This window comes from Oryza glaberrima, chromosome 4 (genome assembly GCF_000147395.1).
Source record: "Oryza glaberrima chromosome 4, OglaRS2, whole genome shotgun sequence".
NCBI classification, from domain to species: Eukaryota; Viridiplantae; Streptophyta; class Magnoliopsida; order Poales; family Poaceae; genus Oryza; species Oryza glaberrima.
In genome coordinates, this window is record NC_068329.1 from 27862772 (window position 1) to 27998749 (window position 135978).

Genomic DNA, 135978 nt, shown 5'->3' on the forward strand with positions numbered 1-135978 from the left:
AACATCCAAGACATCATGTGAGATAAATAACATTAAATTTAAGTATGGAACAATAGTGTTTGCATTGGAAGCTCAGTGTCTAGTACTAGTTTCTTGATGATGTGGAGTTTATGGAATCTATGTCTAGTGTGTTGGGTTGGGAATGGCCTTAGATATAGTACTGTTCTATTTTTAATGATTCTCTTATATGCATGTTTTAATATAGGACGTGACTACACAGCTAGTAGTAGCTGGTTTGTCTAAACAAGCTACCACTCTATCTATAAGAAACATCATTCACCTATACTTCAAATACAATCTTCTCTTAAACTACTCATCCAATCTACGATCCGATATCACCGTTGTGTTCGTAACAATTAAATCTTTACAACAAGATCTCACATGGTTATATTTTGATGAAAAATCACAAATTACTTTTATGCTATGTCTAAATTACTTTTAGATTTCACTAAGTTACTTCTTAGACATATAAAAGTAAATTCAGTAAAGCTTAAAACTAATTTACATATATTATAGAAGTAACTTATAAAAAAAAGAAAGTAACTTTAATTAATACCCTTTTTCATTGAACAAATTATCATATATATAATTATCATATATATATATATATATATATATATATATATATATATATATATATATATATATTACTTTTAGATTTGATTAAAATACTTCCTTTACATTCATAATGCTCTGAGGTGATTACTTTTATTATTATTTTTAGTTAATTCCATAATATGTGCTGATTAATTTAATTTCTAGATAGAGCCATGTTTTTATCTCTACAACGGATTTACTTCAAATGACATGCCAAAGTTACATTCGTTTTGTTCTAAGTTACTTCTATAATATATGTAAATTACTTTTAGGCTTTACTGAATTTACTTTTGTATGTCTAAGAAGTAACTTAGAGAGATCTAAAAGTAATTTAGACATATCATAAAAGTAATTTGTGATTTTTCATCAAAATATAATCATGTGAGATCTTGTTGTAAAGATTTAATTGTTACGAACACAACGGTGTAATCGGATTATAGATCGGATAAGTAATTTAAGAGAAAATTTCATAAGAAGAAAAAAAATGCACAACCTAATAGCAAAAACTACTTGTATGCATGTCTGTAATGCTACTAGTACTTCTCACGTAATTGTCCGCGTCGCTCGTTAAGTCTAAATCGAGATGCCTCTCGAAATAGATTTTGCGTTTAATATAGCGCGTACCCACATGCCCGCGCATTTAGGGTTGGTTTGGTTTATGGCTTAAATAGGCCTTACCAAATTTTATCAATGCCAAATTTTGGCAAGTTTTGGCATGACTAATTTTGGTAAGGCAAAATAGTATTTGGATTGAAGTCAAAATAGGCTAAGTTCACTATCAAAATGGCCTATTTTCTTAGGCATGTTAAAATTTAGATTTAAACCAAATAGAAACTAAACACTATTAAAATTACCCAATATTAGTAAGCCTAGTTTAGGCCTCGAACCAAACCAGCCCTTATACGTGCCTACGGCGGTGTGGAAAAGCAGCCGGCGTACGTACTCGCGGCGGTGCGCCGCCCGGGGGTGAAAGGCGGGCGGGCGTCTCAGCTAGCGTACGTTCCCCTTCCACACGTACACAGCCTCGCGTGTTGGCTCGGTTGGTCGCGGAACGTGGCGGAGCGCGGCGATGCACATACTGACATGAAGTACATAGACATAGTACGGGTTTGCGTGGTGTGTGACGGTGTCCCGCGTGGCGGCTAGCTTTGGCCCGTCGCGTCGTCAAAGGGTCCAAACCCCTCGCGCGCGCGTGCGTGCGGCCGCCGTCGTCGTATTACGCCGATTCGTTCGACCGGTCTTTGGGTACGTGTAACGTGTATATGGTGAGCGGAGTGGAACGCTACGCTATAGCTAGCTGCACGGTGCGCCGATCCATCGGCGGTGCGGATGTGTGCCCTGGTCCCAATGCACGACGACGTTGCGTGCCGACGTATGTCTTCGGCGGTCAGGCTGTCAACTGTCGTGTGCGTTCCAACATGTTCTGAGACGTTTGTGGTCACGTTGAAATATTGAATAGTCGTCTCCTTTATATAAAAAAAGAAATATTGAATTGTTGCCGGACAGGTGCTATATATAAAAAAAGAAATATTGAATTGTTGCCGGACAGGTGCTGCGCGTACGGGTTAATCGGGTAGTAGGAAAACGAGATGAAGCTCTCCTGAGTCCTGACGAGTCGTTGAATGATAGTGGCAATTCTCGTCTGTCGTCATGATGAATAGTGTGTTTCTAATTAAAAGTAAAGCCAAACGTTGCCTGACCAGATTTTATTAGGAGTGTCAGTGTGTCACGGTTAAACCATAGGAGTGTTTAACTTTTCTTTTCCCCTCTCAAGCCTCCTTTGGAACTCAGGTGTTACAGAGTTCTATACTACTCCTATATCTTGACGAAACTCACAAGACGGTAATGGTTTTTTTTAAAAAAAAACATGACGGTACTACTCACCGATCAAATAATTATCAGGAATGAACACCAAACTAACTACTCCCTCCGTCTCATAATATAAGGAATTTTGAGTTTTTATTTGCACTGTTTGATCACTCGTCTTATTAAAAAAGTTAGAATTATTATTATTTTTGACTTACTTTATTATCCAAATTACTTTAAGCATAATTTTTCGCTTTTTATATTTGCACAAATTTTTTAAATAAGATGAATGTTCGTAAAAACTTAAAATCTCTTTGGACGGAGGGAGTAGTTATGCCCTTTGAGCACCCATTTGAGTACGTGACGTAACGCAGGGCGCGGTAAAAACAACAGCGGCACGCGTGCTGCGGTGGGTGACTGCGTGTGACCGTGGTGCACTGCGTCAGCGTCACCGTGCGCGCGCGCGCGTGGCAGGCAGCACAGCAGAGAGCGAACCGGTGATCAGGCGTACGTCTCGGCGTTTCACTCCCAACACACACAACCTCGCGGTCGCGGGGGCGCCGGCCCGCGGCCGTGTTGGCTCGGTTGGTCTCGCGCGCGCGGGCCGTGCGTGCATGCGTGCGTGCGTACGTAGCCGTGGGCGTACGACTATACGCGACGGCGGGGTTTGCATGGCACGTCGTCGTTAAAACGTCAAGGATGTATCCAAACCGAACGCGTGCTGCGTCGTTTGACGGCCGGTTCGATCGATCAAATCCGTCAGACTTAGGTACTACGGACGTCCACCGTGCACGTGAGTACTGAGCCGTACTGTACACGTTAAGCCGTGTGTTCGCGTTACGTGCCGCCGTACGTCTCTCTCCCTGTTGACAAAAGTGTGTTGTCACCAGGTGCACAAGGATAAGGCCTGGTTTAGCGCTTTTTTTTTTCGAACTTTCAACTTTTTTATTATATTAAAATTTTCCCACATACAAATTTTTAACTTTTTCATCACATCATTTCAATTTTAATTAAACTATCAATTTTAACGTGAACTAAGCACATGCTAAATTGGATAACGAGACGGACAACTCGTGACAGGTGATTTCTTCCAGGTCGTGACACAGCTGTATTTACGAAACACATCACATAGTTGCTTGACACGAAAAAGGCCAACCTCTTTATTAGGAATGAACACGAAAAATATCCAGCTTTGAGCATGGAGAACCCATTGGATTATTCTTAACATATGACTTCCATAACTTTGGTCAAGTTACTCGTTCCTCGGGTTAATATATTGTTCTGTTTAAATAAATATATACTCATGCTCTTTTGTGCATGTTTTAAATAGTTTCAACTCCACCGGCTTTCAAAATACTCGTGCATGTTTTCAACATGGTCAAACCAGCACTTATAGGAAGAATTAAATTAACTAGCTCCGACTATTGTAGACACAATTCGACATGAAAGACCATTTTGTCGTCCCAGTAAATTAACGGATTTAGAAACAGCCGGAAATCTTCGCGTGAGACGCGTGAAATCAAAACGTTGGAGTAGGTGGTTTTAGGAGTTGAAATCTAGCTAAGCACATCATACAAGTATAAGGTAAGAGTTCAGTCCACATCAAACACGAAAGCGATCTAAGGTCATGTTTAGTTCTCACGTAAAAATTTTATACACTATAACATCGAACGTTTGAACATTTATATAAAGTATTAAATATAGGCTAAAAAATAACTAATTACACAGATTGAGACTAAATTAGGAGACAAATCTTTTAAGCCTAATTGCTCCATGATTTGATAATGTGATGCTACAGTAAATATTTGCTAATGACGGATTAATTAGACTTAATAAATTTGTCCCGTGGTTTACTGACGGATTCTGTAATTATTTTTTTTACTAGTGTCCAAACATTCCATATAACACCCTATATAATATGTGACACGATGAAAATTTACACCCTGGATGTAAACAAGGGGCAGAATCTGGATCTAAGGGGCAGAATCTCTGAAGAAGAACAGATTAATCGCCCTGTCTCTGTCAGACAAGGAAACGGGCGAAGCATCGTGACAATCCACGACCCGCTAGGGTAACAGATCCGCATCCGATAAGGTGGGGCAAGACCCGCAAGAGCACACGAGTAGCCCACAAACACAAAAGCCTCTCTACCTTTTTTTTTTTCTTTTGCGTCGTTCGCCAATGGACGAAACCCTAGCCGACGAATCCGCCGCCGCCGCCGGCGGCGGCGGCGAGGCAGCCGCGGCGGAGCCAGCGCAGGAATCGCAGCAAGAGACGCTCGAGGAGGTGCTCTCGAGGCATAGGTTAGTTTGCTCTTTGGCTTTGTACCCTTCATTTTTTTTTTCTTTTTCTGCTGCCGTGTGTGCTCATGTGCCGGAGACCTCGCCGTACCTCGATCTCGCCGCCTGCCCCCGAACCGGAACCTCGATGCCGTCCTCCGTATCGCCATGAAGGGGAGAGCTGCGAGCGATTGATGAGGAGGCGGAGAGGGACTTTGTGATGCTGGGTCGTACCAGTGGGCTATATCGGGCTTCCTTTTACTAGCTGACTGTGGGGTTCCCCCGAGTTGTTGAACCCTAGCAGAGCCGCAGAGCAGAGCAACAGGCGGAGGCGGCGATGCAGTGCGCGGTGGCGTGGCTGGTGGGCGGAGGCTGCGGCACGGCAGGATTTAGGATTACTCTTGTTGTTGTTGATTATTAAGAGCTGAGTTATTGGTCCCATTGTTGTTTTTGTTGATGATGATGATGATTATTAAGTGTTGCGCTATTAGTCCCATTGGCAAATTAGGGGATAAAATTTTTATCTTGCTGTTTATTATTAAGTGCTGCCTTATTGGTCCCAATTGCGACTTGGATAAAGTTTTGTGCTGGGCTGTAAAAAAGGTTGGAATTTTCCATTGTTCGTCGGGTTTTTGTTCATGATTTTGATTGGCTACTTAGATTTGTCTTAGTGGTTTGTCCTTGGAATCTTAGTAGTAAGAAAAATATGCATTTCGACTAAAAGTGCCCTAGGTTTGTCAGTGACTAAATTCGCAATAGTGTTTCTGCATTACGCATATTCATTTTTTTCCCTCTAATTATACAACTAGTGTCAGATTGAGTTCTCCATTAAAGCGGCGTTATTCGGGGAAACTGCTTAGATGAGTTGAAATTGAAATTGCTACCAGATTGCTGAACAGAAATTCTATTACCATGAGTAAAATTACTCTAAAATTCTGTGATGGTGGATATGCTCACCAAAGATGAGGAACAGAGACTAGTATTTTCATCATTTGTGATAATATTTTCGTTTTACCACATACACTGCAGTGCTAGGGTTGCTCCACCAGAACGACTTCCACTGAAACTGATGTTATGAGTGTTTTCAATGCTGATTATCGATGTCATTTGCCCGTAGTAGTTACTATCTTTTTTCTCATATGGTGAGGATCTAAGGATCTTATTATATTCAGGAAAGTTCCCATTTTTAGGTGTAACGTCATGTTGCTTGTTTATCTCTACTATACACAATTCTTGGATAGCAGAACCTTCCTTATATTGAAATACATTAGTTAATTTGTAAGTTCCACGCACATTCTACTTTTGAGCTACAACCAGTTCATAGGTATTTGCAACACCTCTTTAAAACTTACATATGCTTATTCAAAGGAGGAAAAAAATAGTTGCAGTGAAGTACTTGCAAGAATTTGGGTTGTTTAGTTAACCATATGAAGAGCAGCAGAGCATTTTTTTTCTTAGAAGTAGAATGTGAACCATTAGTTAATTTGTTCAGTTAAAGCAATGAGAAGCACATATATTCTCTAATTTTCTTTTCCTGTTGATTTCATGACTTCACAAATTGTGGGTTGGATCCTTTTCAATTATATGGTATTGTTTCTAAAAGTTGAGGTCCTCTTTCTCTTTGTATTAAACAGGAAAGAGAAATCCAAACTCCAGGATAAGGAAACAAGCCTCAAGAAAGCAGCCGCTAAAGGCAGCAAAGCTGAGCAGAAGGCCAAGAAGAAGCAGGTAGAGGAGGAGATTTCACGCCTCTCAGCTGAGTTAGAGGCGAAACATGCCGCAGAACTCGCTACTTTTGGGTACAAATCCTCAGGCAGCTCAGAAAAGGGGAACATGGACACCTTAGTAAAGGCTATAGCTGGTGTTTCTGTGACCAGCAACGCGGATTCCGCGAAGCCTAGCAAGGGTGCACGGCGTCGAGAGAAGAAGGCAAAGGAAGAGGCCGCTAGAGAGCAGCGGATTCAAGAAGAGCAAAACAATCTTGTCAGTGACCGCATGATAGAAAATGAAAAGCTTGAGAAGAAGCTTGAGCCCATGGGACTGACCATTCAGGAGATAAAGCCAGATGGCCACTGCCTGTACCGTGCTGTTGAGAACCAGCTGTCACTCTATTCCAGAGAAACCACACAATACAATTACCAGGAGCTGCGGCAAATGACTGCCAATTATATGAAAGAGCATGCGGCAGATTTTCTCCCATTTTTCCTATCAGAGGGCAAGGTCGAGTCTGGACCAGATCCCTTGGAGAGCTTCAAGAGGTACTGTGAGGAGGTTGAGTCAACTGCTGCTTGGGGTGGGCAACTTGAGCTTGGTGCTCTAACCCACTGCCTGAAGAAGCACATTGTTGTATACTCGGGCTCATTTCCAGATGTGGAAATGGGCAAAGAATACAAATTGGATTCAGGTGGTAAAGATGGCCCTAGCATTAGGTTGTCCTATCACAGACATGCCTATGGTCTTGGTGAGCACTACAACTCGGTGGTTCCTGCTTAGTTATCTAAAAGGGGAAAAAAAAGAAATTTAACAGTCTTGGTCTCAGTATGATATGTTTTCCAGTCATCCAGTGATAACCGTCTCTGAACACAATGGATGACTTGCTTACAGCTGCTGTTGTGTTTCCATCTTCTCGTCAATCAATGATGGTCGAGTCCTTGAGTGTACCAAAGTTTTACCTGGGAATTTACTTCCCAAACAGTTTTGCTTGTAAAACTGAAGTATGTCTCATTATCTTAGTTTCCTGTTGAGGCTGTTTTACCACCTACTAATTTCATCGAGCTATAATTTGTTACTGCAATTCTCTGCATGGATTTCTCTTATACTCCTGTGGATGAACTTGTTTCTCTTTTCGACGGCTTACAAAATTGTGTCTGGTTTTCCTGTCCTGTTTGCTCCGCTGCAATAATTGTATGTAAACCTGTTACTCGATGTATTGTTGTGCCAGCTAGTGAGCACTGATTGACTCAAGTGTACTACTAGGTTTGTAAACCTGTTAGTTGACGTATCGTTGTACAAATCAGTGAGCACTGGTTCACTGTATGCAGGTCATATAGGATAGCCAGATCCACTCATCCGAGCCAGCTGTACGCTGCACTGTACACAGTATGCATCCATACCTGACAGTATTCTGGAATTTCATTGCTTCTGAACCTGACAATCTTGCTTATCATCCGGGGGGTCCTCATGTATAAGGCTAATTCAGAGCTATGCTGTGCAATTTCGTAGCTCCTCTAGCTCTACCAAATGTTGGTTTCAAATTTCAGCCAGATTCATCTGCAGCTCCCATGGTTTGGATGGTTTGCAAATCAGTTCAGGATCTGCATTGAAGACGCATGTGATCAGCACGAACGATTGCAGAAGAGAGACCCCATCAAGCCCAATGGTCCCAGATGAGTTCAGTGTACTCGCAAATTCCCCTGACAAGCTTGCAACCTGGATCTATGTAAGCTGGACAGGAGCATCATCATCACATGTCAGCGCTAGGCTAACTTGTGGTCGCCGTCGTCGAGACATTTATGCTAGTACTAGGATTTTAGGGTCAAAGATAGTGCAGTAAGTACATTGGTGAAATCTGTCCAAGCTCTGCCTTTTGCCATTTACAAATTATGAGCATTGGTCTAGAACGATAATGGCAGCTTTTGAATCCATTGGTACTATGTTAGAATATAGAATATAACCTGGGGCACAATGTGAAGATACAAATATCCAAGAAATAGTAATGGGATAGTTTACATGACATACAAATATGATAATCACAAGCCTCATAACATTTCATATGACGAAACGCCTCAATGTGGCATTCGACGTACAGAAACCAAATCCCATTTGGTACTATAAGTTGAAAGAGATAATTATATTATCAGTACGATTTATACAGGTCACACAGGTCGACCTAAACCCAGTTGTTAAACAAATAGCATGGTACAGCAAGATGTCAAGGAAAAACTTGACGCTTCCATGTTTCTCTCTTCTTTTTTTTTTGACAATCTACAAAAATCCTATTATTCTACACTTGTTGAACAGGACACAAAAAAAATCAGTAGAAACCGGCAAAGCTAAGAACCTACACGAACAATATAACACAATTTTACAACAAGATCATTGCTAGAATTCAATCAAGATATTTCAGTGGGTTACCAGATGTCAGAAACCCTCAAGTGTCTGGATCCTCTCTTATACTAGATGGCTTTGAGTGATGTTCCTCTTCTCCCTCTCTGATATGAGGCAGGCTAAAGGACATATCGGCAAATCCCAGTTCACTGCTTCCAAATGATTCACAGTCCACATTATTACGCTTGTAAGCTTCATGGAGCTGCAGCACATATTCCAGATGCCACAAGACCTCGCCCATCGATGGCCTGCTTCTCCCATCATCAGCAAGGCACTTCTCCGCAATTTCACCAAACTTCTTCAAGGATTCAGATGAAAAGTCACCGTCCAGCCGTGGATCCACTATTGCATCCAGCGAACGCTGGCGCTGCCATCTCATTGCCCACTCTGCCAAGTTGATTTGATCCTTTGGTAGAGTGGGGTCTATAACTGGTCTGCCACAAGCGACTTCAAAGAGCACCACTCCAAAAGAATACACATCAGATTTTTGTGTGAGTTGCTGCCTCCGGAAGTACTCAGGATCAAGGTACCCAAAGCTTCCCTTGACTGCTGTACTAACATGGGTCTGGTCCAGTGTTGGGCCAGTTTTAGACAGACCAAAATCTGCTATCTTTGCAACAAAATTCTCATCCAACAAGATGTTTGTAGTCTTCACATCCCTATGGATTATACCTCGGTCTGCTCCAGTGTGGAGGTAGTGAAGCCCACGAGCTGCACCAATGCAGGCATCAACTCGTTGCTTCCATGTCAGAGGTGGGAGGTCACTTCCATAAAGATGGCTTCGCAAGGTCCCCTTGGCCATGTATTCGTAGACTAGAATCATTTCCTTCTGCTCTTCACAGTAGCCAATCATTGCAACAAGGTGCCGGTGCCTAAGCTTGGAGAGCATCTCAATTTCTGTTTCAAATTCTTTCAAGCCCTGGCCACATAATGGATTTGCACGCTTGATTGCCACTGTAGTACCCTCATCGACCTCACCCTTGTAAACCTTGCCAAAACCACCAGTACCAATAAGCAAAGCCTCATCAAAGTTCTTTGTAGCAGCCCTAATCTCTGAAATGCTGAATCTTCTGCCCATTCTATGACCAATGGAAGATGAATTACGTGTCAAGGGTGATTTACCGGCTGCACGGGCATCTGTGGTGCTTTTCATAGCCTCATGGAGGACCAGTGGGTGCCAACCGGGAGGGGCCTCCTTCTCATCAGCTTTTCGTTTCCTTCTTACATAGCACCATGCAAATAGAACCACACTTGTCAGTGTCACAAAAGAAGCTGAGCCAATTCCGACTTCTTCCCATAAAATTTTCCTATTTCTATCCTTGGAAATACCCCTTTGGTTACCCATGTCAATATGGCCAAGAACATAAGCGAGGTTGCCATTCCTGCTGAGCTTGAATATCTCCAAACCATTCAGAAGTGGATCGGTGCCTGAAGCACTGGTCAAGGAGTCAGGGCCTAGCTGAAGCCAGAGTGAGTCTACCTGCTGTGGCAAGTTGTCAAAATAGTCTTCATGATATGCCTTATTAATACCCCCTGCCCTGACATACACATCATAGTCCTCAGCAGCTGTCTTGTTGTTGATGTAGATCTTGAAGACCCTCTGGTTGGGCTTGTCATAGAAAAGCTCACAGAAATGAAGGCGGACCAAGTAATCAAAGTTGGGGTGGACATAGAATCGCCATGAAACATTGAACCGCTTGTCCACAACCATGTTGTTGCTCATGATTCTTGCAGTCTCGTATACATCAATGGGAGAAATTGAGGAGTCATTGTTTGAGAGATAACTTACACTTGAAGTGTTGGACACAATCTGAGCAGCATTCGCAGAAAACATGAATGCTTCATCAGTGTACCATGGTCTGTGCAGATACTGATCGCTGGAAGAATTAAGTGCATGCCCTCCAACATTCAACCGGTACATTGTCTCTAGGCCTCTGTTGCCTAAACCAAGAGGAAGCTGCCCATTTCCAGCGCTGCCAACTTTGTTTACTGTGTCATTGAACAGGTTATCTGGAGTGAGCATCACCTCAATTGCATTCACAAAGGCAAATGACCCAGGGCTTGGATCAAACTCAACCTGCAGACCACGAGAACCAACTAAAAGAAAATACTCCTTGACAACTGCATTGATGGCTGAATTGCTCACAGTGCTCCTCCAAACAATCTCCTCTGACACGTTGAATTTCGAGACCAGCTTGAAATCATTTGCAGTGACATCAAACAATGAATCATTCCCACTGAAATTCCCGAATGTGTAAGGGAAGAAATGCAGCCTGAGGCAGTAGTTCCCCGGCAGCACGCTGAAGTTATACCAAGATGCCGTGCTAAAGAAACGCGCGGAATGGTACACCAGTCCGAAGATTTCATTGCCATTGCTGCTCCCAGCGTGCGACGCAGCTATTCCAGGGCTGCTTAAGGTAAAATTCAGCCCGGGGGCCATGTCGCTGATCCATCTCCGGCCGTCAGCATCCACAGTCGCGTTTGAACCACAGCTGAGAAGCAAATCCCTCCCATGAACTCCCAACAGGTGCAAATTAGCAAGCACGATGCTTGCAACTGCCAGCGCAAGTAGCCTCATCTGTAACAATCACCACTCCACTGCCAGATTTTAGCTCTTGCAGGTCTCATTTAGACTAGAGCAAGCATCTGCACCCTAGAAATCAAACAAACGGAAATCAGGATTCAACCGCTAGTGCTACCAAAAAGTACCGAGATCTTTTGTGGCTAGATCCATATTATATATAAACACCGAATCAAACAAACAGAATGAACTGTTTCTGCTCAACGATTCAGTCTATGCCTAGAACACATAGCACGACCACGAACCATTCCAAACAGCAATCGAGCATCTCGACCAACCGACGAGAGAGAGAGGGGGAGATTCGCATTACCAGCGAACGCCGAGGAAGAAGACCGCGCCCGCCATTGCCGGAGATCAGTCCCGCCCCTCCGCTACCGTCACACGCCGCGGGAGGGAGAACACCGGAGGGGAAGCACAGCTGCACAGGAGGCGGAGCCGCGCGCCGGCCAAACGGAGCGGAGGAGCAGCCGCCCGCGGCCGCCGTCTCAAGAAGCAGCAGATCGGCGCGAGTTGCTGGCTGGCGGCGGCGGCGGCTTGGAGAGGCGGACGCGGTAGCAGCAGGCAGTGGCGGCGTGGCCGCGCGCGGGCGCAGGCGGCGAGCGGCGGCGGCGGCGATGGGCGGCTGGGGTGAGGAGCAAGAGAGGTGCAGTGGAGTACTGCAGTGCAGCAAGCAACAGTGTTGGATGTGGATCTGCGGTTCGTGGGCTCTTCTTTTGGTCAATCGAAAGGATGGTTATTAGATCAGTGGAGCATGTGTGTCCATGTAGACAAAAATAAAATTATAGACCATCTCAAAAAGATATTGTTATAAAGTTATGTAGAAACTAGATGGTGCTAATTTAATTGGAATGCTATGTAGCACTAGGTATTCGGGAATTAGAATTGTACTATCATTAAGAACGATAATATATGTTTTGTTTTGTTGTTTATTATGCTTTTAAATTTAGTAGACTGTCTAAGTAAATGTGAGTTAAAATGAATAATGTGTACTTATTCGGCCACATTGACATATAAATCCGGCCATCCTCTATTTTATTATAGAGTCATTCCTCCGTTCATCTTTTAAAGAGAAGATGGCATAAAAGTTAGTACAAAAGAAGCCACCGTTAAAGCTCTAGTCGATTAGGATATTATTACCCATTCGTTTCAGGTTATAAGACTTTCTAGCATTGCTTATATTTATATAGATATTAATGAATCTAGGCATACATGTATATATCTAAATTTATTAACATATATATGAATGTGTGCAATGCTAGAAAGTCTTATAATATAAAACGGAGGAAGTAGAATATAAGAATTTCCATTAATACATGTAGGCAACCAATTTTGACAATAGTGGTAAAAACTAAACCACCTCTCTATTTTAGCAGTATAAAAGTGTAACAAAAGGTTCAAATAAAATATTTCTTTCTCAAACGAAGATATTAATGAAGTGCCTGCCTCCAAAGAAAGCTCGACGATAGTGAGTTAGGAGTTAGGATGCCTACTGTAGTTGAGTGGAGTAGTAGTATTGATGTAGATTTTGGTTTTTTTTTATTCACTCTGCAGGATACTTGATGTCGACTTGTTAACAACACTATAATGGTAACAACATGCAAGCTTTCATTGTGATGAGGGCGATAAGCAATTGCATTAGCTAGAGTAGTGTTTTATGTGTAAAAGTAGTATAAATGCAGATGATGGTAGGGAAAATCACCACTGTAGAGTCAAGAAAATGATGTTTGCTTTAGTCATTAGGACAAATTAGAAAACGAAATTCTTATCAATAAAACAAAATTATTATCAAGTCTTTCAGCAAGCTTTGTACATGTAGCGCAAACTAACTTCATTAGTAAGAGTTAACATAGTTTAGAACCTTCCTTTTTCACAATTCCAGCAAAAATCAAATCCATTCCCCTGTGAAATTAATGATTTCCAGTAAGTACTATGCTTTACACTACTCCCTTCATCCTATAAAAAATCAACTTCTGGAGATGAACCTGTACAAATGCTTGTCCAAATTCATCCCTAGAAGTTGTTTTCTTTTTTTTTTTTGGACGGAGGGCATGTGCCACTAGCAAAGCAAAGGTAAGGTTTTAGAAGTCAACAATTACCTTCTCCTCCAATTCCTCACATTGGGCCCTACTAGTACAGCTAAAGGTGCTACTTTCCCTCCTGAGAAGTGGGGACTGGAGAGAGTGGTGTTCTATTCTCTTTTGAGAGAGAGAGAGAGAGAGAGAGAAATTTCTCTGTTTTTTTTTTGAGAGAGAATCCAGTCACATTCCCTTGGGTGTGAGGTGGTGGTGGGTCACATGCATGGAGGACTTGGAGGGTGAAGCAACACATGGCCCTGTTCCTTCCTTCCCAATTCACATTTTGTGCTGAATCTGAATGCCATTGCCATGCTCACATGAATAGCTACCCGATCACTGGCATTAGGTGATGCTGTGATTGGCTGATTGATGCGTCAGGTTAGGTTTGAGAGAGAGATTGGTGGTTCAAGAAGAATATGGCTTTCAGTGTTGAGATTTATCCTTTTATCTTTGATCATGCAGTAACAAATGAAAGCGATAGCCGTTCTGTTATCTGAAAATCAAGTGGTGTTAGGTGTTCAAATGCTGTCAATGAATTTCATTTCATGGTAAAGACAGTGTCAGTTGTTCACCGACACAAGTAAATTCACAAGGAGAGAGTGATAAGTAGAGGCCAAATTGCTGCCGACACATGGATTTCAGAGAGGGGAAAAAAATGACGCCGACGCATAGTATAGATGCCCCAGAACAAGATTTTCCAACCTCTCCCATCAATTATTACTATGCAAATTTTTTAAGCATCTTAAAGCAAAGATAAAGACTTGCACCTGTCAAGTCCAACCAAAACGCAGTTTGACCCCATCACAGGCAAATATAGAAATAAACAAGCTCATAAATCAAATCACATCCAAGCAACAGATCCTGGAGCGGATCAAATGATCAGTGTAATAAAGCAGAGAGAAAAAAAATGAAAAAAAAAAAAAGAGATCGATCTGTGAAGGAAGGTAAGGAAGCAGGGAGGAAGCTTCCTCCTGGGCAAGAACAACAAACCTTGCACTGAACTCTCTCATTCCTGACAAACCCGCTGCATGTGGCCTCTGCATTGCTAGTCAGATGTATCAATAGATTAACTAACAGAAAGAAATATAAATAGAGGCAGAATATTTTTTGTCTATGCTCCTGATAAAATACTAGTAGCAATTATTCAAACACGGCATAAGTTGACAGGAATATAAAAGGTATAAGCATGCTGATGCTGTCTTTGGAACATCTGATGATACCCCGAATTCCTGAAGGGTTCAGCAGCGGTCACTGCCTCACTGGCAATTTACAGACTTTTTATCTCAGTAAAAGCAGCAACCGAGACAAAACAATGTTAACAAAAATCTCTTTTAACATAGCTGTGAAAATTTAGACCACCTTAACACGCATGGTGTCCGAAATCCATCATATAAAGAGAACAAATTCTTGGAGTACTGAGGAAATCACACAAGTTCAATTTTCGCATATTCCTGGCAAACTTTTTTGCAGGGGTGATTGCATGCATGATAATTACGATTATTCAGCAACATCTTAAAATTAGTGGTGTCTAGTTTTTAAATCATATATGCTAGCATTTCTAACAAATCAGAAAACAGATGTGTAAAGTTCAATATTATCAGAAAATTCAGCTTCACAGGGTAACACAATCTGACTTCTTAACAAGTAATCCCTCCGTCCCAAAATATAGCAAAGTGTTCAGATTCGTAGTACTAGGATACGTCCCATCCAAACAAAAATTGCTATATTTTGGGACGGAGGGAGTAAGAGCAGATGGGGAAAATCCATCTTCAAAATATGAGTCGGAATGCAGGATTTTCTTATCGCAGACCACGTAACAGCAAAAGTAATGTTCTAAGAATCCAGCAGTGACATAATTACAGAAGCTTATTATTCCTGGAATAGTTCAATGTAGATTCCCATTCATAACAGCTACCAGCAGAAAGATACGAACAAAACCCAAATGCAACTAGAGCTCAAAACAGTAAGACAATGAGAGCTTCTGTTAGATCAATATATGCCATATCGAATAAGAATTGCATATGCGGATTTCATGCATGGCTACACTGCATTGGTAACCTTATAAAATTCAATAGTGAAAATGCCAATGTTAACCTACACAGCAAGCCTAATTGGGATCAGCAAAGGTACTTCCAAGAAAAGAACTATCAACTCATGGCTACTGTAGAGTGTAAAGTTGTGAAGGGTACAAATCCTAATCTAAGACTTGACCTTATCATTGATGGCACGCTTGCTGTGCCAAGTGACACTCTTATCACCCTTCAGTTGGTTTCTTTTCATGGCTATTGAGCCACATTGGTCAGACCTTCTACCATTTGCATTCATCTCTACTTGTGCCTTTTTTCGCCTCATGCGATTCTCCTGCCTCATACTTCTTAGAGCTTGTGCCCTCTTCTCAATCTCCAGTGCTTCTGAGAAGTTCCAGACTTTGACAGCACCATCCTCGCCTCCACAGACAATCCTGTCTGCACCAATGGCGACAGAAAAAAGATCGCACCCAAAGCCATGAAGCATTCTCTGTGGAGGTTCAATGGAACTTGGATCAAAGTTCTTAACCCTGAATGGTTGTTTTGATGACTTTCTTGGGGTCAGAAGCTTCCTCAAATCAATCAGTGCAACCCTGCCATCACTAGAGGCTGAGACAAGCCATGGATACTCAAAAGCGAGGGAATGAACAGGGCCGGTATGTGGAACCCAAGTAGCAGCTGGCTTAATATCTTCATCATCAGAGACCTCAGAAACATTGAACAGGCGAATTGCCCCATCCTCTCCTCCGGTAAACAGCACATCAGCTAGGTGTGTTCGAGCTAAAGAAAATGCATTACCATAATGGGCATTGGAAATAACATTTTCCAACTCACTACTCCTGATATCCCATACATAGGCATCCCTACCAGCTGTACTGGCAACAGTATTTCCATGAGGTGCCACGCTCCAAACCCAATCTGCATGCATGAACTTCTGAACACATTTCATTTCGGATCTGTCCCAAACACGGACAGTCATATCCCAGCTACCACTGAAAATCCTCAATGAATCCAAGGCAAGACAAGTCACAGGTCCTTCATGCCCCCAAAGGCGAAACTCAGGACTCTGGTCAGTGCCATTCCCAGAGATGTGGAAAGGGTAAGAATTACCTTCAACAGCCCTCCAACAATGAATAAAGGCATTGGTTCCTGCAGTGACCAAAAGCCTAGTGTCAGCTGCAATGGCCCGGATGGTGCAACAAAGTGGGCGGGACTTATCAATCAAAAGCCCTTCCTCCAAGTCCCACATTCGGATCACAGAGTCATTACCACCAGTAAATATCAGATTTACTGATGCTAGAAGGAACACAGTGCGTACATCCTCACTGTGGTCACGGAGAACATCCACACTGAATCTTCCCATGAATGATTTACTTCGAAACTCCCGCTCCACAAATAATGTTTTCCAAGACTTCCAATCTGAAGTTCCTCCTGGAACCAAGGGCCCATTGAGAGTGACTGGAGGAGTAGGAATCCCCCACCTTTCACAGTAGAACTTCTTCCACCCCTGATGATCTGTGGCTAGGGTATGCAGTAGGGTGGAGACGCAAGATACAATGCCAAGTTCCTTTGGATCGAGGTGTTCAAGCACTTCACAGACCAATGCGGATGGCAAATCAGTGAAGCACCATGAGTCACACTTTGAGGCGGTCTCACCATCACTTGTTTCAACATTTTTCTTTGGGTCGGAAAGTAATTCATAACTGCACTTCTGGTTATTCAATGTACTGAGGCTATTCCAGTGTTTAGCTTTCCCGTTGTGAGAAACGGGCTTTGCCTGGACGACAGTGCCTTCAGTGACAATGCATGAACAATTCACAGATGAAGAGTCTCCTCTTGCCGTTTTGCAATCAAAGTCCATAAAATTATGAAATCCTACCTAAAGATGGATCCCCGCCAGCAGATCCCGAATCCAATCAAATCAGAAGGAGAATACCTGAAAAAAAAAATCAAAATCTTCAGCTGAAACTGAACAAGTCCAAATTTTCATGTTAAACATAATTGGAACAGCCAAATGGCACAAGGCTTATAAGACTAACTCCCAATCACAGATCTAATTCCATCTAGAATCTGACAGCCAACTCAAACAAAGAGGTGGGTTGGTACTTGTTACTAACATGGTCATATAAATCAGTAGCAAACTTGCCTATCAGAAAAGGGGACGATTTATAATAAACAAACCAGTGATTCTAAATTAACTCCCACAAACTTTTTTCATAGAGATGAGAAAGTCGATGCTACGGAAGAGGGATTATTGAACTCTGAATTCGCACCAAAATTAATAGTAAATTCGGATCAAAACAAGCCAAATAAGCTAAGGGTGGCTCCAATAAGATCAAAGCAACCTCCACAACACGTCAACCTAGAACCTTCGCACCGCACAATAATCAAATCACCAAATCTGAGATTGCATGATCATATACATACAAAAAGTAAACCTAATAAGCAGATCAAACCGGGAAATCTTAGCAACCTGCGACCAAATTCGAAACGTAGGGAACGAGATCTAACTCTCAAAAACTAAACGAGCGTGGAATCTACCACCGTGCCGCCCTTAATTCGAAGTCAAATCCAACGCAGCGCTGGGCGTCGCCCGCAACGCGCATGGAAAACCCCGAAAAATCCCGCGAAAAAACGCGCATAACATACTCGATTCGTCGCGCAAATCTACGTCCCCTACCCAAGCATGCTTGAACAGAGAGCATTACCAGATCCAGTAATCAACACAATCGATCAGGGAAAGAAAAATACGAGGAGAAAATTTACCTCGATCCGAGCCTCCGATCTCGTCGAATTCGCTCGGAGAGATTTCTCTTTATTCGGTTTTTTGGGGGAAAAGAAAATTTCGCGATTTGGGAACCCACGCGCTGCGGCCGCCAGGAGGAGACGAGGATCACGAGACGCTTCGTCTGCACCGCCCGTGCCCTGAGAGCAATGTACGGCCCAGATCAAGTCCAACGCAGCCTCGCTTCCGATCCGGACCGTCCGTGCACTGCACGCAGACAGAGCAGAGTCCGTATTGGGCTCGAATCCGGTGAGCCTTGATGGGCCGGGATCCCATGGCGTTCCAGCTCGCGTGCTCTTACGTGGGCCGAGATTTAATGACCCAGATAAGTGGTTTCTACTGGGCCGGGCTTTGAATACCCAAAAAAGTAGTTTCTACTGGACCGGGCTCTCGTATTATCGTGCACGTATTGTCTAGAAAATGTCTATTTTGTTTCCTTCAACTATAGCTCAAGTCTTATTTCGTCCCTGTTCTTCATCCGTGACGGTTGGCTCGATGCCAATACGCCATCACCTCTACTGTCTACTGAGTTCTAAACAGTCCCTAGGATCGGCTTCTTCCTTCTTCTTTTTTTCGCGGGTAGGATCGGTCTCTTCCTTAGGCCTTGTTGAACAAGTTCTAAAAAAATTTGTTAAAAACATCACATCAAATCTTTAACGCATGTATTAATATTAAATATAGATAAAAAACTAATTGCACAGTTTACATGGAAATCGCGAGACAAATTTTTTTAGCCTAATTAGTCCATGATTAGCTATAAGTACTACAGTAATTCATATGTACTAATGATATATTAATTAGGCTTAATAAATTCATCTCGTGGTTTCCAGGTGAGTTATGAAATTAGTTTTATCATTCGTGTCCGAAAACCCCTTTCGATATCCGGTCAAACGTCCGATGTGACACCCAAAAATTTTCTTTTCGCGAATTAAACACACCCTTATTTTCCATGAGCATGCATCCTGAATTGCCAAATAGTGTGCTTCGTGAAAAAACTTTATATATAAAAGTTTCTTGAAAAAAAGTTAAATAAATTCATGTTTCAAAATTTTAATAGTCAATATTCAATTAATTAAGTATTAATGGCCCATTTCGTCTTACGAGCGGGCTGATTAGCTGAGTCCTACTGAACATAGCCGGAAGCGAAGGACGGAGGAGGTACAGCTACTACCTCCAGCCGTCCAGCGTACGTGGAAGCAAACAAGAGCAAGAAAACAACGGCAGACGTCTCAAAAGAGCACCGACTGGTACTAGACACACACAACCATAAAATGGCTCGAGATAAGTACAAGCGTACAGCCTGCTCGACCATGTGTGCTCCTCCTCGTTCATCAGCCTGTGTAGCGTGTACTACTCCCTCCGTTTGACACCGTTGAGTTTTTAGCACATGTTTGACCGTTCGTTTTATTAAAAAAATTTATAAAATATATAAAACTATATGTGTACATGAAAGTATATTTAATAATGAATCATATGATATGAAAAGAATTAATAATTACTTAAATTTTTTGAACAAGACGAATGGTCAAAACGTACTTAAAAAGTAAACGGTGTCAAACACTTTGAAACGGAGGGAGTATTATCACGCGAGTATTAGCAGACAAACCGAAAAAACTGACATAGCCATTGCCTACATGAAAAGCAATATTATCAAATTTATCAATGCAGTCACGGAGCACACCAGGACGGACAGTTTTGACGTTACCTGATCGACGATCTTCCCCAGATTCCCGTACAGACAGGAGGACTTGTCTCATCACCAAAAGAACATGCACGGCACAGCCCTGGACAACTGTTCATCCACTCTCGGTGACCAGAAGCCATTGCCACGGTAGATCGATCGCACTGGAGAAGAAGATGAATTAGCAGAAACCTCATGTCTATTCTTCAGAGTTTCAGTAGATCGACCTCTGGTGAACGTAGTTTGATTGATTATCCAACTAATGCAGATCAACCATTCATGCAATTTCCCTCCATGTCGTAGCTACATATTACATAGGAGTAATATGTATAGCTGGTAGTAGCACATTGTTGCAGATGGTGTTACCATTGCAGTAATTAGTAACAGTTCAATCACCATATCCAAGGGCAGTCAGTACAGTTAATTACCAAAGCCACTGTAACTAACCTGCCTGTCCTGATCTTGATTCATCATGCCATATTGCCATATGATGAGTAGTACCTTTATGGTTTTATTGGGGTTAGGTAGGAGTGTACAAAAGGTGCCAACTAATCGTCAGTCCCATGCAGGGGCAATGCAACCAACCGATGAACTCGCTGACATCTGTCGAAGGCCACCATTTTGTGCCATTTCTTTCTTCTGGCAGTGGCAATGGACCAGGGCAAGCAAGAACCCTACTCCCTCCGTCTAAAAAAAGACAAACCCTATTTTCCGTGTCCAACGTTTGACCGTCGGTCTTATTTAAAAAAATTATGAAAAAAATTAAAAAGATAAGTCACGCATAAAGTATTAATCATGTTTTATCATCTAACAACAATAAAAATACTAATTATAAAAAAATTTTATATAAGACGGACAGTCAAACATTGGCACGGAAATTCACGGTTTGTTTTTTTATGACGGAGAGAGTACAAGTTTAGATTCCCTGCCTCACCATGCCAATCCAATATTGTTACCGCTCCAACTACTACTAAAAGCAAAGCTATCACTAGCAATGTGCTTTAATTTGGTTAATTAGTAGGAGGGGCACCAACTTTTATCTGTCTCCATGTCCTCCTCCATTCATCATCAACTCCGAGATCTTGGCTAGCTAAAACTAATTAATTAAACGCTAGTTTAACGAGCTACGACTACCCAAGCATGCATGTGCTACCAGTACTCGAAAATTTGTCACAATCTTATAATTTTTATCTTTTCCTTTGTCGATTGATCCAACTGACGTACAATGCACTGCAAATCCGGAGGCATATGGAGATGCAGCAGAGAGTGAGTGCAGATCTCAACAAAGCAGGGAATTGATGAGCTCCGTGATTGGACTGCCAAACGCCAAGAAAGCGTGATCGATGATGATGCCCAGCCAAAAGAAGAGGCGACTCACGACGCATGATCTAATCAATCAGAAGATAGACGAGAGATGAGCTGCTTCTCTTCCCATGCACGCCGCTCTCACCTGATTGCCATTGTCCGTGAATTACGCTTTTACGGTTGAAAGCGTGAGTGAATTGTCCGTCTTCCCTTATCAGTTTAAACTGACGTAGATACGTACGTAATTGTCGATACTTATGAGCCGATGATAAGCAGAGAGCTGGAGAGTACATCACAAATTGGCACAACATGAGAGAAGAGTACATGTGTACAGCATCTTCACACGGGCGAAATACAGGCATACAGCAGTGTTAGTCAGTAAGTAGATCGAAGCAAGCAGACAAAGGTTAGTAAAAGGCTCACATGCCCACCTAATGTGGATCTCTGTCTCTTGCTCTCACGCACTGTGTTCTTCGTTTTCTTTTCCACAAGGCCCCAAGCAAAAAAGCATGGCGGCATCATGGCAAACAATGCTCTCAACCTCGCTTAGCTTTCACTCCACCACGCATGAAACAGTGAGCCCTACTGCCACAGGATACTTACTAGCTAGATAGATAGTAGATAGATCCTCACGAGTGGTTTGGTTATCTGCTTCTCTCTCATGCACATTGCGTCTCTCTCCAGCCATATATACTCACAGGCTCACAGCAATTAGAGGGAGAGGATAACAGGAGGAATCTTTGATATATATATATATATATATATATATATATATATATATATATATATATATATATATATATATATCAGGGTGTGCTCCTCTGAACCTTCAAGTGGCTTCTGCCGAGGAAGAACAAGCTCTCTGATCTGCTTTCTCTCTCTCCCTCGCACACATTAGGCTATCCTAGGTTGCATTGCAAAGGTATGTGTCACACGCAAAGGAGAAAACAAAACGAATCTTTATCCACCATGAATTTTTTGCTTTGTGCAATTGGGTTCAGACTTTAGATTAGCTTGCTGCACTGCAAAAAGAACAGCTTCTTTTGGTACTTAGATCTGTGGATTGGACCTTTTGTTTTCTTTCTTTTTCCTCCCTTTTGAGCTCGTTTTGTCTTATCATCTGCTCTCCTGGGACAATTCACATAATCGCTCTGAATTTGAGCAAAAAAAAATCTGAATCTTGGAGTAGATCTCAACGAGGAAGAAAGAGTGCTTTTGTGTAGTGCAGAATTATTGCACGTTAGCTTCTGCTCAAATCAGCTTGAGATTGTAGTAGCGGTTTGCTAATTACGCTGGTCAACTGCGTTTGCAGCTTGGAGGCTGAAGCAAATGGCGTCCCGCCGGCGAGATCTCGGCCGCCCGCTGCTGGTCGCGCTCTGCGTCGTGGCGCTCTTCGCCGTCGGATCGGAGTCCCACGGCCTCGAGGACTTCCGCGAGGGGAACACCGAGGCGACGCCGGCGATGGCCTCCTTCTTCGGCAGCAAGCCCGAGGCCGCCGAGCTCCCGGAGGCGCTCGACGCCTCCAATGCCGCCGCCGCCACCGCCAAGCCGGAGGCCGCGTCGGCGATCCCCAGAGCCACAGCCACCACCACCGCGTCGGCGTCGTCGGCGCCGCCTCGCAGATCCGTGTCCGTGGCCGCCGGCGTGGCGTGCGCCGTCGCGGCGGTGGCGGTGGTCGGCGTCGCGGTCGCCGTGGCGTACGTGGTGCGCGCCAGGCGCGCCGCGCGGCGCGAGTCGGAGGTCCGGCTCGGCTCGCCGTGAGCCGACGCCTCGGCTCGTCGGCGTTGGGTGGGCCCGCCTATCAGAGGGCCGTTGATGATTAATTACCAGCACCATTAGGGTGGTAATTTCCGTTTTAATTACCTCGGTTGCTCCTAGTTTGATGATTCTTTCCTCTCTGTCAGTGTGTGTGTGAGTGAGTGTGCGTGCCATGGACCATTGGAGAACACAATTATCAGCACCCCTCTGTAACATAAATAATGCTATGGCATGTAGTGTGTGACACTGTGAGACGTGTAATCTTTAGGCTTTGCTACTGCATCAGAAAATTCAGGATTTTGTTGATGTCTCAAGAAAGTACCTGAATCCTGAATTCCTGATTTTTGTTCATCAGAACATTTTCACAGGCTGAATGAGACAGGAAGTTGCACTGAACTTCCAGCCCTGGAACAGCATGGCAGTGAGTCAGAGTGACTGTATCAAGCTGTGCTATGGCTTCTTCTGTCACAAATAATCAGGAAACCGACGAGAGAAATGAAGCTGCAGAGCTGGACTACAGTGGCAGAATCAAGCGGCTTCTGCATGCGGTCCCTGCTGCAGCGAGTGCAGGCTGCAGGTTGGTGTTGCATGCACGTGATCTGGTTACTGTTGCTATGTTGCATCTCTGATTTGGGGATTAAATGGGGTCGTAGAATGATGGGGGTTAGAGCGATTAATGACTGAAGAGATGAAGGTTGTCGGTGATCGATCATGCGGTCCTGCACAATGTACCGGTTGCCGGACAGTACAGCGGTAGCAATAGTCGGTCACCGACAACACATGACCAACAGACGGTAAAAACCGAACAATGACACCAACCAGGAAAAAGAGCGAGAAGACCTTTAGAGTCTGTTTGAGACTGCTCCAGCTCCAGTTCCACTCTTCCTAGAGCTGGAGCTCAGCCAAATAGTTTCAGCTTCACCAAAACTGAGAGTGGAGCTGGGTAGAGCTCTCTCACAAAATGAACTAGAGTTGTGGAGCTGTGTTTAGACAGCTCACTCTAGAACCAACTCTTGGAGTTAAATTTAGAAGTTAGAGCTGTACCAAACAGGCCCACAATCAGCTGTGGGATGACGGGATCCAAAGATTTTCAAAAGATTGGGCAAACATAAGCACTAATAGAAGTCATTGAACACCGAAAATACGAAACATTATATTATCGTGATCCATAAGCGACTTAGGACGACATCGGGGTAGTGGGGATTGTTTGCACAACTGCCACCTAGTAGCTACCGCTAACATGTAAGACTTAGCGGCAGCATTGCAGGTGCAGTACTACCGAGGATCTCTATCCGTAGCAGAGCCATTGGACCCGGTATACATCATGCTGATTATAACTTTATAAGCGACAACGCTTATCAACGATAACAAATAATTTATGTGGAAACTTTTATATGTATATCATCTCAAATTAAAGCTAATGAAAAAGTAAAATAAAATAACAAAACATTAAAAACAGCCTATGAAGTTAAGTTTTAAAATTTTAATTTTAGCTACGGCTTATCAGCCGAAGATTAAGGCCCTCTTTGTTTAGGCTTATAAGCCAACTTATAAGTTGAAAAGTCTAAGCCTAAACAAACAAGCAGCTTTTCCGTTTAGCTTGTTTGAAGCCACAAGCCACTTTAACACTATTAAGTCAAAAGCTAGGTTGGAGAAGCTTTTTTGGCTTATGTGAGGTAGATGTATGACTCAACCACTAAACTTAGGACATTAAATCTATTGTCTTATAAATCATATAAGCTAATAAACTGACTTAAAAGTCTAGGCCAATAAACCTAAGCCTAAACAAAGAGGGCCTAAACGATGGAGCTTGCACGCACGTACTACCATGACGTCAAAACATTTTAACACGTCCACCGCAAAAAAGAAAAAAGAAGAAAGAGAGAAAAAAAAACAGTTAACGCGTCCTCGCAAGAAAGGAGAAAAGAAAAGAAAACATCGGTCGAAGTCGAACGCAGAGAAAGAGACGCTTTGGTTCGAACTTGTTGTTTGACATGATTGTTCCAGGCCGGCCCAGAGTGACTGTTGCAGCAGCCCACGTACAGCTCGGAGTAGGCCAGAGTAAATGGGCTGACAGGAAGTGAGCCCATGTAAGGTAGGAGTGTCAGTCAGCGGAGTCAGCCAGTGTGGTGTGGCCAACAGCAACAGTCACCTCGTCTCTCTCTGTTCCTTTCTTCTTCTTCTTCTTCTTCTTCGGAATGACTCTGTTCCTTTCTAAACAGGGGGCATGCATACATTACGTACTTCTCCAAGCATTATGCCAGATGCATACATTACGTACTTCTCTAACAGGCAGGATGACAGCAACTGGAAGAAACCGAGCCTGAAGTTTCAGACTGTCAGCTAAGCTAATGGACAAATGGGCACAGCATTGTCATATGCATTGTCAGGCAAGGGCCACTGCTATTTGCCTGCATCCATGCAGTCCATATCCACAAAGCTTTAATTTGGCCTTGATCAAGGCCGTTTTTTGTAGCTGCAGAATGGTAGCTAGCAAGCAGTGTGATCGATGCAGGCCCTAGCTAACATTTTGTTGCCAAGCGCCCAAGCTAGTGAACAATTAATACTCCTTGAGCTTAAGACAGTATAGCAGTAAATATATTGTTCATATCCTTAAGCTGATGAAGACCCGATATATTCGATCGATTGATCGGGGCGAGACAAGATGTACGGCGCCTTCGATTGGGACGACGACGCATGTCGTTAAGCGTCACATGACGTTACCGGCAGATGTCACATCGCGCAATTAAGCTCGAGTGAGTGACCCGGGAGAAATTAATCCCTCTCTTTTGCGTGGACCACTCATGTATGCGAGCAATATAATCGAATTAACCATCCTAGTTAATCCCAGCTGCTGATTGATCTACAGTTCTAGTACAAATCACTGCCTAGTTTAGTTTAGCTAGCAAGCTAGCTATATAAGCTTCTCGGTATTAATTACGATCTACGTACGTACACTTACAGATGCATAGTCATACAATAATAATACTACTGTACACTATCTCATGTGCATCCAGGTTCCTGCAGATGCAAGCAAGCTGGCATCATTAAACAGTGGTTACTGGTTAGTGCAGTGATCAGTGTGATCACCCAGCAGCTGGTAGCTGTTGTAACAGTGATCCCCCAAAAGAAAAATTGGATCAGAGCTAGTGTGTGGGTCAGGGTCGTCCCTACTCCCAACCGAGACGAAGATCAGAATAGTCAGAGATCGAAGCCTCTTCGATCATGCCGTGTCGTGCGTCTCATGGCAGCTTCACTATCTCAATTATAAAATGGATCGGTTCTAGCTAGCTACCAGATGTGTCCTGCGAAAGTATAGCCAGAGATCGAGATCGAGATCGAGATGAGAGATCGAGCTCCTCGTACGTCTCACGCAATTCCTGTCATGCTTTCCCCGTTGCTCCTGGATTGCAGCTAGCTAACTTTGTATCAAAACTGACGAAAAACAGATTAGACACGTTTGATTCAGCTTTAAGATTGGTTTATTTAAACTAGCATGGTGGCCCGCGCAGATTGCGCGGCTAACATCATTATATTTTCTCTCATATAATAGCATATATGTTTTCTCATTATATTATTAAAATATATTACAATGACAACATAATTTTAAATTTTGCAATAACTTTTCAAAACTACTAATGTGTAATAACTACTCTAGTCTCCTCTTCAAATATTCCTTATTTTTTAATTCTGAATTTCAGCTATTTCAAAATTGTATTTCTATATGGACTATGCTTTTTTTTTCTCTGATTAATGTGAGAATTTAGGCCATGAGAGCGAACGTGGAGACTCCTTTTTGTTCCGAATTTTAGTTGGTTTTAAATTCCAATATAAACTCTATACTCTACTTCTAATATTCCTTATTTTTAATTCCAAATTTCTATTTTTTTTCTTAATTGTATTTCTATATGGACTCTATACTCTACTTTTAATATTTCTTATTTTTAATTCCGAATTTCGGTTATTTTCTAATTGTATTTCTATATGGACTCTATACTCTACTTCTAATATTCCTTATTTTTAATTCCAAATTTCTATTTTTTTTCTTAATTGTATTTCTATATGGACTCTATACTCTACTTTTAATATTTCTTATTTTTAATTCCGAATTTCGGTTATTTTCTAATTGTATTTCTATATGGACTCTATACTCTACTTCTAATATTCCTTATTTTTAATTCCGAATTTCAGTTATTTCCTAATTGTATTTCTATATGTACTCTAGTCTCCTCTTCTAATATTCCTTATTTTTTAATTCCTAATTTCAACTATTTCTAAATTGTATTTCTATATGGACTCTAGTCTCCTCTTCTAATATTCCTTATTTTTTAATTCCGAATTTCAACTATTTTTAAATTGTATTTCTATATAGACTTTAGTCTCCTATTTTAATATTCCTTATTTTTTAATTCCGAATTTCAGCTATTTCTAAATTGTATTTCTATATGGACTCTGCTTTTTCTTTTTCTCTGATTAATGTGAGAATTTCTAGGTCATGAGAGCGAACGTGGAGGCTCCTCTTTTTTTTTCTGAATTTTAGTTAGTTTTAAATTCCTATAAGGACTCTATACTCTACTTCTAATATTTCTTATTTTTTAATTCCAAAATTTCTATTTTTTTCTTAATTGTATTTCTATATGGACTCTATACTCCTCTTATAATATTCCTTATTTTTAATTCAGAATTTCTATTATTTCCTAATTGTATTTCTATATGGAATCTATACTCCTCTTATAATATTCCTTATTTTTTAATTCCGAATTTTAACTATTTCTAAAGTGTATTTCTATATGGACTCTAGTCTCCTCTTTTAATATTCCTTATTTTTTAATTCCGAATTTCAGCTATTTCTAAATTATATTTCTATATGGACTCTGTTTTTTCTTTTTCTCCGATTAATGTGAGAATTTCTAGGCCATGAGAGCGAACGTGGAGGCTCCTTTTTCTATTCCTTTAATTATATAATAGATAGATATCTAGGTGAAACGTTGCTACAGACACTTGTATATCACAATCAGAAACGTATTTTAAACTATTAAGTTTAAAATAATTAATACTTATTAACTATACGATAATGATTTAGCTCGCTTTATGTATTTTCCCTTTTCTCTTTTCTTATCCATTACAACACAAATCCTGGATTTTTTTCAGTCGACGACAGACCAAATATCTAAGCTATAGCCAAAAGGGCTGAAAAGAGCCATTTAGCACCGCATACACGCATACTCCACCGACGTGCTTAATCAGTACTGTTAAGTACGTTTTCCCCCCCTTTGGTAATAATGATGTTGTCATCACCACCAAACAACGCTTAAAAAAAAGCCTCTTTGGATAGATCATGAGCATCATCACTAGCTTAGATGATTCTTGGCTGAATTTGGACGCCCAATTGCACGCGGCCCCTGCCGTTTATGCACCTGCAGCTGCAGCTGCAGGCATCCATCGTCGCTTTCTTTTCGACCCTTTTTTCTCGCACTCGGTCGTGCGTGCGTCCTGCCTGCATTTGTGCTGTGCTGTGTGGTGCCTTGACGCAGAGAAAAGCAAAGGAGAAAAAGGAGGAGAAAAGAAATGGATCAAATGATGGGTGTGCTAAGCTAGTGCCGAATTTAGAGAGAGAGAGAGAGAGAGAGAATTAGGATTGATGACACGTATGGCTTCTGCGGTTGACAGTTTGACACCACCATGACGCGAGGGTGAAGACAAGAATCTCATTGTGAGGATGCATGATGATTGACACAAAAAAAAAGCCTTGTTTGATTGAAAGTGGTCGTCATGTAACACAGGAGGAGCAGAAGTTTTGCGTCGACAAGATCGATGTAAACAAGTTCACCACATCACTTTTTGCTGTCTAGTGCCATGTTCTACAATTGTCTTATTGCCCAATCTAGTAGTAGAAATCTCATCGCCCAACCTAGTAAAAATTTCAGCACCATCCAAAAGGATTAAACTGTTTGGTTAATTTTTTTCAGCTTAAAACTTTGGTTGATTTTGTTGGTTAATTTCTAGCTAAAACATTCTACCACAAACTTTGACAGAATGGCAGGGTGGATATATTGGGTCTACTCGGTAGGTGTTGCTGTACCATTGCTACTGTTACGTAGTAGCCAAGGTAAGACACAGATCACTATTACCGACTTACAGCTGTTGCAGCAACCGGATGTTGCAAAATTATATAGCCGTTCAAAACGATTGAACTGTACACCCTCTCTTCTATTAAAAATAAATTTTTGGCTACGAATTTAAACATGGTTATATTTAGATTTATAGTTACAAGATGTTTTTTTTCGAAGGGAGGGAGTAGTATATCATAGTACACTTGGCATTGGTTAATTTTGTTTTGTAGCTAGAACATTCTAACACAGCTTTGGCATAATGGAAGTGTGGATGGGATATCTTCATGACCTAACCACGAGGCTACGCCAATTCAGAGCGGCCCACGAGGTTCGACGCCACATGGAAAGGGCCCACCGGCCCAGTCACGTACACGAAGCGAACACTCCTACACGCTACACCGCGACACTACGCACCCCGGCGCCCGCACGCAGTAACCGTCAAACAGCGCATCGGCGCGTCCCACTGACAGGTGGGGCCAAGAAGTCAGCTTGGGATCAGGTGGGGCCCAATTTAGCCTGGCTGCTGTGGGCCCCACTCTGAGCTGTCTCCCAAGGCTTCGCCGGTGGCTGCTACACGGCGAGCCGCCGTTGGTCCACTTCAGGATCAGCCTTTTTACCTTAGATTTTTCAACTTCGCCGGTGGGGCATGGCCTTTTCCTGTCGTACTACCGCTTTTGTGCAGCAAAATGCTAAGCACACAAATCTAAGGTGTCTTTTTTTTTCCCCATTGAAACACTACGTCTGTGGATGGGACATTGCCTACCACCGCAAGAAATATGATGATCTATATACAAACATCTTATTATCGACGGGTACAATGTTTATCATAAAAAACAAATTAGTCGTAAATACAAGACCGATATATCTTGAGATTGATGAAATTACAGCAGGCACCTCGTTGTCGATGGGTATAACACTTTCCACTCAAATGATAGTTAACCGTAAATGCAAACACTCACACCAAGTTTAGGAGTTAAAATTGAATGGGTAGTTTCAACTACAATCATCCTAACTAGCTGAGCTACGCTTAGTTAGCACAATCTAAAATGCTTTAACCACACTACATGAAAAAAAAAAGTACTGTAAAGAGACAAAATATACACGTTATAAAGAAAACGGATACATTTCTTTTAGATGATGAAAAAAAGAAATGCATATATTGATATACACCTAGCTCAAAAGATTCCATATAAATTCTCAAATATGGTTGAAGATGGATTTGTCTATATATATCTTGTTGCGTCAACGTTCGAAGCCAAAAATGCCTACAAAGGTTCCGTCACACTAACATATCATCCACCATGTGTTAGCCGTGACCTAGACCGATTACGTCGAATGTGCCAAATGAGCTCACCAACTTAAAAATAACACAAAAAACAAAAAGTACACGACACCGCCTAGTCTCATGGCAGTCCACGTTCTTTGTATCGTACACCAACAACTCATCTGATATGCGCCACTAGAAAAAAAATACTAAATCAAAATATTTGATCAAGCTTAACACACATATAATAATTATATATGAGCATAGTTTAACCGGTTAGGCTACTTAAACTTGACTCAAATACTTATATCTTTAGCTAATTATTTTCTTAGCCGTAGATAGATGTACAAATAACATAGCACTTCACTTATGGAATTGACCTGAAAAATTCCTTCTAAAACTGAGTTTGTTTGTTCACTTTTCTAACTCACCTTTCTCATTTTTCACACGCATGCTTTTTAAACTGATAAACGGTGTGTTTTTTAAAAAATAAATCTATACAAAATTTGTTTTAAAAGTTATATTAATCTATTTTTATAAAAGCATTAATACTTAATTACTCATGTGCTAATTAGTTAATCTATTTTACATATACGAGAGGTCAGTTTTCAACCAGCACCACTCAGCCTAGAGTAACCCGTGATATGGCAAAAACCACGAGGTTTTACGTAGACCGGCGCCCATCCCCGGAAGCAAATACGGCAACGCGACCATGTTCTCTCCCGCCACGGGGCCGCGCGCCCGGTGGCTGCAGCGTACATCCGCCGAAAGAAAACCCCACCAAATACAAGCAAATCCATCCATCCATCGCCTCGCCTCCATATAAAACCGGCAAACCCAAGAGAGAAGAAGAAGAAAGAAAGAAAGCCAAAGACAAAGCGATCGATCGGAGAACGAACGAACGAAGCGCGTCGCGTCCCACTCCTCCCTTCCCTTCCTCCTCCTTCGCCGCGCGCGCGCGTGCAGCCTCCGCCTCCTACCTCACGCCACCACCACTACCTCGCGCGCGCGCGCACTGCACCAAACCCCCCGCACTGAGTGGTTTGTTGTTCTTGTTATTGGTGGGGGGTAGGGGGTGTTGTCGTCCATGGCGGCGGTGATGCACCGGTCGAGCTCGGATGGCGGGTCGAGCAGCGGGTGGTCGGAGGCGGCGGCGGCGTCGGCGGCCGGGGACGAGAGGGCCGGGTGGGAGGTGCGGCCGAGCGGGATGGTCGTGCAGGCGCGGGAGGAGGGCGGCGGCGGCGGCGGCGGCGGGATGGGGATCCCGCCGAGGCCGCCGCCGCCGGAGATCACGGTGCGGGTCAAGTACGGCGCCGCGCGGCACGAGGTCGCCGTCTCCTCCATTGCATCCTTCGGTGAGTGACCGATTCCTCTCTCTCGATCCTCTCGCTTTCTTCTACTACCTTTGGTTAAAGTGTGAGCTTTGGTTAAGTAACCGTGCTTAATTACGCCTTAAACTTTTTACTTCTTTTTGTTCTTGATGGTGTTCTTTCCTCCATAGACGAGACGAAAGTGAAATTTTGATTAGTTTTTTTTCTTTAATTTCATTTTTTAGATTATCCTGCACTGCAGCACTCATGTTTTTTTTTTCTTTCTCCGGGAAAGTAAACCCAGCAAGTTAAGCAAAAGCAGCTCTGTTTTATTTTGGTTTAAATCCCGCGCGAATATTTATTTTAACATAGCCGGCATAAATTTGTTTTATTTTTTGGGTCAAAATTTGACCTCGAGTCACTTAGTTAGCTTTAAAACCCGTGCGGGCTGGCAATCGTGGCTTGTACTACGAGCCAGTTAAAATTAAAAAAAAAACGAGTTAAGTATATCAAATTTAAATACAAAGGTACTGGTATTTAAAATTCACCATGAGTTCCGGCCGTGCCGCGTGGAGGAATTAATGCCGCCGCGATATTAGGGCAGTGAGACATCCCCTTTCTTTATTTTCCCCCCTCTTTTTTAAAAAGGAAAGAAACAAAATCCACGGAATAATTTCGTACGAGCCCGTGAGGCGCCGAGATTTCTTTGCTCCGTGCAGCGCGAAATTCCCGGCTTCAGAATCATTCTGTCTTGTGCGAACCATCTCGTAATTTAAATTTTGACCGCTTTTCCTCCTGAAAATACCCCGAAATAAAAACATTTTTTTACTAGTAATTTTACTGTCACAGTTGCGCGTTAACTTCGAAAACCCGTGCTCTAGATTAGCTGTAATACTAATAAACAGAGAGAAAATCTTTTTTACTGACGGCGACTTGATTTCCCGAGCCGTAGCACTGCGATTCCTTCCGTGAAATCCCGGCATTGGGCGGTTCAATGCGACGGGGTACAGGCGAATGCAGATTACGAGGCTGATTAAGTACAATTTAACAAAATTAATCACCCGATCAGTGAGCTCTTAAAACTGTCTCTGCTTTGCTTTGCTTCCACTTTGCCGGAGCAGATGCTGCCTGAATTAAGCTTGCCTTTCCCCGACAATGGCAGCAATGGGGGGGGGGGGGGGGGGGGGGGGCTTGGGTTGGATACGGTGGATCTCTCTCTCTCTAGTTTCTGGCGCCGCAGATGGGTCCACGTGTACGGGCGGCCGAATCGGACGGCCCAGGGGCAGCCTGGAGTGGAGGCAGGGGCACGTTGCGATCGTTTGTCCCGTTGCACCGACACCTCTGGGAAGTGTGAAGTTGAGTGCTTCGTCTCCGGCGCTCACTGTTTGTCTACTGCAGCGAGATGTGGAAATCGCTACGGGTCGCCCGTCGTGCGCACCACGTTGTTGGCTCTTCTTCTCGCCTCATCTCGCATTGTATATCGCGCGGTGAGTTTTTTATAAGGTTCGGGTGGTTTTGGTCGTGATCAGGGGTAAAGTCAGCTAAGAAGTAAACCTTAAATTGAAACAATGTTTTACTAGATGATATTGGAACTTTGTCGAGGTTTGTTGACCCAATTAATAAGGCTAGCTTTAGCCTTAATTGGCGATGTCTTATTATATTATAGTATTGGCTTCACCACGTGAAAAGAAATATGACACGGTGTAGCATCGGAAATATGATAGGAATTTAGTTTTTTTTTTTTGTGATTTAGTTGGTAACTTTACCTGGAGGTTGGAGCATACAAAATAATGGAGGAACTCTTTTTTTTTAAATATTTTTTCACGATCTCAGAACGGTAGAGTTGACCACTGATATCTGGTCCCCAAATGGCCAAACGTGCCACAGAAAACCTCATCACTGTCAAACATCACCAGCCAGGCAAAGAAAGTACAGAGCTACCACCATTACCATGTCAGTGTATTGATCACAGATTCACACACGGTTTCAATAACGTTGGCAAATGTTGGTGACCAGTAGCTGCAGCAATGATCCAATCCACCATGTCCCAAGAGCATGTAGGAAGAATTTCAGAAGAATAATCAGCTGTTCTTTGGTGTTGTGGCAGGCGAGCTGAAGAAGCTGCTGGCGGCGAGGACCGGGCTGCCGGCGGCGGACCAGCGGCTGACGTACAGGGGCAAGGAGCGGGGCAACGCCGACTACCTCGACGTCTGCGGCGTCAAGAACAAGTCCAAGCTCTACCTCGCCGAGGACCCGACCAGCGTCGAGCGGCGCTACATCGAGCGCCAGAAGAGCGCCAAGATCGAGACCGCCAACCGCGCCATTGGCGCCATCGCCTTGGAGGTCGACAAGCTCGCCGATCAGGTGACCAAACTTAAAACAAACTCTGCTTCTTTCTTTCTTTCTTTCTTTGTTTCTTCTGTTCTTCTTCCATGGTCAATGCATCGGTTATCACCATATTCTAAAATGTAAGTATTTTCGCATGTTGAGATACATTTTCAAAAACACAACACGTTGTTGAAATGTTTATACTATTTTGGAATGGAGGTAGTAGGATAGATAGATGAAGCTTGAACGATTTAGGGGGCTAGTTATGGTCTGAATCTGTGCTGGTTCAGACAGGCAGGCATGGGGAGGGGAATGGTGGCATGGTGCATTGAATTGGATGGCCAGTTGAGTAATCCGTCCAAGAAATTAGGTGACCAAATTGATACTACATTGCACGGTTGTCCATCGATTCTGGCCATGAAGAAGCAGCGGTGAAATTTCTTCATCCATTGCACAAGGCAATGGTCCCTGAGTTCATTTAGTATGTTGCATAAACCGGGCCATACCAAAGCAGGGACAGAAATTCAATCCCTGACAAGGATGTGCCCCTGCATCTCAGGGCACTTCCATCATTGGCTGTACTAAAGCAGAGTTCACTCAGCTTTAGTTTCTGAAAGACTCATTTTGGCAGAAGTGATATGATATGATCTGATCCTGATGCTGATGCTGATTAGACGAGAAAAATGTTTCCTTTTCTTTTCTTGTACCAGGTAAGGAGCATCGAGAAGTCGATCACCCGTGGGAGCAAGGTCGCCGAGGTGCAGATCACGACGCTGATCGAGCTGCTGATGCGGCTTGCTGTGAAGCTGGACAGCATACACGCTGAAGGGGACTCGTCTTCCCAGAAGAACATTCAGGTGAGCACCTGCATCATCTCCTGTTTGCAAAGAGCCTAGCATTGGGCATTAGAATCAAGAACATCATTATAGGTTTTTGGTACAGTACCATTGGTACCAATGAGAGATGCTATGGTTACATTTAGAGTAGCTTCTGACAACTATCGCTTCTCCTTGAAATCTCCAGCTCCCCAAACAGTTTAGATTCTCGTAATAGATTCTAAGAATTTGTAGGTATAGAATCTAGGATATAAATAAGAAGACTGAAGATAAAAAGAACCTAGTCTTTTTAGATTCTCACCGGCTTGAGCGTTCTTGGGACTGTCGGTTTACCTGAGTAGGATTGTAGCAAGCAGTGGCATGACAATCAGTACAAGTTTTCATGAGAAGGAGCTGTAGCTGTCTGTGTCACCTATCATGGGTGGGTGAGTGTCCTACTTGCCCCCCGAAACAGTCACAGGATCATTAGCTTCTTTCTGGAAAACACATGGTCCAGGCACACAAGAATGCTTATCCTGCCTTTTCAGCATAAAAAGAAAAGGAAAAAAGCACACAAGAAATTCTACCTAGAAGCCCTTTTCCTGCTGAAAATGTTAGGTGATGCCAGCTATTTGCATCTAGATCGCTCTTTAGTGTGAGCTGAGCCCTTAAGCAACTGAACTTGTACCAAGTTTGAGGAAAGTTGTGTGCTTTTGTTGTGCAAAGAGTAGATGACAAGAAAAGAAAGATCAAGATGCAAAAGATTGCCCATTTCTGGTTAGGTCACAACAAGAGTAGACGGAGACCAAAAGTGCAGGCATCCTGGGTGTTCTTGTTTGTTAGAGAGTAAAAAGAGAAAATGCTTTTATCATTACCTGTGATGATCTCCTGATGCCACCTCAAGATTAGAATGGAAAAGGCCATTAACTTTTTCTTTGGAAATGATGTGACCCACTCATGAACAGTTACTTACATTCCAAGTACTATCTACACACTGTTTTCCTTTCCATTTTTTTCAATAATTGATAATCCGACCTTTACCTCAACAAAAGCTACAGTCACGATCCTCTTATTACAACCAAGTGCAAATAATAATTACAGATGACAAGAAAACAATCTTAAACTACACCAACACAATGCATATTAGTCCTAGAAATGGATCAGATAACGAGACCTTTTTCTTTCTTTTTTTTTGGCAGGCGAAGAGGGTGCAGAAATGCGTGGAGACGCTGGATGTGCTCAAGATCTCCAACGCGCGGTTGCAGAATGTGATTGTGACGACCAAATGGGAGACGTTCGATGCTCCTGCAACGACGCAGTGGGAGCTGTTCGACTGAAGGTGAAAAACAAAAGAAGCCCAGAAATGCATAGCAGTACAAAAAACAATGGTGTTGGTTTTGTTTGCGTTTGGTTGGTTCGTATCTTGAGTTGTTCATGTCAGTTTTTGTGGCATGCATGCAAAATTGGTTGTAATCATGGTTGGTGAGCTGGTAGATTAAATTAGGTGGTAGAGGAACCGAAAACCCCACTGTTAATTGTCTGTAATCATCGTCGTCATACCTCTCCCGACTCGATCGATTCATGGATGGATCAGTCCAATAAAAAGAAAAGCAGCAGCACTGTTCTTTCTTTCTGTATCCTGTCTTGTCGAGTGAGAGCCCTGGTGATGATGATTGATTGTTCAGAGAACAGCTGATTCAGAAGGAGAAGATTGTGCAGGTTTGTGTCTGAAGCAACCGTTTATGGCTCTCAGACATGGAGCCCTCTCTTTCGAGAAAGAAAAAAAAGCTCCCTGAATTTGATGGCGGCCAAGTGAGATATGTAGTTTGGCGAACTGTTATAAGTTGATGCTCCCTCCGTCCAGAAAAACTCAATCTAAATGAAGATGTGATACAATATAGTACAATGGATTTAGATAGAATCATCCATATTCGTCATACTATATTGTATGATATTATCATTTATAGATTTTTCTTTTTCTTTTAAGACGGAGGGAGTAAGTCAGGAGAAGAGGCAGTAAATGTTTAGCAGTGGAAGAAGACAACTCCACATGGGTACATGCTGACCAGAAGTTAAAAGATTAATTAATTGACACATTCACTGGATTTTTGAAGAGAACACTAGCATTGGCACAAGACCATCAAAATTTCAATTTTCAGGTACACTGCTAATAAGATTTTGCACAACAGACGATGTCCTTGCGGACGGCAGTACAACAAGAATATGGTCATGCTGTTGCAAAAAAGAACAGAAAAACTCCCCTATTAGTCACCTTTAGGGAGGGAGTCAGGACGATAAATCTACTTACGACATGCACGCCAATTTGCTGGTGACAATTTTACATGTCTCCAGGAATTAACACCTGCTGGAAAAGGCTACAGCTCCAAATCTACTCTGCGACAGGGCTTCAGGGATCAGTGATGCTTGCACATCTACATTTGGTCCCAGTCAATAGAACTGTTGTTTTCAAAATTATAACTTGGTTGCTGTAGACGGTTGCGACCCAATCTGCTCATCATGGCAAGTCCTGAAAGAAATACAGATACACATATTTGATCAAAAGGTCGGATTGATGTGGTTACGGCTGAATACCAAAGAGATCATGACAATGGCAGGTGGAGGACATGCTTTTGTCAAGTGTTAGTATGTTTGTTGGTCCGATAAAATCTTATCCCTATCCTTATATTTCAGCAGCGAGTTCTCTTTATGTTAACATTTGGACTTTTGCATTGACCAAGCACCAATCCGGTACTCACTGTTAACTATTGGTTTCATCAGAACTCCTCTGACGGACCAATATTAGCCAGTTTACACTGGGACTAGTGTAATAAACTTATATGGCACACAGTACATGCTACTCTGAAGCATCGCACAAGAGAAAGGTGTTAAAATGAAGTGATCATCGTACCTTCCATGACTTTGTATAGCGATGACCACCACCTATCAGATGGAACCTCATACTGAGCGAGTGTATCATCAATTTCGGTGTTGTGCTTTCCTTCAAGGACATTCTGTAGAGTGATTACTGCATCCTTTGTTTTCCTGAGGATGTTGTTTCCCTCAGCAGCCTCCAGTGCAAGAAGGTCACTGTGTGAAGAGGCAAGGCTAGCAGCAAGCGCAAACTGCGCAGCAACAGCCCATCGGTTAGATGCTACCCACTTCCTCTGGATATCTTGCATCTTGCTTTCTTCCCTTCGCAACCTCTCCTCACCATCCCCAAATACAATAGTCTGTCAATAATTCAGAGACAAAAAAAGTTGAATCAGAACACATCAATATTTTCACTGGAAGCCAACTGTGAAAACTTGAGCAATGGAGTACAACATGGATTGAATGGCAACACTCATTATTATTTATCATGCACTGTTCTATGCTGGAGTACGCAAATTTCAAGAACATCGAGATGACAGAAAATCACCTTCAGATACTCTGCATTGCTAGGTCCTGTACTCTGAACCATCTTGGAGAAAGCACTCTGCTCATTGCTCAAAAGATTCTCAGGAGAGTCAAATTCCAAAACCTGAAATGAAGTAGTTCCATAACTGAGGTGCCAACAATTAAGCAATTGAGAAAATAACAGGTTGAACACGAAAAGAGTACAACTTGATTCTATTTGTCAGAGAGAACATTATTATTTCAAGCCATCTATCTCACTTGGTTAATGAATACCAAGAGTCTTTTCAGGGTGAATTCAATGCTCTTACAAGTCATCTATAATACTAATAAAATATGAAAACAAAACACTGGAAACATGCAGTTTGAAAAAAACAAGTTTATAAAATAGAGATTGTAAAGGATGGTATGGTACTAATTACATATTAAAAACACTGGAAACATGGCAGTTTGAAAAAAACAAGTTTATAAAATAGAGATTGTAAAGGATAGTATGATACTAATTACAGATTAGCTCACTATGACCAACTTCTAATTCAGTTGGAAAAATGTGGAAACCAAGCTCCAGGAGGTAAGGAAAGCAACATCCAAATCGAGAATCCAAAACAGGCAAGCAACAATCCTTCATTGGTTACTTTGGAAATTACACTAATCAATACATAACATGCTGATATCATCAGGAATTTATTGTTGTACTATTCAAATGAGAGGCAAGCACCAAACGAAAGAAGAAAGATCTATTCAATCTATTCAAAAGCATACCTTCCCAGCACTTAGAATAAGCAACCTGTCACAGTCAATGACAGTGTTCAGACGGTGAGCAATTATAAGCATTGTACAACTCTTGAATTCTTCCCTGATTGTCTTCTGTATAAGAGCATCAGTTCGAACATCAACAGCTGCTGTTGCCTCATCAAGAACAAGTATCTTTGCCCTCCGCAGCAATGCACGAGCTAAACTCAGTAGCTGCCGCTGTCCAACGCTAAAATTTTCACCAGCCTCAGAGACCTGTGAGTGTCAACAAAATGAAGTTCCATGGAAATTTTCCAAAGTGTTCTTTTTTAAAAAAAAATAACAAGGTAACTACTATAAAATATATTTCTGATGAAAAAGTTTATTCAACATTGTGTGTTAACTATAAGGAGGAAACAGCAGTAGCATAATTCTATAACAATCGTGTTTAATTTCGAAAGCAAACTCTTGGAATAAATTGAATACCAAAAGCTAAACTAGACTGACATAAAAAACTGACAAGTCTATACAGCCATACTTCATCTTTAAAAAAAACTGAAATAATGGTCTGAACTAAATAAAGGATAAACGTACCTCAGCATCTAGTCCCAGAGCATTCCTCCTTATGACATCTTTTAGATGAGCCCTTTCAAGCGCCTCCCAGAGATCCGCATCATTGTGCTCATTAAAAGGATCCAGATTAAATCGAACAGAACCTGGACAATAGTACCAAAAAAAACATTTTTGATGTAAGAAAAGCAGATGGGGAAGATTTATCATGTATTTTCACAAACAAACCTGAAAATAGGACAGGTGCCTGTGGTATTATTCCTAGTACTTTTCGTAGGTCCCAAATTCCAAACTTAGAAGTGTCACAATCATCAACCAATATTCTCCCTCGTTCCAGTTCCACAATACGGAACAGAGCATTCAGCATGCTAGATTTACCAGCTCCTGTTCTGCCAACTATCCCTACCTTTTCGCTGCCATTAATGATGAAAGATATGCCATGAAGAACAGGAGGAAGTTCTGGTCGGTATCGAAGCACGACATCTTCAAACTTGACAACACCGGATGATGGCCAACCAGGAGGTGGCCTGCTATCCTCAATGACAGGAGGAGCCTCAGAAGGCAACTCAATGTATGTTCCTACCCGCTCAACAGCATTTAAACTGTTTTCAGCCAGACTAGCAAGACGAAGAACAGCCGTGAGCAAATTGGTGATATTGAGGGTGTAAGTAAGAAGAAGACCCATTGTGGAGGCAAAAGCCTTTTGATTTTCTGCTCGTTGGTTTTGCATGACAGCAAATGTTGCTGTGAACCATATCATGATGCCACCCAATGTTTCCAGACGGATGGCTAGCCATCTGTTTGAACTCATGTTCACAAGAGTGAATCTGATGTTGTTGTCCATTGATTTCCCATTGATGTTTGCCATTCTATCATAGGCTTTGTAGGCACGTATTGTAGACAGACCATTCAATGCCTCTGCAAATTGAGCATACACAGGAGACCTTGTAATGGAATCCAGGCGCTTTACCTCACGAGACGTAGTCTGGGAAAAGACAGATATGAAATGTCAAGATTCAAGAAGTTAAGACTAACAGTACCATCTTTTTTTTAAAAGAAAAAAAAGAATCAGCTATCACAAAAGTACCTGGTAATAGATGTAGGCTGCATAAAATAAAATCAGTAGTGGCATGATAGCCCAAAGAGACATAGTGCTAACGATGCCAATGAGAACAAATGTTGAGAGTAACTGAGATATTTGTGCCATAAACATATTCACAAAGACAGCTACATTCCTGTCAACGTCACCCATATCCTTTGAAAATCTGTTGATGATTCGTCCAAGTGGATTGGTGTGAAAAAATACCATGGGAGCTCTTAATATAGACCGGAGCATGGCATCATGCAACCTCTTGGCTGCTCGAAGACTTGATGTGATCAGCCAATAAGAATTCGTTAGAGTGACTAGAACCTATAAACAACATAATATTGTCATATTTTGCAGCCAGCATGTGATCAACCAGATAAATCCAAAAACTAATCAAGAAAAGAAGACGAAAATAATGGTATAAGTACCTGCCCAAAAGAAAGAAGGCCGTAGACTAAATTGTAGTAACCAGCACCATGGATTTTCGTAGAACCTTGATCTGTCCAAACGCTCAACCATGTGCTACTTGAAATGCGAAGAACTTCAGTGAGTGCGTAGCAAAAGAAGAGAACAGATACCACCCAGATCCCTCCCAATGCATTTTTGTAGCTGCAAACGTAAAGGTATTAAGTAAGAAGATATTCCAGGTCATCATGATCTATAAACATGTTTTATAGTATGCTTCCTTCCCTCTCCTGTTTCTTTCTTCTATCTGTATACATTAAATATACTATTGTACAATGACATAATAATCTTTTACCGTGAAAGGACCTTCGCACTTATAACTCCAGTTTCCCTTTCTTCTTGTTTAATCAGAACAGATTTCCCCTGTTTTGTTTTGTTAGAAGTGTCCTGACTCTTCTGTATATCACCATCAGCTATTACACTGCCCCCATTTTCAGGGTGTTTTATGTCATCCTGTGTTTTGCTTTCGTCTTGTTTCTCTTCCATCTGTTCTTCCATCTTTCCAGCATTTTCCATGAGTTTCTTAAAGAGTTCCCCAGAGTTGCTAAGTTCATCAAAGGTACCTTCTTCTTTAATTACGCCATCATGGACTAGCAGTATTTTATCCACATATGGTAGAAAATGCAGCTGATTGGTAACAAGAACCCTAGTTTTGTGCTGTAGCTCTCCTTTAATACATTTGTCAAATACCTGCATAAGCACGTGATAATAGGGTATCAGTAATTAAGATTATTTAGTTGAACTGAAATATTTTCATACAGAAGAAAATCTTTGTTTGGATCACATAACAATTTATCAGGATCTAAAATCTGTTTAACAAAATCTAGTTTTGGTAAGAGGGATCCTATTACCAAAACTGCAATGTGATGTTCATAACAGAAACATGGCTGACTCATGCCAAACCAATGGCATAGAACCTCATGTTCTCATGTCCCAGGGAAGTAAAACAGACACAAGGGAATCTCAGTAAAAAGGAATTTCGACAAAAAAATGCTGATATCCACAAAACATTGACACCATTATCAACTGCCACTGGCAGTTTTGATAATGCGGGGGAGGCTGTAAAATTGAAAGCATGAACCACGGTGGTAGCAAGATGAATGCACCTGTCGACCAACATGGGCATCTAATGCACTCAGTGGATCATCAAATATGTAGACATCTGAATCAGAATAAACAGCTCTTGCCATTGAGACTCTCTGTTTTTGACCCCCACTAATGTTAACTCCTCTTTCTCCAATCTCTGTTAGGTCACCACCCTGACAACAAGCATAAGATATATTTTCTTGTCAATTTGCAGGTACAAGAATATAAAGCACAGCAAACCAAGATAGAAAAAGGTATTAGGCAACATAATTTAAACATGACAAATGAAAAAAAAAAAACACGTCCCCAGAAAGCTATCCATCAAATGAAAGCTAGAGTGTCAAAAATTTCCAGAACGATCTCTGAAGACTGAAATAGTTAGAACTTACTGGGAGTAGGTCAAGGTCATGGTGTAATGAAGTGACATCTATTGCTTTCTCGTAGCGTGGAGGTTGGAGGGGAGACCCAAACAATATATTGTCCCGGACCTGAAGAGATAACAACATTATATCTGTAGAAGCCATAAAAGGTTAAATCTAACAATCAACATAAATGGAGATATTTTGTCTCACAGTTGCATTGAAGATCCATGAAACTTGAGGAACATAAGCCACTGTTCCACGAAGGACCACTGATGTATTCGATCCTGACACTGGTGGTATTTCACCAAGCATTGCAGAAATAAGAGAAGTCTTCCCCTCCCCAGTGCTTCCTACTATTGCAACCAAACTGCCCATAGGTACATCCAGATTGACGTTTGATAATGTTGGTCTCTCAGCCTGCCAAAATTTGAAAAATTAGTTTATAGAGCAACATCATAAGATTAGAGGAAACATGCAGTGTTAACAACTGTATAAAATTATGTGACAAAAATGGAAACCAATAAGAGCTGGTCAGAATAGTATTGTGAAGCTTACTACCAAATCACCAATTCATTATGAACAATGAAGACATCTGTAATAGACATCTTGCTATACATGAAGCATGCTAGTCTATCAATACTCTAATTCAGTATTTATTTGCCCAAACTTTTGTTTCTTTTCAGTACTCCAGACAACAGAACAGCAATATATGTGTTATAATATCAATGAATGATAAGAGTTGAATGTGTGATACAACATAGATATATTTAGATACCAAGTACATATCTGAAACATGAAATTACCTGCGATTCCCATGAAAAATATCCATTCTTAATAGAAATTGCTGGAAGCTCAGGATCAAGAGGTGGATTGGGCAGAAGTAATCTCTCTTCAGCCAAGAGGAGATCTTCCAGACGTTTCAATGACACTTTACAATTAACCACCTGTCGAATTTAAACAACAAAAAAAACGAAATAGTAAGGTGACTATGAGTACTAACAAAATAGGCGTTGAAGAAGCAAAACAAGGAACTATCTCAAGCCAGCATTGGACTGTGACCAAAATTCTAAAAACCATTGTACTAATTTTCCCTGCCAAAGACAGATGAAATTAACTGGTACAAGAATGATTATCAATCCAAACATATAAGTTCAGAAAATGATATGCTTCTTAACTTGTACAGAAAGTGAGAAACTTAACAAGACATAATTTACAGCTTTTTGCACACCTGAGTTATCAGATTTGGCAGCATAAAAAGTGGAAATCTTAAGACAGCAAACAGTGAAAGTGATGTGAACGCCTTTGCTGGTGTCAAGTCACCTCCCAGCAGAGAGTATACACCAAATGAAACCACAGTGACAATAACCGGGATACTGTTGAGGATGAAGCTATTCAGCTGCAGCAGGCAAGGAAAAATACAAAAGATGATAGTGAGCCAACAGTAAGGGATGCAACAACTCACTCTCATATCTATTTTAAGTTCAAGTAACTACATTACTGTAAACGAACTTTATAGGACCAGGAAGCACCAGTACAATCGATACTATAGCATGAAACTCCAACGCTTATTGTGTAATACAGAGAGTTCATGGACGCATGATTAAAAAAGAGAACATATATAGCAGAATGAAATTGACACAAGTGAAAGATAACTTAAATACAAAATGGACATACCGCAGCAAGCAATTGAGCGCTGCGGAACCATGAAATTTCATCATCACGGATGTCCTGCACTTTTGACTGGAAACTTTGCTCCCAAGCATAACATCTAACCAAGAAAATGTTTGGAACAGTTTATACCAAAATTTTAGTACTACTTCTAGTAAAAACACAAGTAAATGTAAAGCATACTTGACCGTATCCATTGCAGCTAATATTTCATTCATTAGACTGATTCTCCTGTCAGTCCTTTGCAACCCTTCCTTGGTAAGTTTTTGCATTTTGCTTATGATAACAGTCTGGTAAATTAAATAAAGAAAATGTTAACAGTCAGATCTATGTTGAAAGTAGCAAAAGTTTGCTTAAAAGTAAAATCATTATTCGAAATGCATATATCATTCATAAAAATATCATATTCTGAAAATCAGCAACTGTTAAGTGCCCTGGCAATTTGCATTATAAGCTTCAAAAGAGAAAGCTTAAGCAATATGGATTAGCCAAATATTAGGGATTTAAGCATTGACTTGACTCAACTCCAATTTATGGACAACATCAAAGAATTTCTTACGGGGCATGGCAGAAAACTAAGCAAACGTACAAACAGTACTACAATACAACCTCAGGATAGATAACAGGAAGTTGAATCAACAACTAAATGATGACATGAAAGACTCTAATGTGAACTCTAGGCTCCCTAAAAAGAATCAAAATATTAAAAACACAAAGTAGATATTGGTAATGTAGGGACCAGATAGAAAGTTAAAAATGCAACATAAGAGCTTCCATAATTGAATGTCTAAAGAGAAATCTACCTGAATTGGGAACAAAAGAACCAACATGGCTGCACCGACCAATGCTGCAGGGCCTAGTTGTGCGTATAGAAGGACCATGGCAGTAACAATGCGGAAAGGAGCAGACCATAGACTGTGAAGTTGCTGGCACACTTGCTGCAAAAGTAAAAAAGTACAAACCAAGTGTACAACATAAGATATAAATAACCATTGCTCCATATTGTAGCACATATTGTATCTATTGCTCCATTGCTCTTTCCTAACAAAACATTTCCACTGTTTTCCATTTACTTATCATTTCAGACATCAACAAGGTATCTAACATATCATTGTTTTTTATCTAGTTTTATGTTGCCAAACAATATTTAAAATCAATAATGTCGAAAAACTGGGTAACAGTGATTAAACCTATGAAATAAAATCGCACCTGAAGAGATTCTGTATCAGTTGAAATCAAATTGGTTATCCTCCCAGAGGCAAACTTCTTTCGACTATCATTAGTTAGTCGCAAAGACTTACGGAAAACAGCTGCGATCTGCGAAACAACAGAATCATGGCATACGTGTGTAACCAAACATATAAAGGCAGCTGAGATGGCTATGGTAGTATTACTTGCAGGAAAGTCAATTACCAGACAATATTATATCATGGTGAACATAAGAAAATAAAGGTCTAAGCTTAACATAACAATTGCACATGTCCTTGATACAGAAATCAGGAAGTTCAATGCTCAAGATAACCATGGGAGTAGAGAGAAAAAAAGTGGTCCAGAAAAATAGTGGAACAAGTGATTTGCTGGTTGCCTGTTGACATCACAGCCTCACAATCCAAAGGTAAAAGTATTAAACCATGCTAAACAAGCAACACCTACCAATGTTGACCTCAACCTGAAACCCGTTCGCATGACATTCTGAAAGTACTGTGCTTCAGAAAGAACACCCAGTGACTGGAGAATGGTAAACAAAAGGTAAGTGATCAAAAGTCTGTCCAGTTCTGGCTCACATGCAGCATAATTGTTGCTTGGAAGTTCAAATACACTGAATCAACAAGACATATAAGTGTGAAACATGCAATAGAAGAAAACAATCCATACCACTCCAGCAAAGATTGAGAAAGCATAGATGTAACCGCTCCAAGATGGATCACCTTTTTGCATAGACTGCCAAAAGAACATCGACCTTTAGTGGTACAAAGCACCTAACACTATCATCTCAACAACGTAAGAGAAAAGTTGGATCTATTCCTTTCATATATAAATATTAAAATTTGCACAATTACCCAGTACGTTTTGACAATTTACTTCACAAGTTTGTTGATGGTAAAAACAAGTAGTAGAATAAGGCTTGTAAAGGTAACGCAATGCAATTTTATTGCCATTGGTTTTGAGATCTCATGAAACTAGAAGCATACCTCCAACAGGAGGTTCAATATGAGTGGGCCAACAAACTGAGAAGCATCATTGCCAATCTACAAAATTTTGGAGGGAAAAGGATGAGTTGCCAGGAATAACACAAAAAGCTTGCAATCAAACAAAAATGCAAACGAACTTGAAGGATAACTTTATAAAAGTCGAGATACATTTGCCTACCTTAAAAAATCCTCCTAGCCAGAACCTGAAAATGAATGAAACGAATCACTACATAAACACAAACAATGTAGCAAGAAGGGACCACCCTAAAGGTTTACTGGAAAATATAGCTATCATCTGTACAAATATACCTTCCACCAAGGCTGCTATGCAGAGCCCGTAACAGCCAAGGCTTTGGTTTTTGAAGCTCATTGTTCCAGCATTTTTGGAACCTGAGGAAAGATTATAAGGTTAAGATCTGCATGTACAAGTGTTCCTCATTTCAGTAAAAATGGTTGCAGAACATACCGGTTGTACAATGTTTCAGTCTCATCCCAACTGTCTAATTTCCAAATATCCTTATCGGTGATGGGCCTTTTAAATCCTTGTTGCATTAGAGGAGTCATCCATGAAAAGAATATCTCTAGCAAGGTAAGACAACCAAAATGCATCAGTGTGCTTCTAGAAATTTAGAGAAATTATGAGGACAAACAAAACATTATGGATGTATGCAATAGTGTGGCACAACCGCACAACTTATTATATTTACTCACTGGAAAATATATTAACATGCCTCTCAGGGCAAATCTGCTCCCCACCAGGCAGAGGTTCGTAATCAGTATTATCAACAAGTGCGTCATGCCTGACTGGAGTATAACCTGGATAGGAATCCAAGCTAGGCAGATAAACCACCATGAGAATTCCAAACAAGAGCTGCAGAGATGATAAGTTCAGTATACGACAAATATCACTACAGTACGATTATTAGATAACAAGAATGCAAACCTTGCATATTATCTCACTGCAGTACAAGTAAAATATTGAACTGCATAACCAAAATACAGAAGTTAGTCTTCATTGAAAAATCTAGAGGGTATAAACTTCTCTATAAACATTCAATAAATTTCATGAATAAAGCATGTCTCATGTGTACTATACCTCGAACTATAATACTGCCTTACTGAAAGCACAAGATTGAACATAGCAGCTTCCCCAACCAAGATGTAAATGACCACAAACCGGATGTACCATCTAAACTCATAGATGTAAATTCTTGTCTCCAGTGCAATCATTACAAGCATACAGCACCAAGCAGCAATCTCGATGATAGATGAGGTAACCTGTAGAGGCAGAATAAAGTGACTGAAAAGGTCAAGGGATGCAAGAATTCGGTAGAAGTAAAGTTCTGAAATAGTGTGCTTAACTCTACTTGCTGATACACTTATACTTGGGACATGTTCTCACCTCAAATGGAGCAAGGCTAGTCTCCCCATCCAAGTTCATTATGGAGGTGCCAGTAGCGATCCGATACAGTGATTCAGCTATGCACAGCACCACAAGCAGGCCGAGCATATAGTTGTAGTATGGCGAACGCAATTTGTAGCGCTGCACCGTGTAGTCCCTCGTCGTCCTCCATATCCGATAGAAGCAAACACCGAAGAGTGCAAGGTATGAGATGCACACCACCAAGGTTTCAGTGCCACATGGTGTGTATGCACCAAAAGCATTCTCTACATCTGACCACACCCCGCCATTGACCGGCTGGCAGTACCATTCCAGTGGATCAAAACCCATGTCAAACCGTCCCCTTAGCAACCCTCACTCAGTTCTGATCTTCCCCTGGATTCAATGAGCAAACCGATGATTAATTGGCAATCCAATCAATAAGCACTGTATTTGCAACATCAATTTAGCATCAAAACTTCTATACTTGGAACAATGATCAACTAGGAACAGAAAACCATAGCAATTGACTACTCTAACGCCTACAGTTTGATGCACATATTAGAAATAGTACGAATCGCCCTCACTCCACCCATAAACCTCAGTACATACTCATGGATCAGAACAAGAAGCGGAAGACTTAATGATTTCAGAAAACAAGATTAAATACAAGAGGACCACTACAGAACCTTCACATAAACCTTTTTACCACCTGAATCTATGAATACTGAAAAGGCAGGCACGAATCATGGAACATGTCTTCTGCAAAGGAGTTCAAGAAAGGCTATTATCTATTCAATAAGGATTTTATCTTCCCAAGAGAATCGGCACCCCGCATGGTCCAGACTCCAAACCCCAACGATTCTTCCCAAAGTTTGAAGCTTTTTAACAATGAAAGGCCTGAAAAAAGGGCACCTTTCTGCGCTTTTTTGGTAAAATTTTTCGCCGAGTTATCCTCTACGCGAGAGTTGAAACCAACCACAGCCACCCAAACCAAACAAGAGCTACAGGACAAGAACATCCAAATCACAACCAACCTCGCCCCCAGAGATCGCAGCCAAAAAAAACACAACACTTCAACCAGGAGAAGAAGAAAACACGCATCTTCCCAGGATCGGAGAAAAAACCCAAGAACGGCACGGGAGCTGGAGGAGCTCACCTCGCCTTGTTGGGATCAATCGGAGATACAAGGGATCAATCGGAGAGGAGGTGGTGGCGGAGACGAGGCGTGGGCATCTCCTCACGCGACTCGCGGTCGCGGGCACATCTCAGTCTCTCACCTCGTCGTGAGAGGGGAGAAGGAGAGAGATCAGACTATTATTTATGGGTTTTGGATTTGGAGGGCTCTTCTGTCACCGCAGGTCGTGAGGGAGAGTGAACAGAAAAAAAAAACTTGTTTTCCTCTTTTTTATACGAGATTTGGATTCTTTCCTCGATCTTTTTCTGGCGGCTTTCTTGAGAGAGGAATCGAGGATGGTTCATTCGTCAGGGATGATGCCTCCGCTGCCCAAGTGCCCAGTGGCGTCACTCCGTACTAAAATATAATATTCCTTTGTTTTCCCTTTGCTTTCTACTGCATCTGTCCTAAAATAAAATAAACTAGTAGTGTGTTTTTATATCCAACTTTAATCATTCATCTTATTTTTATAAAAATTTATGATTAGTATTTTTATTGTTATTAGATAATAAAATATGAATAGTATTTTATGTTTGACTTATGTTTTTTTTATTTTTTTAAAAAAATAAATAAGATGGACGATTAAAATTGGAAAAAAAAACTTATGGCTTCACTTCTTATTTTAGAACGGAGGGAGTAATATATAACACCATTGATTTTCTAAAATACGTTTGATCATTTGCTTTATTGTAGCTTGATTTATCATCTTTAAACATTACTCAATATTTTATATTTATGAAAAAATAAACAAAATGGATGGTCTTAAAAAGAGAACGACATTATATATTTAAAAACGGAGGTAGTAACTTTTGAAGTTTAAATTTTATTGTAAAATATAATAATTTCTTCACTCTTCACCTATATTTTCTTCTCAACCAGTTATAACATTTTGTTATTTAAATTTTATATCCACCTTCTCTTCCCGATCAATTGTAGCAATCTCCTTTTTTAATTTTACCAGTTTTCGCTTAACCCTAAAGCTAATTATGTTTTGGAGGGAGGTAGATCTGATGTGCAGCACTGCTACGGTACTATGATGGGATCATCCTGTAGGAATATATTAACATTAGGGATCAATTAAATTACCTTTTTTATGATCCGCAGAGAGGTAATCCAGCAAATTTGTGCACCCGATAAATTAATTACTATACTGCTTTACTACATAAATGTATATGAATACAAAACAATACATACATTGTATAAGGAGGGAAGATTTGATATTCCTCCAGAAAAAGGAATATTTTGATGATGTGAACCAATTTATTTTGAGGGTGTTTGTGCACATGCCAGCATACTATTCTTGATACCACTGGATCTTTTGTTTTCTTCTCGCGCTGTTCGCCTTAAAACCTGCCAAAACGGGGTCCTCCGCTCCATATTTTCTTTCTGAAAAAGGACCTCTCTTGATAATAGCATGTATTAAATTAGAGAGTAGGATCAGTACGGCATAATTTAACGACTATACTCCATATTATGGGCGGCTGCGAGTCTGCGACCCAAAATAACACTAAGATTTTGTTTTGGTGAGAGCTGGACGACGTCAGCGCTTACGACCAATCAGGGCGTACACTGCCGGAGGAGCGAGAAGTCAAAGAGAGTGATAATCTCAAAGCCCATTGCTAAGTGCACTCCTAATCTCTTTGGAACATGGTTTGTTCTGTCGAGAAGAGCTACGTCATGTAATAGAGCAGCAGCTTATCCGATCTCAAGATTAACTTAGCATAATATGATGCGCCAACATTGATGGAGCATGGTGTTGCTCCTGCATTAAGATACTCCCTCAGTTGTTCCATATTATAAATTGTTTGATTATTTTCTTAATCAGTTCTTTATAATTAGCAAGTATGGGGGAAAATATAATAACATTTTCAATACAAAACAAATGTATTATCAAAATATATTCAATGCTAAACTTAATGAAACTAATTTGGTATTATAGATATTGCTAATTTTTCTATAAAACCATACTCGCCTGTTCAGATTGAAAAGAGCAATCGTTTTTCTTTGTACCCGGTCAGCATCGACGACACATGTTATTAAGGATCGAAGAACTACATAAAAGGGTATTTTGATATTGCACCTCTGTCCATAAAAAGTTCGGTACTACGATCAAGTGCGACATTGACACAAATATTTCTTTCGTGGAAAGTTGGTGCAAACAATCTGCAATGGCGTTGGGTATAAGACATTGACATTTCTTCCGCTGCAAAATTCCGAGGTAAGTCAATTCGATTTTTTCAGGGGTACTATATAAATGTACCTAGAGCCTCTTTTGTTTAGGATTAGGCTTTTAAGTTAGCTTATTGATTTATATGATTTATAAGCCTATTGATTTAATATCCTAAATTTAGTGGTGGAATCATATCTCTAACTCATATAAGCCAAAAAGAACCGAACTTCTCCAACCTAACTGATTTATAACCTGGTGGATTTAATGTTCTAATGCACTCCCTCTATTTTAATTTGTATATCGCTTTGACTTTTTTCGCTTATATTTTTTATATAACTAAGTCTATAAAAAATATAACAATATTTTTAATATGAAACAAACATATTATTAAAATATATTAAATATTATTTTTTTATAAAAGATAATGTTATAGATTTGTTAAATTTTATACAAATTTAGTTAAACTTAAAAGATATTTGATTAGAAATAAAGTTAAACGGAGTTCTAATATGAAACGGAGAGAGTAGTTATGAAAAAGTTATTGCTTACCTGTTCTTCGGTGTACCTGTAATCCTGTTTGTCGTGCTATTAACTATATTATATTTCATGGACAATTCCTCGAAACATAAATCACTAGTAGGTCAGCACTATCGCAGTACAGACAAATAGTTTGACAATGCGGGCTAAAGCTCTCATTGTTTGCGTTTTTTTTTAAAGAAAAAACATTGTTTGCTTGTTGACTTATTACCATTGTAGGCTGTGTTTAGATCCAAAATTTAGATCCAAACTTCAGTCCTTTTCCATCACATCAACCTGTCATACACACACAACTTTTCAGTCACATCATCTCCAATTTCAAACAAAATCTAAACTTTGAATCCAACTAAACACAGCTGTAGCTAAAATTCAAATCTTGAAGTCTAATTTTCAGGTTGATTTCAGGATTGCAGGTGCGCTCAACACCTGCGCCCTACGGGTTCTATATTTCCCATTTTTCTGGAAAACAAATGAAAACAAATCTTTTAGATTGGGTTGAATCTAATCTAATCTAAGCTATTCATCAACCTTTCTTGTTCGGCAAGTAGTACTCAGTAGAATCTATTCTTGGAGGCCCGCTTGTCGCATCAAGTATGTGATCCCAATCCATTACTATCACCCGTTCCAGTTTGCTGCTTTGCTAGTGTCAAGGACGCTCTCTGGAACTGATAATCCTCATGATGAAACATGCCTACTCAGATGCGCATAATCCCCTACATGTGGGCTACAATTTTCCAAAATTTCCAAAGCGTGATAGGATATAATACCCTGGATATTACTGTTCCCATTTGGTTTTTTTTTTTTATATAATCTTTCGCATCAGATACAAGAACAACGAGACACTGACCGAGAAATGTCTGAATATTAACGCACCCAGCTACTACTACCTGCCGAGGTTTTTGATTGGAAAATGCACGCACAGCAATCTGCCGCACCGGTACCTGTCGGATTAGGTGAGCTGAACGTGTTGGTGTCAGTGGCAGCCTAGATCTGCTCGTTTCCCTTTGTTTAGCCTGTCAAAACGATCTAAAGTTCGGTCTTTTGGAAATTAAGCTCAGGTTAGATCGAATAGTGCCAGCTCTTTTTGACCCAGAAGTTAAAAAAAAAAAGGGAGGAAAGTCCACAGTGCCGAATTAGGCTCAACAAAAGATTTTTTAGGTAAAACTTCTATATTTATATCATTAACAGTTTAAAAGATAGGGCTGGAAAATAGACTAGGATAAAAGTTAGTTCAAAGGTATGGATAATTGGGTAGTTCCATGGGCTAGATTTTGATGGGCTGTAAAGCCCATCCGGCCTAACACGGAGTAACATAATACATCCCCAGAAGTACGAGACGCACCTGACATTTCTTAGTCGGTGGGGTCCCGCATGTAAATTTGCGCCGTAGCCTGAACATTGGCTCTCGAGTCCAGACCTCCAGCCTGAACATTGGCGTAGAGTAGAGTAGTAAGGATTTGTAGTGTGTGTTCTACTCCTCCAAATCCGTCATACATATACAGAAGAATATTCTTTTGAAACAAATTTGATGGATAATCTAAGTTTGTTCAGATGTTCGCGTACTAAAAAAAAACCATGCTGCAGCGCAAATGCGCGATGCTCGCCAACATGAAGGGCCATCTGCCCATCTTCAGCGAGGCTTTCCGTTCAGCCCAAGCACTGCAGACGAAATTGTAGCCAGGGTCGTCAGAGCCGCGCATGGGAATAGAATCCTGAGAAGATGAAGCCGCCAAAACGCAGCTCATCATCGTCACCGATCCACCATCCTACCTTTGCTGCCGTAGCTGACTATAGCTGCTGCTGCTGCCCCTCTCCTCTGAAAAAGCCCCCTGCTCTTGCCATCCTCCATCCATTGCTGCAACTTTTTTCACCTTCCCTCCCCAGCTCGTCCTCCTCCCACGAGATGCTCTCTGCTTTTCAGTTTTTAGCCATGCCTGTCACTTGTGCGAGAGCACATGGTTAGTCAGACAGAGAGAGGGTGAGTCAGCAGTAAGTAGTATGGGTAACAAAAATGCCCAGAAGGCTTTCATCGAGAGCAGCATGAATGCAACAGGGGCAGCAGTCGATGATAGATCCACAGGAAAAGGTTCCAATCCTTGGACTATCATGCCTGATTGGCTATCCTATCTTGAAAGTTAACTCTTGAAAGTTACGGCAGTAACGAAGAAGTAACAAACAGGGTCAGACAGACAGGGATAGCTGCTTGCCTGCTACTGCATCACATGTCAAGTTCGCAAGCGTCACAGCACACCAGAGACACGTGGAGCCCCATCCCGGGGTAAAGGGCAGCTGGTATGTTCCTGTCCTCTTCTACAGCACGGCTCACACTTGTTCTGATGATGCAGCAAAGACTGCAACTGCAAGAAGAGCTGGAATAATGGCACGGCATGCATTATTAGGGAGTCGGTTTCTGTGCCTACAAAATTATCAGCCGTACTCTCTAATAAAGGGAAATAAAATTCTATCACGGCTGTGGCATATCTAGTCAATCCAAAAGTATGTTCAGATTTATAGTAATAGGATATATCACATTCGGTACAGGTTGGTTTTTTATGGGACGGATAGAGTATTTACTGATGGCAGTAGAAAGACAGTGCTGTTTTGAATAGAAAAGATTCTGTCTAGGCAAATTACAGCCTGATATCTACTGGTCAGAGAGGAATTCCTCAAACTAAGAGCCCCTTTTGTCTAATTGTTCTAACGGTCTCTACTCTCTAGCCATATGCAAAGGCCTGTGCTGTACACGTACAGTGTACTACCACAGTCTAGGCGCTATTTGCAGAGAAAATGTGCCGCTCACTTTTGCCTCGAGGACCGTGCACTCTATAGACAATACTTTCTCTCTAACCATGGATTTGTACATCAAACAATCATTTGTGGTCCATTAATTCCCAGGTGTACAAACTGGTACATTTTGCTGCAAACAATTAGGTGTGCTACAATAACAAGATTATTTATGAAATACACTATACAATCATGAAATGTCACACTGTTGGGTATACTTCCATGTGGCTGGAACAAACAAGACAACTACTGCCAAAAATCTTGACAACTAAACTAACTTTGACCCTTTTTTTTCTTTTCAGGAGCCTTGTTCATGGTATTTTCTTAGGGGTATTCATAGTATATTGAAAACAAGTAAATTGTAAGATCAATCATCAGTGCATTTGACCAATCACCTATGAATGATGGACCATCACCGTGTGTGTTTTTTCACTTCTCCGTGTAACCCCCCCCCCCCCCCCCCCGACCACGTCAGCGGGTAATAGTTGTACAAGTCGTTTTTTTCTGTTAATATATCGACCTGCATGGCTTTTACGTGTTTAAAAAAATGATGGACCATAAACATGATGTGTGGCACATCAAACTGTTTTGTAAGTACTCATGCTGATGCTGGCCAGCTCCTTGGCCATAAAAATTGGACCACACAGGTTTTAAGGCTACCAGCAAAGATGATGAAGCTCATAAATGGACCATAAGAGCGCAGCACACCAAATCGAAACCAATTCAATGAGCTATACAGTTGTGCAGTTGTGCACCTGTACAGTTGTGCACCTGTACTCCAGAGCCCAAGCTCCAATCGCTCACATGTCCAAATTTTGCTCCAAGTACACGGCGAATCCAAATGTATGAACCTTGGCAAGGTCAGAGAATCAAAAGTGAGAGCAGCAATGGCAGCAATAACCAACTAGTACTAGAGTACGTACGATTGTATGAAGTATATGAACGCATGGTCAAATTTTGCAAACGGTGAGAAGCAGGAAGGTGACAAAAGTATATTCATACCGGTGACGACATCTTACATCTTAGCCCAACCTCGTGACACTGGGATTTGGGATAGGGCGACGTTGGGTGAGTGCATGATGACACGAGATGGGCCGGTGAAAAGGCCAAGAGATTGGAGCAATAAATAAAATCTTTGCAGGGACACTGAGTCACTGACGCAGAAAGATGTGGCGGTGCAGTAGCAGCCGTCCCCCATCTCTGAGAGGAGTGTGTGAGCTGCTAGTGAAGAGTTGGTGGGTCTGAATGCTTGGATAGGGTTCCAGTCCAGCCTTGGGACCTCTGTTTGACCACCCCCAGTTTATACAACCAAAAGGGGAGTGGTAGCATTAGTTTGGAGCTTTGGAGTTTGGGGTGTTTAGGGTGCACACATCTCGAGAAATAGCTAGGTTTATTTTACTGTTGTGTTTACTATACTGCCTGTCGTAAAAGGGAACTTTGTGTAATAAAAGGGTCATGTGATTTAACAAAGAGAGATCTGTAAAGACTAAAAAAGAGGATGGGACTCTTTTTCTGTCTAGAACAAAAGGTCGTCATGGTATGTTGGTGCAAGCCCTATTTGTGACTGGGTGAATTTCTACTGTAGTACTTGCAACCTGCTTTGTGTTTACCCATTGATGAATAGGCAAAGCATACTACTATAAATACTTTCTAACAAAGGGTTTTGGAAAGAAAATGCGACTGGCCAGAGAAACTGGCTTGTGGACGACTCATGAGTCATGTCTAAAGAACTTACCTAAATGACACGACCTGACAGCGTGCTAACAGATCTCTCTTCTTATTAGCTATGCCAGTCCAAATGCTCTAGTGTTCAGTGTTCTCTTCTCCCCCTCACTCTCTCTTGTCTCACTCCCCCCTCCTTCCCCAGTCCCTCCATCTCACTCTCACCCACCAGAGTACCAGAGAAGCAGAGACTCAGAGAGGGAGAGAAAGAGCAAGAATGGAGTATGAAAGGATTCACAAGGTTCAGGTATGAGCTCTACCGAAAGCCATTGCAGTAGTTCGTTTTAGCCGAGCTCTTCATTACTGGTTGCTCGATTCCTCCACACTTCATTTTAGTCACTCACAAGTGACTCTTCTTAAATCCCTTAATTGACATTTCCCATTGATTTCATGAAAGATTTCGTTTTCTTGATATAGTCACTCTTGACTCATTTCTAATTTATTTTCTATTCTTTGTTTCTTCAGAAATTATATTTCGGCATGCCCATTTTGGCTGCACACCATTTAGAAATGTTGTATTTCGATTCAAACTACTGTCTTAAAGTTCTAAGAAGATAGTGTTGAAATAAGACGGCTTGGGTATAAAATTAGAAAATAATTGAAGGATAGTACATTTTAGGTCAGGAGGGTAATATATGTTCTCACTGAAAGCGAAGCTAACGAAGTTTGTTTCTACAGAAAAAAAAAATCTCTTCACTTAGGTAGTGCAAAACCTCATTCTGAAGAATTTAGCGTTGAATACATTGTAAATGGGACTTCTTCATTATTCACTTTTGAGAAAAATATCCTTACAAGTTACAAGTTGTTCCAGACCAGAGTAAAAGTAGCAACAAATTGAACCTTCTACTAACTTCTCAGAAATGATTAAAATCTTGGCAAGATACAGGTGTTTTCTGTTAGCGGTTCTAACTTCTAAAGAATTCTACAAGTCTTTTCTGCAATCACCAATTTTAAGTTTTATTTGAGATACGGTACTTTGAAGTAATAGAACTTCCATGGAGAAAGACTTACTGTCTGCTTTGTTGTTCCTGTAGGCAGGTGCACTTTCTCCTACAAAGCTAAGGATGAAGCTTCTGGGAACTCACAATCGTGTGAGGGTCATCAGCAACAGCTCATCACGGACATCACCTTCGAAGAACACTGAACCATCGCAAGCACAGAACAGACTATTAGTTTGTGATGTTCTTGAAGAAGGTACAGACATACACATACTCCTAGTTGTTCAGGAACTTATATTTTACTGATCAAGTCAATCACACAGCTATCTTGCTCTTCTAGCAGTTTCAGGCAGCTCTGATGGATCCAAATGCTCCTCAGCAATCAACAAAACTGAAGCTTTAGAGAAGGATCTACCATTGGACATCAACAAGGTTGAGGACATGACCAAAAGTTCAGTTCAGCAACCTGCATCTAGCAACTCAAGCATGATACATCCAGTTCGAACCATAGAAGAAGAGAGTAATGACTGTGATAGTGGTATTGACAATGCTAGTACCAGTAGTTTCGAGTTCCATGGAGGAGAGAAAACAGCAGCGCAAAATCCAACATCAGGATATTTCTCGAGACAGACTTCCTCCAAGTGGAATGATGCTGAGAAATGGATTGTTAATAAGCAAAATGTTCAACAAAATATCTCTAAGGGTGCACCACAGAACCAGAGTGCACAACAGATGAATTCAGCTGCAGGCAGGGGTTTTATTGTGCCCAAAATTTCAAACCGAAACACAATTCCTCGCCCCATGCAGAACATGAAAAGACCGAGTCCAGCTTCTTCCGCTTCTCGAAGCATATTAGAGAGGTTATCTTTTGGTTCACATCAACCAAAGTTGGTTAGGCATGCAGATGTCTGTACAGTTAATAATGCTGGTGTCACCTCAGAGTATCAAACAAAGGCAACCGATAACGGTTCATCAATTGAAATGAGGCCCTACAAAGATCCCAAAGGTAACCTTTTCACTTTATAAGTCAGAGATTATCAAAGTATAATGCACTGTGAGCAAATGAACTTTAACTGTTAAATTTGTTTACCTTCAAAACTCTTATAAGAATTATTGCATGCAGCTATTCCTGCAGTTCATTCGGTGTCCGTGAGAGATGTGGGCACAGAAATGACTCCCATACCGAGTCAGGATCCTTCAAGGACTGGAACTCCACTTGGATCAATGACACCAACTCGTAGCCCAAATTGCTCTATACCATCAACTCCAAATTGCTCTATACCATCAACTCCTGTAGGAGGACGGTCAACAGCATCACCAGGAGATGACAACACAGATGGACCATATTTCAACAGAAAAGGTGGCACAAATGAAATATCAGACGATGAAATGAGATTGAAGACAAGGAAAGAAATTGCCGCCCTGGGTATACAACTAGGAAAGATGAACATTGCTACATGGGCTAGCAAAGAGGAGCTAGAACTAGTCTCTGCATCCCCAAGCATTGCTGATTTGGAGCGGATGAAGAAAGAATATGCAGCTCGTGCAGCAGCATATGAAGAAGCAGAAAATTTTAAGCATACGGCAAGGTATTATTCAACCAGAAAATTACATATATTTCCTATTAGTTTCTTGCACTAATGACTTGCAAAGGGAAATAGATAGAATTGAATATTTTTCACATCGGCTTTGTTCCATTTTATCAAAAACTATATTTCTCAGATTCAAGAAGGAAGAGTTGAAGATTGAAGCATGGGAGAGCCTTCAAAAAGCAAAAATAGAATCTGAAATGAAGAGAATAGAGGTGCATCCATGCTTTGTATTTTCCTCCTTCGTGTACTTAAATTATTCACACCAGCACAATACATTTCTCAAATGTTCAATAATCTTACACGGGTTTTTTACTCTTACAATGCTAGTTGTTTTATTAAAACCCAAGTCATTGTGGCAGGAACATGCAGAGAAATTGCGAAGCAAAGCCATGGCGAAGATGGCTGAAAAGCTAGAAATGACACGGCGTTTAGCTGAAGAGAAACGAGCCTCAGCCAATGCAAGGATGAACCAACAAGCAGCAAAGGCGGTTCACAAGGCTGAGCTGATTCGCCAGACAGGACGAGTTCCAGGGTCATGTATCCTATGCTGCAGTGGTTGCTTCTGTCAACACTAGTGTATGCTTGACAATTAGGGAGTTAAATATGGTCGTGAAAAATCTAAACCCCATGTTCTATAATCAGCATTCCTTGGTTTTAGTATGGAAAGGAATGTCTGATACTTTGATTAGGTATTCAGATGTACAAATTCTTGCTTGTCATAAAAGTCAATCCAATGCTTACATTTGCTTGGTCGGCTACTCGGTTAAAGAACACTTGGTTGTTGCTCAACGAATTGAATCATTGGAAAATGACGAGCATTTCTTGACTATGTTTGGGTGAAACCATAATAGTGTGGCTGTATTGACAAAAAAAAAAAAAAAAGCATGTCCAAGACTAGTGGGTTTTTTAGCAGGGTTGACAGAAAGATTGTACAGCGCTCAATCCTATCAAGATTTGGAGAAGAGCTTAGAGCCTAATTGATTGTTTCTCAACCATGTTTTCAGGACTAAGATTGATCTCTTTTTACTTCATATCAACAATGCTTCAGTAGTTCAGTGAATATATGACAAACCAAGTCAGATGTCATGACATGTTCCTTATATCTAGTTATCAGGATGACCTCCAGTTTTGTACTGCCTCAAGGTCTGGACATAACCATTGGTTGCTCGACCAACAGCATGTACCACGGCAGAGAATGCCTGGTTGACTACAAGAAGTGAAGACTCAGATCCGTGTTTCTCTCCTGTACTAGCTCTACACTGTTCAATGGTCTCGGGATGCAGTGTATCATAAGTACCATATAATGCAACAACAGTGAAATTGCAAATGTCCTTGGTGAAATCAGAGAATGCATGGACCAGCAGGCAACAAACCAACAAGTGACAAGAAAAAGTGCCAGAAAATGGACTCGCTTTGGTGTCAGCTAAGACTTCAAGTGATGAATAATTGCAAATCACCGTACCTTCGCAGTCCATGTGACCAAGTTCCAACCAAGTAGTCAGTACCCAGTAGATATACAGTTGACATTCCACTTCGTACTTCATCATGTACTGCAGAAGCAGCTGAAACAAATCAGTATAGAATCTCTCAAGATTCCAATAGTATAGCTACATATTCCACAATAATTATATGTGTTGACAAAGTAAAGTCCTTATGCCAGCACCAAGGAGGTGTACTGTGATACGCCTCATCATCCATGATCCATCAAGTTAAGATTGCATTGTGATAGAAACATGAAACAACTAACGGTATTCATGCGATGCATTCACAATTCCACTTCCATTCTACCATTGACAGTGTCACAGTGATCCAATGTTAGCGAAATGGTAGAAGTGGGGAGAGGTACTGTTCCAATCTGAAACCCCAAATGCAAATACAAGCCCTAATCTCTTTGGCTACCAGAACAGTTATCTCTGCTACACAATATACAATTGTGAACATGCAATTTATTTTGAGAGTACTCAAGGAGCGCATCTTTTGCATTAAGAGGAATAAAAGGTTATTTACAGGACAACAAAACAAAAGGAAGCACGGGACAGGGACAGGGAAGACTCTTGAGGAACATGCAATTTAAATTGATTGTAAATAATGAATTACAGCAATAATTTGGCAGAAATCCTAATTTGAATAACCATTTCTGACTGCCCTAATACGCTGAATTCTAAGTAAACATGGCAATAAGTCGAATCCTCCCATCCTAGCATGCAAATTAAGCACATGAGCCAACCAATGTTAAGAAACAAACAGCGCATTAGCCATAGCAACGTATACTGATCTCAGTTTCCAACAAACTAGCGCACATGCCGCGCATCACCTCCACGCCAGATTTTTCCGCTGCACTTGCTCCGATCACTTATGGAGTTTGTGGAGGCACGAATCATCACAATCTAGTGAGATGCTTTACGAAATCACGGGAAACAGTGTAGATCGCAAATCAAATAACACCACTACACCAGCACGGCGCGGTTTCGACACAGAAGCATCCACCAATGGCAATCCGCACGCATGAACCGACGAAGCGGCTCGAAGGACAGCGATTATTACCTGGATTCGAGCGGATATGAGGTGTTTCAGATGCATTTTTAGTAGAACCCGCTCGATTTGGGGTTTTGGGGGTGGACGCGCGACGCGACGCGAGTCTGCGAGGAGAGGAATAGGCGGTCGTCTGGAAATATCGCTGCCGCTGTTGGTTCGAACATTTGGGGAACTCCTCGCGCCGCAGGATATATGCTGTGCCTGTGAACTCCCTCCGTGTTATAAGTTATATAAAAGGTTTAAGAGAGAAGCAGCGGGCTATATTTGTAGCCAGCTGTAATATGGACTCCAACACGCAGTGGCTGTATGACAGGTGGGACCATATATTAATAGTATAGAAAGGAACTATTGCATGAATTGGCTATTAGACTGGCTATAGATATATTGGACCTAGTAGTGGACTACACTATTATTAAACTTGCTCTAAAAAACAAAGCTAAGATTAGATGTGACATATATTCTACATATGTCGAAAAAACAAACCTAGAATCAGATGTGACAATTCTATATATGTCCAGATTTATAGTATTTGAATGTGTTATATCCGGTACTAGGTTGTTTTTTATGGGACGGATAGAGTAGTGCAGTGCAGTGCGCTGGTGTTTTTTTAAAGACTTTTGTGGTGTTTTTTTAAAAGACTTTTGGAGGTGCGCATGCACTTCACAATTACCAGCATATTTATAACAATATTTTTTTAAAACACAATTCAGCTTATATACACATACATACTTATCCTAATCCAAATGAGCACACGTATACCCTGTCCTTATAAATATATTTTAAAACTGAACTGGTATATTTTTAGATTGTAAATTTAACCAAAGCATACGTAGTTTTATGAAATTTACTAATAATAATGATGAAGAAGAAGAATCTGAGTAAGTACGTGTTTAGATTTGTAGCTAAAATTAGTTTCTTTTACAGTAGTATTTCACAGTTCACACCATTGAAAGCGTACTTTAATCACTTCGCTAAGGTCATGAACTTGTATTTTGCCGCTACAGATGGTATATATAGGCTATCTTCGTTTATAAGCGTATTTAGGCTGAGTTCTTATACATGTTCCCAACCTCCACGTTCATACTTCCTAAACTACTAAACAATATTTTTTTAAAAAATAAAATATAGGCAAGTTGTTGCAAAAAAAACATATTAATTTATATTTCAATTTTTAAAGCTTAATATTTGATCAACCATACTCTCATGAGCCATCCCCTTTTTCATGCGGAGGGAGATAGTTCCCAACCGACAGCAGCGAACACGCACTTAGGGTGTGTTTGATAGTAGCGATTGGGCACTTTTTTTCTTTACGAAAAACAGAGTGATGGATTAGCGCATGACTAATTAAGTATTAGCTTTTTAAAAATAAATTAATATGTTTTAAAATATTTTTTACAAAATATTATTTAATAATCTAGGAAGCGTGTGGCGTGAAAAATAAGGGAGTAAAAGTTGGTAGTGCATAACACTTAATAACATTGACCGAATTGATCACAGATTGCATAAAAATATTAAATATTAAATAAGAAAAATGAGAAAAAATATGGACATTATCTATTAAAATCCAGTGGAGGCATTTTTTTTTATTGATATACAAGCGATTAGTTTTCGATATGTAACATATTCCTAGCTAACAAATGAACATGATGACGCGGAAAGACAAAATAACCAATGATCATGGCTATCGTCGTGCTCCTACTCCTTCCGTCTCATTTTAGGTGGAAATGTGGGTCTCCGTGTCTAATGTTTAACTGTCCGCTTTATTTAAAAAATTTATAAAAAAAATTAAAAATTAAGTCACGCATAAAAAAATATTTATGTTTTATTTTTAATAATAATAAAATACTAGCTATAAAAATTTTTTAAATAAAATGGACGGTCAAACGTTATTCACAGAAATCCACGACGACACTTGAAATGGGACGGAGGGAGTACATCAATTCGACTTTTTGAAATTTTCACGAAAAGACAAGACCTGACTTGAAAAATAGATGACTATATAAAGAGGGCAACGAAATTCATCAACTGCAATTTGTGCAAATACACAGTCACACTCATCTCCCTGTTGGATGTTCACAGTCGAGGGCACGTACAGTACGAGTACGCCTACCGTTGGGTCCCTAAAATTGATGGCCCCAGGCTGGCAGCGCCTTGAGATCCCTGCGTACGCCAAACGGGACGCGTGCCTGTAGCAGCAGCAAATCCTCCTGGATCGAATCTCCCAGTGCCAGCGCGGCGCTGCAGTTTCACTGACACCTGGGCCCCACGTGCACGTGGACCCACAAGCAGCGACCGAGTTAAGCTCCGCTCAGCCAGCCGCCCCCACGACTCCACGAGGTGGATCTTTCAAAAAGTAAACGCACAGACAACGACTCTCTCTTCGATGTTCCACTGTGGGATGGGCCCCACGCATCCTCTGGGCCCACATGGAAGTGAAACAGTGGTATTTTAAACGACCGAGAAAGGCGCACCTAGGAGTGACCGTAGCACAGCCCCCCTCCGCTCAGAAAAAAGCCAGCGCCACCGAGAAATTCAAAACGTTGTCGCTGGCAGGTGGGGCCCACACGGTGTGGACCCCTCAGGGCAGTGAGACGGCCGTATATACCGGCACCTGTGGACGGAGGACTCCACCAGTCCAGCTCCCCATGCCGCATCGAGACGAAGCAATGCTGCAATAGATTATTCTCCCCAAAGTCCCTTTCTCTCTCTCTCCTCTCGCCGTCTCGCGATCGAGCGAGAGCCTTTGCCTTTGCCCTCGCCTTCCTCCCTCCCTCGTCTCGCTCTCGCCCTCCTCCTCCTCATCTCATCTCGCGATTGGTGAAATTCTAGGGTTGTGCGGATTTGCTCCCCCGGGCCAACCGGATCCAGGTCGACGAGCGCGCGCGCGCGAGGGGTCTTCAAAAGCTTCTCTTCGGATCGCGTTCGCGTGAGCGCCAGCTATACACTCACTCCGCCGCCGCCGCTGCGAACGACTTGGGGCTTCGCCGTTGGCTACTGGTGAGGAATCGCGCTCCTTACTCGAGCTATCAAACCGCCGCGGCGACTGCTTGCTGTTGGATCACCCGTTCCACTTTGTGCTTGGTGTAGTTTAGCCGAGCGCTTGATTTCGATGCGTCGTAGGAAGGAGGAGCAGGTGTGCGTAACTGGAAGCTATAATGGCGAAATGACACTGTTTGTGTTTGTGCACTTACTATTTTTATTTTTATTTTTATTTTATTTGTGTGCTTGGGTGGGTGGGGGCGGCTGTGATGCTGTTGTGTCAGTTATCGCTTTAGCTGTTTCGCTTTGGGAGATTGGTGCTTGCGGTGCTGGAAGCTCGTAGGATTGCTTTGGCGTATTTAAGCTTTTGGAGGTGGGGGACTGAGGAGTGAGGAGTCGGGATGGGTGTATCAATATATATATTTGCGCCGATGTGCTTTTGCTATTGTTTTCCGTAGTTAATGCGATCGGTTCCGGATTACGTAGTATGTTGCCTTTTGCCTTTTCGCGTTGAGGAGGAGTAGTTGGGTGGTTTTGGGAGATGGTGTTGGCTTGATGTGTTCCACCGTACAGTTCTTTTCCTGCTTCATTTGTGTCTCTCGACGCAGTAATCTAGGAATTCGGAACTGACATATTCGGGTGATGCTTACTAATGTACATGCTGGTTACCACGACTTCTCGGGTGAGTATATGGTGGGATTTGTGTTTATTGTTGTTATGCTGAAAACGTGGTGGTTGTGAAATTGGGTTGTACAGGATGGACTCTGTTCAAGGAATTTGATTTGGGGTAGGATTTGGGGGTGTGTTTTCAACTTTGGTTCTTGTTTGAATTTCTGAAGGTTTTCCGTTTGTTTTGTTAGCTCTTGTAGTGTAATCGCATTGTTATCTTATGGAAGAGAGACATGCGTGTGGAAGCTAGAAAGGGTTGATATGATTAACATGCAGCAATCTTGTTTCTCTTCAGGTCTATATACCAAAAGATAGGCGTATAGTTTCTATAACTTCACTATAGTGCTAATGCTTATAATGGACAACAGCGTGTAGTTCATTATGATTGATCATAGCTGTATTTTCTTCATCAATTTAAAATGTGGTTCTGTTTTTTCTCACAATCAGCTATTGCAGGGTCTAGTCTGAAGTCTGAACATAAATGATGAATCTTCTCAGAATATGGAAGTTTGAGCTCTAAATCCACTTGGTTTGTGAGGTGTTAAGAGCACTGGACAGTGATAGTTGTTACTGTGCAAAATGTTTTGGCACGTACCTGGAATCTCTGCTGCATCACCGGTGAGTGCTTACACTTTTAGTGACCATGTGTTGTGTAAGGTATACTTGTTTGATTCAGTGGTCATCTTGCTATTTCTTTCAGGTGGATACTATTTTAGACAAGGAAAATTTCAAGTTGGAGGACCTTCTTGATGAGGATGAAATAATCCAGGAGTGCAAAGCACTAAACACCCGCCTAATCAATTTGTACTATTTCTCTTTTAGAGTACTGTTTCTCTGTAGTTGTTTTCTTGTACAATTTCTATTCTGGGACACAGTTTTTCCGTTGCATTTTTTTTCCTTCCTTGAGTTGTGATTGATCTTAGAGCGTATGCTGATATTGTTCACCAAATGGATATGTGTGACTATCTATGTTATCTATATGTACTACCAAATGTCTGCTCTGTGAATGCTGTTCATGCCTAAGATAGTAGCATATTACAGGTAAGTATATAGGAGGGAGATCCTCACTAAGCTTGGGTTAAAGTGGAGTACTGTATGATAAGTCATCGAACCTTATTTCAACCAGCCACATGAATGTTTCCTGGCATGTTTATTATCACATTTTCTTTACATTTTTCTTACCGCAATTCTTTTTAATCTGGTGTACGACTTGTGAATAAAGGAGAGGTTATGAATGTGTGGCCAAGTGTACATACAAGAGGAATGGGCGCACATCCACAATATAGCTTTGCTAGTTGAACCACACATAAATTTAATATCCTTTAATTATATGGCACCGGAAGATGATTTGATAATGTGCTATTCATTTATTCTGGTCATTGCAGTCTGCGGGACAAAGTTCAAGTGGAGCAATTACTCCACTACATTGTCGAAGAGGCACCTGAAGATGCTGAAAAGAAGAGGATATTTCGGTATACATGGCTTATGGTTGAATAAAAAAACACTTAATGCAATCCCCACATGTGGAATTCTCACGAATTTTTGTGTGCAGATTTCCTTTTGTAGCTTGTGAAATATTTACATGTGAAGTGGATGTCATAATGAAGACATTAGTGGAGAATGAAGATGTATGTTTCATTTTAGTTTTCTTATGTTAGCTTGATACAATATTATTCTCCTATCATGGTGTACAATTATCTTGTATGACTAATGAAGCCATGCTATCTGTGCAGCTCATGGACTTGCTTTTCTCCTACTTAAAACCTGACCGACCTCATGGGACACTGTTGGCTGGTTACTTTTGTAAGGTACTTTTATGCAACCATTCACGTCTGCAAATTTTTGGTCTCAGCCTGGCTGATTAAATGGTCATTATATACTGCTACCTTTTGCAGGTCGTGATTTGCTTGATGCTGAGGAAGACTCTCCCATTCGTCAATTATGTGCAGGTTTGTGTAGTTCTGCTGTCAGTTGTCAGCTCTTCCTTTGCTCTTTTGTTCGCTCACTGTTCTCCCAAGTTAGCCTTGCCTTCATCTGTCTTTCTTATGCATTTGTATTTACTGTGAAACAGTGGTTTCTGTAGTAAGCAATTTGTGCAACAGCTATTACAGCTAACGCCATTTTGTGAAGCAATGTTTGTTCAGCTGATGTCACTTTTGGGAGAGGTGAATCTAATCCATTTAGGATATAAATTGTTTTAGGACTTAGTGACGTGCTATAAATAATCTAGAGTAATTCATTTTCAGTATAGGGTTTGGAGGATAGTTGTGAGGCTACATAGGGGATGCAACTATATTGACGCAAAGAATCCACTGAAGCGTAGACATGGAAACTCATCTTAAAGCAAGGATGAGCAATTTGGCACATGAGTGGATTAAAGGTGTGATATATGTTTAGCATTAGATTCTTCTAACGAGCAAGGATATTGTTCAAAAGGTCTAAGAAGGACGTGGGCGTGTGGTAGAGCAACAATGCCTTGTATCTCCAAGGCTGTGCTGAAAGAATTTGCAGTTGGTCTTTGCCAAAACTTCTCATGCTGTGATTGTTTCGTTGCCATTAGCCCATTATTTACGTTCTTTCTATAAGATCCACATCCACCTATTGTTTGATGTTGTGCACGGGTGTTAAGATATCAAATCTACATCTGGGGCTGCAACACAAATAGGTGTAGAGTATTAAAGTTGGAATCATCAAAATGACAGTTGGTCATAGAGTAGAATTAAAAACCTGTGACAGTGAACATGCACTTGTAGTTGAGTTTCTCATTTGTCTTAGCTTTACACATGTTGAACATCTGAAACTCATTTTTCCACATCTCTTGTAACCATTCATATTATGTTTAAAGGTTGTACTGTGGAGAGGTGAATCCATACATTGGTGTTCTGTGCATAAATATTACTTACGGATTTGATTTTTATGTGTTGCTTATTCCTGCTGCAGGGCCATCCTGAAATAGTTAGCCAACTTGTTGACCTTATTGGTATAACTTCTATAATGGAGGTTAGCTTTCTAAAGACAAATTTAAATGCAAAAAAAAAAAAAATCATCTGTAGCTTTGGAAAGTCATGGTAACAAATAACATCACTGATTAATCGGCTTAAACAGTTTGATAGCTTGTTGGTTTGTAATGCAGGTGTTGATCCGCTTGATCGGTGCTGATGAAACTATGTATTCTGGTTATGTTGACTCAATGCAATGGTTGGATGACATAAAGGTCCTTGAGATGATTGTTGACAAGTTCAGTTCATCTGTAAGAACTAAAGATTACTTTTAGCATCTCGTCTCACTTTGTCAATCTTCTGCTTGTCTTGTTTATTGTTGCTCCAAACTATTTTAACAATAGGACCGCTGCTTGTTACTTCGTTAATTTCTGGTCAGCATGCATGCTTCCAGTTTGAACGGAAAAATAAGTTAAAACTTCCCTTGGAATTTAAATGATCAAGTACTGTCCTCAAGTACTAACTGGTTACATTCCATTCTTTTGAAGATGGCACAATTTTTATCATATTCAAATGCAGGAAGTGTTGGCTATTTATATGCTGTTAATATATAATAGAAATTTGTGGGTAATGCTTTTTTTTATTAACATACTCTTTATAACTTCTGTTGAAGGATTCTCCTGAGGTTCATGCAAACGCTGCTGAAATCCTTTGTGCGATAACTAGATATGCCCCACCAGCGCTTGCTACAAAAATATCCAGTGCAAGGTGCTTTTCCATCTGCCCATATTGCTGAAATTTTTAAGATGTGTAAAGTCTCTGGGCTTTGTGATAGCAATTTGATATTCAAAACAATTCTGTGTATTCTTTTTACTTCATGGTTGCAGTTTTGTGGCGAGACTATTTCACCATGCTTTTGAAGATTCAAGGCCTAAATCGGTGTTGGTCCACTCATTGTCAGTGTGCATATCTTTGTTGGATCCTAAGAGACTTGTATTAGCTTCTTACCAAGTTTTCCGTAGTCAACTAAGCCATGCAACATTGGTCACTGCAAGTCCAGAGACAGTTGGTGGCATGCTGGATAGCCTAGGTTAGTGGTTCCTTAAGCTGTTATGTCCATATATCTTTTCGTTTGGTGAGTCACTGTGGCTATGGTCCTTTAAAATATACATCCTTTATTGTCATTTTACATTATTTGCTGTCCACAATTAAGTCCAGCTCTTGTTGTGGATTGCTTTTATTAATTCAGAACCTTTACCTGAGTATTATTCAGGAAAGCTTTGTATCTTCATAAAATGGTGTAGCCAATGATAAGACACATATAAAACTTCTGAATACCTCTTTTGAGTAACATGTATACATTCTTCTACTATCATTTAAGCATCCTACATTCAACTATTTCTTTTAGTTCTTATGATTATAAAGTGCAAGTAACACATAAAGATGTATACTCCAACCTCCAAGGCTAATGCACTGAAAGATCTTAATTTCTACCAATGATGTTTAAGGTGATTTGTTGAAGCTGCTGGATGTTTCATCTGCTGAAAATGTTCTGCCAACGACATATGGAGTCTTACAACCTCCTCTAGGAAAGCACCGCTTGAAGGTATGAGTGCTTAATTATATGCAGGTCTGTCGAGCCACAAAGTGCATAGATTACATGGCATAACAGCGATTTGTGTCTATTTGTGTTTGCCAGCATTTTACATCGCTGTTGCACAATTATACACTTTTTTGTCTGCGAAGACCTTGAATATAAATATACTTATCCATACCATTGGTGCCAGATGTCTATTTGACCTTTGATTTCTGTTGTTTAGGTAATTGCTTTACATTTTTCATTGTTATTCTTGATGTTTATTTTTTTTTTCAGATTGTAGAGTTCATCTCCGTCCTGCTCTCAATTGGAAGTGAAGCTGCTGAAATTCGATTGATCCATCTAGGAGCAATCAAGCGTGTCATAGATCTATTTTTTCAGTAAGTTAAATTGCAATGTTGTTTCTCATAAGTTTGTCAAGGAGCTGACATATAATTAATCATTAGGTACCCTTTTAACAACTTTTTGCACCACCATGTGGAGAGCATCATCAGTTCTTGTTTAGATAGTAAGCAGGATCAGCTGATCTGTCATGTTCTTGATGAGTGTAAGCTTGTTACAAGAATTTTGGAAGCTGAGAAGAACTCTGCTCTATCAATAGATTTAACTAAGGTACTAAATTAATATCCCACTCTTTAGTTATTAAACAATTATATTTACTTGCAATTCCCCTTTCAGCACACGGTTCCTTTGGAGGGGAGATTTACACCAAGGATCGGACTTGTTGGTCATATGACACGCATATCTAACAAACTCATTCAGCTGGCTAAGACCAACAGCATAATTCAATCACATTTGCAGGTCTGTATTCGATTATGCATAGGGAAACCTTCGTATTGTTTACATCCCCGACATGTTAGTGGTTTTATTAATGGTCCCTTGCTAATTATCTGATGGATCCCTAGACAAGTGGTCGACATGAATGGTTCTTGCATACAGAATATCTGACGGTTTGCATTAAACTTGGGTTAACCCATTAGTGTTCTGAATGATACTTCCCTTATAATACAGGAAATTAAAGTTAAACATGATCCAAGGTGACATGTCTTAACCACACTGTCTGTTGAACATAATGATTACGTGAAATATCCAATACAACAATCATTATGTTTATTACGGGCCTCGTAGCTTCTTAAATATTTATTGGTTTGTTTTTCTATACAAGCTCATTCTTGCAAATTTGATTGTGTGATATGCTTTTGAAAATTCTAGTGGCAGCATTCTTTGTTTGACTCACTTGATTTGGTTCTTTCAGCAAAATTCTGGGTGGGCTGAGTGGCATGCTGGAACCCTAACTAGGCGTAACGCAGTAGAAAATGTTTACCAGTGGGCTTGTGGGTAAGTACCATGTTTAATTCTTCTATGTTAATCATTTGCAATCTGTATGTATAATTTTCAACGAATAATACCATATTTTTTCTGTTTGAATTCTTCTTTATTTCTGCCTGTTGTCTCCTTACGAACCACTTTGACTGTGCTGTGCTGAAGGTAAAAGATAAAAACCACATAATTCTAAGAATATGGCTGCACGTGTGGTCCACTGTGTCAGTGCTGCCCTGATCTCTAAGAGTGTATTAGGCATTGATAGATTTCTTGGCAGTTGCCACTCCATTTTCTCAGAGAAGATATGGTCAATAATGTTTTATTTTGGAATAATTAGGTAATTCATTTTGATAGTAGCACAAACAACTATTAGTCTATTACCACCATATGCCATTAGAAGAGAGATGATTTAATTTCCATTGAGCTTGAGCTCCAACTTTGTCTATTTTAGCTCCATGTATATACTATGGTCAACCCCTGAAAATTTTAGTTTTACAAATGGACAGATGACTGTTTTTGTGATGAATTTGCACAGTATAATAGTTCATCAGATGGTAAGTTCAAGCTGAATGTGGCAGTTTTACTCATTACTTCCTCCGTTTCATATTATAAGACTTTCTAGCATTGCCCACATTCATGAATGTGGGCAATGCTAGAAAGTCTTATAATATGAAACGGAGGGAGTAATTATTATGGAGAAACAGATAGGTTATGTTTCCAGTGCCAATTCATTAATAATTTAGGATCAGAATATATGTCATGCATGTTCATATAAGTTATTGGGGTTTACTCCAGACTTCATATCCTGCGCACAACTTAGCTTGCTTTCTACATGCCTTTGACATCTTCTGGGGAAAAAGGATCTGCTAAATACTGTATCATTTATCTGGTCATAGCCGGCCAACAACACTGCAGGATCGAGGTAGGGACAGTGATGAAGAAGACTTTCGAGATAGGGACTACGATGTTGCTGCGCTTGCTAGCAATTTGAGTCAGGCATCTAAATATGGTATTTACAGTTATGAAGATATTGATGAGGTCAGCAGTTGAACAAAATTCATTCTATTAAGATATACTTCCTCCGTTTCACAATGTAAGTCATTCTAGCATTTCCCACATTCATATTGATGTTAATGAATCTAAATAGATATATATGTCTAGATTCATTAATATCAATATGAATGTGGGAAATGCTAGAATGACTTACATTGCGAAACGGAGGGAGTAGTTAATAACTACTCCCTCCGTTAAACTTCACTTCTAGTCTCTACCATTAGTCCCAAAATAACTTCATTTCTATCCTCTTACAGTTTTACCTACCCTCGGTTCAAAAATCGATGAGCTTTATTCTTCAATAAGCCTTACCAACTCCTTACCTAACCATCCACCCACCAATACTACCTTTTCTATCTCTACCTTGTTTTGCACACCCAAAACTAAAAATGAAGTTATTTTGGGATGGAGGGAGTATGTTTGCATTATTAGTCTTGGATTGATTCTGTATTGTTTTTAGTTTGATCTGCAAAGTTGTATTCTCTAATATGGGCCCACTAGTGTACATTGAAGATTCACTCAAGAGATTCTGAGTCCTAAGAATTCCACCTGAAATGCTGGATTTATGTTTTTTTGGGAGGCTAATTTTCTAACTATCCAATTGTGGACCTAAGAAGTGTATTTTAGTTTGTCTTTTAGATGCAACTATGAAAGAAATTTACACATGCATATATATTTGACGAGTTACTCTTTGGTGGGTGATATATGCAGGATCAAGTACCACATGAGCGAGATGATGAGGTATGTTCACCTTTTTTGCTTAGGTTTGGGCATCCTTACATGCTATATATCAAGTTGACAAGATTGCATTTCCTGATTCATACAATGTGAGTGCATGCTCTAATTTTTACTTACTTCCATAGGACGTATATTTTGACGATGAATCTGCTGAAGTGGTTATTTCCTCTCTTCGTCTTGGTGATGAACATGACAGGTATTTTCTAGTCTATGCTCTTTGTATTGTATGTGCTCTTTCGTAAGTTCATTTAAATGCTCGCAATAAGGATTGGCTGATGAATAATATGCCTTGCAGCAACTCCTTGTTTACAAATTCCAATTGGTTTGCATTTGATGAGGATAAAGCACTGAACGGCGAGGTCAACCCAGAAGCTTCCCCATCCCCAAATTCAGAGATATCTTCTCCAAATGTTGATGATGAGAATGATGAAGTCATTCTTACTGAGGTTACAGATGGCAGAAAGGGTTCAGAGTCACTTTTAGCAGTCGACTTGAATGAAGAATCTAGTCACACAGGCTTGACAAATGTCTCCATTGATAAATTGGAAGATGACATCAGACCACCAACTCCAGATGTAAAAGAAAGCCCACCTGAATTTGTGGAATGGAGGGAGGAAGAAGCAGAACCTGCTGACGTACCTGAGAACGACACAGCAGTTCCAAATGGCGAGGTTGGTAGTTTGGATCAGATGGATGGAATTGAGGATGTCATGTCTGGCACAACTGAATTAAGAGTTGAAAAGGAAATTGAAGTTTTGTCTGGAACCTCGGTACCTGAGAGCACAATAGGAGAACTATTACCAGGTTCAACGGAAATTAGTACAACCAGGCACCCTGAACCTGTTGATGATAGGAATCCTATGGAGCCCCCTATGGGTGAACAAAAAGCAGAAAGCTGATGAAAAATCAGGCGAAATAGAAACAGACTTGTGGGAAAAGGTGGATGTCATAATGATGATTATGGATGTGCAGGATGCATGGGGAACTAGTCAAACCATTCATTCATGTATAATAGAACTGCTGATGTATTGATCTTCTGCCCCTGCATGCATCATACAACTGCTGACCATGCAGCATTCTCTCATGGAGCTGCTTAAGTTTTCATATCTTCGCCAATATGCTGGCAACATTCGAATGCGGAATGCTGAAAATAGCCAGCTCTCATTCTTAAACGCGTAGTGTGATCTGCAGTCTGCTCGTGTCACCGTGGTAAATACTAGTAACTGATTGGTGATCTGTGGTTTCGATGCTTTAGTTTCTGTAGTTGGTGCTGTTAGCACAACAATTTTGACTCGGATTCAAGCCGATGAATGTTATCATATTATTCATGATTTATTTTGTAAACAACTAAGAACATCAATATTATTTTCCCATGTACTTCATGTGTTTTTCATGTTATCGATTTGATAATTTGTACGAATTCGATTCTCGGCATTAACATATCGACGTGAAGAAATGGCTAGACGGAATCTGCAATCAGTTTGGTTTCTGCCCCCTTCTCGATACAAATGAGCAATGTATTCATATGAAACATGGTCAAATAAACGTGAAGAGATCGAACACCACGATCACAGAAACCCCCCCCCCCCCCCCCTCTCCTATTTTGCTCTTGCTCCCATCAGGAATACTTCTGGTGCGGCAATTGTGAATAATTGCGATCCGCCTCATCCGAAAAAACAGCAGCAGAAGCCAGAAAATCAACACCCGGCGCAGAATGCCCACTTCTTCTGCAAAGAAACCAACCAGCAAAAGTCATTTCAAACAAGAAAAGATCAAAACGCAGCCCAACGTGGTCGATCGCTGCGTACCTTGACGCGCTTGGGCGGCGTGTGTTGCTGGTAGCTCTCGGCGGGCTTGAATTCGGGTCTGTAGCCGCCGTCGTCGGTGCTCCGGAAGGCCGGCGGTATCCCCACCCTGGCGTTCCCGGGGCCGGTCGTCTTCTTGTCGTCGCGAGCCTTCTGGAATATCACCGTGAAGCCCTCCGCCGACGCCGGATTCTTCACGTCCCACTCCCCAAACTTGGGCAGCGCCCGGCCCTTGTCCTGCAAATGGAAAAAAAGATCTCCGATTACGACGCAAACGAAATTTGAAGAGCGAGTCGGTGAGAGGACGAGAGGATCACGCACCATCGTCGTCATGGTGGCCGAGAGACGAGAATGACGCCCGGCCGGCCGCCGGGGACGACGCGAGGGAGGAGGGAGAAAAGGGCCTTTAACCAGCAGAAGAAGTGGAGGTAAAAAATAGACGGGAGAGGGGGGGGGGGGGGGGGGGGGGGAGGAGGTCGCCCTTGCTTTATACTGCGGAGAGGCGCCTCACAAAGTCACAAACCGCGGTCCCGACATGTCCGCCCGCGCGCGGGAACGACGACGACGACGAAGCCATTCTTCCTCGCTACGTCACGTCACCCGTTTGATCGATCGCTTGTGGATTTTTTTTTACATTTGAGCCCTTTTTGAAAACTTATTTTATAATTAAATTCTTAAATAAACTTATTATGTTAACACTGAGGTTCAATATCTCACCCTCATTCTCCTATAGAAAGTAAGGGCTTATTTGGTTTAGTACCCTACCAATATGTTGTTAGTGCTAAACTCTAGACAAGTTTCGGCACTATCAATAGCTTGGTAGGGTATAATTGTAAATGAGTGTCTTTAAATTTATGCCAATGAGAGCCAAATTTTAAATTGTGGTGAAGAATATTCAAAATTTGTGCCAAATTGAGTATAGACATTACCAAACATTTGGCTTCAAACCAAATCATCACATTTACTATTTAAACTACCAAAAAATTGGTATGATAATATTTTGGTATCAAACCAAAAAGCCCCTAAGTCACAGATGTAAAACTAAGCCAATGTCATTGGCGCCAAAGACACTAGCATAAACGACCTATTTGAAGATTTTTTTACATTTTAATCCTTTTTATTTTTTTACAAATAGGTCCTCAACACCGATTCTCTTAACAGTAGTGACTTAGCTTCTGCGGAAAGGGAGGGTGTCGGTGCCAATATCATTAGGACAGTGACATGAACCTCAATGTCGGGGTCACTGACACCGAGAGAAGGGTTCGTTTCTTTAATAAATTTTTCAAGAGTCTATTTGTAAAATACTACCTCCGTCCCATTTTAAGTGCGGTTATAGATTTCCATCTCCAACGCTTGACCGTCCGTTTTATTTGTCAACAAGAATGGCAGATGGGGCCCATATGTCAGTGGGTTCCACAATTTTTTCTCGTGTGAATGACAAATGAGTCCCACATATTTTTTTAAAAAATTCCAATGTCACATAAGCGCCACGCCAAACACCACATGAGACGAACACCAGGTCAACAACGTCACGTCAGTGAAACCGTTCTCTAAAACCGTCGAGCGAGTCAAATTGCACCAGTTTCAATAGTTCGGGAGTCAGGATATCCGATATTGTGGATTAGGGATACAAATCATATCCACTCACTTACTAAGGGACTCAAAGTGAACTTATTCCCCGATGAAACCTACATGAGGAGGTCCAGCCCGGTCTGGCCCGGCCCAAGCTACAGCCCACAGACACTGGTGGCCCCGTGGCCTGGCGGCGGGCAGGGACAACCCTAGCAGCAGGTGCCGCCATATAAAAGGATCGCCCGTGCGGTCTCGCCTCCCCCATTACCTCCCCGCCCGCGCACCTCGAGCCCCCAGGTCCGCCTCGCCTCTCCGTCGCTTGCCGCCGCCCGCAGTGGTCGCCGGCCTCGCGGGGCTTCGCCGGTGTCGCTTCCTCGTTTGGGTAAGTCGCTCCTCACTCCCGCGTGACTCTACTTCGGTGAATTTTTGGTGTGGGGTTGCGCCGGGGGGGGGGGGGGGGGTTGGTAAGGCTAGGGTTTAGGGTTTATGGGAATAAGGAGTGGAATGTTTTCGGATGGTAGCCTGTTGGGTATGTAACTCGGAGCGTAGGTGTTCTTGATTTCTAGCTGGTGGATGGAGTTCAAAGCTATTTTGTTTTCCTGAACAAAGGGATGGTTTGTTTTAACCGACCGCTTCCTGCTTATGTTGGTCTGCTGGTAGAATCCATGGTGGTATGTGAATATGCTTGTCCAAGACTACCAGCAGTTTATTCATTGCTTTGGAAGGGAACTTTTTTATTTATTTGCATACGATGATTGTTGTTCGAGTAGTAGCATATACACTTAGCACGAGCTGCCTCTATCTTTCATCTTTACCAGTTTACCAAGTCGCACATTCGCTCGACTCTAACCATAGTATTATACAGTGTTGAAGTTTGTAGTTTTTGGCGTAAAAATTTGAGTATAAATAACCGTCTTCTTTCAATGCAACTTGAGCCGTGCCTTCTCACCATCTCTACTGTTGGATGACCGTCATATCTGAACTTTAGAAATATACATATTAACAATACGGGTGACGGTGGTGTTCTAGTGTATCAATTGGGTGGTTTACATGACTTTTTAAACCAATATAAAATTCAAATATATATTTGAGCCGTTACATATGGTAAACTCATTGTTATCCCCTTTCCACTTGTACTTCATGTAAAGCTATCAACATTTTCCTTTTTATTGTAGTACTTATTCGAAAACCTTTTCAAATTATTATACTTATGTAAGTTCTTATAATATAAGCCATGCAAGTTCTAAAAATACCAATTTCTCAACTCTCATCCATATCTAAATAAGCCACAGATCCATTTATAAATAAGTTTTACCATTTTGCAACAGTGATGTCAAATTAAGGGCTTGTGCAAAATGATTTTATAGAAAGGTCAAATTGTAAGATTAAACTGGCATCTACCCTCACGCCTCTTGCTGTTGCTCATGATCATCTCCCCGTCACTCGTTGCTCCTGTCTTGGCTCTGGAGGCCTCAGGAACATTTGCAAGCACTTCCTTTCTTATATGTACCTCTATCCAACGGTAAATCCTGTTTTACTGTTAGCATCCAATGGTTAATATTATTTGAAAGATGTGGCACATCCATGTTACATCATTGGATTCACTTTTCCATAGTTAAGATGGGGTGCACTGCTGGTGGTATACATTTATGCTTCGTATATTTGTGATGCGTTAATCTGTAGTTGGTCTTGAGAATCTAGGCTTTGGATTTTCCAACGAGGGTCTTTTTGTTTGATCAGATTTTGATCTGGCCTACAGCTTGAATTTTTGTTCCTTCCAAGATTGGGTGTCTGGTCTTTTCTTTGCCATGAGGAACCCGTTTATTTACCAACGAATTAGTTACACTAATCCTTATTTGTCTAAACCTGCTCTTTGCAACTAATATTACTACAGCATCAATCTTATTCTAAAAACAAATAGGGTTCATCTAAATTATGATCTTCAATCCTACATTACCACTTGTGTTCTTATTGTTATAGTGGTGTTAATGATATATTATATTATTGTGATTTGTTTTGCTAAACAGCATCATCTGCTTTTGTAGAATTAATTAAGCAATACTTAATATGGGCAAGTCAAGCAAGAAATCTGCTGTTGAAGTTGCACCTACCTCTGTCTCAGTCTCAGAGGGGAAATCTGGGAAGAAGGGTAACATTTGTATACTCTTGCCTCTCATGTCTTATTGTTTATTGCAGTTGTTCAGTTCTATCTAAAATATTTTTTATAACAAGCAGGAAAGAGAAATGCAGAAGATGAGATTGAGAAAGCTGTGAGTGCCAAGAAACAAAAGACTGTACCTGAGAAGGTTGTGCCCTCAAAGGAGGAAGCCAAAAAAGTGAAGAAGCAGCCCCCACCGAAGAAGGTTGAGAGCAGCAGTTCTGAGGAGGATTCTTCAGAATCTGAAGAGGAGGTAACTAGTTCAATCTTCCTCAATGTAGCTTGCTGATATTCTCTTAATCTGACTTCTGTTTAGAGTCTTAAAGTTCAATATAGGTATTGTATATCAGATGATTGATTGCTTTGCTTACTATTATAAGATTCATGGTATTTGTGACCTTGAATGCTCAGGATTAAAATTGGCTGATATTTTCTCCGACCACCTGTTTTATCTCAGTAGCTTGCACTATATCTCAGTATTTCTCCTATATTTATACAACTTTTATATTTTACTATTTACTATCTCGTTTGACTTTCTTCTTGAATGCCTTGGGCTAAAGTGTTATTACAAATGTTTGCTTTGAGGAACTAATGAATTTTTTGGAGGAACTAATGAATCAGTAGAAGTAGCAGAAATTGTATTATTATCTATATGCTGTCAAGCTGTAATTTTGACCTCTGAGATTGAATAGTTTGAACATTGGTTAAACAGTAGAGGTTTCCTCTTTTGCCTCAGTCTCATATGAAAATAGGTCATTTCATATTGAAGATGCATGTTTTCTTTCGTTAACTGTTTATTTTGTGTAGTTTCGTGTGTTCCAAATTATAATGAACATGGAGGTTTTTTTTCTTTGCACTACTTTCTTCCTATTAATTATTTTCAAAATTCTTTGCAGGTAAAGGCCCAACCAAAGAAGACTGTCCAACCGAAGATGGCTGCACAACCTGCTAAAGAGGAGTCAAGTGATGATAGCTCCTCAGATGATGTATGCTTTTTTTATCTGTTTTTTGCGAGTGGGTTTTGTTTACTTTCGTTGCTAAGAAGCTTATGGTTTACTTTTTATTTTTCTAATCCAGGAGCCTGCGAAAAAACCTGTTGCTCATCCAAATAAGGCTGCACTTTCTACCAACAGTAGCAGCAGTGATGATAGCAGTGATGAGAGTTCATCAGATGATGAACCTGTGAAAAAGCCTGCTGCCCCTTTGAAGAAGCCAGTTGCACTTGCTACCAATGGATCAAAAAAGGTTGAGTCAGACAGCAGCAGCTCTGATAGCAGCTCTGATGAGGAGTCTGATGAGGATGATAAAGTGAGTATTTGTTTCCCATTTTAACTTGGAAGGACAGTATTCATTGTTTCTTTCTCTTCATTCATCATTGGCCAAACCTATTGTGCTGTACCATCTCTATTTTGCTATCATGAATATGATTTGTAAAATTTGAGATTTTATTACTACCAGCTATATTAATTTCTTGTTTGATCTATTCTTTGTCTATGTGCATATCATCTGCATATGCATTATTGTAAGATTTAATATCCCCTGATTTTTAATGCTCTTGGTTCTGAAGCTTTACATCTTACACCAACAGTTCAGCGGAGCTCATAAAGTTATATGTTCTGTTTCAGTATTTTGTGAATTTCGTATCATCAATTATATCGGTCATATGATACATTATTATGCTAAATATATGAAGGACAGTATGTATAAAAGGCAGTTCGATGTGCTTGAATTTCTACCAAATCTTTGAATTGAACACATCTGTTTGGTTGACTTGAAGCGTTGCAATTTCTACACTGTTCTTCTGTTTCTCTTCTTGGTTCTTGTTCGAGAAAATCTTTTTGTCTCATTACACTAACAAGCTTGTTGCATATCCTTGATTTCAGAAAACTGCTGCTCCAGTGAAGAAACCTTCAGTTGCTGCTATACAAAAGAAGACCCAGGAGTCTGACAGTTCTGATAGTGACTCTGATTCTGAATCAGATGAGGTAAGCGACCATACAATTTGTGTTGCACTGCTATGTAAGATTCCAAGTGCTCGGGTGGCACACAGCTATTGCTTCCCTTCTCCTGATATTATGACTTAATATTTGGAGTGTTGATAGAAGATGTTTACATAAACTATGTTTCTTGATCTGACTAGAGCAATATCTACAGGATGTGCCGACTAAAGCACCAGCAGTAGCCAAGAAAAAAGAAGAATCCAGTGAAAGCTCTGATTCTGAAAGTGATTCAGACTCTGATGATGAGGTGGGCACCTTAATACTGTTATACTGATGTTGACAGAGGCTTTGTTATCCATAGATATTTTTTTTTGTATGCAATTACATTGCCTGTGAATTTCCAGGATAACACTACTAAAACAATTATTCCTGCTGCCAAGGCTGCTGCTGTTAAAAAGGAAGAAGAATCCAGTGATAGCTCAGACAGTGACTCTGAATCTGAGTCTGATTCTGATGAAGTACGTGTGCCAGCACTTGTTACTTTTGATTACTAATTGTTGTGCAATATTAAAATCTTACCCAATGTCTTGCAGCCAGCAAAACCTACTATTCCTGCAAAAAGGCCACTGACAAAAGACACAAAGAAGGGACAAGTATGCTTTCTTTTTCTGAAGTTTGTTTCCAAGTACGAGTAAAATTGTCTCGTGCTATTTTTCCTGTGATAATCTTGGCCTCTTGGGGGTACACCTCTTTGCAGTCCAAGGATGAATCTGAAGATAGTTCTGATGAGAGTTCTGAGGAAAGTGATGATGAACCTCCGCAAAAGAAGATTAAGGTACTTATTTTTCTTTTTGTTTTGCACATTTTAATGTTTTTTTATTCATGATTACATTTGCTATCTCTTCGGACTCCAGGATTCTACAACTTCTGGTACTACCAAGCCTTCCCCTAAGGCTACCAAGAAAGAAATCAGCAGTGATGACGAAAGTGATGAAGATGACAGTTCTGATGAAAGCTCTGATGAGGATGTTAAGCAAAAACAAACTCAAGCTAAGAAGGTGGTCTGCAGACTTAAGACGCCTAGGTTTTTCTCATTTATGTATGTGGTTACTCTTTAACTCTATGTTAACTTGTTGTTGTCTGAAATTGTAGCAAGCACCAGTTGCACAAGAGAGTAGCAGCTCCGATGAATCTTCTGAAGAAGATAGTGACATGGAAAGTGATGAACCAGCAAAAACTCCCCAAAAGAAGGTACTGTATATTGTAGAATTCGTGCATATGATTTCTTTGGACATCACATTGTTCTTCAACTATAGCAGTTTTATGTTAGTAAAAGCTTCTTTATCCTTCAGGAAACTGCTGTGTCTGTTGGTTCGAATAAGTCTGCGACAAAACTGGGACAAGAGGAAGTATGTTTCCACTCTTGATACTGTTATTCTGCAATGTTATCTTTTATGTTTGATGTTTGTTGGACAATCAGTTTTAACCTCATTAATTGCAGCCAAAAACGCCTGCCAGCAACCAAAATCAAGCTACCGGGTCAAAGACTCTTTTTGTTGGAAATTTACCATACAATGTGGAGCAAGAACAAGTGTAAGTTTGTGAAATGTGTTAATAATTCCTTCTGTCTCAAAGCTATGTCTGCTAATTTCATTGTTCACTTCCTGTAGGAAGCAATTTTTCCAGGAGGCAGGTGAAGTTGTTGATATTCGTTTCAGTACCTTTGAAGATGGGAACTTCAGGGGCTTTGGACATGTTGAATTTGCCACAGCGGAAGCTGCTAAGAAGGTCAACATCCTCATCAATATTTTTTGGTGACTTATTCAGTATATATTATATTGGTTCCATGGACATGAAGAAAGCAGTTTATTGCCACCAAGTTTAGCCAATCAAACTTATTAGCCATCAATTGTTTTATTTCAGGCACTTGAACTTGCTGGTCATGACCTGATGGGACGGCCGGTCAGGCTTGACCTGGCTCGTGAGAGAGGCGCGTATACTCCTGGCAGCGGGTAATTCCTTATCTTGTGTTGTGTGCATCAGAAAAGAAAAAAAGAATTCAAATATGCTTTGGAAAAGATCGTTGTTTGTCTTTCGCAATGCAAATGGGGCCATGATAGTTTTGTATAATTGCTCAGGAGGGACAATAGTTCTTTCAAGAAGCCTGCTCAAAGCTCAGGAAACACTATATTTATTAAAGGCTTTGATACTTCTCTTGACATACACCAGGTAAGTTCCATTTTATCCTCACGTTGCTGTATTAGTAATTTTTACTGATTGTGTTGTCTACTTTTCTTTTTCTGAACATGCACTATATGTTTCATCTGCTTATTTTCTTTACTAGATCCGGAATTCGCTTGAAGAACATTTTGGCTCATGTGGAGAGATTACACGGGTTTCAATTCCAAAGGATTATGAAACCGGTGCAAGCAAAGGGTCAGTTGCCTCTGTTACGTTTATTTAACACATCACACTTTGTTAATGCCCTTTGTGGAACACAGTATTCTCTTCGTTTTTGACCCCTGCACTTGGTGTAGCCCTATCTATTATCGTCACTGACATGTGGCTTGCTTCCTGATGCAGGATGGCGTACATGGATTTTGCGGACAACGGTTCCTTGTCGAAAGCATACGAACTGAATGGATCTGACCTCGGTGGATACAGCTTGTATGTTGATGAAGCGAGGCCTAGGCCCGATAACAACAGAGAGGGTGGCTTCAGCGGTGGAAGAGACTTTAACAGCAGTGGGAGAGGAGGAAGACGTGGTGGACGTGGTGATGGTAGCCGTGGGCGCGGTGACCGTGGACGTGGTAGAGGCTTTGGTAGGGGTGACAGGGGCCGTGGTGGACGGGGTACACCGTTCAAGCAGAGTGCTGGTACACCCAGTGCAGGTAAAGCTGCCATACACCAAATTGCTATTTACCCAGCTTTTCTACTTGCTGCTTGGACTTGATGTAGGATAAGTGGAGCTGTCATAATTAATACTATTTGCTTTCTTATCTGCAGGAAAGAAGACAACATTCGGTGATGACGACTAGACGAACAATTTGAGCCGATTTTGTTCTAGTACTGTAGTAATCTCCATCTCCATCCTCCCCTATATGCGATTCTAGCGAGCCTTGAATTGGCTACCTCCGGACTTTTACATTCTAGCCGTGTTATGTACTTTGTTGGCAGTTGGAACCGTATTGGTAAATTTGCCCGACAGATTTGGCAATTTTGGAACCTCTCGACTTACGTAATCATCATTCTTATCATAATATAGTGCTTTGTGGCTTAATGGCACTGTTATCTGCTTCCGAAAGTTGAAGTTCCGCAATGATGGATTTTTGAATGCTTCGTAATTTTGTCTTCTCGCTCGTCATCATGCTGTAATTGTACACTCACCTATGGTAATTTTGGCTTCCGTCAAGCTGTACTCGCCGTCACAAGTGCTATCGATTTTAGGCCATAGCCGTCGAAATCAAATTGTGGACTGGAAAGAAAACGTCTTCTCAGTAAAGAAAAGTTGTCTCCTTTTTGAAATAGTTAACATATCCTTCATAATACTCGTCAGACCGAAATCTGTGACATTCAAATTGACACAATTAATTGGTTTATAACCGACGGGTTTGGTTTTTCCGTCAGTGCAGCACAAGCACAAGCTGGCTCAATCGACTCCATCCATCACCTTCTGCTGTCTCCATCTCCACGTGTATATCCCCCGTCCCACCTTGCGCATGCGCAAAGCCCTCGATGCGATGCGACGAGGGTTTGCCGCCGGAGACGCCGAAGAGTGGCGGCGCGCATCTCTGCGCTCCACCTCTGGCGCCTCTTCTTGCAGATGCGCTGAGGGGTGGAGGGGCTCGCCCACCACATGTTCGAGGAAATGCCTTGCCGATACCGGAGCAACTTCTGTTCTGTCTCCATCTTTGCGGGCTCCAGAAGTATTGAGCTTGGCTGCTAGATGGGCAGAAAAGTGAAACCAATTTGGACTATGGTGATTCGTAGCAGGTATGCTTTTTATCACCAAGTTGAGAAAATTATATATCGTAAAGGCTGGCTTTACTCACAGGAAGTGGCTATCATGTCGGAGACGAATCCTAATAAAGTATGAAGTGGTCTAATCAAATTTCTGTACCCCGCTGAGAAAAGAGGGAAATTTGGTAGTAGCATTTTAATACGGTTCAGAGTGATTGCAGATCTAGCCCTTCGCCATCCAAATTAACACACTTTATTAGGTGACGGTGGGTGATCAACATTTTGTTTATGAGGAGACGGCAGCGCAGAAACCGAGCTTGGGCATTTCTATATCATATCTGTTCGCCACGCGGAGCGCCTTTTCTTGCCGTCTCCCCGCTCCACCTGCTTCCACACCAAGCAGGGCGGCTGGGGCGTTCTTGCTGATTCACGATGGAGCTTGTAGCATACAGACAAATCACCATCCCATCTTCTGTCAAATAATTTGCAAAAGATTGGGACAGTGAAACTGTGAAAGTGCATTCCCGGATTCAAAGCCAAAGACTAGTCGCCTCAACCATGTGATACCGATGGCCTTTGTAATGTTCTCTCTCTCTCTGCTGCTTGTACCCTAGTGCTCGGGAGTACTTATCCCTATCCAATACGGTGCATCCGGAGAGTCTAAAATATCTGTTCTTTTTTCAGCTAGTTCTTTTTTATGAAACTGCCTCGAAGACTCGCAGACCTTAGCCCTATCATCACAGTGAATTCAGACACGGCATTGGGGTAACTGTTACTTCCTCTATTCCATAAAAAACCAATCTAGTACTGAATGTGATACATCCTAGTACTAGAATATGTCACATCTAGTCCTAGATTAATTTTTTATGGGACGGAGGGAGTATACAACTTTGATGTATAATTTTTTATTCAAATTTATTGTTGATGACTTTTTCAGTTACTAAAACCATGTGTTTTTCGTTACTAAGAAAAGTACATAATAGTGTTGTTCTGTGTGGTCACAACCTAATATACATCTATTTTCTTTTAACAGTGGAGGGGAGACTTCTCTCGGGTCTACTGGTGTGTGTGTGTGTGTGTGTGTGTGTGGGCGCGCGCGTGCGTGTGTCATAAGTAGGTTAGTGTGAGCGCACTGGGTGCAGCTTCGAACTTACAAGTCAGTTCCCACAGTTTCACGGCCAGCTGTTATTATTAGTTCATCTGGGGCCTCTGTGTTAGTTGAAGCTAGCTACCAACAGAGTTACTTGGAAAAGTTCACTGTTTTTGCTTCCTGCCTTCCTGGTAGTTTCTTTCGGCCTTTCTGATGCATCATCATTCTCCCTTTCTTTGAATCCATCTGTTTGGTTTCTCCTTTGTGCAACCCCAGCTTCTGCTGCTGCCAACGCCTTGGTGTGGTGAGAAATGATGTGGTTAGTTGGCAGTGTGGTGGATGCTGCGATAGGATGCCTGGTGCAAAGCATCCTTGGGAGCTTCTTCACTGAACAGATGGAAGCCTGGACTCATGAAATTGGGCTTGCTGAAGATATCAAGAAGCTGGAGTTTGAGATGATGGCTGTGGAGAGGGTGCTTGCTGCTGCCGAGGGAAGAAGTATTGACAGCAAGCCACTAGCCGAATCACTGGGAAGTCTAAGAGAGCTGCTTTATGATGCGGAAGACGTTATGGAGGAGCTCGACTACCACCGGCTGAAACATCAGATCGAAAAAGGTTCATGACTTACACTGTCTTGCTCTATGCTTTCTGCTTCTTTCTTCTTTCATATATGTACTTGAGAGCAGCTAAATGACATAGGCATCACATTTGTATTCTGTTGATAAGTTCTGATATAGTTTCAAATGATTTAACCATTGTTAATTATTATCAGTTACAACTTTGTACAGGGGAACATCTCCTTTTTGCTTAGGAGGTTATCCTTTCTGGTTCCCACAATAAACTGAGTTTGCTTTTGCAGGTGAAGGCTGCAGTGCTGCTGCTGGTAATAATCCTGGGACAAACTATGCTGCTTCATCCATTTCATCTTCTGCTTATCAACTAATATGCAGTGCAAGACAAAAAATTACTAGCTGGATCTCATCTGACAGAAAAAGGAAGCGAGAAGAGGAAGAGCCAACTGATAGCACCATGCTACCTCTTGAGATCAAATGTGACTTTTCTAAGAGAATCAATAGAATAGTGAACAGTTTGCAGAAAACTGGCAATTCTGTTAGTGGGGTTCTTCAGCTAGAGATCTCATCCCGAGGTTTGACATCAAATCAGAGGCATATAATGGCCAGGAACACACGCCTGACAACTTCTGTTCCTATTGAACCCAAGGTGTATGGGAGAGATGCAGATAGGGACAGGATAATAGAGATGTTAATAAATGGGGGCTCTAGTGATCTCCTTGTCCTACCAATAGTTGGCATTGGTGGTATTGGAAAGACAACACTTGCTAGATTTGTATACCGAGATCAGAGGATTATTGATCATTTTGATTTCCAAATATGGATTTGTGTATCCACTAATTTCAATGAAGAAAGGCTAACGCTTGAGATCTTAGAGCATGTATGTAAGGATAGACAAGAGTACAGAGGTGTTACCAGTTTCAATGTACTACAGGAGATTCTTTTGAAGAATATTAGAGGCAAAAGATTTCTTATCATATTGGATGATATGTGGGAAGACAGGGACAGTAGTGGATGGGATAAGCTGTTAGCTCCATTAAAACGTAATCAAGTAACCGATTGTGTGGTGCTAGCAACAACTCGAAGAAACTCGGTTGCACAAATGATAGGAACAGTGAATGAATTCCAAATCAGTGGTCTGGATGAAAAGGAGTTTTGGCTGTTCTTCAAGGCATGCGCATTTGGTAATGAGGCCTATGAGGATCAGCCTAGTTTGCAATCTATTGGGCAAAAAATTGCTAAAGCACTAAAGGGCTGCCCACTAGCAGCAAGAAGTGTCGGTGCACTTTTGAACAGAGATGTTAGTTATGAACATTGGAGGACAGTTCAGGACAAATGGAAGTCTCTTCAAGTGAAAGATGATGACATTATACCTATCCTGAAACTTAGTTATGATTATCTACCTTTCCACCTTCAGCGTTGTTTCTCCTACTGCTCTTTGTTTCCCGAGGATTGCCACTTTATTGGAGAGACTTTGGTCCAAATTTGGATATCTCAAAGTTTTGTGCAATGTGAAGATGCAGGTAAGGCATTGGAGGAAACAGGGTTGGAATATTTGGCTACTTTAGTAGATTTTGGTTTTTTCCAAAAAGTTGGCTCAGAATATGCTATGCATGATCTAATGCATGACTTAGCAGACCAGGTTTCATCAAATGAATGCACCACAATAAATGGATTGCAGTCTAATGTAATTAGACCAGGTATTCGTCATTTGTCCATCATAACCACTGGTCATGCCGAAGATGTATGCGAGAAATTTGAGAAGATTCATAAGACTAGGCCCTTGCAAAAGCTGAGGAGCTTGATGTTGTTTGGACCATGCAGCTTAAAATTATTGAAGTTGATGTGTGCTTTATGCAAGGAGGCAAAATGTTTACGACTGCTAATGCTATGTGTTCAAGTATCAAGTGGCGATATCAGCTCTCTATATAATCTTTTAAATCCGTATCATCTCCGTTATCTTGAAATTATTTGTTTCCAAGGCAGCATTGCTCTTTCTCAAGCTTTGACAATTTCTTTTCATCCTCTAGCATTGAATGTGTGCGATTCTGTAAATCTTGCTCTTTTTCAATCTTTGACAAGTTTTTATCATCTTCAAGTATTGAATGTGGGTCGTTCTGGAAATCATGTTAATCAAGTACCAACTAGGATGAATAATCTAGTTAATCTGCGGCATCTTATTGCTCATGACAAAGTGCACCATGCGATAGCTGGTGTTGGCAAGATGACCTCTCTTCAAGAGCTAAAATTCAAGGCTCGAAATGTTGGTAATTTTGAGATGAGACAACTCCAATCCATGAATGAGCTTGTAATGCTTGGAATATCTCATCTCGAGAACCTGTTGTCCAAAGAAGAAGCCAGCGGGGCCAAGTTGATAGATAAAGGGTATCTAAAAGACTTGTCCTTATCATGAGCCTTGAACCAGAGAGAACAAAGGAAGTGCTTGAGGGTCTTCAACCACATTGTAACCTAAGAATTCTACATATAACTAGGTACAGTGGTCCTACATCTCCAACTTGGCTTTCTAGTAAACTCTCGGTTACATCCCTGCAAACACTTCATCTTGAGAATTGCATGGAGTGGCGAGTTCTTCGATATCTTGAAATGCTTCTTTCACTTAGGAAACTAAAATTGGTCAATATGTCGAATTTGGTGGAACTCTCAATTCCCTCCTTGGAAGAGTTGATCTTAATTGAGATGCCAAAATTGGAGAAGTGTGTTGGTTCTTATGGGACAGAATTGACTTCCCATCTCAGGATATTGACAATCAAGGACTGTCCTCAACTGACTGAGTTTACTCCTTTCCAAAGTTGCTCTTCTTTCAAGGCTGAGCAGAAGTCATGGTTTCCGTCTCTCTACAAACTTACCATTGAGCGTTGTTTACATATAAGGTACTGCATTCTTTTTTTACTTCTTGTTTAGGACATCAACACAGTCTCCAGTGCTCTTGTTTTACCATTACTTTTTTCTAATTAGATGTTTATGGAAACTGTTAAAAAGATAATAATGTGAAAGCATTTTTCATGCAAATATACTAATATATTTTTTCGACAGAAATACTAATATAATTTTCACATATGAAAACTCAATACTTTTTTACATAGATTAGTGGTGGGTTAAAATTTCAAGGTTTGATGCGTGCATTGTAAAACGGCATCAAATAAAAATTCGGAGTACTAGTTCTTTATTCACTTTAGTTTTGATGATCGAGTAATACTCGTTTCAATTTTGTAATCACTTAGATAGTCCATAAATGCTGTTGCAGCAAGTGGGAAACACTTCCATTGAGAGAAATGCAGGCACTTAATGAGTTGGAGCTAATAGACCTGCATGCCATCCGTGAATTGTCAATCCCTTCCCTTGAGAAGTTGGTGTTGATTAAGATGCCAAGACTGGAATGCTGCAGTGGGATAACAGCTTCTCCACCTTTGCAAATTTCCACTTCCCAAAGGGACCAGGAGTGGCTATCCAGTCTCTGCAAGCTCACCATCCGCGAGTGTCCTTGTTTGGTAGTGTCACATCCTCTCCCGCCTTCTGCTATGATGTCCACCTTCTCCATAAAGGGGACTCGAACATTTACAACCATGGAGATGAGCGATTCTCGATCTTTCACAATCAAATCTGATGAGTTGATTATGCTTGATGACAAGATCTTAGCATTCCGTAACATTAGGGGCATAACATTGCTGTGTATAGAAGATTGTCCTAATTTAGTCTCTCTATCTAACGAAGGTCTCAACCAGCTCATCAATTTAGAGGGATTGTCTATAATGAACTGTCCTAATTTGGTCATGTCAAGTGGCCTTGTCTTCCCATCTCTCAGATTTCTCTCTGTTCAGACATGTGGCACATCAGGGAGATGGCTAAGAGAAATGCTTTCGCGTGTGAAGTCTTTCAATCATTTGGAATTACATGACAGCCCACAAATAAAATTTCTTTCGTTCAGTCAACCTTCAGAGATGGAAGGCACCAGATGTTTGGGTTCGGCAGCTGCAGCGACAACACCCTCAGCCAGAGATGAACAGCTGGTCAGAATTCCTTCTAATATCCTGCATTCTCTGGAAGAACTAGTTATCTCTAACTGCCCAGATCTGGAGTTCGGTGGAGCGGAGGGAGCACTCCGAGGATACACCTCTCTCAAGCGTCTTAACATTCGGCATTGCCCCAAGCTGGTACTGTTTTTGTTGATTGGTGTGGGTGTTGGATTGCTTCCACCGTCTCTTCAAATCTTGGAGATTGATTGTCCTAAACTGTTTGCTGCATGGGATCTCAAACTGCTGGAGCATGGACAGATTGCATCGCCTCCTCTGTCACTTAGAATACTCCGGATCTCGAGTCTCACAGACAAGTTCCAGTCCCATCTGTTCTCATGTCTCCCTACCATCACACAACTAGTCATATCAGAAAGTCCAGAATTGACATCGCTACAGTTGGGATACTCCAAGGCACTGGAACACTTGGAAATTGTAGACTGCGAGTCACTTGCTTCAATCAAGGCCCTCGTGTCCACGACAAACCTTAGGTCCTTGACAGTATACGACTCACCCAACTTACCTCTTTGTTTGGAGCTTCGGTCACAACAGCAACCGACCTATGAAATCTGGTCTTGGCTAGAAAATCTTCAGATCAGTGATGGGTCTGTCCTTACCATGTCTCTCTGCAAAAAACTCACGTCTCTGAGAGTGCTATGCTTCTGCCCTAAAGGAACCAAGCGTGGTGCAAAGATGATGGGCCTGACAGAGGAACAAGAGAAAGCGCTCCAGATTCTGACCTCTCTCCAAGTGCTCCATTTTTTGTACTTGCCGAATTTCCTGCCACTTCCTGCAAATCTACGAAGGATTACGTCCCTCAAATGGTTAGATATCTCACACTGTCCCCGCATCGCAAGGCTGCCAGAGATGGGCCTCCCACCGTCATTGGTGCTATTATCTGTAGATGGTTGTAGCGAGGAGCTAACTATGCAATGCCGAATGGCAGCAACGGAGAAGCTAAAGGTCAAGATTGATGACAAAATTGTTGATTAATCACTTGAGGTATGCTGTTGGTGCATTTTGTCCCACTAGCTAGTAATTGATGCCCTCACACTCTAGCTTAAAGTAATTAACTGATCTTCCTGTATAGTGTAGACTGCAGTAAGACAAGATTTCGTATATATTTGTGCTGCCTGCTGTGCTTCAGCGCATATATCTTTGGAGTCGTCAATGTGCCACACTGTTGGCCATACAAAAACTTCTATGTACGATGCTCATTATTGATGCAGAAGCCCTTGCTAAAAGTTACGAATGTGTTGATCCGGGGCAAATATGACAAATTTTCTGATTCTTGTGCATCGTCTGGTTGGCGGCTGACAGTAAGTCTGTTTGTTTTGTGCTTCTGTTTTTGTACTATATTGAGAAGTCCTATTCTTTTTACTGTCACTGACTTGTGGTTGGCTTCCTCTTACAGAATAGCATACATGGATTTTGCAGACAATGGTTCCTTGTCAAAAGCTTTTTTTTTCCAGGTCGATCGAAAGATTTAGTTGACCAAATTTTACACGACAGGAGATGGATTTGCGAAATCTCCTCGGCGTTAGGGATGCAAGCGATCCTTGAATACTTCAAGCTCTGGGAGCTCCTCCGATCGGTGCAGCTGTCTGACGAGCCGGACAAGCTTTCTTGGCGTTGGGAGAACTCGGGGCAGTACTCCTCCCGCTCGGCTTATCGGGTTCTCTTCTTGGGGAGAACTCAATTCCAGCACAAGCCAATCTGGAAGTCTTTCGCCCCTCCTCGATGCCGTTACTTCCTCTGGCTGGTCGCCCTCAATCGATGTTGGACGGCGGACCGCCTTCGAAGCCGAGGTCTGTCGCACCCGGATCGTTGCCCCCTCTGTGATCAATGCGACGAAACGATTGATCATCTCCTGGTCGCATGCCCGGAGTCTCGGCAGCTTTGGTGGATTGCTCTTACTGCTATCGGTCATTCTGAATGTCTACCACTCAATGAGCAGTCCTTTCATGCCTGGTTGTGTGACAGTCGCAAAAGGATGATTATAGACCATCGCCGAGGGTTCGACACAATTGCGGCACTGGTAGCATGGATAATCTGGAAGGAAAGGAACAACCGGGTCTTCAACTAGAAGAGCAGACCTTGGATGGAGATAGCTAGGGCTATGATGGGGGAAGCGGACCTCTGGCGGATGGCTAGATCAGCCATACCGACCATGACAGTCCCTTCGCTTGTTCTTTGGTGGGATAAGTCCATTTTAGACCCTCTAATTCTTTAGCTTGTCTAAAACACACCCCACAACTTTAAAACCGGGCATTTGACCCCCTCAAACTTTCAATACCGTGCAAAAGGCCCCCTTGAGTGGTTTTCTACACTGTTTTTGTACACTAGGATGCCACCTATATAGATTAGTTAGTCCCACATGTCAGTCCGATCCTTCTTCCTCCTCCCCCACTCTCTCTCTCTCTTTCTCTCTTTCTCTCTCCTTCGGCATGGGCGCATGGCTCATCCATCTGCCCAGCGAGGACCGCCGCACACCCATTGACATGCTCATTGCTACATCTCGTCCCTGACGGAGCTGCAGATTCGCCGCCTGCAACCAAATCGAGCTCCAGCACCTACGGCGGCAGTGGGGGCGGCGTTCTTCGGCGAAGGGAGCGGTGCAGGGACGAAGCAGCTCCGAGTGGAGAGGCGGAGCTCACTGAAGATACACGCGTGGGGAGGAGCTCGAGCGCCATGACCACCGCGAGTTTGGCGCACCCATTCGCCTAGCTTGGTGGAAGCAAGCTCGAGATTTACTCAATGAGGAGCGGGCTCGCCTCCATCAGACTGTGGTCGGCGCGACCGGCGTCTACGAGCTAGCTCTGTCATCGCTGGCCGCCTAGCTCCTCCTCTGCAATCGAGCTCCGTCTCCGTTGCCGCAGACCAGCGCGTTCTCCGGTTCAGTCGAGTACTACTCCTGCTCCTGCTCGTGCTTGTGCTAGTCCGTCGTCTCCTGCAGTCCTGCTTGGAGGCATGGAAGCCGAACAGCTTTAGCCTTGGGATTGACATGCTCATGACTGCAAAGATGAGTAGCTAGCAGCACAACGTACTAGCTTGCCGAGATTAGTAATAGTATATATGAGTAGTTGTGATAAACAGGAGAAGCATCACACACAGGTCACAAGCGACAGGTCGAGGTGACGAGGTCTATATCGCGCTTGTGTCGGAGCTGCTTCTTCCTTGCTCCCTGCTTAGCCATCTCTGCGGTCGTGCGCGGCTTCCGCCGACGACCGCGCGCAGCGGCTTGGAGATGCTACTTTCCCGCGACAACTCCTCCGCCGACGACCGCAGCTGCTTGTTGGAGATGCGCGCCACTGACCGCTCAACCCTGCCTTCGCAGTGCCGCTACCGCCGCCGCTCGTGAAAAAGCAACGTCACAACAACCCAGCAATATGGGCTTGGCCCACATAATCATAAGTGCTGACGTGGCGAAGGGTTGATGTGGCATCCTACATGTCATCCACGTGTGTAAAATCCATGGTAAAACAGCCCAAGGGGGTCAAGTATCCGGTATTAACAGTTAGAGGGTGTATTATACCCGGTTTCGTAGTTCGGGGGTGTATTTTAGACAAGCATAAAAATTCGAGGGTGTATAATGGACTTTTCCCTTCTTTGGTCGCCAAATCATTCGGGAGATTAGGCTTCTACTTTTCTCTTCCCCTCTCCTGTACCCTGTCCCTTTCTTTTTATTTTTCAGGCCGTTCTGTAAATACTTTTATTCTTCTTAATAAAAAATACGCGTCTCGCGTAGCCCAAAAAAATTTATTTTTTTCGCCGGGCTGGCGGAAGCCAGCCGAAGTTTATTAAGAAAGGGGAAAAAAGTCACAAGAAACAAATTACAAAGGTGCAAGCTGCAGATTCAGGCTACAGAGGATGCTGCCTGCCAGACACTAAAGCACGTCTGTACTACAGAGCAGTTGACCAAATTTCATTAAGAAGGGGAGTGTCAAAAGCATTTGAGCTGAATGGATATGACATCGATGGCTTCAACATTCGGTGATAGGCTGATTTTGTTCTAGTACCATAGCAATCTCTTCCCAGTTCCAGTGAATTGCAAAGGAGTTTTTGTGAACTGGGCAGACCGTTATATTCCCTTATCAATTACTCCCTTCAGTTAAAAATATTTGACGTTTAGGACAATCTCTGGCCAAAGTTTTAAAATTCCGACCATCTTGTTGTGACCATTGGTAATCTTACTTGACAGTTTTTGGCAAATTTTCGACCTCTTGACTGATGCAAGTACTATAAATGTTGGTAGTGGTGGTGGTTGTTTTTCCACCACCCCTTCTATCGCTGACGTGTGGGTCACATTGTTAGTGAAAAATTCAAATATTCTTGACTTCTACCGTGAGAACTAAAGAGTAGACTTAGGCTAGTTGTCATAGACTAATAAGCTGTTTTTTTTTCAACTGTAACAAGATGGATAAGTATGGTTAAAATAAACAATGGTTTCAGGATATGATGAAGTCACAGTGATCATATTTTGTAGTATGCACACCTGATTAATATTCACAATAATGAAGTATTTCTCATAATTTTTCATGGTATCTGGCTTTTCTTTTAGTCACATAACAAAGTACGTGCATTCCGCTAGTTATTCTATAATGCCCGGTGGCTTCATGTAATTGTACTGGTTGGATTATTGCGTTGTTTATGGAACGCATTTTGTTAGTTCGTTCAGAATGTTCTCCACTCTATGATCCTTGAGACCTTGAATGCCTTGTAGTTTTATTTTAGGCTCCGTCAGGCTGTACTCACAGTAATGTTTAGGCCATCGCCGTCCGAAGAAAATTATGGAATGAAAAATACCTGGCCGCATATCAAAGGAAATTCTGTATCCTCCTGAGATGCGCTTCACTATGATCACGGCGAACTACCTTATTTTTTGCCATTACAGAACTTCACGTTGCAAAACTTGCAAGTCAGTTAGAGGGTCGGAGTTTTAAATTCCGAACCTCCACGACGCATCGTATCGCTCTGCAAAAGTTCCCATGGAACGCTGAATTTTACTACTAGTTGGGAACTTGGGATGGGATCTGTTAGTCCTCCCTCAAATAGCCCCAAATAGCCTAAAAGTTTTAAACATGTGAGTTATTTCGGGGCTATTTGGAAATAACCCACCCCAAAAAAATATCCCCCTCAAGGGGTGTTAATTAGGACTATTTCAGGTGGGACCCACTGAACAAGTGTCTTTTCTCTCCTTCTCTCGCCATGAGAAAGTGCATTAAAAACCAAATAACTCTCAAAATAACCCTCAAATAACTCTCCATGGGAAAGTGCATTAAAGACCAAATAACTCTCAAAATAATCTTTAGATCTAAATAATTTAGGGTTATTTTATTAAATGGTGTTGTGACTTTAGGTCACGAACAAGACTGGGGATAGACCGGAAAGAAGTATTTCCCTGCCTATCCTTAGAAATGAGCTCGAACAGCAAACACAACTCTTAAGAATTACTTTTGTATTAAAAATGTCTTGTCTGGCTACAGGGATTTGACCGGCTTTTATAGCCTACGGTCTTACACATGAAGTTACATTTCTGCTCTCATGGGCTTTAGTGAACTTCCTATAGTGCCCTTGCCATGTCAGCAACCCTAGGGGTATTATAGTACATTGTCAGGGTCATTATAGTCTTTTGGCTCTAGCTGGCAAGAGTGGTTGAGGAGTGGCCCCCCACGGAATATTCCATTCGACTTGGTCTTGACTCGAATGGGTTTTTCCTTTGAGTTCTTCTTAGCCGAATATCTTTTATGCTCGAGGGTTCGCACATCCTCCATCAACTTCCCAGTCGCCTTGATTCACCTGTCATGTAGCTTGAATTCACCTTTAGACAAGATGAGTTATATATAAGTGACAAGAAGCCAAATGAAAGTGTTTTCCCGCTCAAGAGTGTTTTCCCGCTCGAGAGTGTTTTCCCGCTTGAGAGTGTTTTCCCACTCGAGAACATTTTCCCTGTTTTACTCTTAGAATCTTTCCACAAACTATTTTAGGTGTTTCGACCGGATAGAAGGAAAAGCGTTGTCCCCCTGTTACAACAAGCCCCTCACGGGTAAGGGCGATACGCGTTTTTTCGGCCGAAACCGTGCTCAATAAAACAAAAAGGGGGAAAACCGCCGTCCTCCTATTCGGTCGAAAACACGCCCTGATTTTAATATTATCCTACAAATATATATTTATATATATTAATTTTATATTTATCTGTTATTTCTCTTATTCATCATTTTTATTATTTTTATTATTTATATATATTATTTTTACTATTTTATTATTTTTTCAATTTTTTTTCTTTTTTGTTTGCCACGTGTCGCTGTCCTATAGGAGCGCCTTGTGCTGGCGCCGCTTCGGGGCTCGCGCCCACTCATGCGCTGATGACCCCCCCTCCTCAGACTATATAAGGCCTGAGGGGTCGCTTTCACACGAGCACCGTGCTCATCGCATCCGCTTCTGCCAACTCGAAAACAACTTTATTAGCTCGAAAACATCTTTCTTTTAGGACCGCTCGAGAACTCTTGTTTTCTTTTGACAATGGGGAAAAACGAGAAGAAAATAGCTGGGAAGGGCAAATCGAAGAAAATCGGGAAAGACAAAAAACAAGAGGAGAGCTCTTCTACCCTTGGTCCTTCGACCATCAGGGATGCTGATTTGGACAACCTCGTGAAGAGCAAAGCCATAACCGGCCGAAATGTTGTGATTCGACCAGTTGGCGAGGCCAATCCGTCCCCTCGGCCTGGTTATACTTTAGTCTTTGAGGATTTCTTTGAAGTTGGCTTCGGTTTTCCTTGCAGTCCCTTTCTCATCGAAGTTCTTAAACTTTTTGGGTTGGAATTCTCTCAATTAAACTCGAATGGTCTTGTTCGAGTAGCTATATTCGAGTGGATTGTTCGAAGCTGTGGTGGTATCCCTCATGGTCAGGATTTCGCTTATTTCCACACTCCGAGGTACTACACCAAACAGAATTCGATGTTTGGTTGCATTAACTTTTGGCCGCACCTGAACCGTGGCTGTCCTTGGCCTGCTGTTTCCTCCATTCGAACTAAATGGAGTAATAAGTGGCAGTCAAAGTGGTTTTACCTCCAAGTTCCTGCCGACTTGTACGCTGAGAAAGATTGTCCCTTCAGATTTTCGTGCAAGGCCCCCAAAATTGTGACCGAACCATCCGTGAGTTTGAGCTCTGATTTTATCTCCATCCGGTCACGAGTGGAAGAACTAATTTCCCAATTCAGCGTTCGAGACCTTGTCGAAGAGTTTACATGCCTTGGGATTCGACCTCTCTCCGCTGGATGGTCTATTGATCTTGGAGAAATAGCAGAGGGATCAAGTTCTTTACTTCCTCCCTTTATTGTCGAACCAACTGGTGGGTTGCAGCCTTCTTTTTCTTTTTCTTTTTCTGATATACCTATGTTTTCAATTTCATTCAACTAATCGAACATTATTTCTTTCGATGTTTTAGTTACCATTCCTAAGGACTTGGTTCGCCCCTGCCGCCAGTATCTTGGTCCTTATACTAAGGATGAACACGCCAAGTATCTTCAAATTCAGAATGGGCAAAGGCGTAACCGTGTTGCCATTGCTTTAGGAGTTGATCTTCTTGCTCGAGTTCATCCCGAGCAAATGCCAGATCAAAAGAAGAAGAAAAAGAAGAAGACTAAACCACCGTCTGACGACGACGACGAAGATGTTGAAATTGAAGATCATGAAGTGGCCAATGACACTGATGATAATGAAGGTCATGAAGAAAATGAAGGTAATGAGGTAGATGATGAAGAAGAAGAAGAACATTCGAGCAGTGACAATGACTCAGATAGTAGTTTGAGTGATAGCTCGAGTGATTCAAGTGCTTCTGAGACCGCAAAAACTATTCCCCCTCCAGCTGTCTCGAAAGTTCAAAAAAGAAAAGAGCTATCGAGTAGCCCTCTCCCCGAGTTGAACCCTAAAAGGGTTCATATCGTGGACTTAAGTGATGATGAGCTCGATGAGGGTGAAATTCGAATTGGGGTTCCTATTTTGACCGTCACCCCTATTCGAGCTGACGCAAGTTTTGCTGTCATGGCTAAAGACTCTGAACCTCTAAAGGTTCTTGCAACCGCTGCTGCAATTGCTGAGGATAAAGGTGAGAAGGGAAAAGCCGTCGAATCTGATAAAGCTGGCCCTAAAGCTGACGGATCAGGCTCTCAGTCTGTTCCGGAAAAAGATGTTCGAGCTGCTGATAGTTCGAAAACATCCGAGCCTTCTTCTCCTCCTTTCATATCTACTCCGTCCCCTGAGCTCATAAAAGATGTCTTAAGTGGTTTCAGCGATCGCTGTGCTAAAAGTGGACATTGGCTGATGGGTTTGCCCAACTTCAATGACCTCGGGGAGAGCAGCGGTCATGGGGAGAATATATGTTTGAATGATTTAAAATATTGTTATCCCCTTTGCTCTATTGGAGATAAACTCGAGAAGAGCTTGATTTCACCTGAGCTCGAGAAGGAATTTCTTGAAGAGAATGATCTCTTGTCTTCTTGGGCCGCGCTCGACGTATCCGCCGCGCAGGTACTTTCTAGTTCGATGGCATTTCGATTTGTTGCAATTATCTTTCATCTATCTCTCTTTTTCCTTTATTGATTTGTTCATTCCCCGTCGCAGACATTCACTCTTGCTCGACTCCAACGTGGAGTTGCCAAGAAAGCTCTTCAAGCAATCTGCACTCGACGCAACAAGTCACTCGAACGCATTGCTAAGCTCGAAAATGACAGGCAAATTTTGCATCGAAAACTCGAGCAAGTTTTTAATGAGAAGCAAGGTGCAGCTGATGTTACCCGCAAAGTCATAGGCGAGAAGAAAGCACTTATCGAAGAGAGAAATCATCTTGCTGAAGAAAACAAGCAACTTCGTGCTCGAGTTAAGTTTCTCGAGCGATCTGTTGCCAATCATCAAGATGTCGCTCGTGAAAGAGCCATTGCCGAGGACAAAGCAAAAGAACGAGTTGCTGAGCTTGAGAAGGGAAACGAGGAGCTCGAAAACTATCGAGTTGAGCAGGATAAACAAATTGCCATTTTGAGGCAAGAGATCGAAGACTGCCGAAAGAAGCTTTTCGAAAGTTGCAAAGCTATCCAAGATACTTTGCACAGAATTGGAGCCCACATCAGCCTACCCGATGCAGAAAGTAGTCTTATCACCCTTGCTAAATGGACTGAGGATTCAAGCGAGGGATTAGGGCGCGGTGTTGCGCCTTTCGCATATCGTTGTTCGAAAGTATCTGCCGAAGCCCTTTCTGCGCTTTTGCTTTCGAGCGGATGCGACCACTTCTCTGATCTAAAGTCTTCGATCAACGACATGCTTGGCGACGATGCTAAATTTGCCCAATACCGCGAAGCCGTCAAGCCTGTCGTTAAAGCTTTCTAGGTTTTATACTGGAAGAAAAAAGGCTATGAAGACACTCTTGCTTCTCTCCAAGCTTCCCTTGTGGCCAGCTCTCGAACTCCGTCCACAGATTCGATCCCGCCGGTGAGGAAAGATGGTGCTTCAAGTTCGAGCGCCCAGGTGTGATGTTCACTTAGGAAGAAAAAACTGCTAGAGAAAATCCCTCCTAGAAACATTTTGTTGTGTCGAACCTATGGTGGTCGAACACTTATTTGCAAATGCATTAAGTGTGCTAAATACTTTTGCTATGTGAAGTCTCTTATTTTATGGTTATCTCTATTTGTTGGGGGTTGCAGGTTAACTTGAATCGAAAAACAGTGATTCAAAGAGGTGAAAACCCTTCCACACGAATCGTGAAGCACTTAGCATTTCGTCCTCCTAGGAAAAATCCTTCATTTCGAGCAGCAACCTCTGATGACGAGGATGAAGTGCTTTATGACGATACTTGTATTTTTTCCTTTAAATTTTTCCGATGGCAAAGGGAACATCGTTCGAATAGCCTACGCGATTTCGTTATCGAATTTAGGAAGAGGCGCTCGAACAATTACATCTTAGGGATTAATTTCTGGCAATCGTTTCAACCGTCCGAGCGCCAACATAGAATATGGAAAAGACGTTATTCTATAGTTCCTTATAAGGGAGAGCCTTTTTCCCTTAATGTTGTTCACCCTCCTGCTCTGTAAAATCGATAATTTTGTTTGTTTGTATAACCGAATAAATGTGTAATGAAATGGTTTCACTCGAAACTCTTTGTTTCTTTCATTTTGCTCTATGCTATTGAATTATTTCAGAGGCTAAAGTCTTCTTCCTCTCGAATGAAATGGAAAAAAAACTTTTGGAGCATTTTTCTATTTTTGGTTTGCGAGCTAAAGTGAAAAGACTCAAAAACCGCCGTCCTCCTTACCTTTCGAAGGAGTGACGAGGTCGAAAATGCTTTTCCCCTCGTTGCTTTTTCCTCTCGAACGATGTAGAGAAAAATCGCTCGAGCATTTTCTGTCTTGGTTTGCGAGCTAAGGTGAAAAGACTCGAAAACCGCTGTCCTCCTTACCTTTCGAAGGAGTGACGAGGTCGAAAATGCTTTTCCCCTCGGCGCTTTTTCCTCTCGAACGATGTAGAGAATCGCTCGAGCATTTTTTGTTTTGAGGATTTTGTTAATCGAAATCGTCTGCATTTGATGACTTTGTTAGTCAAAAGTATTTGACTCCGAACGTGCGGAGTTTGTTTTTGTCGAAAGTATTTGACTCCGAGCGTGCGGAGTTTTGTATTTGTCGACTTTGTTAGTCGAAAGTATTTGACTCCGAGCGTGCAGAGTTTTGTATTTGTCAAAAGTATTTGACTCCGAGCGTGCGGAGTTTTGTATTTGTCAAAAGTATTTGACTCCGAGCGTGCGGAGTTTGTATTTGTCGACTTTGTTAGTCGAAAGTATTTGACTCCGAGCGTGCGGAGTTTGTATTTTTCGACTTTGTTAGTCGAAAGTATTTGACTCCGAGCGTGCGGAGTTTGTATTTGTCAAAAGTATTTGACTCCGAGCGTGCGGAGTTTGTATTTGTCGACTTTGTTAGTTGAAAGTATTTGACTCCGAGCGTGCGGAGTTTGTATTTGTCAAAAATATTTGACTCCGAGCGTGCGGAGTTTGTATTTGTCGACTTTGTTAGTCGAAAGTATTTGACCCCGAGCATGCGGAGTTTGTATTCAATCATACACAGAGGCACACTTTTTTTTTTATACAGGTTCGGGCCTCCATTATGGATAAAAACCCTACGTCCTGTTTATATATATTATCCTGGATACCAGCGGCATTTACATCCCCGTGGGTATACTACAAATTCGAACCCCTTTTTTTTTGACAAAAAAAAAGTCCAATATTCATGGCCCTCAAATATTCATTGGGGTCTGTGTCTCCTTTATACTTTGTGATGTTTGATAACTTGAAGTTCGCTGGCCAAGGAGCCATTTGCAGGTATTGGCTCAAAAGGATTCTTTGTATCTATTGCTCTGGTTGGTTGAAAGTAGGGTTGTGTGGTCTGAAACTGAAAGGCTTGGTTTGGTATTTGACCTGTATATTGTATATGATTGGTCATTTGTGGGATGTACCCTTGCTTAAGCATCATCTCTGGTTGTTGCATATGGAATGTAGAAAAACCTTGTGGGACTTGGTTATGGTTTTGAGTTGCTTGAGTGTTTGTTGATTGTAAATGTGTAAAGTTGGGCAAGGATGTTTGAATCTGTGGTATTTGGGTTCGTGGAACTTGTTCTTGTGGTATGTCATTTTGTGGTAATTGTGTTTGTGGGATATGAGTTTGACTGTTTTGCATATGAGGTTGGGGAATTTGGATTTGATTGGGAAGAAACTGGTGAGTTTGGTTTGGTGAAAAATGAGTTTGGTGTAATTGTGTTTGAGGATATTGTATTTGGTTAGGAATTTGAGTTTGAACTGGAATATGTGGCTGGGTAGGAATGTGTGTCTGAATGTGAAGTTGGTTTTGAGGAGGAAATTGTGTTTGAACGGGAACTTGGTTTTGGCTGGGAATTAAGGTTTGAGTTGGATTCTGAATAGGAATGGTAATTTGAGCTTGAGGTGGGTTTTGGGTAAAAATGGGAATTTGAGCTTGAGGTGGTTTTTGTGCTTGACTGGGTGGATCTTGAACTTGGATGGCTTTGGTGCTTTCTCCTATGTTTTCCCTTTGGGCATCTCCTTTCGCCTGATGTGGTTGCTCTTCACTAGCCCCTGGTATTGCACCCTGATCATTTGATCCCCCTGCTCCTACCGTCTGGTTATGCAGAGCTTGCAACCTTTGTAACTCTTTTTGCAATTCCTCATATTGTCCTTTACTCACCATGACAGCCCCTTGCGCCTGGACCAATTCCGCGAGCTCTACATCACTCATGGGTGTTTTTCCTGTTTCTTCCACCACCGTACTAGCAATTCCTCCTTCTTGAGTTGTTCCACTTCCTCCTGCTTCTGCGGATGTCTTGGCCATTTATGCCCACTGCTTGTCAAGCGCTTCCGTTGCTTTTACTAAGTCACTTTCTTCTACTGCCTTTTCCCACTCTTTTTCAAGTGCAGCTGTCGCGCTTGCGAAAGCTCCTGTGTAGCGTACTGGCACAGTCTTCTGTCGTTGAGAACGTCGCATTTACTGTTCGAGCCCAATCTGATGGAGACTTTCCGTCCCCACGGTCGGCGCCACTGTTGTGACTTTAGGTCACGAACAAGACTGGGGATAGACCGGAAAGAAGTATTTCCCTGCCTATCCTTAGAAATGAGCTCGAACAGCAAACACAACTCTTAAGAATTACTTTTGTATTAAAAATGTCTTGTCTGGCTACAGGGATTTGACCGGCTTTTATAGCCTACGGTCTTACACATGAAGTTACATTTCTGCCCTCATGGGCTTTAGTGAACTTCCTATAGTGCCCTTGCCATGTCAGCAACCCTAGGGGTATTATAGTACATTGTCAGGGTCATTATAGTCTTTTGGCTCCAGCTGGCAAGAGTGGTTGAGGAGTGGCCCCCCACGGAATATTCCATTCGACTTGGTCTTGACTCGAATGGGTTTTTCCTTTGAGTTCTTCTTAGCCGAATATCTTTTATGCTCGAGGGTTCGCACATCCTCCATCAACTTCCCAGTCGCCTTGATTCACCTGTCATATAGCTTGAATTCACCTTTAGACAAGATGAGTTATATATAAGTGACAAGAAGCCAAATGAAAGTGTTTTCCCGCTCAAGAGTGTTTTCCCGCTCGAGAGTGTTTTCCCACTCGAGAGTGCACTCCCGCTCGAGAGTGTTTTCCCACTCGAGAACATTTTCCCTGTTTTACTCTTAGAATCTTTCCGCAAACTATTTTAGGTGTTTCGACCGGATGGGAGGAAAAGCGTTGTCCCCCTGTTACAACAAATGGCTATTTCTTTATGCTAAAAATTAGCTATCAAAATAACTCTTGGCTAGTTCTCCAAACAGAGCCATTGTCTTTCTTTTTGGTTGGAGAAAATTAAGATCACAAGACAGCCTGCTAATACTGTAATACAAACAGGAGCCAAGGGAGTCCCACAAAATAAGCTAGTAGTAGTATGAGTGAGGGTTATCTCTAACAGACACACATATACATAGTGAGTGTATGAAAGAATTACTACCACATGTTAATTCCACGAGCTGCATTGATGATCTTGTTGGAATAGAATTGCAAGGTCTCATTGTTGCAGTTCTTCTGCTTCGTACGATTTTCTCTGACCTTTTCTCGCTGCGGCCGTGGTGTACAGTGTACTTAGGGCCTTCCAATGCATCCATGTGTCATTCAGCCTCAACCGAAGTTGATAACGAGAGAATTTGAGTGTGTTCATGCACGTAAGCCAGAAAATACCACAAAAGATAGTGCTGGTGGCAGTAGCTTCATTTATGAAGGGAACAAGGAAAATCCGCCCCAGCTTGAAGGTAACAAAACGAAGGCTCCCTTGCTGGTGGAAGGGAAGAGGAAACGACCAAAGGTTGCAAAGTATGATTGCAAAGCTCATATGGCTGTAGGGCTTAGGGACAACGAGTGGAGAGTCATTGCTTTCCAACCAGAACACACGCATCCGATGGTGAAGCGCCTTGGAAGGAGGAGATATTATAGATCTCATAGGCACATCTCAGATCACTACATCGGCTTGTCAGCCGATCGGCTGTTTTATCTGCTGTTTACATATCTTGTCAGTTGCAGGATCAAACTGACTGGCACGCCCGCATCTCATCAATCTTTGGACCTGGACAGGAGTTAAGCAGATATCCCAGGCCGGTGTGTTCGATTTTTTCGTCAACACCCGGGTTCCAAGATACGGTTGCAAGAGCTTGGAACGAAAGGCAAACGCATCATGAGCCCCATCGCAGATTATGTCATAAGTTGGGAGCCACGGCCAAAGCGCTGCGGAAATGGAGTAGAGGCCTCTTGTCCAATGCGAAAAACCAACTTCACATTTTTTTTTGAAGAAAAAACCAACTTCACATGGCTCTTGAGAGAATTCTCAGACTCGACATCGCCCAAGAGGGGAGAGCACTTTCAGCTCCGTAAGTCACCTTAAGAAAGAATATCAAATCGAGAGTGTTGGGCCTAGTAGTTATCGAGCGAGCCAGAAAGAGACAGGCCTTAAGAATCACAAACCTCAAAGTAGGAGATACAAACACAAAGTTCTTCCACTTGAAGGTCAACGGAAGGCGAAGGAAAAGCTTCATCCAAAGATTAAAGGAGGGTCAAACATGGAAAATGAAGCACGAGGAGAAGGACGTGATTATTACAACCCACTTCCAATCTATCATGACTCAGCCGCCGCAGCATTCTCTAGACTTCACTTGGGAGGGCTTTGAGGCCAATGAAGTGGATTTGACTAGCATCAGAGAGGCCATCACCGAGGAGGAAGTCAAAAGGGCCTTATGCCAGCTCCCCGCTAATAAGGCACCAAGAGTCCAAGACCAGATTGTTTCACGGGAGCCTTCTATAAGGCCTGCTAGGATGTAATAAAAGATGACCTGATGGACGTTGTCAACGCCTTTACAAATCTCCGCAGCAACAGCCTACAGCTACTGAACTCTGCAAATGTCATCCTAATCCCTAAAAAGGAAGGTGCGGAATGCGTCTCGGACTATAGACCAATCAGCCTAATCCATGGAGCGGTAAAACTCATCTCAAAAGTCCTTGCGAACAGGCTGCAACCCTTCATGAACTTTATTAAAAAAAGGAGTATTCACGACAACTTCATGTATGTTCGCAATTTGGCAAGAAAATTCCATTAGACAAGGAAACATCACAAAGGCTTTCGATACCGTTAGGTGGGACTACCTACTCGACCTCATGCAACACAAAGGCTTCCCCTCGAGATGGAGAAATTGGGTAACGAACATCCTCAAAAGCTCGTCCACAAGGGTGCTACTCAATGGAGTTCCTGGCCCCTCCGATCAAGCACGGGAGGGGGCTTAGACAAGGCGATCCACTGTCCCCCTTTCGTTTTGTTTTGGCCATAGACCCTCTACATCACCTCCTAGAGAAGGCGACAAATGAGGGGTTGCTAACCAAGCTCGACGGCCGAGCTGCATGACTGAGGACCTCCCTATATGCTGATGACGCTGCGATTTTCATCCAACCCTCAGTACACAACATGACGAACCTTGCGCAAATTCTGACCTCCTTCGGTGAAGTCATGGGTCTCAACACAAATATGACTAAGAGCCAAATCGCGCCTATTCGCTGCACAAATGTCAATCTACAAGACATTACTGCAATCTTCCCAATGCACATCACCCATTTCCCGATGAAATATTTGGGCCTCCCGCTCTCCCTTTCAAAACTGAAGAAAGTTCACGTTCAACCCCTTCTCGACAAATGTCGCAAAAAGTTGGCCCATTGGCAAGGAAAGCTAATGACGGCGGCTGGACGCACGGCCCTCACCAAATCCGTCCTAATAGCGCAACCCATCGACCACATGACAACGCTAAAGCTCCTGGATGGCACTTTTGGGGCCATAGATAAAATAAGGCGAAAGTTTTTATGGGCAGGAGGGGACGACATCTCGGGAGGAAAATGCAAGGTCGACTAGGAAAGAATGTGCATACCAAAATAAATGGGAGGCCTCGGCATTCTGGACCTGTTCAAGTTTGCAAGAGCTCTCCGGCTGCGATGGCTTTGGTTTGAATGGATAGTGCCAGAACGGCCCTGGTTTGGAACCACAGTCCCTTGCGACCAACTCGACAGAGACCTCTTCGCAGCAGCAACAACAATAACCATTGGATATGGAAGAACTGCGAACTTCTGGCACTCACACTGGATCGAGGGTAAAACACCAAAAAGCATCGCGCCTGCAATCTTCGCTGCTTCTAGAAGGAAGAACAGGACAATTCGAGAAGAGCTGACTTCCAACACGTGGATCAGGAACATCAACTTAATGCAGCTAATGGTAGGAGATCATCTTCGGCAGCATCTCGAGTTATGGACCATGATGAACAACATGCCCCCCCTAGGACAGCATCGCGATGGCATTACCTGGAAGCTAACCTTAAGTGGAGAATACATAACGAGGTCTGCCTATAGACTCCAGTTCCTAGGGGCAGCAAAAACAATCTTCAACGAGACAATCTGGAAATGTTGGGCGCCACCAAAGTGCAAATTCTTCGCTTGGCTCATCCTACAAAACAGGGTGTGGATGACCGATAGGCTCCAAAAAATAGGATGGACAAACCAGCAGGTTTGCCTCCTCTGCTACACAATACAGGAGACGGCAGTCCACCTTCTCGCTCACTGTAGATTCTCCCGACGAATTTGGATGGAGATTCAAAGATGGGCGGGGTTGCACCTCAATCTCCAGAATTGGGACAGTTGCACCTCCATCGAAGAGTAGTGGTACTTGATCACGCACAGCATGCAAAATCTGACTAAGGTCATAAAGACCATGGTGATTCTCATCTCCTGGGAGTTGTGGTGTGAACGGAACGTGAGAATCTTCCGGAACAAAGGGCAACCTCCGCTGAACGTTCTCGCTAAAATTAAGGAAGAAGCGGCCACTTGGGTGACTGCTAGGGCAACTAACCTAAGAGAGCTTACCGCTTTGGGAGAGATTCCGTAAAGCCTCCCCGGGCCTCGGTTGATTCCCTGTAAATAACAATTTGTACTTTTTTTTCTCTCTGCTCTATCAATATATATGAGGCAAAGCTTTTGCCCTCTTTTCAAAAAAAAAGAAAAAGAAAAAGCCAAGTCACGATGTATGGGCCTGATGCCAGCGACATGCGGACCCATGAGGGGAGAAAAGAAAATGGCTAAGTTACCCTCAATACTGTATTAATAAATTAATAATTTATCCTTAATAACGAACGGTTTAGATCTTTTCTATTTGTAGTATAATACTACTATTAGAGAGCACCGGAGCATCGCCCTTTATTTTTTTTAATATAACAATAACAATAGAGATAGTTGGATGGATTACAATAGATGGTCGGCGAAAGTGACTTCCACAAAACTACTTTAAAGAATTACTGTGAGCGGCGAAGTGCTCTAGTTTTCGCAGCATGACAATGCAAGCAGCAACACATACATATAAGACTTTCTAGCATTGCCTATATACATATAGATGTTAATGAATCTAAACACATACATATATCTAGATTCATCAATATCTAAATGAATGTGGGCAATTGTAGAAAGTCTTACATTGTGAAACGGAGGAAATAATAGATAGTAGTGCCGATCATGCTTTTTCAATATAACATTAGAGGTAGTGGAGGAGGGAGGTTGCGTGTCTGTTAACTAAATATCACCATATATGCGACTTCCACGAAATTGCTTTGATGAATTATAGTGCGATCGTGATCTATTTCTTTACAAACCTGACAATAAAAGTGACTTCCACAAAACTACTTTGAAGAATTACAATGAGTGGTATGGTACTCTGATTTTCACAACCTGACAATTCAAGCAAGAACATCAATAGTAGATAGTACTGTCGATCATACTTTTTCAATATAATAGTAAAGGTAGTGTGGGAGGGGATTGCTTATCCGTTAGATTAATATAACCATATATGTTTTGACTTCCACAAAATTGTTTTGATGAATTACAGTGAGCTCATGCTCTGGTTTTCACAACCTGACAATAAAAATGAATTCCACAATACTACTTTGAAGAATTACAGCGAGCGGCATGGTACTCTGGTTTTCACAACCTGACAATGCATCCAACAACATAAGTAGTAGTAGATAGTAGTGTCGATCATGTTTTTTCAATATAATAGTAGAGGTAGTGTGGAAGGGGGTTTGCTTGTCTGTTAGCTTAATATAACAATATATGTGACTTCCACGAAATTGCTTTGATGAATTACAGTGAGCTCGTGCTCTGGTTTTCACAACCTGACAATAAAAGTGACTTACACAAAACTATTTTGAAGAATTACAGCGAGCAGCGTGGTACTCTGGTTTTCGCAACTTGACAATACATGCAACAACATCAATAGTAGATAATAGTGCCGATCATGATTTTTCAATATAACAGTAGATGTAATGGGGGAGGGGGGTTGCGTATATGTTACATTAATATAACCATATATTTGACTTCCACGAATTGGCTTTGATGAATTTCAGCGAGCTTGTGCTCTTGTTTCCACGATCTGACAATACAAACAACACATCAGTAGTTGCTATCTAACAGCATGCCTCGTTGTTGTGTTCGGATGAAGGAGATGGGAACTAATCTTCTGCGCACGGAAAACGGAGCGATCCATTAGCGTGTTTTTAATTAAGTATTAGCTTTTTTCGAAAATGGAACAATATGAATTTTTTAAATAACTTTCTTATAGAAATTTTTTTTTTGCAAAAAACACACCGTTTAGCAGTTTGAAAAGCGTGCGCGTGGAACATGAGGGGAGGAGTTGGTAACCTGTGTTGCCGAATACATTAGACCATTCCCAACCCATAACACTAGACATAATTTCCATAAACTTCACATCATAAAAAAAAATTAGTACTAGACACTACTCTTCCAATGCAAACACCACTATTCCATGCTTCAATTTAATGCTACTTATTTTACATGATGTCTTGGATGTTGTGTAGAAACCATGTCTCATGCAAGACATGGTTTTCTTCTCTTTCCTCATTTATTCACTTGCCACATCAATTTTTATTCTAGATGACAGCTTATTTAATGCTATAGACACCATCCTAGTTGACTGGTTCCTTTCTCCCTCTGAGTCCGTGGCTTGTCCCTTGGGAAATTTCCTGCCACTGGACGAAAGCACCACAAACCTCTAAAAAACATGAAGCATAAATTTACATTTACTGTTTTGACGAAATGACACAAACCTATACAGACTTGAAACTTATTTTCAGAAACATACGGCAGACTCTTTCTACGAAAGGAACACAAATCTACTATTACAAACTTGAAACTCCTTTACATAAGAAAATATTGTTTGCACTGTCTCAGCGAAAGGGCCACAAACCTGCTACTCCCCCGGGTTTCCCAAACCGCCGGGGCTGGGGTTACCGCGCCCCGGCGGTAAGCATGATTACCGTGCGGTTACCGTGGTAACCGTGAAAAACCGCGAGAAACCGTGCAAAATTTATCAAAAAATCAAATTATTTTTTAAATTCATTTGAATTTAAGGAGGTTACCGCGGTATTTATATTACCGTACCCCGCGGTAAGCCTGGTAACCGCGGTAACCGCGCGGTTACCGGCGGTAAGAGAAACCCTGCTACTCCCTCTAGTCACAACAAATTATTAACGTAGACATAATCCAATCGAATTTATTATCAACGATTTTTACAATAATTAATTTGAAAACATAAAAATGGTACATGTAGATTTGTTTTGCAAAGTAATTTCATATTCTCATAAAACTATTAATTTGATCAAGTAATATTAATTTTAGCATAAAATAACTACTTCGGGATCATAACGAGTTCTGATTTTCGTAACCTAAAAATGCAGCCAACTACTGTCAGTAGATAGTACCTCCGTTTTTAATAGATGACGTCGTTGATTTTTAGCACACGTTTGACCATTTGTATTATTAAAATTTTTTTCAAAATTACAATTTATTTTGTTGTGAATTATTTTATTATTATAGAAAGGTATTTTACCTTTTCAGCTACCGATTTGCTTTTTGAACCGCTCCTCCGCCCTTTTACAATCGGCAACCTTAAAAGGAAATTTACCAGAGACGTAACCAAACAACTCGGTATAATACATACTAGAAGGGTATGCGCGCCGCGCACGACAACAAATGCATGCACTTTTTTAATATGGAAGCTACAACCCATATTTTTTAGGTAGATTAGCAAAGATAAAATGCATTTATCGTTCTTCCAGAACAGAAATCATTACCATAAAAAAAGAAAGTTATTAAGCCAAAGTTCCATACAACTTCACAAGATAAAATGCATAAAGTTCCAAACAACTTCATTAAGCTAAAGCTATTTTTGTGTTCAATCCTCCAACCCCAACCACCTTTCACATTCTGAAATCCATTCTTGGTGACTTTCATTGGCTGTTGCATTAATAAAATATAAGAGTTTGGAGGGGATAATTGTGGCCAGTCATAGTACTAAAAATGTGTGCTTTGTGGTGTCGCAAGAAACATTCCTTGATACCTTTTGGTTGGTGATCAGAATATGTACAAATAGGCTCTAAGATCATTGGCCATTTTTTTTAGAATGAATTTTAGCTTAACTTCGGTGATGGTAACTTTGTTGCTTCCAAAAATTATGCACGACCTTTTCGAGGAAATCTCAGATGACAATCTTATTCTTGACCCCATACATTATTTATGCTTTCATGAGACACTCAGTCAGTGAAAAAAAAAACGGACAAACCAAATCGGTGCCAGGAACGGGAGACGGCGGGCGACACGAACCCCTCGGCTACTAACAGCGGAAGCCGGTCATCCGCCAGATCTGAGCGCTGGGCGACGGTGCTCAAGCGGAGAGGTAGGCCAGAGTCAGCCATCTCGGCGCCGATAAGGACGACGACGTGACATGCCGGCCTGTACCATCGCCATGGCGGCGGCCACCGCCGCCGCCGCGCACGATGAGGAGTCCATCACCTTCCCTGTCCTACGTAGTGGGGAGGTGGGGACACTACTACAGAAAAGCACTAATCTGCAGTGCACGCAAAACGGAGCAACTCATTAGCATATAATTAATTAAGTATTAGCTAATTTTTTTATAAATAGATTGATATGATTTCTAACGCAATTTTCGTACAGAATAATTTTTGCAAAAAACGCACCTTTTAACAGTTTGGGAAGCGTGCACGCGGAAAATAAGAGGGAGTGAGTTAGGAAAATGAAGCAGCAAGCACACCCTTAGAAAACTGGCACAGCCGGTCAACCGAGCTGGTGGGGTGTCCTTAGAGCAAGTTTAATAGTATAGCCAACTACTAGCTCTAATTCATCTATAGCCAATCTAATAGCTCATTCATAAAATAGTTACATACTACACTATCAATACATGGTCCCACCTGTCATACACAAAATGTGTCTTGGAGTCCGTGTTACAGCTGGCTACAAATCTGTAGCCCGTTGCTCTTCTCTCTCCTTATTTATCTTCTTAAAATATATTTGCAGCTGGCTTATAGCCTGCTATTGTACCTTCCTCCAAATCTCTCTCAATGTGCACAGCTTCCGATGGGGTCCACCATCATTTTTTTCAGGTGGGTCCCACTATAAGTACATGTTGTATCTCCCAACCTCCGCCGCATTGGTCCATCTCCCAACCTCCACCGCATCGATCCTTCCCCATCTATCTCTCCTCTTCCTCACTCGGCTCCAATGGCGCCGACTCCCCCGCTCTCCTCTCCGTCCTCTCCCACGGTGGCGCACGGCGACGACTACTCCGCCCCCTCCTCACCTTACACCGGCGAGTGGCTCCCCCGCCTCCTCTCTCCCACCGGCGGTGCAAATCCCCCCTCCCCAAAAAAAAACGGTAGCCACGGAGGTGCGAAACTGGCGCCGCCGCGGGGAGGGGCATGGTGGCGACCCCTCAGTCCCTCACCCCTCCTCTTCTCCCAACGAACGCAGCATGGAGGGGAGGCAGCAACCAACCGGCAGCCCGATGGTAGCAGCGGCAGGATATGAGGCCGCGGCAGCCTTCGGTGAAGGCGGCAACGGCAGCCGCACCCTCCCCTCCACCAGATCCGGCGTGAGGGGAGGCGACGACCCAACGGCGGCAGCATCGGCGTGAGACGCCGGTATGATTCAGACGTCAAGGCGACCTCCTCACGGCGCACGGTGGTCGCAGCGGGATCAAGGCGGCTTCGTCCCCGGTAGCCACCTCTTTCACTTCTAAGGTACCCGGCGCGTGTCTTTGGCACCGTCGTTGGCATCGCTGCGCGGATCGAGGTCGACTCCCACACCACCGTCGTTATTCTTCTTTTTGGATGCCGACGTGGCCGGTGGCGTGTGTCCCAGGCCGCCGCTGCCGCGGATCGAGGCGGCTTCCTCCCAAGCCGCTGCGGATCGAGGGCAGCTCCGTCCCAGCCATCGCTCTGTCCTCTTCTTCCTCGGCCACCGGCCGGCGTCCATGACCACATCGGTGTGGATCTGGGCGGATTTTTTTTTTTTTTGGACTCTGTCTGTTTTATGTGGCTATTTTTTCTGAAAAGAGCTTTCGTTTTTCATGTTTAGAGCGCTACCCCTGTAAACCGAATTTTCTCTTCTTCACATTGTATTTCTTTAAAAGACAAGGGTTTTTTCGAAAGAAAAGCAATATAGTGTCAGATGGTTCGATGATATATGCGATATTCCGTGCAAACACGAGGAGCTTTTTGCAAAAATAGCCAACCATGCTTATGAGCTTATCCTTTCAGAGGAGCCAAAAAAAATTCAAAAAATGGAGAAAATTCGTAGCCTTACGGCTTTAAATGATTGATGATTTCTGTACATTCCATATGCTTCCCCAAAACAAAACAATTTGCTCTTACGAAAGTTGATCTTGAAACCAGATAATTGCTCAAATGTACGAAGCTAAAGCAATAGCTTAGTGTTGCTATGGTTTCCATATCGATCAAGCTTTTTCAATATAACCATAGAGATAGTGGGGAGGGGGTTGCGTGTCTGTCTGCTTAATATAATTATATATGTGACTTCCAGAAAATTGCTTTGATGAATTACAGTGAGCATGTGCTCCGATTCTCACAATTCCAGCAACACATCAGTAGTTGCTATCTAACATCATGACCTAACATGTATTCTTTTCACAAAATTGAAGGTCCATCATGTTTAGGCCGTGTTTAGTTTCCCCCTATTCCCAACTTTCCATCACATTATATCACATCAAAAACTTTCCTATACATATAAACTTTCAACTTTTTTTTCAAACTTCCAATTTTCTTCAAGCTTTTAACTTTTTTCAGGAACTAAACACGCCTTTAATGAAGTTAAGCGTGCTACAGTGTCAAACTACCAGATATTGTGTGTGAACGTGGATGTTCAACTGTGTGCATCTTGGCTATACCGTGTGTGTGAACGTGGATGTTCAACTGTGTGCATTTTGGCTATACCGAGGCAAGAAGTATTCTCCGGACAATTGTATCTAATTGACTATCGTTTAATAAAAGCTTCTAATATATAATAATATATCATAAAACTATTATATTTTATCAAGTTATTTTAATTTTAATACTCCCACCGTATTTTAATGTATGACGCCGTTGACTTTATAATCAACGTTTGACCACTCGTTTTATTCAAAATTTTTATGCAAATATAAAAATACTTATGTCATGTTTATAGAACATTTGATGATAAATCAAGTCACAATAAAATAAATTATAATTACATAAATTTTTTAAATAAGACAAAAGGTTAAACGTTTGTCAAAAAAATCAACGACGTCATACATTAAAATATGGAGGGAGTATAAAATTACTATCAAAGTCATACCTTGAAGACCATAAAAGGAAACAGTGAAGCGTGAAGATTATTTTTATTTTGAAGGGGGTACAAACTTGAAACTTTAGTTTCGTTAACACACGCAGACTACTTCGACCAAAGCGCCACAAACGTACTGCTAATAAAACATGTGACAGCGTAATAGATGCATAGACAGCCACAGTGCCACGACGTTTTTTTTTTTGTATGGAAATATAAATAGCCCCGCACCGTGTCTTCAGTGGCTTTACATCCTCAAGTTGCATTGCTCTCTCGTTGTTCTCTCCCGACAAAACAATTCAGTTGCTCTACTCCCCCTTGTACAAAATTTCCAAGAGCTGCTCCAGGACTCCACCAGCTGCCTCCTGAGTGACGGTCGGCTTCGATGGAGATTTGGAGCACCGTGGGGTCGACTGCCATCGGGTGGCTGGTGCAGAATATCCTTGGATCATTAATCGGCGATAAGCTGAAATCGTGGTTAAGACAAATGAGTCTTGACGACGACACGAAGAAGCTCGAGTCGGAAATGAAGAACATTAGCGCGACGCTTGAGGTCGCCAAGGGGCATAAGATCAATAATGAACAGCCGGCTCTGGCTAGGTGTCTCCGAGATCTGAAAGATCTGTTGTACGATGCTGAGGACGTGATGGACGAGCTTGACTACTATCGCCTTCAAGATGAGACCATCAGAGGTGCGTTTATTCCTTTCAAGGAAAAAAAAAAATCCTCATCTTCTTCTTCTTCCAACCCTAATAATCTGCCTAAAAGTCTTCGTAACCCACCTGCTCCTAAAGGAGCTCCTCGATCGGCGGTAGAGATCATTTCTTTTTTCTCCTTTCTCAAACCCTAACATAAATATATAGAGAGAGCAAAGATGAGCACTTTCATAATCAACAAACTAGTCATAGAAAATATAATATATGTGAGGCTTAACAACGGTCCAACAAAAATTACCTCGAGGTACCGGTATCTCACGGTTTCAAATCGTTTCCGATCGTTGGATCTAACTAGATAAGATAAGTGTTGTTAGATGCAACGATCGGAAACGATTTGATACCGTGAGTTATCAGTATCTCGAGATACTTTTTTGTTGGATCGGAGCAAATCTCATCACGTTAAGCTCACAGTCCACTCAACCAACATGTAGCTCAAGGAATGAAATACATAGTACGTACTCTACTGTATGCAACACACCGTGCTCATGATCAATGCTTAGATTAGCACATTCTGAAGCATCAGTAGTGCCGTATTAAGTTAATTGGGTTATCTATTAGCTATCGCATTTTTATCAATATATAAATATTTAAATGCATGGTTGGACTGTTTGTATAACAAAATTATATATTCTGACCCGCAACTTTATCGATCGTCTCACGTTATCATGTAAGTTTTTTTTAAAGATATTTCTCATACGACTCCTTATTCATTTCTAAAAGCGAACGGAATTATAAACTTATTCATACGCGGATGACGTACCAAAGTACCCGAAAAAAACATATTTAATTTTTATAATAGTAGAGATTTTTCATCCGATTGAGAATCCGGTCGCCAGTAGATAGTTTTTTCCGGTCAGATCTGGGTTTTATACATGTTTAACTCGGATGACGGACGAAAAGTAAGGTTAGTACGGAATCATCTTCAATTTTTATAATAGGTATAGAGATTATATGGTATTTTTCTTTTCTTTAGGCTTTTTTGGACGGTGTTTTTTTTTCTTTTTTTTTGTTGCATCCAGAACGGACTTTTTTTTTTATTTTCTTTGGCGTTTTTCTTTTTTTTTGGTTTATTTTGGATTTTTTTTACGGCGTTTGTTTTCTTTTCGGTTGCATCAGATCGGACTTTTTTTTTCCGCCTTTTTAGTTTCTTTTACAGCCGGTAGTTTTTTTCCACCGTTTTTTTTTACTGATGGAGTTTCCTTTTTCCTTGTCGCTCATACTTTATTTTTCGCCTTTTTTTACACGGACTACGGAAACTTCTTTTGCTTTTTAAATATAGTAGGGAAGAAATAGAGATATATATATATATTTAGCCTATCTATATCTATCCCTATCTCTATCTATCTTATATACTATATACTATATATATATCTACTACTACTTTAAAAATAATAGTAGAGATTAGGTATAGATTAACACATACAAAACTTGTGGGCCCTTTGCATGCAAAGTAACCTTTTGTTTCTTTCATGGAAGAAAAGGTGCATTAATTTTGTATACTTGAATATGTATTACATCCTATATATCGGTAAGCACATATTTACACTGATTTTTGTGTGTATAATATAATTATATTTAATTTTTAAATTAAAAAATGGTTTATTATAAGATTTCATAATCAATAAAAATCTGCTGAAGAAAGAGGTGCAATACTTTTGATTTTTCAGCAATCGGATCTGCATGGCCCGTGCTAGAGGGGGGGAGGCCCATAGCCACAGTGCAGAAAAAAATTTGCGACCAAATATGATTTGACCCGAGGAAGGGACAGTAGACTTATTCCGTAGAGGCCCATAGCCACAGGGCAAGTAATAATAGGAGAGAAAGGAATCGAACCGTGGTCGCTGGGGTGAAAGCTTTCCTTCTTAACCCAGTAGTCAAATTGCTACACATGCTACATCAATACATGACGTATACATAGTATATCAAGCTTGGTTTTGGTGTAGATTGAAAAAGGTCCGACCCAACTATAAAGCGGATTAAAACGTATTTTGGCGATGCGTGTCGGATGACGGACGAAAACAACAGCCGGAATCCTTACGTATTATATATATATATATATATATATATATATATATATATATATATATATATATATATATCTTATAACTAATTAAAAGATTTGGATTTTTCCGGTCGTCACCTCTTTTCACCCGCGCGTTTTTTCGTTCGTCACTTTTTTTTCCGTCCCCTTTTCCGTTTTTCCCACCGCACCGCGTTTTCCGTTTTCCCCACCGCATCCGATTTCTTATCTGATCTAATCTGGCGCTATTCTTCCCACCGCATAAAAAAAAACCACACCGATTCCTACTCGAGTTTAGCAGATTATCACCCGTCCCTTACGCACATACAGATCAAACCACCACCCCATGAACTGGAGATCAAATCCATTCATCTGAATCACCACAAATTCACTAAATCACAAATCCAACAAAAATGAAGCAAAATCATCCAAAAAATAAAAAATAAAAACCAAATCACCGGCACCACCGCTCGTCGGAGCCGAGGACACCAATGCCCCGCCGCCGTGTGCCGCTGACCGCCGGGGAAAGGGCACCGCTGACCAGGGGGAGGGCGGTGCAAGGGCACCGCAGTTGAGGCGCCGATCGCCAAGGTAGGGCGCCGCCCGTTGGGGGAAGGGTGCCGCCAGCCGGCGGCAGGGCGTCGCGGCTGAGGCGCCGGCCAGGGAGAGGACGCCTTGGCTAAGGGGGGGAGCGGCGTCGGACGCGGCCGCGGGTGGATCCGTCGGCAGTGGCGGTGGCCGAGAACTGATCTGCCGGCGGTGGCTCCCTCCGCCCCCTATCGCCGCTACCCGCCTCGCTCGCCCGTCTGCCGCTCCACCCGTGGCCCTCCTCGCCGGCCGGAGCCGAGGGGACGGAGAACTGGGAGGGAGAGAAGAACGAGCACTCCACTCCCACTGGTCAACGCGCGCTGCTAATCTGTTGGTTGCCACACGCTGCTGTGCAGAGGAAGAGCATACGCCGGCTGGGAGAGAGAGAAGGATAGAGTTTAGAGACAACGAAAGAACGAGATAATGATCTCCAACCAGGCCACCCACCACACAATTCTCGCCTCAAGGCCACACATGCGAACCTGCACGTGGTATCTGACTCCTACCAAATTTTCATTTTCACCCAAATAGTATACTTTATCCTATACTTCAGTATATAAAAATTATTTGTAAAAATACCCCCAGATTAGTACTCAAAAATTGATATCCAGGACCTTGAAAGTATTAGTTTTTCAAGACTGGTCTCATGTACAAATAGTAACCTTTTATACTATGGGAGTTGAACATACAAGTCATTAACCTAAAAAAAGTATACGTTATATAAACGTTGTGATTATCATGTGGTTTTTCAAATTTTATATATATCTATATCTACGTCTGTATATACCAATAAAAAATACATAAGGCATCCGGCTATTTTTTGTCCGTCCATTTTTCTCGAATTTTTCCACTGCTTTTTTGTCGCTTAAGTCGTGTTTTTTCTTTTGCATGCGGAAGGGTGTGCGCACACAGTAAGGTTTCGGTTTTTTTATCCACCCATTTTTCTTTTACGTCGGTGGGTCAAACCCTAGCGCGTCACCACGTCGATCTACCTTCCCAACACTCAGCTCAAAACCAAGGAAAAAGTACTCCCTCCGTCCCAAAAAAAGACAAACCCTGGTTTCCGTGTCCAACGTTTGACCGTTCGTCTTATTTAAAAAAATTATGAAAAAAATTAAAAAGACAAGTCACGCATAAAATATTAATCATGTTTTACCATCTAACAACAATGAAAATACGAATTATAAAAAAATTTCATATAAAACGGACAGTCAAAGTTGGACACGGAAACCCAGGGTTTGTCTTTTTCTGAGACGGAGGGAGTATAATTTATCAGGATCAATTTTAGGCGAGAGGGAGAGGAGGAGACGGCGAGCGAGGCGAGAGGGGATGGAGGGAGAGGGGCGGGGGAGAGCGAGAGAGGGTGAGAGTGAGATTGAGAGATTTTGTGTGTGGGGTGGGGAGCGAGTATGGATAAGGATGGGACGCGTTCATCTCGGCTCAGTTTTTTTTTTGTGTCGATTTTTTTAAATAAACCCGGTATTTATAGTATAGGTGTCAGTTTTGTTTAGAACCAGCACCTATAATTTCTGGGTCGGTTCTGGAAAAACACATAGGTGGAAAAAATTTTATATGTGTTGGTTTTAACTGTTTCAACACTTATAGTACCGTCCTCTATCCGTCTTTTTTAAGTTGTGTTATTAGGTATATATTGAACCTCAAATGTTATTTATAAATACAAACAATACTCCTTTAGAAAAAAAATAATAACATTGGTTTTTATGATTTTGATATGCTGACAGCTTCCATAAATACTATATAGTTTAATTTTTATATCGCACGATTTAGGCGTGTCATCAGTTCAAGACACTTTTTTTCACATAGCAATACACGAGAATATTTTCACAATTACATTAAAAAAATATAGTTTTTGTAGGTCGCTATTCGGATGTGCCGTAAGTTCAACTTCACGCATATTCTTCATGTGCCAATTCATGAGTATATTCAACAATTACATTATACATATTATAAGAAAATATAATTTCTACGTGTCGCGATTCAGATATGCCATTAACTCCATTCCACTCATTGTCTTCATGTAAATAGTTCAGACTTGTCATTACCCGGTGCAACGCACGGGCATTTCGCTAGTAGATATATAGATATAGATATAGATATATTCAAGCAAATTCACACAGTGAATTTTACCTTAATTAAACCATATAACAATAATAAGATTAAAATAGTACACTCACCCGTTGCAACGCACGGGCATTTTTCTAGTACTAAAAAACGGGCGGAAAAAAACCAAATATGTCCTATCAAAAAAACCGGGCGAAAAAACCAGTCCGTAAAAAAAAGGCGAAAAAAACCAAATATGTCCGATAAAAAAAAGGCGAAAAAAAGGAAAAGAAAAATGAATCCAACTCCGTCAACGCGGTAAAAAAGGGCGAAAAAAATAAAAAAAGAATCTATCCGATTCCAAAGAAAAAGGAATTATATATGACGCGGTAAAAAAATCAAATCCTATTTCTCTACTACTTGAAAAGTATAATGTGTTTTCTTCGTCCGACTCTGTCAACGCGGTAAAAAAGAGCGAAAAAAAGAATATGTCTGATTCCAAAGAAAAAGGAATTATATGTAACATGGTAAAAAAAATCAAATCCTATTTCCCTACAACTTGAAAAGTATAAGGTGTTTTCTTCGTCCGTAATAAAAAAATCTGATTTCGATTAAAGAAAAACCGCAAGAAAAAAAAAGCGTAAAATGGCATCCGTAAAAAAACCCTTAAAAAAGGTAACCCCACCCACATCTCTACTACTTAAAAAATAAGAGATGCTTCCATCGTCCATCAAAAAAACCGGCCAAAAAACCGGGCGAAAAAAAACCGTAATTGTCCGATAAAAAAAGGGCGAAAAAAATAATCCGATTCCCTGTAAAAGAAGGGCGAAAAAAACCGGGGAAAAAAACCAGACGAGCGGAAAGAAACCACCAGCGAAAAAAAACTAGTCGAGCGAGAAAAAAAACCGTAACTGTCCGATAAAAAAAGGGGCGAAAAATAAATCTGATTCCGTGCCAAAAAAAAATGGCGAAAAAAAATCTCCGTGAAAACAAAAAAGTTAGCGGAAAAAATAAAAGAAAGTCCGACTCCTATCCGATTCCCTCTCAGAAACGAAAAAGAAAGTCTGACTATATATCCGATTCCCCCGAAAAATAAAAGGCACCACTCCTTTTGAGTCCGAGATACCACACACAACTCCTCTCGGTTTTAATCTATACCGTGATATCTCTAACATCTTAGGGAAATAAAATGATATGCCGGATAGAAGATCTGTTTACAAAAACGGAACCTACAGGTCGAGAGCATTCCATTTTTATATTATTTTAATTTTTGGGTTGGTACTTTTGCATTTAAGTCCCTGTAATTTTTATATTTACATTTGAGTCCCTATAATCTTACAATAAGGTACTTGAGGTTGTTTTTGATAAAAATATTAATAAAAGAGAGAGAACAAAAGCAGAAAGGTGCATAAAAATAAAAACAACAACAACAAAAGTTTTGTTTCCCCTAAGTCCTGTATTGGTAAAAAGCAAAAAAAAAGAACATTTGAAGAAAACACAAGCATAAAATGCGTGAGAAAATAATTGTAAAGAAAAAGGCAAAAAAACACATGAGAAAAGACAAGTGAGAAAAATATGGTTTTCGTTTTAAGTAAAAAAGCAAAAAAAAATGCTAAAAAAACTTTTAGAAAAAAATGCGCCATTTCTGAATGGTTTGAGAAAATCGTGCAAGAAAAAAAATATTGTTTAAAAAAAACAAGCCGCTCATTAAAATACAAACATTGTCATAGACATGATTATTCATGAAAAACGTATATTATCATTAGAATTTTTTCACCCGTTGCAACGCACGAGCATTTTTGCTAGTATAAAAAAAAGCCAAAACGCTGTTAGCAAGAGAAACGGAAAAAAAAAAGAATTCGATTCCGATTTTTTTAAAAAAAAAACGTCCCCAAGAAAACGGCGAAAAAAACATCTTAAAAAAACGGCGTCAGTATAATATCCAGCAAAAAAAGGAAAAAAACAAAAAAAAGGAAGGCCAAAACGCTATCAGCAAGAAAAACGGCGGAATAAAAAAAAGCAAAAAAAAGACAAAAAGAAAAAACGCCGTCCAAAATCTTATCTACTTAAAAATTTCGTAGCTTTCCGATCATCGCACCGATTTTTAAGTCCGTACTGCGATTTTTCGTCCGTTCACAACATCGCGCGCACCTTTTCTCCAAATCCCATATCATCATAATCCAACTCCAACAAAAAAAAAATCTCAATCCAAATCCAAATCAGAATCATCACAAAATCACCCAAAATATCAAGAGAGGTGATGAGAGGAGATGGAGGGGCAAGCGGGAGGCCACCGTTTCTCCTCGACGAACCTCCTCCTCCACCATCCCGCCATTGCACCAGGGATCAGCCGAGCCGCCGCTATGCCGCCAGGGAGTCGGGGAGCAGCCACGCCGCAGTTGTGTTGGGAAGTCACCAACTCGCCTCTGCGCCAGGAAGATGCCGGGAGGGAGAGGGAGGAGCCAATCCCGAGCTACCATGCTGCCGGGGAGCCACCGACTTGCCGGATCTGGTGATGAGTAGGACGACAGCGGCACCCGACAAGGAGGAACTAAAGGAGCCGACGGTTGGGGGGGAGGGGGAGCGGCACCGCGGGAGAGGGGAGGGGCGTGGAAAGGCACCGCCGGTGGGGGAGGGACGTGGAGAGGCGCCACCGGTGGGAAAGGGGCAGCTCACTGTGGGAGGAGGAGCGTCGTTGGTGGGGAGAGAGGAGGAGCGCTGCTGGTGGGGGAGAGAGGCGAACTGCTGTGAGGGGAGGGAGGGGAAAATGAATTAGGGTTAGGGATTTTTTTTGGCCCCGACGATTTTGATGGATTCGGAACCGATCTGAGCCGTCCATCAAAACAAACGACTCAGAACTCAGATCGATCTCGCGTTGGGCCAGCCTCCATCGCCGGGCCGCATCACTGCTGGGCCGCGCGTGGGTCGGCCGGTCCAAACAAAGCACTTAGTTAGACTTTCGACTGGGGCCCACACGGCAATGAGAGGAGGAGTAGGGGGAGCCCAATTAGACTTCCTGTTGGGCCTAACGCTTTCTTACAGGCTGAGGCGGAGGGGAGAAGGGAGGAAAGCGGGTCGGCTCGGTTGCGAGCTGAAAAATAAAATGGGCTGAAAATGGACTAGAGAGAAAGGATGATTTTCATTTAAATAAATGCTGAAATGATGTATGTATTATCAAAATTAGCTATTAAGCTCTATAAATTCCAATAAAATTCCAAAGAGAGTAATTAATCATGGAGAATTTAATAAAATTAAATCCAACCATATCATTTTATTTCGCACACTAAACTAATTTAATTATACATCTACCTACTTAAAAAATCAAATATTTCCAGAAATTTGTATTTCAATTAATTACATAATGTAAATCTTTCTCAAATGTTTCTCAATTTTCTGGTCTTTACAATTCCCGTTGCAACGCACGGGCACTTTTGCTAGTTCAACCTAAAATACGAAGTGAGTGTAACTTAAATGGTTATGTTTTTTTATTGTAGAACCAGCTCATTCGGATTTAAATCCTGGACTTAACACGGGTGCTCGTATTTACAACTAATTATTCTTTCAATAATAGATGGCGTACCTGTTGACAGCGAGACGGTCATGGTGATTTCATGCCCTTCCTCTTCGGGAAAATTTGGGAAATACCATCGCAAAGATAGGTGAGTTGCACAATACCATTATATGTGAGAATGACATATGAGGCCTAGACCCAGATGTCAATAACACATACGATGGTATTTTCCAACTCCGTAATTTTTATGATGGTACTAGGCAAATTGGCCCTAAGATATACCAGCTCAGTCTTCCAAAAGCGTTTATTGAGCTAGGGTGTGTGTGCGTATTTATAAGGGTGAGTATGCGCGCGTTGTGAGCGTCTACGTTTGTACCATGTTTCTTTAAAAAAAAGTGAAATGGGAAAAGGGAAAAAGCCCGAAAGAAAATAGACATGGACTAAAAAGAACAAAAGAAAAATTCTAATTATTAAACATGTCAAAGGAATAAGTTAATTTAGGTCCCTTAATTTATCGTCGAGTCTGAAAGTTATCCTTAAACCAAAATACCAAAACGGGTCTTGAATTTATAAAACCAGATTAACTGAAGTGCATATATGCAGTATTATATCCAATTTTAACTGACGTGACAAGCATGAGTTTTTTTTTGGGGGAATACGAGCAGCATTTGTCATGGCCCATTCTCTCTTTTCCACCCTTGGTCTGCAAGCTAGCGCCGTCTAAAGCCGCGCGACGGAGTCGGGGGGAGCTGCTCCGGCAGGTAGCCATCGCTTAGCTACTCTCGTGCTGGCCGCCGCCCTTCTCCCGACCTACCGTTCGCGCTCCACGGGGGATGGCATATAGCTCCTCTGCGGCCATACGTCTTGGCAAGCTCCTACCAGGGTCCGCTGCCGCGAACCCATCCGAGGGGACCGGCGAGGGTGCTACCGAAGGCGCTAGCCTCCTCGTCCATCTCCAGCTCGAGAGAGCCAGATGAGAAGGAGAAAGGAAGGTGCAGTCGATGGCTTCGAGATTGCCTCCAAGGCTGCGGGCATCGCTCGCGCCCGTGCCGCTGTTGCCGAACGCGTACTATGGGTGTGTTTAGTTAACGCTAAAATTGGAAGTTTTGGTTGAAATTGAAACGATGTTATGGAAAAATTAGAAATTTGTGTGTGTAGAAAAATTTTAATGTGATAAAAAAGTTGAAAGTTTAAACTCAGCCTATCTCGTACAGGGGCTGCTAGCTGACGCGTGCGCGCCAGCAGCGAGCACTCCCACCTCTCCCCTTTAGTGTTAACTACATGTATTAGTTAATATACTTAACACTAATGATAGTAATTAGGAAAGATTTTTGGAAATTTTTTTTGGAGATTTTTTTACTAACATATTGAAAAAAATTTAAGTTAGATTTGAAAACTTTCGATTTAAGTTTTAAATTTTAAAGTCAAATTTTAAAAACTTTCAACTCAGATTTGAAAACTTTCAACTCAGATTCGAAAACTTTCAACTCGAGAATCGAGATTCGAAAACTTTCAAGTCCAGATTTGAAAATTTTGAAAACTTTCAATTTGAGATTTGAAAATTTTCAACTCGAGATTTGAAAACTTTCAACTCGAGATTCGAAAACTTTCAAATCAAGATTTGAAAAAATTAACTTTCAACTTAAGATTTGAAAACTTTCAACTCAGATTCGAAAACTTTCAACTCGAGAATCGAGATTCGAAAACTTTCAAGTCCAAATTTGAAAATTTTGAAAACTTTCAACTCGAGATTTGAAAACTTTCAACTCGATATTCGAAAACTTTCAAATCAAGATTTGAAAAATTTTGAAAATTTTCAAATCGAGATTTGAAAACTTTCAAGTCGAGATTTAAAAACTTTCAAGTTTAGATTTGAAAATTTTCAACTCAAAATTTAAAAACTTTCAAACTCAAAACATGCTAAAAGATAAAAAAAAATAATCAGAAAAAAATTGGGAAAAAAACCGGAAAAATCGGCAAAGAAAATGGAAAAAAAAAAAGAGGAGGCGCGCGCCGGCGTGGGCCTTTTGGGCCCGAAGCGCCGCCGGCGCGCGCGTGCGTTAGCTTTTCCGATCTCGTACACCCGTTCTGTGCCAAATTAAGGGCGTCTTGCGCCGTTGCGCACTGCGACGCTCGTCCAGGACCTCTCGCGAGGCAACCTAAAAGAGCAATAAACAGATCCCGGGTGGGGTGGGGGGGGGGTGGAGATGGGATAGAACGAGAAAGCAAAACCAATGGCATGTGCACTTTGATGCTATTTTCAATCGTATAAAATTTTGGTAAAGTTATAAAAAAGTGGCTGCATTTAGTTTGCTGTCAAATTTTGGTAACTATAAAACAAATCCTACCAAAATTTTGGCAAGTTGCTAAAATTTTAGCAACTATATTAAAATTTTGACAATGCTAAAATTTGGTAAAGTTGAAAATGGTATCAAAATGAACGGGTTCGAAATATGGACGCATAACCGAGCGAGATCCAGATGCTTGCGTTTGGAGATTGATTGAGGGTGTGTTTAGTTGGGAAAAAGGAAATTTTTGGGTGTCACATCGGACGTTTGACCGGATGTCGGAAGGGGTTTTCGGACATGAATAAAAAAACTAATTTCAGAACTCGCCTGGAAACCGCGAGACGAATCTTTTGAGACTAATTAAGCTGTCATTAGCACATGTAGGCTACTGTAGCACTTATGGCTAATCACGGAATAATTAGGCTTAAAAGATTCGTCTCACGATTTCCCCCATAACTGTGCAATTATTTTTTCTTTTTATCTATATTTAATGTTTCATGCATGTGTTAAAAATTCGATGTGATGTTTTTAGAAAAAAAATTTGGAGAACTAAACGGGCCCTGATTGATTGCTTCCTGCTGGTGGGGATGATAAGACAACGAGGAAAGAAAAGAAAAGAAATAAGATTTGGATTCCTGTGGATTCAATCACAAGGAACTGGTCACAGCAAAATCTGAAATGGATCGAGGCAATCTTTCAGAACAAAATGTGTGACGGAAGACCGAGGATGACAACAGTGAGCTTGGGAAGCATTTTTTTTTTAATAATTGAATATAACATCTCGGTCTTTGCTAAAAAGAGCTACAGTCCATTATTACAATCTAGCACTCTATAACGAGTGTAGTTTAAATAAGATAGCAAATATCGCAGAAAGATAAAAATGAAGCAATAAAAGATAAGAAAAACATATTATTGAAGTCTATTTTTGAATCTCCACCCATAATTGATAAAAAGCTGTATAATTGCCGACTCAAGCTTGCGGTATGCAACTTTTAGAACCTCTCCGTCTTCATCACACCTTTGTAACTGTGTCCAACACCGGAACTAATATGTTGCCGTGAAAATTACCCGCATATATGAAATATATGGTAATTTATCTCGCATAGAGGGAAGCGAGGACGGCGAAGGCGATGACTATTCTGCTAGTATGCTGCCAGCCTAGCAGGCTTATATGTTCTCAACTCAGTGCTGCTAGCCGGCTAGCGCGAGAAGAGCTAGACGAGGAATGCCACTACCGCCGTGGCCACATACCGGAGCAGCGGAGCAGGTCCTACCGCCGACGGTGCCGGCCTGCAGACGAATGGCGGAAGAGAGAGAGAGAGAGAGAGGGCCAGGACATGTGGGTCTCGTGTGCGTCTTATGCTGACTTAATTTGCCATATTAGTTAAAACCGGATATAATATTACCTAGGACCTTGGTTAATCCGGTTTTATAAATTGAGAGACCCATTAATCCATTATATTGGTATTTCGGTTTAGGGTCGGCAACAAGATGAGGGATCTAAAATAAACTTATTCTCCATATGCCAATATAGGGTATTCGGCCCAGTTCGTGATGGCAAAAAAAAAAAAGTTCAAGTTGATCACGAGCACAAGCAGACGCCCGATCAGGAATTAGGAATTTCGGAATAAGAGGGGTAATATGAACTTTATCTCTTGAATAAATTAGACAAGCATATTGTCCATCAAAATAAATGATGTATAGGCACATTGTAAATTAAGTAAAATTGTATTGGTAGTATGCAAATTTATTAAGTGGGTGTAATCTAATACATAAACTTGTAAAACACTTGTTTTGGTACATAACCTTGTTTGTGTATACGAACTGAAACCAAAAGAACACGTTATGGCTAATTTTACCAAGTTAGGTGTCGGTTAGGACACAACGTGCACACATGATGTGGGCTTGAGACGTGCTATATTTGTAAACTTGATTTTCACTATATTATTCTTTGTTCTACCCTTCCATCACTTGCTCGGTTTTTTTTATGTCTTTCTTCATGCAATCGTTAGGCCTTATTCAACCTTTGCTTCAAGGAAGCTATAATCACTTATTACATAATTCTCTCAAAGAGAGCAACATTTAGGCAGGCCATAAAAACTAACTAGCAATCACCAACACTTAAGGAGAAAATAATTATTGAAGTTTATCTATTGAACTAAAAAATTAGCTTTGAAGTTTATGAATACTTGAAAGCTAATTTCTAGCTACATTAGAAATACTATTAAGAGGTAGGTTTGGGTCCAAAGAAAATTTGAACTACTCTTTTTTTTTTTCAAAATGACAGTCAAAGAAAATAAGTTGAATGGTCTCTTTTTTCATACACAAAATTTCTTATTAATCCAATATAAGAAATTATCCAAATTATCTTCTACTACCATTTCAATTTCTTATTGCTAAATTATCCTTAGTTAGAATTACTCCTTTGAACAAAAACCACGTAAAAATCTTGATCTTAATTGGCATTTTCAGTCTCCATATAAACTTATTCCTCTCAATATGATAAGTATTAATCCAATATAAGTACATTGATTGAAAAAAAAAGGACCATTTTGATGAAGATTCCATGTAAAAGTATCATTGTTATCATTCAAATTAGTATGCAAAATCAACGCAACTAAATGATGCTAATTACCTAAGTTTTGATCACAAACGCTCTTCTAAAAGAAACATTAAGTGGGATTGAACTCATAACTGTTGCGTTTGAGACATTCCTCCTTCGAACCTTATTATTGAACAAATGTATGTCTACATAGCATTCTTCCCACTTACGTGTTTATGTAGCATCCCTAATCGACACTTATATTAGCAATATTAGCTTTGTTGTGTTCATTTGGCCTTGGTTCTCATGCAACTGATAAGTTCATGTACCAAAACGATCATTTTATAAGTTTGTATACTAAATTGTACCTGCCTAGTAAATTTATGTACTGATAATGCAATTTACTCCTGCAAACTACAATGTGGATTATAGCACTAAATAAAGCTTACTATTTGCAGGCAACCGCAGGGATATTACAGCCAGAACTGCCCTTCCTCCCCTGCAATCGCAGGATATTGTACCTTCATCTACCTCATCTTCCTTTTCTATCAGTCAGGTTCGAAGCTATATATTTCGTTGTCCCTTTTTTTTTTCCTCCAATACTTATATATCTTATATCTCATAAAAGGCATCGAGTTTGATCTAAAAATGTTGTATTGTTGTCCAATATACCTTCCCTATATGTGATGATTTTTTTTTTTTGGAAACTTTATGCAGTGGTTTTCATATTTTCACTTAAGTGGTTGTTTGGACTACATATTTTCCTTTTTCTCCAGAGGAGCTGGCACATTCCTTGATAACAGGAGTCATCTTTCTGCTAAGATAAACCAAATTGCTGATGAAATAAAATATGCTCATCTTATTGTCATTAACAATCTCAATATAGATAGATCGTACTTTGCTGGAACTTCAAATCAGAGTTGTCAGAGTACACCCTTGGACACAGAGGGAACAACATCTTATACTCTTGATCCCATAGTGTTGTATGGGAGGGATGCAGAGATGGAATCCATAAGAACGCTGATCATGACCGATAAATCCAATGGCATAACCGTCCTGCCAATTGTAGGCAATGGAGGGATAGGGAAAACCACTCTGGCCCAGTTTGTCTACAAAGATCCGGCAGTTCAAAGTCGATTTCAGGTAAAAATATGGGTGCATGTGTCTCAAACATTTGACGTGGACAGGATGACAAGGGAGATTTTGGACTGTCTCTCCGAAACAACCCAAAAAGAGACAATCAACTGCAATAAGCGTCAAGAGGATCTTCAGCAAAAATTGAAATATAAGAGGTTCCTCATTGTCTTGGATGATGTATGGGATGTCCGTATAGATCACTGGAACAAATTACTGGCTCCTTTAAGACCTAATAATGTGAATTCGCCACAGGAAGAAGCAACAGGTAATATGATAATCATGACAACTCGTATACAGAGTGTTGCCAAAAGTCTTGGAACGGTACGATCAATTAATTTAGAAGGTCTGAAAGATGATGATATGTGGTCACTATTTGAAGTACATGCTTTTGGTAATGATAAACATGATAGTAGTCCAGGCTTACAGGTTCTTGGGAAGAAAATTGCTAGCGAGCTAAAAGGCAACCCGTTGGCAGCAAAAACTATGGGTTCATTATTAGGAATGAATCTTACCATCGATCATTGGGATAGCATTATAAAGAGTGAAGAATGGAAATCCCTGCAAGATGTTAATGGCATCATGCATGCGCTGAAGTTGAGTTATGATAATCTACCCAACCCCTTACAGCAATGCTTCTCTTATTGTTCTCTTTTCCCCAAGGGTTACTCTTTCCGTGAAGCACAATTAATGCAAATATGGATCGCTCAAGGATTTGTGAAAATGTCCAGTGAGACGTTGGAGCAGGAAGGACGGAAATATCTAGCTAAGTTGGTGAACTATGGTTTCTTTCAGCAAGTTGAAAGCATGAGGTCTTCGTCTAAAAATTTTGTTATGCACGATCTTATGCATGATTTAGCACGACAGGTTTCACAAGCAGAATGTGCAACAATAGATGGCTCAGGGTGTAAGAAGTTAGAGCCAAGTATACGTCATTTGTCAATATTAACTGATTCTGAATACCGGGAGGGTAGAAATGGAAGAATACTTCGCAATGAGGTCTTTGAGAAACGGTTGCTGGAAGTTACATCAAGGAGCAAGTTGAGGACATTAATATTAATTGGGCAATATGACCATCATTTTTTAAAATCCTTTCAGGATGCTTTCAAGGAAGTACAACATTTGCGACTGCTGCATATCACTTCAACATTTGCTGATTTTGATTCTTTTCTTTCTAGCTTGGTTAATTATACACATCTCCGGTATCTGAGAGTTGAGAACAGAGAGTCCCAGGGAGCTTTGCCTCAAGCTCTGAGCGAGTGCTACCATCTTCAAGTACTAGATATTGGCTCATGTGGAACTCTCGATATACCTACTGAAATAATAAATAATCTTGTCAACCTGAGGCATCTTGTTGCAAAAAAGGGAGTGTGCTCTTCTATTGCTAACATTGGTAAAATGACCTCGCTTCAGGAACTAGACAATTTTATTGTTCAAAATAATTTAAGTGGGTTTGAAATGACACAATTGAAATCCATGAACAAGCTTGTACAACTTGGTGTGTCTCGACTTGAAAATGTTATAACTCAGGAGGAGGCATGTGGGGCAAGCCTGAAAGACAAACAACACTTAGAAAAGCTGCATTTGTGCTGGAAGGATGCATGGGATGGATATGACAGTGACGAAAGCTACGAAAGTGAATACGGCAGTTATATGAATATAGAAACAGAAGGGAACGAACTGCCAGTTGGTGATGCCAATGGTGCCCCACTTTTACAACATCACAGTAATATAAGCTCTGAACTTTCTTTAAGTAAGGTGCTTGATGGCCTTGAACCGTATCACAGCCTCAAGCATCTACGGATATCTGGGTATAATGGAGCTACCTCCCCAACTTGGCTTCCTTCTTCACTTACCTGCCTGCAAACACTTCATCTAGAAAAATGTGAAAAATGGCAAATACCTCCTTTAGAAAGGCTACCATTACTTATAAAGCTCGTGTTGATCAAAATGAGGAATGCAACAGAAGTCTCGATTCCTTCACTGGAGCAGCTTGTGTTAATTGATTTGCCAAGCTTGAACACATGCTCCTGCACTTCCATCAGGAACTTGAACTCCAGTTTAAAGGTTCTGAAAATTAAGAACTGCCCTGCACTGGAGGTATTTCCTTTGTTTGAGAACTGCCAGAAATTTGAAATCGAGCGGACGTCATGGTTGTCCCATCTTAGAAAGCTTACCATCTATAATTGTCCTCATTTGTGTGTTCACAATCCTCTTCCGCCTTCATCTATTGTTTCCAAATTATCGATCGGTAAAGTTTTACCATTTCCAACGGTGGAGCGGTCATCCAGTGGAACATTAACAATTGGAATGGACCCTGAATATTCTGATGATATTTTCGATGAGGATTCTGATCAGCTGAAAATGTTGGATGACAAAGTTCTGTCATTCCATAACCTGAGGTTCCTAACTGTATTGATAATATGTGGTTGTCAAAATCTTGTGGATATTTCACTCGATAGTTTAAGGCAACTCGTTTGTTTGAAGGGTTTGGAATTATACAACTGCCCAAAACTTCTATCTTCAAATGTTCCATCAGAGCTTACCTGTGAATATATGCCAGAAGCAAATCACAGCGCCCTCCGGTCTCTCGAATATCTCTATATTCAGAAGTGTGGAATAACGGGGAAGTGGCTGTCTCTGATGTTGCAACACGCGCTGGCCTTACAGGAACTGAATTTAAATGACTGCAAGCAGATAACAGGGCTCTCGATAGGAGAGGAAGAAAACAGTCAGCTAAATCTTATGTCATCTACAGAGGATCCGTCATTAGGATATCCAGGTCAAGACAAACTTCTGCGCCTTCCGTTAAATCTCATACCCTCTTTGAAAATGGTAGTTATTAAATGTTTTGATGATTTAACATTCTACGGTAGAAAGGAAGATTTTGCTGGATTTACCTCCCTTGAGGAGCTACACATTCGGGAATGCTCCAAGCTGCTCTCATTCTTGGCGCATAACGACGGAAATGATGAGCAGTCGAACGGAAGATGGTTCCTCCCCCTTTCACTTAGGGAACTTCATATTGGATATGTTGATTCCCCAAAAAAGCTGCAGCCCTGCTTTCCAGGGAACCTCACCCGCCTGAAAAAACTAGAAGTGTACGGAAACCAAAGTTTGACATCTCTGCAGCTGCATTCCTGCACGGCACTCCAAGAGTTGATAATTCAAAGTTGTGAGTCGCTTAATTATCTGGAGGGCTTGCAATTGCTCGGCAACCTCAGGTTGCTGCGGGCACACAGATGCCTCAGCGGTCATGGAGAAGATGGAAGGTGTATCCTTCCGCAATCACTTGAGGAGCTTTACATCAGTGAGTATTCTCAAAAAACTCTGCAGCTCTGCTTTTCAGGGAACCTCACACGCCTGAGAAAACTACATGTAAATGGAAACTCAAGTTATTTGCCGGCCGGGAGAAAAAAGGGAAACTCAATTTTAACATGTCTGCAACTTCATTCCTGCACAACACTCCAAGAGTTGATCATTGAAAACTGTAAGTCACTTAACTCTCTTGAAGGCTTGCAATCACTCAGCAACCTCATGTCGCTGAAGGCACACAGATGCTTGGGCAATCATGTAGAAGATGGAAAGTATCTCCTTCCACAATCACTTGAGAAACTTTACATCCACCAGTATTCCCAAGAAACTCTGCAGCCCTGCTTCCCACCCAATCTCACATGCCTAAAAAAATTAGATGTATCAAGCTCTGCAAGTTTGAAATCTCTTGACTTGCAGTCTTGCACAGCACTTGAAAGCTTGAGCATTGTATGGTGTCCGTCCCTTTCCACATTAAAGGGTCTGCAATCCCTCAACGGACTCAATCTCCTCACTTCCCTGCAATATCTCCGATTTTGGTATTGCCACAATCTCGTAGATCTTCCTGCAGGGCTCCACAGCCTTCCCTCCCTCAAGTGGTTGTGGATCAGTTCTTGCAAGAACATCGCGAGGCTGCCGGAGATGGGCCTCCCACCTTCGTTGGAAAAACTATATATCGACGATTGCAGCGAAGAGCTAGTTCAGGAGGTTCAGCTGTGCAGAACTCTAGCAAGCGAGCTGAAGGTCAGAATTGATGAGAGATATGTGAACTGATTATTCAGTGGCTCGTTAGGCGCACCTTTTTCCACCTACCCAACTGTCATGGACTCGTTCAGGCGTTCAAGCTACTGTAAATTCCATTGCCGCAATGACGAGCTTCAGAACCATTACACAATACAAGGGACACGATGGCTGGATCAATTGTCGCAGAGCTAGCGTTGGTTCACCTGACAAAAAAAAAGGACTAAACGCGCGTGTTTCTTTACTCAGAAGTACCATAAATTGATTTCGGTTTTTTTAAAAAAGATGTCAGAAATAGGATTTCATATGCCACATTCTGCATGGAATTGTCTCGCTTCAGAAGCTCATCCTAATGCGGTTGTTTTACTCTGTAATTCTGTGATATGACTGCTGTTGTATTAATTGATAGCACTCGACCGGCAAAACCAATTCGCTTCATTGTTTGCCAGTATCCATTCTATAGTTCTACTCTGAAAAACGATGATTGTTGTTCACTTGTTCATTCTCATGAATACAGAAGGACCCGTGTTTATCATGCTACTTTTGCCATTTATATTGTATTCCAAGTTGTGCTGCAGACGGTTTCAGTGATTAGTTCACTTTGCTGTATCCTGTGTTCGTTCGAGAATTGTTAGCACATGCGCGTGGTAGCTGATGGGGTAGCTGAAGTACTGAACGTCCGCACGGGTTCTTTTGGACTCGAGATCATTGTAGCCTTCAAGCTTAACAGCATTGCAGGTTGCTACAACTGTGTCAGAAATTTGCTAACCAAAGAATTATTTTCTCATATATGAAAATAAATGCCAGCATAATAATCCGAGTAAAATAGACATAATCACTATAGAAGACCAACGGCAAATTCTTCTTTTCAATTTCTAGGGTGAAAAACTCATCGTCTAATCTCATGTCAGCATTGAAGGCTCATACCATTTCGATCATGTATGCATTAAGCCGAACATTAGCAAGAAGCAAATGTATTGCACGGCCAAACATAGCCAACTAATTCTCAAGCAATTTAATAATCACAAAAGAGTTCCAAGTCTTGCAATGTCAAGATATATAAAAACTTATGCCAGCATGAAGCAACACTGAAACAATACAATCAACACAGGTTCCCATGGCCAATGAAATATATATATCATCCCAGAAATTATCACTAGGCATTGGTATGTTGTTACTTCAATCTCCATAGTGTCAGTCACGCACAATGACACATCATATTACATAAGAGTATCAAGAGTATATGACAGTTGTAACAAAACAACTCCATTGAGAAGAACAGACAGCCACATGAACCATATTCACTTCTTCAGATCAGAAAGCCTGGTGAATTATCAGGCTACCAATTGCTACCGTAGTCTCCACTTTTCACCTATATGTACATAGAACACTTGCACTATCAGAATACCCAGAAAGCTAGTTCAGTCACTACAAACTATCTTCTAAATCCAAGCAGATACTTATCCAACTTGAAAAAGACGTACACTTTTGGTGTCTCTACACCATCAATCTCACAAAAGGAAATTAACCATCCACCTACAAGTATCCTACTGTTAGAATGACCACCTTACACCAGAGAATGGATATTCCCAGATTCTGAGACACTGTCCTTTGAGATCCCCGAATCTGAACAACATAAATCAAATAAGACAATGCAAAAACTTCCGTTCATCAAGAAGTTGGAGGTTCAAATGATAAAGTGGCAGTTCAATCGCACTACTGAACGATGAGGAGTTGAGGACCCACTGCTCGCAACCTCACATTCTTCTCAATGTCCACTGATTGGTAAGTTGCTGTTGGCATTTCATCCCCAATATCTACATGTTCATCCACCTGTTAGGCCAGTGTAGTACTCTTGTCAGGATTCTTGCTCTCCTGCAAACAAGAAAACATATTAACCATTATAAGAGCTCATTTCACACATGAGCTAATAGCAACCAAGAACAAAGCATTCTGCTTACTATTGCCATTACCACATCAACGTTGTCCCTTCACCAGCACATCACTATTGTTAGCCAAGGAACCATCAATCTACCAGCGTTTTCACCGTTCACAATTTGCAGCCCATCGATTCTTGTTGGAGTTGTTGAAGGATCGATCAAGCTTCCATTGCGTATGAAGTCTCGACATCCATATCATCTCGTCTCGTCTCATCGATCTCAACCCTAACTAGATGTGCACTGCGGTTCCTCTTTCGCACATTGTCATCTTCTCCTCCGGCAAGCTCTCCAAGTTGACCCTCAACAAGTTCTTTTCCAGGGTTGTCTTCCACTCGTTCGACTCCCTCGCCTTCCGTTTCCGCAACTGCACATTCCCACCCCGCCATAGGTGGCTCAAGGAACTTGCGCTACCGGCTACCGCACGAAGCCTCGAACCAAGAAATCGCCGGCAAGGCATTGTAGAATTGAGGCGGTGCGCAGAGAAGGGCGTCGTGCGAGGTTACCTCCCAGGCCGGCGGCGAGGCTCGCCTTCCTCTTGTCCTTCCGCAGCCTCGGCTCGATCTGGTCGCATCGCTTCCGCTCCGCCGCCGGGATCTTCGCCGGAGACGAGGGAGGTCCCGCCGTCCCGGTGAGGGCGAACCATGGCGCTTCTTGGGCTGGTTCAGTTCCTGCGAGGCTGCGACATGTCTATCAATGGATAACGGGCCTGGCGGTCCATGGACCAAGATGGATGCGGGCTGCAAGCAAGATGGGCTAACAGGCCCATATTGTACATTTGTGGTCCACTGCCATTACGACAGGAAGGCCCGTATCCATCGTCGTTCGCTTGATCGGCGGACGGCCACTGTGGCGATCGGCCATTAGAGCAAGTATAATAGACCTATAAGCCTACCGCAAGCTTACGTGGAGGAGAGAGATAATAAAAAATTAAGTATGTTGGCTCTCATGCAAGAGCTAGCTCAACACAGTCTCCAAGACAAATGCATTAAATGTATAAGTGAGAGATAGAGAGATGAGAAGAAAATTATAGCCAATTTTATAGCTAATCTATTATATGTGTTGGCTTTAAGATAGGCTAATAGTAAGAAGTGAGCTATACTATTATCCTTGCTCTTACGGTTCAGAGAAAAACCGTGATGTGTGCGGTTCAGAGAAATGCCCTTCCTCGGTTTCGGATATTTTGCCTTGTAGTCATGTGGTCGTGGGCGGTCGTTGTCGCTGCTTCTCCAGTTTACTTGACTGCACCTTCGCATTGCTCAGGTTCAGTTCGCCACCGTTCGGAGCTCCAAGAAGGCCTGCAAACCGTTCTCTGAAAACAAAAACACGAACATTTGGATAGGAGTACTGCAAAACAAAACCTTCACTCATTACACGGTTCATGTTCACTCCTCTGACATAGTGAAAATTTGCTCAACCTGTGCATTCCTTCCGTTAGTGTCGCCCTCGTCAGGCTTGCTTAGCCGTAGCACACATGTGTTCGTCCTTTTTCTTCCCCAACGTGTTCCGATCCCTTTTGAGACTTGACCGTACCTTTCGTAGCCGCGATCCGGAGAGAAAACCGATCGAGCTGGGCGGGTTCGGATTCGGGGCGAGCATGTCCCTATCATTTCCGGTGCAACGGAGCCTGGGCGCCTTGCCCACTCTGACAAAGATGCAGCGGGTCGTAGCTGAAAGACGACGTGTGCAAAAGGAG

General features: G+C 41.5%; 11 protein-coding genes, 2 long non-coding RNA genes and 1 pseudogene across 17 annotated transcripts; 8 read left to right on the forward strand and 6 right to left on the reverse strand.

The window, feature by feature from the left end:
* The first annotated feature begins 4547 nt into the window (after positions 1–4547).
* LOC127770299 (OVARIAN TUMOR DOMAIN-containing deubiquitinating enzyme 5) lies at positions 4548–7514 on the forward strand. The gene is made up of 2 exons (XM_052295960.1): positions 4548–4706; positions 6317–7514. The coding sequence occupies exons 1-2, from the start codon at positions 4585–4587 to the stop codon at positions 7173–7175; spliced, it is 981 nt and encodes a 326-aa protein (XP_052151920.1). The 5' UTR covers positions 4548–4584; the 3' UTR covers positions 7176–7514.
* Positions 7515–8489: 975 nt separating this feature from the next.
* On the reverse strand, positions 8490–12056 carry LOC127770298 (probable receptor-like protein kinase At1g30570). The gene is made up of 2 exons (XM_052295959.1): positions 11681–12056; positions 8490–11442 (listed from the first exon to the last, which is right to left on the reverse strand). Exon 2 carries the CDS (start codon positions 11365–11367, stop codon positions 8833–8835), a length of 2535 nt encoding a protein of 844 aa, XP_052151919.1. The 5' UTR covers positions 11368–11442; positions 11681–12056; the 3' UTR covers positions 8490–8832.
* Positions 12057–15409: 3353 nt separating this feature from the next.
* On the reverse strand, positions 15410–18381 carry LOC127771543 (F-box/WD-40 repeat-containing protein At5g21040). Its single transcript, XM_052297467.1, has 2 exons — positions 18239–18381; positions 15410–17408 (listed from the first exon to the last, which is right to left on the reverse strand). The coding sequence occupies exon 2, from the start codon at positions 17331–17333 to the stop codon at positions 15645–15647; it is 1689 nt and encodes a 562-aa protein (XP_052153427.1). The 5' UTR covers positions 17334–17408; positions 18239–18381; the 3' UTR covers positions 15410–15644.
* Positions 18382–21997: 3616 nt separating this feature from the next.
* LOC127769833 (uncharacterized) lies at positions 21998–23319 on the forward strand. The gene is made up of 2 exons (XM_052295492.1): positions 21998–22165; positions 22556–23319. Exon 2 carries the CDS (start codon positions 22573–22575, stop codon positions 23002–23004), a length of 432 nt encoding a protein of 143 aa, XP_052151452.1. The 5' UTR covers positions 21998–22165; positions 22556–22572; the 3' UTR covers positions 23005–23319.
* A 7787-nt stretch (positions 23320–31106) lies between these two features.
* LOC127771213 (BAG family molecular chaperone regulator 1-like) lies at positions 31107–36468 on the forward strand. Of its 2 annotated transcripts, none has more exons than XM_052297060.1 (4): positions 31107–31733; positions 33796–34052; positions 34727–34873; positions 36031–36468. In XM_052297060.1, exons 1-4 carry the CDS (start codon positions 31466–31468, stop codon positions 36166–36168), a joined length of 810 nt encoding a protein of 269 aa, XP_052153020.1. In that variant the 5' UTR covers positions 31107–31465; the 3' UTR covers positions 36169–36468. The 2 variants fall into 2 exon arrangements, with proteins under 2 accessions (XP_052153020.1, XP_052153021.1); XM_052297061.1 differs by lacking the exon at positions 31107–31733 and adding an exon at positions 33494–33692.
* A 464-nt stretch (positions 36469–36932) lies between these two features.
* Positions 36933–49179, reverse strand: LOC127771212 (ABC transporter C family member 2-like). 2 transcript variants are annotated; one of them, XM_052297058.1, is made up of 29 exons: positions 48927–49179; positions 47789–48163; positions 47483–47664; positions 47330–47369; positions 47098–47257; positions 46853–46967; positions 46696–46776; positions 46565–46589; positions 46387–46443; positions 46070–46135; positions 45848–45922; positions 45404–45511; positions 44998–45132; positions 44378–44484; positions 44201–44294; positions 43755–43922; positions 43330–43470; positions 42737–42943; positions 42554–42652; positions 42185–42337; positions 41374–41768; positions 41042–41222; positions 40614–40937; positions 39755–40511; positions 39551–39672; positions 38987–39232; positions 38250–38351; positions 37740–38061; positions 36933–37358 (listed from the first exon to the last, which is right to left on the reverse strand). In XM_052297058.1, the coding sequence occupies exons 2-29, from the start codon at positions 48116–48118 to the stop codon at positions 37264–37266; spliced, it is 4887 nt and encodes a 1628-aa protein (XP_052153018.1). In that variant the 5' UTR covers positions 48119–48163; positions 48927–49179; the 3' UTR covers positions 36933–37263. The 2 variants fall into 2 exon arrangements, with proteins under 2 accessions (XP_052153018.1, XP_052153019.1); XM_052297059.1 differs by lacking the exon at positions 48927–49179 and adding an exon at positions 48480–48669.
* A 4682-nt stretch (positions 49180–53861) lies between these two features.
* LOC127771528 (uncharacterized) lies at positions 53862–57287 on the reverse strand. The gene is made up of 3 exons (XR_008017170.1): positions 57169–57287; positions 55191–55286; positions 53862–54020 (listed from the first exon to the last, which is right to left on the reverse strand). It is a non-coding gene; the product is annotated as an uncharacterized LOC127771528 (long non-coding RNA).
* LOC127771527 (uncharacterized) lies at positions 56110–59516 on the forward strand. Of its 2 annotated transcripts, none has more exons than XM_052297447.1 (6): positions 56110–56404; positions 57192–57351; positions 57436–58101; positions 58219–58684; positions 58818–58899; positions 59047–59516. In XM_052297447.1, exons 1-6 carry the CDS (start codon positions 56375–56377, stop codon positions 59260–59262), a joined length of 1620 nt encoding a protein of 539 aa, XP_052153407.1. In that variant the 5' UTR covers positions 56110–56374; the 3' UTR covers positions 59263–59516. The 2 variants fall into 2 exon arrangements, with proteins under 2 accessions (XP_052153407.1, XP_052153408.1); XM_052297448.1 differs by having other exon boundaries at positions 56112–56404; positions 57439–58101.
* LOC127771529 (uncharacterized) lies at positions 57949–61409 on the reverse strand. The gene is made up of 4 exons (XR_008017171.1): positions 61232–61409; positions 60150–60237; positions 58186–58386; positions 57949–58084 (listed from the first exon to the last, which is right to left on the reverse strand). It is a non-coding gene; the product is annotated as an uncharacterized LOC127771529 (long non-coding RNA).
* A 2462-nt stretch (positions 61410–63871) lies between these two features.
* Positions 63872–73903, forward strand: LOC127770411 (uncharacterized). The gene is made up of 20 exons (XM_052296122.1): positions 63872–64219; positions 65327–65488; positions 65571–65674; positions 66256–66342; positions 66423–66498; positions 66604–66678; positions 66766–66819; positions 67811–67870; positions 68004–68120; positions 68483–68577; positions 68697–68899; positions 69318–69415; positions 69683–69786; positions 69853–70018; positions 70085–70207; positions 70662–70744; positions 71626–71767; positions 72494–72523; positions 72646–72716; positions 72816–73903. The coding sequence occupies exons 2-20, from the start codon at positions 65450–65452 to the stop codon at positions 73417–73419; spliced, it is 2331 nt and encodes a 776-aa protein (XP_052152082.1). The 5' UTR covers positions 63872–64219; positions 65327–65449; the 3' UTR covers positions 73420–73903.
* A 77-nt stretch (positions 73904–73980) lies between these two features.
* Positions 73981–74780, reverse strand: LOC127770412 (protein NOI4-like). Its single transcript, XM_052296123.1, has 3 exons — positions 74647–74780; positions 74329–74562; positions 73981–74247 (listed from the first exon to the last, which is right to left on the reverse strand). Exons 1-3 carry the CDS (start codon positions 74656–74658, stop codon positions 74218–74220), a joined length of 276 nt encoding a protein of 91 aa, XP_052152083.1. The 5' UTR covers positions 74659–74780; the 3' UTR covers positions 73981–74217.
* A 1383-nt stretch (positions 74781–76163) lies between these two features.
* Positions 76164–83280, forward strand: LOC127771321 (nucleolin 2). 2 transcript variants are annotated; one of them, XM_052297209.1, is made up of 20 exons: positions 76164–76279; positions 77943–78046; positions 78133–78308; positions 78952–79041; positions 79133–79363; positions 79939–80040; positions 80210–80302; positions 80400–80513; positions 80589–80648; positions 80753–80830; positions 80910–81053; positions 81148–81246; positions 81348–81404; positions 81497–81588; positions 81666–81783; positions 81919–82007; positions 82134–82224; positions 82340–82431; positions 82579–82886; positions 83002–83280. In XM_052297209.1, exons 2-20 carry the CDS (start codon positions 77965–77967, stop codon positions 83031–83033), a joined length of 2148 nt encoding a protein of 715 aa, XP_052153169.1. In that variant the 5' UTR covers positions 76164–76279; positions 77943–77964; the 3' UTR covers positions 83034–83280. The 2 variants fall into 2 exon arrangements, with proteins under 2 accessions (XP_052153169.1, XP_052153170.1); XM_052297210.1 differs by having other exon boundaries at positions 80436–80513.
* A 334-nt stretch (positions 83281–83614) lies between these two features.
* Positions 83615–91975, forward strand: LOC127771320 (putative disease resistance protein RGA1; annotated as a pseudogene).
* Positions 91976–113817: 21842 nt separating this feature from the next.
* Positions 113818–132378, forward strand: LOC127770929 (uncharacterized). The gene is made up of 3 exons (XM_052296698.1): positions 113818–114124; positions 130856–131602; positions 132176–132378. Exons 1-3 carry the CDS (start codon positions 113818–113820, stop codon positions 132376–132378), a joined length of 1257 nt encoding a protein of 418 aa, XP_052152658.1.
* The last annotated feature ends 3600 nt before the right edge of the window (positions 132379–135978 follow it).

What these genes read in the sequence shown, in the direction of transcription:
- LOC127771321 (XM_052297209.1), top strand. Translation starts at nt 77,965, where the DNA reads ATGGGCAAGTCAAGCAAGAAATCTGCTGTTGAAGTTGCACCTACCTCT. An exon ending in AGTCTGATGAGGATGATAAA is followed by an intron (nt 79,364 to 79,938) that starts GTGAGTATTTGT and finishes CCTTGATTTCAG; the next exon opens with AAAACTGCTGCTCCAGTGAA. An exon ending in GCGTATACTCCTGGCAGCGG is followed by an intron (nt 82,008 to 82,133) that starts GTAATTCCTTAT and finishes ATAATTGCTCAG; the next exon opens with GAGGGACAATAGTTCTTTCA.
- LOC127771212 (XM_052297058.1), bottom strand. Translation starts at nt 48,118, where the DNA reads ATGGGTTTTGATCCACTGGAATGGTACTGCCAGCCGGTCAATGGCGGG. An exon ending in GCCTTCTTTCTTTTGGGCAG is followed by an intron (nt 40,938 to 41,041) that starts GTACTTATACCA and finishes TGTTGTTTATAG; the next exon opens with GTTCTAGTCACTCTAACGAA. An exon ending in TTATTCTAAGTGCTGGGAAG is followed by an intron (nt 38,352 to 38,986) that starts GTATGCTTTTGA and finishes ACTTCATTTCAG; the next exon opens with GTTTTGGAATTTGACTCTCC.
- LOC127771527 (XM_052297447.1), top strand. Translation starts at nt 56,375, where the DNA reads ATGGAGTATGAAAGGATTCACAAGGTTCAG. An exon ending in GCCCTACAAAGATCCCAAAG is followed by an intron (nt 58,102 to 58,218) that starts GTAACCTTTTCA and finishes TATTGCATGCAG; the next exon opens with CTATTCCTGCAGTTCATTCG. An exon ending in AATTTTAAGCATACGGCAAG is followed by an intron (nt 58,685 to 58,817) that starts GTATTATTCAAC and finishes TATATTTCTCAG; the next exon opens with ATTCAAGAAGGAAGAGTTGA.
- LOC127770411 (XM_052296122.1), top strand. Translation starts at nt 65,450, where the DNA reads ATGTTTTGGCACGTACCTGGAATCTCTGCTGCATCACCG. An exon ending in TGGCATGCTGGATAGCCTAG is followed by an intron (nt 68,900 to 69,317) that starts GTTAGTGGTTCC and finishes ATGATGTTTAAG; the next exon opens with GTGATTTGTTGAAGCTGCTG. An exon ending in TAATTCAATCACATTTGCAG is followed by an intron (nt 70,208 to 70,661) that starts GTCTGTATTCGA and finishes TGGTTCTTTCAG; the next exon opens with CAAAATTCTGGGTGGGCTGA.
- LOC127770299 (XM_052295960.1), top strand. Translation starts at nt 4,585, where the DNA reads ATGGACGAAACCCTAGCCGACGAATCCGCCGCCGCCGCCGGCGGCGGC. An exon ending in GAGGTGCTCTCGAGGCATAG is followed by an intron (nt 4,707 to 6,316) that starts GTTAGTTTGCTC and finishes TGTATTAAACAG; the next exon opens with GAAAGAGAAATCCAAACTCC.
- LOC127770298 (XM_052295959.1), bottom strand. Translation starts at nt 11,367, where the DNA reads ATGAGGCTACTTGCGCTGGCAGTTGCAAGCATCGTGCTTGCTAATTTG.
- LOC127771543 (XM_052297467.1), bottom strand. Translation starts at nt 17,333, where the DNA reads ATGGACTTTGATTGCAAAACGGCAAGAGGAGACTCTTCATCTGTGAAT.
- LOC127770412 (XM_052296123.1), bottom strand. An exon ending in CGCCGCCCAAGCGCGTCAAG is followed by an intron (nt 74,248 to 74,328) that starts GTACGCAGCGAT and finishes GTTTCTTTGCAG; the next exon opens with AAGAAGTGGGCATTCTGCGC.
- LOC127770929 (XM_052296698.1), top strand. Translation starts at nt 113,818, where the DNA reads ATGGAGATTTGGAGCACCGTGGGGTCGACTGCCATCGGGTGGCTGGTG. An exon ending in TCAAGATGAGACCATCAGAG is followed by an intron (nt 114,125 to 130,855) that starts GTGCGTTTATTC and finishes AATATATGCCAG; the next exon opens with AAGCAAATCACAGCGCCCTC. An exon ending in ACTTGAGGAGCTTTACATCA is followed by an intron (nt 131,603 to 132,175) that starts GTGAGTATTCTC and finishes ATCTTCCTGCAG; the next exon opens with GGCTCCACAGCCTTCCCTCC.
- LOC127771213 (XM_052297060.1), top strand. Translation starts at nt 31,466, where the DNA reads ATGGCGGCGGTGATGCACCGGTCGAGCTCGGATGGCGGGTCGAGCAGC. An exon ending in CTCCTCCATTGCATCCTTCG is followed by an intron (nt 31,734 to 33,795) that starts GTGAGTGACCGA and finishes GTGTTGTGGCAG; the next exon opens with GCGAGCTGAAGAAGCTGCTG. An exon ending in TCGACAAGCTCGCCGATCAG is followed by an intron (nt 34,053 to 34,726) that starts GTGACCAAACTT and finishes TTCTTGTACCAG; the next exon opens with GTAAGGAGCATCGAGAAGTC.
- LOC127769833 (XM_052295492.1), top strand. Translation starts at nt 22,573, where the DNA reads ATGGCGTCCCGCCGGCGAGATCTCGGCCGCCCGCTGCTGGTCGCGCTC.